Raw genomic sequence first — 121896 nt, 5'->3', positions numbered from 1 at the left:
CTCCCGGTCTCCCATGGGGTGCAGGGCCCAAGCTCTTGGGCCATCCTCCACTGCACTCCTGGGCCACAGCAGAGAGCTGGCCTGGAAGAGGGGCAACCGGGACAGAATCCGGCGCCCCAACCGGGACTAGAACCCAGTGTGCCAGTGCCGCTAGGCGGAGGATTAGCCTATTGAGCCGTGGCGCTGGCCACTATAAAAATCTTAACAAGTGTTATTCTTGTTACTTCTGCCAGCCACTGTTTGTTGAGTACTTTCTGTCTTCCAGGCTGTGGGTCTGGAGTTTAGAATACAGATTGGTCATAGGGACAGCAAGCAACAGTCAACTTGACGTACCTTTGACTCTTAGTATCCAGGCACTGCCTGGCTCAAGGGGGATGCTCAGGAAATATTTCATGGAGTGTTTGTTGGTCCTTATCCGCCCACTACTCCCCTAGCTTCAGAAATTCAGAACATCTGTGAACCTTCGATATGGACCCTAGCTCTTGTGAATCTAGATGAGTGATTGTGGCTATAATTTATAAGACTTTTCCTTGCCATCCACCCACATAGTGATGGAGAGGCCCACCCTAGGGCCTCTGCACCTGCCCTTCCCTCTGTCTGGACCACCCTGCCCTGTACCTTTCCAGCATAGTTACCTCTTTCCGAGGGGACCTCCCTCACCAGCCTGGCTAAAGCTTTCGGAACCCTACCAGCCCGGAGTTATTTCCTTCTGAGCATTTGCCTCGTGCCAACTGTCTCTAATTGGATTGCATGCTTGCTTTCTGTCTCCTGCAGCAGAATGGAAGCTCTCGTAGGGCAGAGGCTTGGTTTACGTGGTTTCCCCGAGTTTTCTGACTCACGGTAAGTGCCAAATGCACGCGTGTGCAGTAAGGGGACGAGTTACCTCTGTAACAGTGGCTCTCAATTGTCAGGCGCCTGCCGTGGGCCAGGGCATTGGCTCCTGAGCACTTCAGTTGCATCAAGTATCCCTACAAATGTTCCCAGCTTGGATCGCTCCACCGAGGAAGCTTGTTCCCAAAGAGCCCATGACACTGACCCCAACTGATGGGAGAGCTCGATTTGGGGCCCCGTTCTCCGTCTGTCAAAGCTCTCTTCTCTCAACCACCATGCCTCCGAGGGCATCAGGAAGATCCCTGGACTCTTCTCTCCCCCATCCCCAGCCCCTGAGAGCCCCATGAGAAGGAAATACATTGCAACAGCTCAGCTCGTCCCAGTCTCGTGCAAGAAGCTGCATCTGCAGGGTGGGAGCCCAGTTGGGAGGGGTCCCCAGGGATGTGCCAGGTCTGGCTGTGTCTGGACCAGGAGCCCCCGAATCTGCATGCTGCCTCTGCCTCCACTGCCTGACGACAGCCTCGCCGTCACGTAGCGCCGGACTGCAGGTGTTCTGCACCAGGCCCACTTGGAGGAGAAAATGCAATTAGGGCCGCACAGTTGGCAGTCTTCAGCTCTGTCCCTGCCTCGAGACGGGATCAAAGGGCAGCACTCGGGCTGTGTGTACGTGTGCGTGTGTGTGTGAGTCTCAGGTTAACCACTTGGGGCTGTGTGTGTGTGTGTGTGTGTGAGTCTCAGGTTAACCACTTGGGGCTGTGTGTGTGTGTATCTCAGGTTAACCATTTGGGGCTGTGTGTGCATGTGTGTGTGTCTCAGGTTAACCACTCAGGGCTGTGTGTACGTGTGCGTGTGCATGTGTGTGTGTGCGTCTCAGGTTAACCACTTGGGGTTGTGTGTGCGTGTGCGTGTGTATGTGTGTGTCTCAGGTTAACCACTCGGGGCTGTGTGTACGTGTGCATGTGTGTGTGTGTCTCAGGTTAACCACTCGGGGCTGTGTGTACGTGTGCATGTGTGTGTATGTGTGTGTGTCTCAGGTTAACCACTTGGGGTTGTGTGTGTGTGTGTCTCAGGTTAACCACCCGGGGCTGTGTGTACGTGTGCGTGTGTGTGTGTGTCTCAGGTTAACCACTCGGGGCTGTGTGTACGTGTGCGTGTGCATGTGTGTGTATGCGTCTCAGGTTAACCACTAGGGGCTGTGTGTACGTGTGCGTGTGTGTGTGTGTGTGTGTGTCTCAGGTTAACCACTCGGGGCTGTGTGTACGTGTGCGTGTGTGTGTGTGTGTGTCTCAGGTTAACCACTCTGGGCTGTGAGTACGTGTGCATGTGTGTGTGTGTGTCTCAGGTTAACCACTTGGGGCTGAGTGTACGTGTGCGTGTGTGTGTGTGTGTCTCAGGTTAACCACTTGGGGCTGTGTGTGTGTGTGTCTCAGGTTAACCACTCGGGGCTGTGTGTACGTGCGTGTGTGTGTATGTGTGTGTGTCTCAGGTTAACCACTTGGGGCTGTGTGTGTGTGTGTGTCTCAGGTTAACCACTTGGGGCTGTGTGTGTGTGTGTCTCAGGTTAACCACTCGGGGTTGTGTGTGCGTGTGTGTGTATGTGTGTGTGTCTCAGGTTAACCACTCGGGCTGTGTGTACGTGTGCATGTGTGTGTGTGTGTGTCTCAGGTTAACCACTCGGGGTTGTGTGTACGTGTGCGTGTGTGTGTATGTGTGTGTGTGTCAGGTTAACCACTCGGGGCTGTGTGTGCGTGTGCGTGTGTGTGTGTCTCAGGTTAACCACTCGGGGCTGTGTGTGCGTGTGCGTGTGTGTGTATGTGTGTGTGTGTCAGGTTAACCCCTGCAGGCCGGAGCTTTGTATGGAAGGTAAAGCTAAGGCTCTTTTTCCGGCTCTGGTTATTGCCTCCTTCAGCAGTAATGGTTAGCGTTTCCCCAGGACTACTGTGTGCCCCAGCTATGTGGAGAGCTTCACGTGCATAACCTCATTTAAAACTTAACCACCGTGGGAAGCCCCTGTTCCCATCAATCTCACATGACAGACAAGAAAATGGGCTCAGGGAGGCTCAGCCCAGCCAGCTGGTGAGTGTCCTAGCCAGGAATTAAGCCCAGCTGGTCAGACTTCGCTTCTTCACGTTCCCACACCCTCTACTGCCTCTCCAGCAAGCTCGATATTGCTTCTCTATTTCTAGGCAGACTGGAAAACTGTTTGCCTATTCTTCTGTGCAAACATCATGTCCTAAAATTTTGTTTCTTATAGAGGCCATTGCTTCTTAATTTCCTAGTCATCATTGTATTAGCCAGCGTGGGCAAAGCTGTTCTGTGGCAACAAATGTCACCAACACCCAGTTGCTCAGCGGAAGTTGGTTTCTTCCTCATTGCAAACCCAGTGCAGGTGCGGGCAACTCGCCCTCGTGCAGGCTTTGGCCCAGATGGCTTCAACAACTGCTTTGCAATGATGGAGAGCACAATCATCCAGTGGCTCTTGAACACCTCTGCTCATCGAGTTCTGTATTTCCTTTGTGCTCACATTTCAATGGCCAAAGAAAGCCACATGGCCAGGCCTCCCCTCGCTGGGGGAGACGGTGAAAAAAAGAGGAAACCCCGAAAACCAGGAAAAGAGGAGAACCCCAACCTTGGTGCATCCTAGCAGTGCCTCTCGCATTTCTCTCCTCCACTTGCACCCTCTGTGACTACCGAGCTCTTTTCAGACAAGCCTTGCCAGCTTTCCTGGGGTTCAGATCCTTAGACACAATTCTGTAGGGGACAGCTCTTGGGCCTGGGGGCACATCGACTCGGATGAGGGTCTTGGGGTCATGTGAGCTGAGTGATCTTGACCAGTATGTGTGAGTTCCAAGACTTTGAGTTATCTCAGCTGTACAATGGGTGCTGTCCCAGGGGACAATGAGGACTACATGAGATAACCCATGTGACAGCCCTACCACTGTGCCCGGCGCTCCCAGAGGACCCACTCTGTCCTCACAGTGGGTCCTCAGTAAGTGCCAGTTTGCACATTCTCATCAGTGCTGGAGCTGCCCAATACTTCAGGAGGCTTGGGGCTAGAGCAGGCACTTGGCTCCCCGAGCCTTGGCCCCGACAGCTGCTTTCCCAGACAGTCCTAGTCTTTCCACATCTGCCCAACACTTGAGGTTGTCCATGGCTTTTTTTTTTTTTTTAAAGAACGTTGGAAGGGATTGGCAATGTAATTTTAAAATGTTTTAAAAATTTGCTTTCATTTTATTTGAAGGGGTGGGGTTGAGACTGAGAGAGAGAGCAGAGAAATCTTTCATCTGCTGATTCATTACTCAAATGACTCCAAGGCAGGGTGAAGCCAGGAGAGTGAAGCTCAAATGGAGTCCTTCATATGGGTGGCAGAGGCTCAGCCAGTGGAGACATCACTTGCTACCTTCCAGGGTGTGCGTTACCAGGAGGCTGGAATTGGAAGTGGTGTTGGGACTCAAACTCTGAGACTTTTTTTTTTTAACGATTTATTTATTTATTTGAAAGGTAGAGTTACAGAGGTCAGTTGGTCTTCCATCTGCTATTTCACTCCCCAGATGGCCGCAATAGCTGGAGATGAGCTGATCCGAAGCCAGGAGCCAGGAGCTTCCTCGGGGTCTTGCCATGTGAGTCCAGGGGCCCAAGCACTTGGGCCATCCTCTACTGCTTTCCTAGGCCATAGCAGAGAGCTGGATTGGAAGTGGAGCAGCTGGGACTAGAACCAGTGCCCATATGGGATGCTGGCACGGCAAGCAGTGGCTTTGCCCACTATGCCACAGCTCCGGCCCTGCTTTTTCTTTTTATTAACTAAGTCTCCTTTTGTAGGAATGGCTTATTCATAGTCATAACCTTCATTCGTTTCCCAACCCCCCATCCCCCCACCCCCGACTGTGGGCCAGGTGACCTGACTTGGAAGACGAGTTTTGCATTTCTGCTGGAGCCTGGCAGGGCTTTTGCCCCTCGCCAGCTTTTCCAAAATGTCTCCCCCCCCCTTTTTTAAAGGTTTATTTATTTTATCTGAAAGTCAAAGTTACATAGAGAGAGGAGAGGGAGAGAGAGAGAGAGAGAGAGAGAGAGAGAGAGAGAGAGAGAGAGAGAGAGAGAGAGGTTCTCCATCCGATGGTTCACTCCCCAATTGGCTGCAATGGCTGGAGTTGTGCCGATCCGAAGCCAGGAGCTAGGAACATAATCTGGATCTCCTACGCGGGTGCAGGGGCCCAAGGCCTTGGGCCATCTTTCACTGCTTTCCCAGGCCACAGCAGAGAGCTGGATTGGAAGTGGAGCAGCTGGGTTTCGAACCTGTACCCATATGGGATGCCGGCGCTTCAGGCCAGGGCGTTAACCTGCTGCGCCACAGGGCCGGCCCCCCAAGGTGCCCTTCGTGAGCAGTGGCAGCAGAGAGGTCCTCTGAAGTTCTTGATGATCAGGAGAGACCACCGAGGGGGACCGGGGAGGACTCCGTGGAGGTGAGCGCTGGCAGAGTGGGAACAGATAACGAACGGGGCTGTGCATGAACTCAGAGGCAAGGTGGCAACACTTGTGGACATTCTAACGAATGGAACGTTTCCAATTTAGCTTTTGCTGTGTCCATGGGGCGCTGAAGCAGGGATATATTTGGATGATTACACATTTTAGCCCTTTTTGGACTGTGGTATAATATGACACCAATTAGTTCCTTTTATAACCCTAGCAGCGTATGTATAAACCAAAAAGGAAAGTCAATTGCTCAGAGACGCTGCTGCCTCTCAGGCACAACTCTCCCATCCCAAGGTGTCCTTCTACCCGGCTGGTGCCTACAGACACCACCACGGAAACCCGGCCTTGCACTCAACAAGCACCACACTTGCAGATAACTTGGGACCCATGGAGGGGAAAGGTTTGTCTTCAGCTAAGCGGAGCTGCTGTGGTCACTGTCTCTCCATCTCATCTGGGTCCCTCATCAGCTGTTTGCTTGGGAGGAACAGACTCCAAAAGCCACAGTAGTGAATAATCCTCACATTTGTTTTTGGAAAGCCACCTAGCTTCAGAGTGACTGTCTATCTGGAGTTATTCAAGTTACCAATCAAAACAACAAGAGCAACCGGCCTTTGAGAACCGAGTACTCATCCATCTGTCCGTCTGTCCATCCATCCATCCACCTATCCATCTACCCACCCATCCACCCATCTATCCACCCATCCATCCATCCACCCACCCATCCATCCACCCATCTACCCAACCACACATCCATCCATCCATCCATCCATCCATTTATTCATACAAAAACCTGTTGATGTGTATGACTTTTGAGTGCTAAAATCAAGGTCTCCAGAAGAAAAGCTTTTGTGAACTTATTCCATGATCCAATATCCTCATTTTCAGACTTATTTATAAATAATATAGAAGAAAAGTTTTGTTTTATTTTATAAATCATATTTTTTGAGTTATTTATTATTATTATTTTTTTGACAGGCAGAGTGGACAGTGAGAGAGAGAGACAGAGAGAAAGGTCTTCCTTTTTGCCGTTGGTTCACCCTCCAATGGCTGCTGAGGCCGGTGCATCTCACTGTTCCGAAGCCAGGAGCCAGGTGCTTCTCCTGGTCTCCCATGGGGTGCAGGGCCCAAGCACTTGGGCCATCCTCCACTGCACTCCCAGGCCACAGCAGAGAGCTGGCGTGGAAGAGGGACAACCGGGACAGAATCCGGCGCCCCAACCGGGACTAGAACCCAGGGGTGCCAGCGCCACAGGCGGAGGATTAGCCTACTGAGCCACGGCGCCAGCCATATATGGTTTTATCACAATAAAATAGATACATAATCATTGAACAACATTAACCAAATCAGATATTTAAAGTTTATATGAAAATCACCAGAGTATTTTTTATTCCATGTTAACATTTGCAGTCACTCTTTAAACATAAACACATGGGACCAGCGCTGTGGTGCTGTAAGTTAATCTTCCACCTGCAGTGCAGGCATTCCATATGGGCACGGGTTTGAGTCCCAGCTGCTTCACTTCCGATCCAGCTCTTTGCTATTGCCTGAGAAAGCAGTAGAAGATGGCCCAAGTCCTTGGGCCCCTGTACCCATGTGGGAGACCTGGAAGAAGCTCCTGGCTCCTGGCTTCGAATCAGCCCAGCTCCAGCTGTTGTGGCCATTTGGGGAGTGAATTAGTGAGTGGAAGACCATTCTCTCTGTCTCTCCTTCTCTGTTACTGTCTGTAACTCTACCTCTCAAATAAAAAAATCATTAAAAATTTTTAAACAATTAAAAAACATAAATATACTGCATTTTTCCTTTAGAAACAAGATGAGATTATACTATACATGCTAGTTTTTCACAGAAAGTAGGTTGTCTTAGCCATGAGTGCATAGAAATCTACCTTAACATTTTAAAACAGCTTTCTGAAGGCATAGTAATTATTTAACACATTCCCTATTGATCGACATTTAGGATAGTTCCAATACCTCATTACAAAACAAAGCTGCAATATCTTTGTTCAAATATCTTGGTATGGCTTGTCAACAGTTTACAAAATGGTAAATGCCTAGAGCTGGAATTGTTGAGTCATTGGTAGGTGAGCGCACATGAAATGTTAATAGCTATTGCTGACTTTCCCTTGGAAAAGGTTACATGAATTTCAACTACTGCTAAGAGTACAGAAGAAAGACATATTTCACCATGCTGCTGGCTGAGCGTTGGTGACACCTGGCAAGATAGAACGACTTCATATTGTTTTACTTTGCATCTCTTTAAATAGTAATAAAGCTCTCCATATTTTCTTATCATTGGTATTCTTTTCTGTACTATTTTTAAAAATTGACACAAAATAATTGTATTGGGTGCAATGTGAAGTTTCAATACATGAGTATCTGGGGTAATGAGCAAACAGGGCAACTGGCATATTCATCACTCCAAACAGTTAGCTGTTTTTTTGTAGTGGAGCATTTGAAATCCTCTCTTCCAGCTATTCTGAATGATATACTCTTGTTGACTTCAGCCACCCTGTGGAGCATCAAAGCACCGGAACTTAGTCCTCTTATCTTACTACAACTTTGGGTCTGTGGACCAAGCCGTCCCCTTCCACTCACCCTCTCCAACTTCTGGTAACCATTAAAGTGTGTTCTACTTCTATGAGACTGATTTTTTTTTTTTAAATTATTTATTTGGGGGGAGGTAGGGAGGTAGAGAGATGAGGATATGGAGGGAGAAGCTGGGCCCAATTTAGGCTTTTATAACAATCTGATGAAGAAAATCAACTGCCAAGGGCTTGCCCCCAGTGACCTAAGACCTCCCACAAGGCCCACCTCCTAAACATCATCATTAGATTATCTGATCCTCTTCACATGATTAACTTGCAGCTTCGGGGTTTAAAGTTCTGCATGCATTTGGAAGCCAAATTATAGTTAAACTATAGCATCAATTGTGTGTATATATGTGTGTATGTGATATAAATATGTATACATGAATATATCTATGACACATACATATACATACATGTATATTTTATATATATAAAATCTGTATATTTATATGAGACACATCTTCATTGTTCATCCGACCACCAATGGACACTTAGTTGACTGTGTGTTTAGCTGCTGTGACTAGTGCTGCGATAAACTTGGAATGTAGACCTCTTTCCCACACTGATCATACCAATGTCGTTTCCTTGGAGAACATAAACCCAGGTTCTTGGTGTTTCTTATTTTAGGAATTGCCTTTTCACACCTTTTCTACCTTTTCCCTGTGTGTTCTTTACGTTTTTGATTAGTAACCACTATTTATAGATTGAGGTGATTAATTCTTAGTGTTCTGTATCTATGTGTATGCTTTTCTGTAAGCTTTAGATATATCGAGGATGTGCTTTATCATGAATTTTAAACTTTTTAACATGATTAAATCTGTAATCTTTTCATTCCCTCTCCTATCTTTTGTGTGTGTATGAGCTTAAGAAAAGATATTCAGGGGCCGGCACTGTGGCGCAGTGGGTTAATGCCCTGGCCTGAAGCGCTGGCATCCCATGAGGGCACTGGTTCGAGACCCGGCTGCTCCACTTCCAATCTAGCTCTCTGCTGTGGCCTGGGAAAGCAGTAGAAGATGGCCCAAGTCCTTGGGCCCCTGCACCGGCGTGGGAAACCCAGAGGGGGGTCCTGGTCCCTGGCTCCTGGCTTCGGATTGGCACAGCTCCAGCCATTGCAGCCAATTAGGGAGTGAACCAGCAGATGGAGGACTTCTCTCTCTCTCTCCTCTCCTTCTCTCTCTCTAATTCTCCTCTCTCTGTGTAACTCTGACTTTCAAATAAATAAATAAATCTTAATAAAAGAAAAGATATTCAAATTTAAAACTAGGAAATTATTTTTAAAAAACCACTCCCCTGATTTTCTTTTGGAATCTCTGCCTTATTATGTTTAAATCAATTTACCAAGGATTTAAAGTCCATTTCTCATGTGTATGTGGGTCTTCCTGGAGTCAACCTCTCATTTTGCAGGGGAGGACACTCTGAGTCGGTGTTTAGGGACTGTTCTCAGAAAGTTAGTGGCAAAGCTACAACTGGAACCCAAGTCTTTCCTCTTCCTAAATCCGTGCTCTTTCCAACTTCTCCTTCTTGTCATTATCTGATTCATATCATACATTTCCAGCACATTTATATTAATCTCTAACCCAGTGATTTTCAGATGGCATGCCAAAGGAAACTTCTTAGATCACCCCCCACATTTCAGTCAATCAGCGGGCACCATCTTAGCTCAGCTGCAGTTGAGAGTCCGCACTCAGAATCAGTGTTTGTCAGGGAGTGGAGCCTGGCACGCGAGGTGGAGTGGGCGCGAATTCTAGAAGAAAGCAGCAGCATTGTGCTGGTATTGAGGAAAGCCTGAGCACACGAGGGAACTCGCAGTGCACGTTGTCAGGAATCGCTGTGTTAAACACTCCACCGAAAGATCATTAAGTGAATTGTTCGTGTTAAATTATCAAAACAAGTGATTTTTTTCCAGTGTTTTGGGTACAATGCATTTTTAAGAAAAATTTAGAGAGCATATTGCTGAGTCATTTACTTTAACTGGCAAAGCCTTAAAAACATCACTGATTTCCCACACTAACCATTGTTTTTGAGCTTGGTAATTATCCGTACAATCTTTGGAAAGCATTTTAAACAATCAGACAAAAGGTGCTTAGTGACTATAAAAGTAAAATGTTAAATCTATTAGTGTTAGAAACATTGTTATTTTCATCAAGGAAACTGCTTGTCACTCTGTCAACAGGGCCTTCTCCACCATGACGTTGGGAACAAGTAGACACTTAGTGCCAGTTTACCACCCTTAAAGGAGAAATTTGTATTTCTGATCTAAATTCCCCATGAATCAAGAGCGATTCTAAGATCTTCCTTTGATGAAGATTAGGCTCAAAATGAATGAGCAAGGGTGAAAATAACAAAAATTGCCTTTGAAAGTCAGTTAAACCATTAATAAAATAATTTATGATATATAGCAAAGGTATCCCCTGGGATATGTCTCAATAAACTCATCGTAGGCTGACATTATCGTAACTTGAAAATTCCTAACCTACCTAGCATTAGCCCAGCAACACAGAACACCCATAGAGCATCAGTTGCTTCCTTTTGTAATCATAGGGCTGATTGGGAGGTGTGGTCACCACCAATGCCCAGCATCACCAGAGGATAGAACCACATACCTACAACCCAAAATTTAAAATCCAAAGTATGATTTGTATAGGATGTATATAATCTTCACACCATTGCAAAGGAAAAACAAATCACAAGTTGAACTATCATTAAGTCAAGGACTACCTGTATCTACTCAATCAGAGACCAATTGAAGTAGCGGACTTGTGTTTGGAGAACAAGTTACATGAAACTCTGACACTTTTCTGACACTGGATCACTCCCAACAAATTGCTATGCCCACATGCTGAGATGTGGCACTCAGAGCTCAGTTAGTTATAGACCTCTGTACTCCGTTCTTTTATTCACTCATGTTACAGAATATAACTTTTTCAAAGAGTTCATGGGAAAATAAGCTCATCATGTAATTTAATTTTTTCCGTGAGCTTTTGGAAATACCCTCATGGAGGATAACACTTGCTATGCATACTATTTTATTTCACTCTCTTTTCTTTGATTCAGTTAAATTTAGGTTTGTTGAATTCTGGAAACCTAGAAGTCATAAGATTTTTTTCTTTGTGAAAGTGTCAGCAAGCACAGACAGACCAGTAAATGCTTCTGGTGAAAACACAGCTCACACTGAAAGACCATTGAATGATGAGTTTAATAAGCGAGGAGGCTTTTGTTGAAGGCATGAGATATAATTGTTCTGCAGAAGTCAGTTGCGTTGCAACTAGTGCTGAGTTTGTAAGACTTACTTTCATACTGTTGATCCCTTCGAGTATGTACCAAAAGGTTCTGCTATTTGAAAGTGGGCTGTCAACAAAGAGAACTGGAGAATCTCTGCTCTAAACTTGTTGTAGTTAATTTAAAAATTGTCTAAACTAATCTAAAATTATTTTCCCTGATTAAGTTTTGTCTGCCCTTCTATCTCAGTATGGAAAAGTAGATAAAAGAAATAGGTTTCCAGTAATGAAATTATATGTGGGCAGTGGAGATAACACTGGTACTTGGAGTGAATTTGGAAAGAGACACAAGAATTACTGCAGTATTGCAGACAAAAAAGAGGTGAGAGAGAATTTAAGAGTTACAGAATACAGTTATTTGGATTAGAGGAGAAAGCGATGCAGTTTAAGAACTTGTTGAAAATTTAAAGAGGATTATGAACTAGGGAGAAATGGTTGCTTTGTATTCCACAAAGGAGGGAGAAACAATTAGGTAAAGGGTTGAGATTGGTCTTATTATTTGGTAGAATTCCTAAGTTCCCAATCCCATTCTTCTTATACTTTCCTTTCCAATAACATTTATTAGTGATACTATTGTTAAGATTTAGTGGGGATTTGGAAGAAAAGATACTAGTTCAGAAGTTCTTGGAGAGAACTGACATAGCATCTGTTCAGACGTGGTTAGTTAGGGAGAAGAGATGGGAAAAGGAGCGGCATCTCTAATGGCTTCCAGGAGATGCTGGCTAATTCCGAAGTCCAAGGACCAAAGGAGGCTGGTAAGACTCATCCATATCAGAGATCTTTAAAACCTCTGTATGATAATTCCCTAGCTCTTGAGAGGAAGCCGTCACATCCCAGAATGGCCACAGATAGGATCTCTTATTGATGGAGAAGTGATGGGGTATACCTATGCTGGAATAACTTTCCCTTTGTGTGTGTGTGGGGGGGCAGGCTGGGGGGTGTGTCCCACTTCTAAAGCTGTGCTAGTCTCAGCTGGGGGTAAATGCACATTTATTTAAAATTTCAGTGCAATGTAGATAAGAAGAAATCTTTAAAGAGGACTCTGCTGAAAGCTAGGAACTATGACAGAAAACCAACAAAGAGAACTTTAAGGAGATAGACAACCTTAGAGTAGGATTGCCTCTCCAGGCAGCTGTCTCAGTAGTGGCACTAGTGGGGTCTCAGGAAGTCCTTTTTCTTCTGGATTCAAGCCCTACCTTAAGTATCCACTCTCTGGGAAACCTGTAGACATCTATCTGGACTGCTCAAGTCAAGACAAGGAGACGCTGAGCCCTCTCTCCTGCCTTCCCAGGCCTATTCCTTTCCTCCTGCCTGATGCCCTGCTCCTCTCCCTGAAGACAGACTGTGATGACCTCACCCTTTAGGGAAGACCCTGTCCTTCTCCCTCCTGGTTGTGGCATTTCCCTTGCAGACCTCATGGGCACAGCCATGTCAGTTGGATGCACTCAGAGGCATACATATATAGCCACAGGGAGTCATTTCCTTACAGCCTCTTAGAAATCAAATATTTACAAGATTAATTTATAATAACAAGGAGCCCTTGTCTCCAGCTGTCCTATTTGTATCCTCTCTCAGAGCCCTAGAGACACACTTGACATAGTGAGGACAGGTCACCTGGATCAACACTCAGCAACCAGACTATTTCCATTTTGAGCCTCACTGAAGCCAAATGATTGCAGCAACCCTGGGAGTGGCCGTCAGCAGTGGCCATCCCATCGCCCTGAAGGCTGAAGATTCACTCCACATGTTAGCAATGGAGGAAAACTACTTGAGAGAGAGAGAGAGAGAACTAAGGTAAAGCTGGGTGCCACCTTCCTTGCTATTGAAATTGAGTATGGAGTGATAGATGGCCTGCTTCTTCCTTCCAGATCCTAGGTGCTCCATCTTTTTCAGGAACTGTCACTGGATGACTGCAATGAGTGATATACTTTCTCTACTTTGGAAAAGACAGAGAACTAGAACATGACACAGCTTAACCCTTTCCGCCTGGGAATACCCTTGTCACTCTAGTGAATTCTGCTTCTCAAAGAAGTTCTGAAATGCATTGTGTTCTCTCTGCCCTGTTCCAGGGAACAAACCAATGATATAACATATTAATAAGTTTATGAGACACTTAAAAAATATAATAAATAATTCCCATCACCCCTCTTGAAAAACGTACCATAGTTATTTCCATTTTATAGCTGATGCAACAGAAACCCAGAGACTGGAAGTGACTTGTCCGAAATCATTCAGCTAGAAAGTAGTGGAGTCAGGACTTGAACCTAGATCAACAAGACCCACATCCTTTGGCACCAGAAGATTTTCTTCTTGGGTTAAAACACTTTCAAGGTGTCTGATATTGGCCCCACTGTTGTTCACACCAAAAAGTGCTATTGATTGGGTCTTCTTATTTCAATCAAAGTCAATTAAAATCATTTTTTTTAAATTTTAGAGCTGCAGAAAACTGTGTGACAGCTGGGAGAATGAGAAGACCAGGGCTGAGGCCTCTGGAGGCACACAACAGCCCTACTTTGAGGGTCAGGAGGACTTTTTCTTATATTTTTCTCTAAGCCTTTTCACAGTGCAGTACACCTGACTGTCTCCCTGTGGGTTGTGACATTCTCTGAGCCAACTTAGTGAAATCCCTAGGTCATGAGGAGTGAGTGTAGGTGGAACCATGTTCTCTTTCTGAAAGTTCTGCCTCAGCCCATAACAGAGCTTCTTTATCCTACTCTCAGAAGTATTAGGAAGATAACGTCTTCCAGGTCTTCTTTTTCACCCCACCCTCAAAGGCAAGGAAAGGCCTTGGTTGATTTGTAGCATTGGGAGAAGCAACACAACATAAGAAAACAAGACCCCTTCCCCCACTTATCAGGCTAGCCCAGCCCCAGGAGGGAGGAATTATTCCTTTGCTCCCGCCTTCCATACAGGAGCTCTCACTGGTTTGCATTCCAGGCTTGGATTCCAGAGGAGGGTCTGGGGGCCCACCTCTAACTGTCTTTTTCCAGCAGGGCTGGGCTTGGAGCCACAAAGTCTGCTTGCAACAGTTTGGGTAATGGTTTTCTATGTAGTGCCAGGTGGTCTCATGGGTGGTTCATTCAAGATCTTAACTGGTTGAGTAGGAAGTTCTGGATCCAGGTAAGGTTCTCCAATTCATCCTTCCAATAATAGAGTTATAATTGATCTCTACTTGCTCATTTCTTGAATCTATTTCTCAACTTGTTCCAGTACCCTTAAGCCTCTACACTGAGATATGCATACACTGGGAGACCTTAATCAGTCAGGGAATCTGAATCTTTGAAATGGTCAAATGACAGATACTTTGGAAGCATTGTATTATGACCTTCTGGTTCTCCTAGTCAACCAAGTGCTACTAAGTAACCAAGTGTCCTCATTTTTGGTTGTGTATTAGAATCCCCTGTGAATGTTTTTGAAAATTGCAATGCCTTTGTTCTGATTTAATATATCTGGAGATAGGATTTGAACATAGATTTTTTTTTTCATTTTTTCAAGAAAGAGGGGAAGGGAGAAAGACACACACACACACACACAGACACACACACTCACAGAGAGAGAGAGAGAGAGAGAGAGAGAGAGAGATCATCCATTGAACCACTCCCCAAATGCTCAGGATCCTGGAACTCAATCCAGGTCTCCCATGTTTGTGGTACATACCCAGCTACTTGAACCATCACTTGCTTCCTCCTAGAATGTACATTACCAGGAAGTTGGAATTGAGAGTGGAACTGGGACAAAAACCTGGGCACTCTGATATTGGAGAGTGGTATTCCAAGTGGTGGCTTAACCACTGTGCCAAAGGATTTTTTTTGTTAGTTTTGTTTTTGTTTTTCAACTGGACATAGGTTTTTTTATGGCCTGGACATAGCTTTTATTTTTAAAATAAAATAAGGTGAATCTCAAGTGCAGCTAAATTTGGGAATAATTTTTTAAGAATGAAGCTGCAGAAGACTTCTTATTTATTACATCACTTTTTCTTGATGTAAAACACCCATGACACAGAGGTGTGCTAGTGGGTTTTGATAGCACAAGTCTTGGCTTTGGTAATATTGAAGCACTTTGTGAAAGAGTTTCCCTTTAATTTTCTATCAATCCTTCTGATCAGGTTAAGGAGAAAGTTTCAAGATGGTGATAGGAGGCCTTTAATTCATCTTTTATTTTCAACAAGAGAATAAACATCAGGTTGAGATCACAATGTATGTTGAGAATTATTGACAGTCTTTTTCATCTTTTAAAAATCTGGTTTTTTTGTGGTAGATGATACTGATTTTCCATTTATGATTCTGAAATAAAATTTTCTTTTAAAATTATTTATTTCAAAGGCAGAGTGACAGAGAGAAGGTAAGATGAGAGAGAGATGGAGAGAATGAAGGGGGAAGAGATGCGAGAGAGAGAGGAAATCTTTCATCTGCCAATTTACACTCCCAAATGGCCACAGCAGCCAGGGTTGGGCCAGGCTGCAGCTGGAGCTTGAAACTCCACCCAGGCCTTTCATGCAGATGGCAGAGACCCAAGTACTTGGGCCGTCTTCTGCTGCCTTCCCAGGGGCATTAGCAGGGAGGTGGATGAGAAGTCGGACATCCAGGACTTGAACCAGGGCTTTGATATGGGATGGAGGCATTGCAGGCTGTGCCTTAACCTGTTGTGAGACAATGATGATCCCTAAAGTTTTCTTTAAAGACTTTTGCCTGAACATTGCAATCTTCTGGAGAAGCTTCAAAGCACATGACACCTGGATTTTATCTTGGACATTGGAATCTTTGAAAGCTTCCCAGGGGTGTAACAACTACTGTTTTAAACTGCACAGGGAAGTGATTATCAAGCTTTTATGTGTATATTAATCACCTGGGGATCTTATTAAAATTTGGATTCTGGTTCACCAGGCTCACTAGGTAGGGCCTGTGAGTCTCCATTTCTTGCAATGTCACCGGCAATGCAGATGCTGCTGATAGATGGACCGTGATTTGAGGAGCAAGGCCCTAGAGGAAATTGATTCTATATGAAATATCCTTTTAAATATTTATAAAGGAAATAATTTTGTCCCAAGTCTGAGTGCAAATCTATACTTCCACTCATAAAATTTTCTTAGGGCAGATGTTGCTGTTTTTGAGCAAAGAAATGTGGCCAAATGATTTCAGTACCTTGGACAGAGACAGGGACAATTGTTTTAAAGAGATCGTGTTTAAGCTGGAGAAAGACCAAGAGTTAAAATCTGTGTATAAATGCATTTGCCAAAAAGACAATGAAAATATTATTGAGGGCTGTGCAGTAAAATTTTAAAAAGTATATACATTTTTTGTGCCTTTTCTGCCAGTAGAATCTGTATTATTTTAGCTACACCCTTGTAGGACTTGTACTCCATTCTGCCAGAGTTCACCAAGCACATACATTGAGTCCTGAGCTAGAACCACACAGAATTAGGCCCTGGTGATTTCTGTCTCCTCATTAGTGGAACTGGAGAATAGCCTAAATATCAACTTTGGGAGATGAAAAGGCTAATGGGGTCATGTGTTAATTCAGGGGAGTGTGGGATGCCGATGAGCACGGTGACCTTGTCTTGGAACCAGACAGGACTGGGATTGAACACTGATGCATAAACCACTTGCTATGACCTGGAGAAAAATTTAATTTAATCTCCATGAGACTCAGTTTTCTCATCTGGAAAGTGGAGGTAGCAACAGTCCCTTTCCAGAGTTGTTGTGAGGGTTAAGGGAGGTAAGGAGGTAAGGTCACACCAGTCTCCTACTTGAAACTCCCTAATGGCTTCTCTCCAAATTCTTCAACAGGGCCCACAAAGCTCTACATGATTTGGTTCTTGTCTATCTTTCCATGCCTGGTTCCATACCACACTCTGTCTGTATCATGATGCTTCAGCAATAGTAGTCTTTTATGTTCCTTGAGGGCTCCCAATCATTCCCATTTCACGTTCTCAGTACTTTTTGGTCATTTTGCCTGGAATGCTCTTTGTATGACTGTCTCATTTCTATCTGGAATCCAGTTCTTCCACTACCTTCTCTAACAGATCTTCCTCAACTGTCTTATTTAATGCTGTTTCTGCTTGCTCTCCACTTGCTACAGGATTGCTTCTTTCTAGTAAGCATCACTACTCAAAATGGTCTTAGCTGCTTTCCCTGCATCATTTTTCCTGTTAGAGGGTAACTTCTACAAGGTCAAGAGTCTTGCCTGTCTTTTCACTAATGAATCTCCATGCCTAAAGTAGATCTTGACATGCAGTATATTATAATAAATATTAGTCAGATAAATGACTATAAGAGTGTCTAGGACAAAGTGGCTGTTAAATGAGTACCCACTCCTTGACTCTCTACATTTCCATCCTTAATATGATCTGATTGACAGTCTGGTTAATAGGGGAGCTAACAGTTAATATGGGAAATTTCTAGCCATGAAGGTTTAAAGAAAACCATGGAGCTATCTGGGAAATGTGTACAAAGATAATTGGAAAGTGGCCATGTTAACATCTGGCTGCATGACCTTGGGCAAGGGGATCTCTTGGACCTTGACTTCTTTATTTTGATCTTTGAGGAAAATAGTCTCTAAGATCCTCTCAGGCTCACAGGTGAGTCAGTGACAGTAAAATAATAATCTTGCCTTTGATGGCCATTCTTCAATGGTTCCTCTCTCACTTGATCCTGGATCTGTTCTTCACTGTACTGTGCCTTGGCGTCTGGCTACTCTGGATCTCATCTGAGCTGTCTTCCTGGATGATTCTTTTTGAGCTTAGCTGGTCAGGGTCCTCAGCACAGTGTTGAGGGAAGGAAGAGAGAGGTAGGGGTAGCCCCATCCCTTCCTCCTCAGCACACGTTTGCTGGCAGGCCCTTCCTCCAAAGATTCAGCCCTCATGGAGCCCCATCTACATTCTTTGCTCCCATTGCCCAATACACCCAGGCAGGTGCGATGTCTTGTGATTCCTAGTCCCTAGGTGCCTCAGCAGCTCTTGTTGGGTCCACTAATCTTGCTCAGGCTCTAGTTAACAATCTCTTGGTTCAAGTCTTCTATTGAAATACTGGGCAGTGCCCAGTATTCTTCTATTGAAATACTGGGCAGGATTTTAAGATTCGTTGGTAGACACCTATCTTGAAATACATCTAGAGAAGCAGATTCTAAGGACTTTGATTGAAACCATGTGTGGAGTTGGTAGACACTGCTGTGAAGATTTCATCGTTCAGTTTAATCTGGGTGCCAAAGACTTCAGCTTAAGTCTCACTTCCTCTGGCTCCATCTCCAGTGGAGAGAAATGTTGTGGATGCCACTTTCTAGGTAACAAAACTTCATAGCTGTGCTAACACCTCATGCAGAGCGCTGATGAGAAAGCACCTCTCTTCCCTGTGGCCCTATTTGCTCCTTCTTAATCAGAAAGTTTTTTCCTTCTTCTTTTTTTGGCAGTGACACATTCTCCCAATAAACCCAGAAAATTCACAGTATCTATTTATCCCAGTAGATGCGAGCCTCTTATGCCCCTTGTTGTGTCTGGCAGGTACTTGGATTAATTGCACACCCTCCAGAGAGGCTGGGCCATCACATTTTAGCTGAGTGCACTCATAAAAGGATTATTATTTAACAGTTCAACCTCCATCAACTCACTTTTACCCTGCCTCTCTGAGCTGGTGAACAAAATTAATGAGGTTGCTGTGGCCACGTCCGTTTCTACTCGTGACCCTCTCACCAAAATTCTTCACTTCCCCTCCAGCATGTAAGTCACTTTCATTCTCTGAGTTGATGCAAAGATGGATTGTGACAATAGTTTGTGGGTGGCTGTCAGAATTGATGGTGGTTTGTGTGGGAAAATGCATAGCGACTTTGAGAGCTGTGGTAAGGATTCCAGATAGAGTCAATTAGAAAAAGTTCTACCTCACAGGGAAAGGTCAAGCTGAGTGTTTTAATTATGATGCTGTTATAATATATCTCATGCTTGAATGGCCAGGGTTGGAAGAGCTGCAAAGCTATGCAATATACCAAACTCTAAAAAGGGCATAAAAATGATGTGCTCTTTTAGGGGATGACTCAGAATCTTGCAGAGAAGGCAATGAGGTAGAGTGAAAGGGATGAAGGCTTGAGTGGCCTGGACTCCACTCTACACAAAACCACTCGTCTGTGTAAGCCTAGCATCCTCACCCGTAAAATAATGTACAGCTGGCAGGTTTTTTGAAGCTCTGCTACCAATCAGTTCCTCGGGAGGCACCTACTAGAATCATGGTTAGGCCCATTTTAGAGAGAGAAAATTGAGACTCAGCGAGACTGAGAACATTGACCTAGGTCACACTGTGCAAAGTCATAGCCTGCAGAAACTGACTCCAAGCCCTGGCTGGCTAACTGTAAGAATGTCTGTTACCTTTCAGGGAACTAAAAATTAGGGGGTGGGGGCAAACATCTGGCACAGTGGTTACAATGCTACTAGCAACACCTGCATCCCACATCAGAGCATCTCAGTTCCAGTCCTGGCTTCACTCTTCATTCCCTGCTAAGGCATACTCTGGGAGGCATCAGGTGATGCTTCAAGTAGCCGGGTCCCTGCCATTCATAAGGGAGACCTGGAGTAAGTTCTAGGCTTCTGGCTTGGGCCTGGCCCAGCCCAGGCTGTTGCAGACGTTTGGGGAAGAGAACCAGGTAATGGGAGATCTCTGTCTGACTTTCAGACAAATAAAAGTTTAAACTTGCACAATTTTCTAGATAAGATCAGCCTTTCAGAGATCTTCAAGGACTTGTGAATGGCCATACATCTGGTGAATGGTGGAGCTGGGACAATGTCCCATGACTGACGGCGAAGTCCAAGCTCTGAGCTATTGTGCCATATCTCCACTCACTCCTATAGCCATTATTGTCTCAGGATGTACAGAGGGTGCCGTCAAGAGGGAATTTAGGTTTAAATCCCATGCACTGCCTAATTTAGGATGACAGACATGAGAGTTCAGTGGTTTTAGGAGGCATGTGGAATCTGGTCTTTGCCAAGCACCCAACACAATGTGTGACTAAGACATCCACTTAAAAGTTTTAATCAGCAGTGTGAAACTTGGAGGACATAGTAAATCAAGTGAAATAATCCAGAAAGCCAAATATCACATGATCTCACTTCTATAGACTCATAGAAGTGGAGATTAGAATGGTGATTACTGCAGGCTGGGGTGGGTGGGAGCAAGCGATGGGGAACTGTTGGTAAAAGAATACAACCTTTCAGCTCTGCTGGGGGAATAAATTCTGACAGCTACTGCATAGTAGGGTGACTAAACTCATAAATTATCATTTGTGCTTCAAAACAATTAAGAGAGTAAACCTCGAATGTCTCATCACAAAAATGATATGTAAATGAGGTGATGGGTATGTTGATTAGTTTGATCTAATCACTCCATCTTCTATATACATATCAAAATCCACATTGCATTGATTGCATACAATTTTGATCCATCAGTTAAAAATATTACAAAATGCATCAATGTACTGCAGTTGTTTGAAAATACACGTGAATACCAAACATGAATTTTGCACCATATTAGAATTTATTGTAATACAAAACAAGTTCCAAACACAATATAATTATCTAATTAAGAAAATATGAACATTTACTATTTTTCTATAACTTCCTATTCCATTCTTTAAACCGGAATGGCCAACAGTAAGAGTTTTTTATTCACTTCAGATGGGCTTCCCATGTTGGGACCAGTAGGTACCAACTGTGCAAAGCAACCTTTTCCAATTGTGGAATGTTTGCAAATGGAAGTCCATGCCTGCTCACGGTCTGTCCTCTATGGTTTGTCTGCCATCACCCTCATCTCCTTTCCCATGTGCTATTTCAGCCTGTGAGTTGCTCAATCAAAAGCCACAGCACGTACGTGTGTAGTGTCGCTGCAGTGCCCTGCCAAGGACACAAATCATACAGCAAGGGAGACACAAGTTAACAGTCTTTGAAAGAGGCACGGCAAAACCCAAGATAAGGCAATTACTCGAGTGCCATCAGCAGCAGCTGTTTACATGACAGGCTTCAAAATTCAAGGCTTTATTTCTAAAACTGGCCTAAAAAAAAAAGTCTTACAAGTTCTTAAAGAACACACACACACACACACACAAAACCAACAATCCTTTTCCATTATTGTCCATAATTACTATGATAAATAATAATAAATTAAAAGTCCATGGATGATCTGAAATAACTTTTAGAGAAACGTATTAACCCGATGGGTATTCCTACACATTTAAAGCAGAAAATCACTAGAGAGCCTTCAATAATCAGAAATTTAGAAAATATTGTTTAGCAAAATATAACATATAGTCAAAGAAAAGACATTACATTAAGACATTAAAATAAACGAGTATCTGAGGAAAACATTTCGAATGCACACTCAGGTGTTAAACATCAACCATTACCTTTTACATACAGTCTAAGAACGTGGAACAGACAGCTGAGACTCACATACTTATTTTCCATCTTATGTACATCCTTAAAAAAGAAATGCTTACTATTTATAGATATTGCACTTTTACTCATTCACATGTAGCTCAAACTAGCTTTTTTTAGAGCTATGTTTTTAAAAATAAATAAATAAATACATTATATATATATATATTCAGTATAGGTAGCCTTTGGTCAATGTTCATTCATAAAGGGGTATGGTGGAATTGAGTGAACACATAGCCAACTACACATGCTTGGCAAACAAGAGACAAGGAGAGAGAAAGGCAAGTTAAGGGACATGAGGGAATCTGCCCACCATTGCAGTCAATGAACATAGGCCCTGGGGAGTGAGTGAGAGGCGAGACAGGCGTCTGTCTCTTAGCTGAGTGCCTTCATGAACATCTACTAATGGGAACCCGTGTTGGTCTGAACATTCTCAGATACGTTAGAATCAGATCAGACAATATGGTCCCTAAACACAAGCCAATTCTGTCTTGCTTTCAAACAAAGAGACAGCCACCTGCTTCAATGCTGGGGAAAAAACTTAACTGCAATAGGTTTTTTAAAGGGAATAGGACTATGATCTCCAACATGGCTCTTTCCCTGAGGACTTTGGAAAGATAACTTTGGCTCTGTCAGGTTTGCTGTGTTTTGCGCTGCCTTTAGAATTGAATATTTGGGTCTACAATCATTTAAAAGGAGTAGGGAATTAAGATCATCAAGATTAATGTGAATTGAAATGCTATTGTAGGGGCCAGCACTGTGGCATAGTGGATAAAGCTGCTGCCTGCAGTGCCGGCATCCCATGTGGGTGCGGTTCAAGTCCCAGCTGCTCCATGTACAGTCTAGCTCTCTGCTATGGCCTGGGAAAGCAGTAGAGGATAGCCCAAGTCCTTGGGCCTCTGCACCTGCGTAGGAGATCCGGAGGAAGCTTCTGGCTCCTGGCTTCGGAACGGCACAGCTCAGGCCATTGCAGCCATTTGGAGAGTGAACCAGCAGATGGAAGACATGCTGCCCCCCACCTCTGTCTCTCTGTAACTCTGCCTTTCAAATAAATAAATAAATAAATAAATAAATAAATAAATTTTTAAAAAATATATTGTGTTAGTATTGAGGGCATTGGCTAAAGTGTAGGGCTTGCACTGCCCTAGGGCCTTTTCTATTTCATTCATTTATAGAAAATTCCCTTAAAAAGCACAGACATGTCTTCCAATTTAGGGACAAAATTCAGTAAAGATCCAGCCTGGGGAACCAAGTGTACCAGGTGGACCATCTGCTGTTTATTTGGTCATCAAGAATATCATACAATTCCCAAATCAGTCAGAGAGATTTCTTCCAGTACAGGGATGACTTCAAACACCGAGAATTTGGGACAGGCATAAAAATAAGAGGAACTCCAGCACGGATTTCCCTTTCAAAACACATCACTCGACACAGAGGGAGCTAATAGAATCCAGCATGTGTGTGGAAACCCCTATTCATTACATCCTAGACCTCTTCTTGCCTTAACAGGCAAAGGGCTAATCAATACATAATAAAGTTCTATTCTATCATTTTGCCAAGGATCTGGGTGAAACAGTCTCACCAAGAACTGGCAGAGCCCTTGCAAGCCATGTGTGTTAAAGGCCAGACAAGAAGTCACCAGGGCACTTTTCCATGTCAATTGTGTCTGCATTTGTGGCCTAATGGGAAAGCCAGCCGGACTCTGAGCCAGAGCTGAAAATGCCTCCTTTCACACCAGAGAGCTATAGTTCCTGCCCCTTGAATATTAAATTCAGTTAGGAAGTCACTTCAGATAAAACAATTTGGTGAGGGCTTCAGCAAGCAAGGGGGCAGGGTTGGCAACCGTACACATGAAAGGCTTCTCCAGGAAGCAGACGCGGTATCATAACAAGAAGCAATTGGAGCCAAGGGATTGTATACAGCTGACACTGGATGGATTCAAACAATGGCAAGAGTGGGCTTTGTTTTTTGTTTTTCTGGGCTCAAGATTTCCTCCTTTCTCCCCACGCACAAGGCAGGGTCTTTGTGTTGGAGGAGATAGATAAAAACTATACATAATGGCAGATAGAAAACTACAGAGTAGACCTCAGGCCTGAGGGTCACTAGCTGTGTTGGTTCGGAGGTCCTGGCCAGGGTTTGGATGAGATTCAACACTCCCCTACCCCTATAGGGTCACTTACTCTGCAACGAGTGGGGGGCCAGGGCCACTTCAAGACCACAACCTGCTCTAAGACAGAGGGTACCTTGGAAAAGTCCCAAATCAGTCAGCATCGTTAGCTGCTGGCAATGGCACGGGGGAGCGATGGATGACCTTGGCTCTCAGAAGAAGAGCGTGGGCTCAGCTACTGTGGCTTGGTGCGTCACACAGATGAGCAGTTCCCGGTGTCGGTGGATGGTGCCAGTACCAAGTCACAGACTATTTCTCTACCTTGTGTGTCCTTAGCACTCACAGCATGACACTTCAAATCTCCAGCAGCATCTTCAAACCGGCAGGAACTGCGGCTGGCTGCCGACACGACTTGGTGAAAACAAACGTGTCAATAAAAACGAGATCCATGCTCCCCTTTCTTCTCTTCCATCCTTCCTCACCTACCAGTCTATGGAGACAGGAAATCAGATTAGCACTCTTAAGGAGAGCTGTTCAGCTGTGCGATGGGACATGCTCCCATCTGGAAATGGATTAGACAGAGGCATCTGGTGCCAGTCCTACAGGATCAAGGGGAAATTTTTATAGGCTTTCCATTTTTGTCATACTGGTATACCAGCATCTTAATACAGTGCGAGTTCGCTGGTGAGATCCAGGGGCTACTCGTTATGGAAAAGTTATGGTTGGTGTAGAACTGTACAGGCTGCTTTTGGCACTTGAAGAAGGCCTTGAGCGTGGCGGCCGCCATGGTGCGGAATCGCTTGCTAATGAAGCAATACAGGAAGAAGTTGATGGCTGTGTTCAGAAGGGCCAGCATGTTGGCCACGTCGGACACGATGTGCACCAGCCAGGGGTTCCGGATGGGGGCCCCGTAGAGGTGGTAGAGAATCATGATGATGCGGGGGGCCCACAAGGTGGCGAAGATGGAGGTGATGGTGAACAGGATGGCAGTAGTCTTCCCTGTGGAGTAGCCGCGGAGGCGAAAATTGCTTTTCCTCCTGAGCTTGTACACGATGATAGAGTTCAAGATGAAGAAGATGGAGCAGGGCACCAGGTACACGGTGAAACAGTGGATCCAGATGAGGACGTGGTGCATGGAGGTACTGATGTAGTCTTCAGTCCAGATGTTGGGCCACCAGTAGTAGGGAATGCTGGTCAGGAAGCAGGTAACGTACACACTGACAATGACTTTGCGTGTGCGGGCTGGGTAGGAGACGGTGTGGTATTTCAACGGGTGGCAAACGGCGATGTACCTGTCAATGGTTAATGGCACAGTGATCCAAATGGAGGTGTGGATGGAGGAGAACTCCAGCACCTCTATGACCTTGTTGGGGACTGGAGCATCTGCATGTTCAAGATGAAATCCTCCAACAGGAAGTCCACAAACACAATGAAAAAGAGGACCAAGATGTCGGCGGCGGCGAGGGCCAGGAGATAGTTGTAGGAGGACTTCTGCCTTCGAGCCACCAGCTGAGACAGAATGATCACTGTCAAGATATTGGCTGTGGAGAGAAGAGAATCGGGGTTATCTCTGGAGCAAAGATGACTTCCTTGGCTGCTAGAGCCCTGGGCACAGGTTTACAGGTGCACTTCCAGGGACGTCAAAGGGACTGAAACAACGCTTGTGAGGAGCAAGCTCTGCGTGACCAACCACACCTCTTACACAGTGTGCGCAATACTGCAAAGTCATATCCCTGTTTTTTCTGTGTGTTCCCCACCCAAACAGGCGAGGTGGTACTGCCACTAGCCACACTTTAGGAATGAATTGGGCTCACAGAGCTTAAGGAACTCAGAGGCACACGGTGAGTAAGCTGTGACGACAGGAACCAACTTATGACTCCTCATCCCATACCCTACGTTCTTTACTTTGTCCAACTGCAAGGAGAATACAAGGCTGCCATGGGCTTTCCTGCTATGTATGTGTACGCGGGTGGAAGACTGGACATAGAACTTCTTAAGAACCTTTTTGGAACTTGGATTTTTTTTTTTTTTGACAGGCAGAGTGGACAGTGAGAGAGAGAGAGACAGAGAGAAAGGTCCTCCCTTTGCCGCTGGTTCACCCTCCAATGGCCGCCGCGGTAGCGCGCTGCGGCCGGCGCACCGCGCTGTTCCGATGGCAGGAGCCAGGTGCTTCTCCTGGTCTCCCATGGGGTGCAGAGCCCAAGCACTTGGGCCATCCTCCACTGCACTCCCTGGCCACAGCAGAGAGCTGGCCTGGAAGAGGGGCAACCGGGACAGGATCGGTGCCCCGACCGGGACTAGAACCCGGGTGTGCCGGCGCCGCAAGGCGGAGGATTAGCCTGTTGAGCCACGGCGCCGGCCGGATTTTTTTTTTTTTTGACAGGCAGAGTTAGACAATGAGACAGACAGAGAGAAAGGTCTTCCTTCTGTTGGTTCACCCCTCAAATGGCTGCTACGGCCAGCGTGCTGTGCCGATCCAAAGCCAGGAGCCAGGTGCTTCCTCCCAGTCTCCCATGCAGGTGCAGGGCCCAAGCACTTGGACAATCCTCCACTGCCTTCCCGGCCATAGCAGAGAGCTGGCCTGGAAGAGGGGCAACCGGGATAGAATCCGGTGCCCCAACTGGGACTGGTTCCCGGGGTACCCGCGCCACAGGTGGAGGATTAGCCTAGTGAGCCGCAGTGCTGGCCGGATCTTTTTTTTATAAGGGGGATTTAGAATTTTAGGGTCAGGGGAGATCATGACCTGGAGATTAAGTTTAAAATAAAATAGACTTATTTTTGGAGTAGGGAATCTACACACTTGGTACAAAATTAACAACAATAGCAGAGCAATGCAAACTACATACTTGGTACAAAATTAAAAATAATAGAGCAACGCAAACTTCCTTCCTATTCTTGTTCTCCAACAGCTAATTTCTATTTCCTCAAGGAAATCAGTTAGTAAATAATCTACTTGTATCTGGGTCAATACAGCGTGCATGGTTTGTTTTGTGCAAACAATAGCAATGCATTGTTTTTCTTGGAATCAGATTCATTTCGAAAATGTATCCGCTTAATTTCTTTTCAGTTTTAAAAATAAAAGTCTTCCAAATAAGATGGATTTAGAAAGTTATTAGAGACTCACTCCAAGATGATATTCCAACGGGTAATATCTGGAAGTTACTCTACACATTCATTGTTACAATCAAACTTGACATTTGAACGTGGCCAATCCTATCCTACAAGAAAGGGTCTGAGAGCTTACATCCCTTATCTGAGGTCCAGTGGCAGAGCTGGGATCCCTCTCTCTCATCTTTGTTCTTCCTTTCTTAGTAACAGTTTAAAAAATCATGCAATCATGCCATGTAAGAACGTATCACAATAAATCTACCCACACGACCCTGTGTGCTCATCAGGCAAGTTTCAGCAAGTTTAAACATTTGGCCATGTTTGCTTCTGCTCTTTTTTATTTATCAATTTGTTAATTTTAAAATTAACAACTTCATTTGAAAGAGAGAGAGAAAGAGAGAGACAGACAAAGAGAGATCTTCCATCCACTGGTTCACTCCCCAAATGCCCTGGGTTCACAGCCCAGGGATGGGCTAGATAGAAACCAGAAGATGAACTCCATGGGAGCCTCCAATGTGGGTGGCAAAGATCTAAGTACTTGAGCCATCTCCTGCTGCTTTTAAGGTTGTACACTGGTAGGAAGATGGATCAGAAATGGAGGAGCTAGGACTCGAATCAGGCACCGTGATATGGGATGCAGGCACCCAAAACAGCATCTTAACCATTGCATAAAACTCCTGTCCCCACAGCTCGCTTTTTATTGAAGAAGTGACACTGTAGGTACAGCTGAAGTCCCCTTTGAAACGGTTCCATGGCCACTGTTTTCTCTCCTTTCTGCTTGCCCTCACTAAGACACCAGTCTCCAGGCAACATGCAGCACTCTGGGTACAGTATTTGTACTCTTGCTTTCTTCTATGCTGCTTTTCTCATTCAACAATGTTCCTGACACCCATTTTTGTTGATGCATGTAGATCTAGCCCACTTATCTTGACTTTTACATAGCAATTATATTAAATGTAATACACATGTCAGTTGGTTTTAGGCTCTTCTATTATGACCCACTATAGTTAATTTCTTGCTATGACTCTCCATGAGGAAGATATAGATGTGAAGACTTCTCTGGGGTGGTATACCTGAGGGTATTTCAAAATGTTCATGGAAAAATGGAATTAAAAGATAAATTTGGGAGTGGGTGTTTAGCCAAGCCATTAAGATCCCAGTTAAGATGCTGTATCCCATATCTGAATGCCTGGGTTCAACGCCTGACTCCAGCTTCCTGCCAGTGCAGACCCTGAGAGGCAGTAGTGATGGCTCAAATACTTGGGTTCCTGCCATCCAGGTGGGAGCCCTGGGCTGAGTTCCTGGCTTCTGGCTCTCACCCAGTCCAGCCCTGGCCATTGCAGGCATTTGGAAAATGAACCAGCAGATGTGAATGAAGTTAGGGGTGGGAGCCAGGACTTGAATCCAGGCACCCTGACACAGGAGATGGCCATCTGTAGTAGCAGCTAAACTGCCATGCCAAGCACCCACCCCAGGAAGGATTATTTGTGAGTGGTAATCAGAAAAAGCTTTGCTGAGGGAATGATGTTCACGCTGAGAATTGGAAGACCCAAAGGCAAAACGTATGGGAGGAAAAAGTGTTTCAAGCAAAGGAAACAGCATGCTCCAAAGAGGTGGGGGAAGCATGAAGAGTTGGGTTTATTAAGGCAAAGGCCTTTGTAATGATTTCTGTTTGCTTTGAAAGCATATTTTTTTTCATTTACCAACTTTCTTTCATTAGACGGCCTTGCTGTGTTTTGTTGAGACACATTTCAGAAAGTTTTTATTCATCCAGAACTTCTTTCAAAAAGTATTTAGCATCCTCTCTTAGTGGGCAAAGTTCTGTGCATGGGCCCAAGGCGGATGTGGACTGGCGCTGTGGACACTCAGGTGCAGAAATAGCATGTCGGTGGCCAAGGACCCCAGGGATGAATGGGAACACACGGGGGCGTTACACCTGCTGGTGGGCAGAGAGAAAGGCAGGGCTTCCGAGGAGGGACTAAGTCAAATCTCAGCCTTCCCATCTCTGCCGCTCACGTTGTCAGAGCTCCACAGAATTCAAGGTCTAATGGACCTCAGCCAAGGGCAGGGGAGCTCAGTGGTCAGGAGGGGAGCCTGGGGCTGGGCCACCCAGGGTGCAGCTGCGGCCCACTACTTTTGGATTCTTGACCCTGGGAAGTTGATTCAATCTCATTATGCCTCAGAGTCCTTCTTTACACAATAGGGCTAACAAGAATGTCCACCTCACAGGGCCATTTTGAAGACTAGGTGAGAACGATTTTCTAAAGGGGTTAGAACAATGTGCTCAGTGAACACTACTGATTTGCTGGCAGCCCATTCACCCAACCAATATTAATCGGGCATCGACTACACCAGGTGCTAGAGACACAGGAATCAACAAAACGGACGTCTCCTCTTCTCACAGGTTTATAGGAGAGTGAGGGGACAGATCCTTTTATTAGATGTACAAGAGAATTTCAGACGATGATCCCAGGAGGATTAAAACCAAAAGATGAGACACATTGATGGGGAGTTATTTTTAGGTTGAAAAGTGACATTTGAGTTCAACTGAGTTTGAGGAGAAGGGATCTGTTTGGATGGAAAAGGCTTCCAGGAAGTGGGGATGGGAAAGAACAAAGGCTCTGAGGTGGGAATGAGCTAGGAATATTCATGGAACAGAAGGAAACGGGAACAGTTTCTCAAATAGCAGATAGGAAAACTGGAGCTTGGGTTTTTAGGAAATTTGCTCAAAACTGCAAACTGAGCAGGTGGGGGAGCTGAAAGGTACCCCTGGCTCTGACATCTGAGTCTGTTTGGTTTCTTTCTTTTTTTTTTTTTTTTTTTTTTGACAGGCAGAGTTAGACAGTGAGAGAGAGACAGACAGACAGAGAGAAAGGTCTTCCTTACGGTGGTTCACCCCCAAATGGCTGCTACGGCCGGCGTGCTGCGCCGATCCAAAGCCAGGAGCCAGGTGCCTCCTCCTGGTCTCCTGTATGGGTGCAGGGCCCAAACACTTGGGCCATCCTCCACTGCCTTCCCAGGCCACAGCAGAGAGCTGGACTAGAAGAGGGGCAACCGGGATAGAATCCGGTGCCCCAACCGGGCCTAGAACCCAAGGTGCCGGCACTGCAGGTGGAGGATTAGCCTAGTGAGCTGCGGCACCGGCCATCTGCTTGGTTTCCTTTCACTCATGGGAAAAGGGTTTTCAGCTGAAAGACATGATTCCTGTTCCCTAGGTTGCCCCTGACTTAGCTAAGTGCCTTCATTTCTCAGGACCTGGCTTTCTGTCCATTAAGCAATGCTCACATTCCCTCTCACGCCCTTGTCCTGCAAGCTTCTAAGGCTATAGGAACTTGCTGGGCCTCCCCAGAAGAAGTGCTACAGGTGGGCAGTTCAAGAACTCTGGGAAAATAGAATTCAAAAGTCAGTTTATTTCAGTGCAAAAATGTTTGAAATCCATGGTCCTCAGAAAGGTTTATGGTAACGTATATTTTGAAAAAACTATGCACGGACGTCAAAATGTTTTTGCACAAAAATAGTTATCTTCTAAGTCTGTTTCTTCACGAACTTTTTGAGGTACCTCGGTGTATATTCTGCAGAGTGGTGCTTTGCCACGGTGTCTTCCTCCCCGGCTGGATCCTGTTTGAAGCGTAGTGCTGAAAATTTTCCATATCAAAGCTCTTTTAAAATATTCCAGCCCCACCTAATTAATGCTTTAAGTCAGGCAAGCCATCAACTCCAAACGAAATTGCTAGGTATTCATATTTGACATTTCTTGAGGTTCTAGTAATTGCCTCTCTTGAGAAACTAACCCACAGAGTTTTGTATAGGTGGTTCCTCGCCCCCACCCCACCCCAAGGCTACATCATGAACACTTAGGAAATCCTAGGGTCGAGAGAGAGACATAAGCTGTAGAGAGTCAGGGCGTGGGGTGGCGGGGAGGGAACCAGGCCTGTGTACAGATTTTCTGAAGAAGAAATGAGGCAGTGGAGTCTTCAACTCTTAGAGCTTGACATTTGCCCCAATTCCCACTATCAAAAAATCCTTTCATTTCCACAGTGGCACGTTTTTCTCCAAGAGCAAGGATGCATTGGCAGGGTCTGTGTGTATTAATAAAGGGTGAGTAAACGAAGAAACCCAAGTCATCATGCTTGAAATTGCATTTCTCAGCTTTTCTCCCAAACCAACTGGCCCAAGGACTTTCTCGTTAAGGAAACCCAGCCAATTGCACGCACGCTGACCCCAGCAAACTTCATGATCAAAATGCCAAACCTTCTAGAAAGCAAATCCTTTCTGTCAATGGTGTCAGTGGGCAGGTTGAAGCTCTGCGGTAATATAAGGCCAGTGTTTTGTGATTGCAAAGCTTCTTGGTTATAGTCCTGGGAGACTTCATTTCCTGTACTTCGCAGCTTACTGTATTCAACCTGGAGAGGGTTGGGGAGTGGCTGAGAGACAGACATGGGCCAAGTTGTCAGTCCACAGCACGGAACAGTCTGCCGGCCCGGAGGGAAAGCGTCTAAGTCGTCTAGAAGTGTTCTCTGCATCTGTTATGACTGAGGGGTCCCAGCAGCTTCCTTGAAAGAAACAGCTGGATTGTGGGGCGGAGCTCTCATTGGGAGCTCTGAGTTTGTATCTAACTGCTGCCGCACTTCCTTCTGTTTTAGAAAATTATTTTCTCAATCACAAAATACATAGTTGTAAAAATTAAACTATCAGTGCATCATAATATAATTAGCTCACTTTTGCTGAGCATTCACTTTTTTTTTTTTTTTTTGGACAGGCAGAGTGGACAGTGAGAGAGAGAGACAGAGAGAAAGGTCTTCCTTTGCCGTTGGTTCACCCCCCAATGGCCGCCGTGGCCTGTGCACTGCGCTGATCCGAAGGCAGGAGCCAGGTGCTTATCCTGGTCTCCCATGCGGGTGCAGGGCCTAAGCACTTTGGGCCATCCTCCACTGCCTTCCCGGGCCATAGCAGAGAGCTGGCCTGGAAGAGGAGCAACCGGGACAGAATCCGGCGCCCCGACTGGAACTAGAACCCAGTGAGACAGCGCCACAAGGCGGAGGATTAGCCTGTAGAGCCATGGCACCAGCCCAAGCATTTCACTTTGAAGCATCTTACTTAATATCTCAATCTCCATCAGTACCCTGTGCAGTTGGTACTATGATTTGAAAGCACTCAGGTTCGGAGAGATTCAGTAAGTTGTTTGAGGTCCACAGGTAGAGGGTGGTGAGCCAGGTTATTAACCCAGGCTTCTCATCTCCTTAGCTTACAGATTTAGCTTCTACATTAGAAGTCAGAAAGGGGGTGTGGTGGGCATTTGATGACGTGGTTATGACACCACTCAGGACAACCCCCATCCCACAGTGGATCGTCTGGGTTTGAGTTGGGGGTCTGTTTCATTTCCAGCTTCCTGCTGAAGCACACCCTGGGAAGTGCAGCTGGTGGTTTAAATACTTGGGTCCCAGCTACCCATGTTGGGAAACCCAGATCGAGGTCAAGGCTCTTGGCTTCTGGCCTGGCCCCGATCGAGCTGTATGGGCACTAGGAGAACAAACCAGTGGATGAAAGATCTCTCTCTTTCAAATAAATAAAGAGAAATCAGAAGTCTATGTAAACCTCACTTCCAGGTAGCCATGTAGATGGCCACCAGATGCCACACCTCCTTCCTGTGGAATCTCTTCTTGTAGCCTCCAGGTCCTGGAGTGGAGCTAGTTCCTTGACTTTTGACAAATGGCTATGGCAGGAGAGCTACTGTATGACTTTTGAGGCTGGGTCATTGGTTCTTGGGACCCCAGCTGTCACTCCTATGAGATGCCTGTGCCAGTTGGAGAGGCCATGGGTAGGGGCTGTGGTGGACAGCTAGGCTGGGCAGGCAGCACCCACAGTCAGCCAAGGGAATGAGCCATCTTGGGGGGTCCACTCAATGGAGCCCCTAAGTGCCTGCGATCCCCAGCTGTCCCTAGTCACAACTACATAGATGCCAGAAGGCAGAGCAACCCAGCAGAGGCCCAGCCAGCACCCAAAGCAGTGACAATGAGCCACAGTTACTGCTTTCAGATGCTAAGTTTCTAGGGTTGTTCACTCTGTGGCAATACATAGTGGAAACAGATGCTTGTTAGCCATCTGATGTCACCTCCAGATGCTGATATGCCTATAATAGTCACATAATCCGTAATAATGACTGTCATCACAAAATGTGAGTATACAATAATACTACTGCACAATTTCACTTATTTTCACCTGGAAAATAACTGTAGATTTTGTCCCTTATGTCAATAATATTCATGAAATATTCATCTATCACTGGACATAACTTAATGTTGTTATTGTTTCTTGGTCACTATCAAGCTTTATTAAGCATCTTTTGTGCATTTATGTAGAATAAATTCCCAAAACTAGAAATGCTAGTTTAAAGGGTAACACGATTTTCTTTCCTCCTTCCCTCTTACTATCTCTCTCCCTCCCTTCCTCCCTCCCTCTCTCCCTCCCCCTTTCCTCCCCCTCCCCCTCCCTCCCTCCCCCCCCTCCCTCCCCCTCTCTCCCTCCCCCTCTCCCCCTCTCTCCTCCTCTCTCCCCCTCTCCCTCCCCCTCTCTCCCTCCCCCTCTCCCCCTCTCTCCTCCTCTCTCCCCCTCTCCCTCCCCCTCTCTCCCTCCCCCTCTCCCCCTCTCTCCCCCTCTCTCTTCCTCTCTCTCTCTCCCTCTCTCTCTCTCTCTCAGTCTCTCCCTCTCCATGAAAGGAAGCTAAGAGAATTTGTAGGAAGGAAAATAGCTCAAGCCTGAGTTCCAGGAGGATTTAGGTTAGACATCAAGAATATCTTTTGATGGCAATGGTATTATATGACAAAGAGCAGGTCACGGACGGGCACAGTTGGTCAGGTCATACAGCTTTGAAGAGGCCCAATTGCTAATCTGGGCTAATGAAATTCATGGTGTAGCCTTTGGAAGACCCTATTTCTCTGCACCCAAATGATGTTCTTGCGGATTTCCAAGAAGACAGCCATTCACTCCTTCAGTCACCATTCCCTGCGACTTCATTTCACTCCTGTGCATTCTCATAGCAGCCTATCTTTGTACTGGAAGACACAGCCCTCTGGCACCCTGAGCAATTCCAGCGGAGTTCCTATCTGCTCTTGGGAATCCCCGGGGGTGGATGTTTTTAGGCAGAGCAACTTCTTAGCCTCCTAGGCAAGAAGTCAGCAATGCTCTCAGATAAGCTGAGGAGTGGAGACTCAAATGTGTGATGGGCAAAGCTGTTACCTCCATCGCTGTTACTTTCCCTCCTTCCAACTTAGGGTGGAAAAAGGGGAACTTAAAGGATGATTGTACAGTCTTTTTGGCTTCAGAATGGTGCTGGGAGGTCTTCAGGGGTCTCAACTCTGGGTGTCCCCTAGGAGAGGAGCATGGAGGAAGTTTCCATAGGCGGCTGTCCCACTGTGTGTCTCCCATCCGAGGTGCTGCCCACTGGCCAGTGTCCATCCTTGTCTGTCACTGTTTCACTTGTCCCATGGCAGAAACTTGGGAATGAGGAGCTTTATTTCTGCAGTTGGTTATTTGGGGGCACAAAACTGACTATTAGGTGATAAGACTCCATCCCACAGGAAAGACAACCCCTGGGGGAAACCTTCCAGGCTCTCGGGAGGACTCTGAAGGTCCATTTGGTCTTTTTACTCTTTGAATGCCGAGCCTCACCCAAAATATTTGGGTGAGTAGGAACCTTTCTGAGCTGGGAGCATGGGGGTTAAGAGGATATTCTCTGGCAGCAGACAGCCTGGCTTTAAATCCCCAAAGAACCATTTATCAATCATCCAACGATGAGCAAGTGATCTAATCTCTATGAGCCTCCATTCCTGCATCTGTGAAATGGGTAATTACAACAAACAGTGCCCTCCTGAGTTGTTAGGAGGATATCTGAGTCAGTATGTGGAGACCACTTAGCATGGCTTCTGGCACATGATAAACACTCAGAAAGCAGTAGCCATTGTTACTTTTGAAAACACAGCAGTTCAGCTCAGCAGACAACTATGGAGCATCCACTAGAGACCAGACCTTGTGCTAGAGATGCATAGGAGAGAGTCTAAGATCTCCAGGAATCCCAGAGAAGATTCTGGTTTCCTTTCACAGCTCATTCCAGGCACTGACAACCCTGCAGACCAGTCAGGAGATTCTGAGTCTTCCAGCTGCAGCCATTTTCTGCCCTGTACCCCCGCTTTGATTTCCTTCTTGGAGAGAAAGGCATTGGCCATCATCAAGGGAAATAGACACTTGAGAGCCATTACTCCATGATGACTGTTTTCTCTCACATCCCTGCGTGAAATAGCCTTTTTCTTCTAAAATGTTAGTTCTTTTCTTTGAAAGATCTTATTTTTAAACTTATATAAGGTGAACACATTTTCTGTATTCCATATATACAGATTTAAAAGCATAGTGGTACCTCTCACCCCGCCCTCCCTCCTGCCCACCCTCCCTCTCCTTCATTTTTTTTTGTTTCATTTTTATAATGATAGTTCCTATTTTCATTGATCCTTATTTTCTTTGTAGCTTCACAACTGTGTTCTTTACAATATTTCTTGTGGAGACCCTACAGACATATATTACATAACCTATAGCTATCTGTATCCATACTTAAGCACTTGAGTTCTTCCCAGAGCTAGGGTTGGGTTAGTGTTTCCCTCTTTCTTTGTATCTGCTTTTATAAGATCTCATGCCAAGGCTGAGAGCACAGTCTAAGGCAGTGATGGCAAAAATGTTTCATCTTCAATCTATTGGTGGTGGCTCTCTGAATGCCATGTTGGAAATTGTTCTTTCAAACATATCTGGGCTTCGTGGTGCCGTGATGAACTGGTGATGTCTGCCAAGGTGGGGCAAATGTCATGTATTTGTCCTACTGCTCTCACACTTCGGATTCATGGTACAGCCTCCTAGCTTTTCTCAGAAATGGGCAAACCAGTGTGTCCATTGTAGACCAAAACCAGTTGAGACTCAGCAAGGCTCCCTCGTGCTAAAGAGCAGGCAGCAAGAGCTAAGATGGCTGCATCCCAGGGCAGCCTGACTCAGGGCAATGAGCAGAAGTGACTCAGCATCCGGACAGCAGGGCTAAAGTCAGCCTTGCCAATCAATTGACCTTCTCTGGGCAGCAGAATTGGTTCTGCCTCTTTGACCAGGGACATCTTCATCCAGTAACCATGACAACTGCTAGACCTTGATTGTGAAACCACATCCAAGCCAGCCAACAGATCCCAAAGTTTTCAAACTGTACCTCTCAGTGCCAAAATTCATTTGCTTATGAGCACCTACTGTGTGTTGGTGGTTTGTAGAGATGATTTTATGTGGTGAACATTTTCACTTCAAAAGTCATGCATTTAGTTTAAATGGTAGTAGAGAAATAATTTTTCCAGGTAGGGCAGTGATAAATGAATGCTAGCTTATAAAAAATAATTGTGATCTATTTAAAAGGTGAGTTGACTTAGGAATGACTTGTGGAGAAAACAGTGCAGGTGGATTGCAGTTTTTAGTCCCCATTGACCAAGGAGGAAGTGGATATCCATAGAGAGGAAGCTTCCTGCCCAACTCAGCCCAGCTGGTAGGTGGGAGGAGCATCTGGAAGGCACCTGACAGTCCCTGTCAAGTTCTGTACCAAGTGTTGGATGCAGCTCTGGGAGTCTTTCACAAAGACAGGTTGGGCAGGGCTTTGCAGGAGTAAGTCTTGGGCAGACAGATGGTTCTCCAGGAAACACCAAATGGAAGGGTCACCAGCAAGGACAGGTGGCTTGAGATGAGAGACTTGCGTTTTGGAGTCTGGCAGGTCTGGGACTGGGAAGTCTCCCAGATCTGGTGCTCCTGGGAAATCTGTACCAACACAATGAGCTTCGGAGCCCTCACCAGGACACCCAGGGGGAAGAATGGTGCCTGGGCCAAGGGTTTGCTGGGAAGAACAGCGAGAACCACACACACAAAGCCTGGCTCAAGATAGTGCCCAGGAAGTGGTCAGAGTTCTGTACCCATGTGATGACCAGTGCCCCTAAGGGGATGAATTGAACCAGGTGAGGAGGAAGAAGCACTGGACATTCTAGGAAGGGGCCTCTTGGGTCTCTTCCTTGGGGATGGGAGGATTGGCTCTGGAAAAGTCATTTCTCAGACTCAGCCAATGAGAGGCAAGAGATGCTGGTGCATGGAAAGCCAAGACCCTGTGGCAAGAAAATGTCCTAGATGAAGGATCTCTGTGAGTGAGACCCCAGAGGAAAGAAAGGGCCATCAAAGAAGGAGGTACTGTTCTCTGAAGGGAGGAGAGAACTTTCACTTTGCTTATGGCCTTGTCTAAATAATGTTGGAGATTGTGGATTCAAAATGCTTCCACAGCCTAGGGAGCTCATGTCAAAAGCCTCGGGTGATGACATAAGAGTGTTAATTGTTAAATCAACAACAGGAGTCACTGTGCTTTACTTCCTATGTAGGACCTGTCCTCAATGAGTTGTATTATGAAAACTGAACTGTGAAGCATGTTCTCAAACAGTTTTGTGTGTGTATGTGTGCAAATTGTTGAAATCTTTACTTAGTATAGAGTTAGTCTTCTGTGTATAAAGTTAATTGAAAATGAATCTTAACGGAGAATGGGACTGGGAATGGGGGGGAAGGTGGGGTGGAAGGGTGGCTATGGTGGGAAGAATCACTATATTCCTAAAGTTGTACTTATGAAATGCATGAAGTTTGTATTCCTTAAATAAAAGGTTTCTTTGGGGAAAAAAAAAAAAGAGGTGCCTGTGCTACATTAGGCTCTGACGTATTTACCCTTATGTTTCCCTGAACAAGCCACTTCCCTTCTCGAGGTTTCCACATCTTTAAAATGGGCCAATCAATAGTAATGACAGGATCGGAGCTCACATCTAGTGAAGCGAGTGGGGGTTTGACAGGGAGAGGAACAGCAGGATCAAAGGTGAAGAGGTACAAAACTGGGGCCGGTGCTTGGCACAGAGGGCTCTGGACACTCACAGCCCATACCACGGTGCTTGGGTTCCAAAGGCTCAGCTTCCAGTTCCAGCTTTCTACTAATGCACACCCTGGGAGGTAGCACAGATGGCTGAAGCGGCTGGCTCCTGCCTTCTACGAGGGAGACCTGGATGGAGTTATTGGCTCCTAGCTTTCACCTGGCCTAAGGCTGGCTGTTGCAGACATCTGGGGAGTGAACCAGCAGATGGGACATCCCTATCTGTCTCTTGGCCTTTCAAGTAAAGAAAATAAAAGCTAAATTTGGGGAAACAAGATGAAATAGGAAGGTCCCCTCCACTCTTTCAGAGACAGCGAACAGTTATCAAGAGTTTGCTACGTGCAAGGCACTGAAATCAAGTCATGCCCACAGTACGACATCTGGTATCATAACATCTATTACAGTCACTCCCTGTCTTACAGTTTGACTCAATGATTTTTTTTTTATTTTATGGTGGTGTGAAGGCAAACTGCATTCAATGGAAATCGCACCTGGGATTTTGAGCTGTGATCTTTTCCTGGGCTACTGATACGTGGGACAGGTCTCTCTTGATAACGGGCAGGAGCAGCAGCCCCGCAATTGTGAGCGTGTACAACCGACACTCTCCAGCGAGCTGTGCTGCAAACCTAGCAAGTTTGGTAGATTAGGGGCATGAATGCATTTCCAACTTATGACGAGTTTATCTGGGTGCAGCCCCATCATAAGATGTGGAGCAGCTGTATGAAGTATCTAGTACTTAATCCTTTATGAAATAAAGTGCAGATGATATTCAGCCCTGTGTTATAGATAAAAAAGACTGAGGTCCAGAAGAGTGAAAAAGTGAGGTTGTGTGCCATGTTACCAAATGGCTATTCCAGCTCTCCTATCCTATGACATCTGCTATCCAAGAGCTGAGCAAGGCTGGTACATTTAATAACAACAGTTCCCGCTATTAAACACTTACTGTGTGTGACTCACTTGAAGCTTTGCTTATATTAAATTTAGTCCTCACATGACATCAGGAGAGAGGTGCCATTAATATGCCCATTTTAGAGACAGGAACACTGAGGCTCAGTGAGGTTAAGTGCCTTGCTCAGATTAGACAGAAACAGTGAGCTGGACCCATTTGAAAATGATTCATTAGACTCTGGAGCCCAGTCTGTGCACCTGCCTGTCTCCAGTCTGTGCACCTGTGGGATGCTCCCACAATTAGCCTAGGGGAGTGGGCCAGTAAATAGAAATCTTTTTAACAGTATGTATCAGCTGGGATGTACGTGGAGTTAGGAAAGTTGGGGGCAGGGTTCCTTGTGGAGGATTCCTGTAGCTTCCAAGAACCTCGAGGAGTGAGCGACAGAGACCTGAGGAAGCCCATCACCTCCCCACTGCCACCTCCCATGTCAGATGGTACTTCCCAGGGGCTAACTGTCCACTGCATCCGTCCTGGGTGCTCTTTCTGCCCACATCGCGCGTCCCCGGACTTCCAGCTGGTGCCTGCCTTGGGCAGAGGCTGCTCATTAATTTTCGCTGTTTTGAGGGCCCAGGGTGATGGTCACTGGGTGCCAGAGGACCAACAGGAAGTCATAGGCGTCTGGTGCTTCATCTGGAGTTCACTGCGGTGTCAGAGGCTAATTGTGGCTTTGCTTGGGTTGTCGCTGTTTGATTAAGCATCTTGCGTTAAGCATCATCCATCCAATGGCTGCCAGGGGTATTTTTAGCTGCGGGCAAATAGCTTATCAATTGTGCATACAAAACGCAGCCAACACAAAGCCATCATTTTCTGTGACCCTGCCTTGTTCTTCCACGTAGGCAAGGACAAAGGAAGACTTAAAGGAAGTTGGCGTTCATGTGTTCATTCAACTAATGCACACCGAGCTGTCTGCCTACCATGCACCAGGCACTGTACCAGACCTAGAGATGCAATGATGCACGAACACACGAATGAATTGTGTCCCCAAGGACCTGACACCCTCTCCTGCTCCAGTAGAATTCTGCTACCTACTAGGCTACCTGCTAGCCCTGGGGCCCTTGGTAAGTCCTGCTTCTCTCAGGAATGTCCTCTTTCACTCAAATAGCACATGCTGAGCAGGCACAACGTGCCATTCCCAGTGTTGAGGCTGCCGGTGAGGGATCTTCTCCACTAGCAAGATGACCCTGGGACTGAGCAGGAAGTGTGACGCCCCGGGAGGCCCGGTCCTTTCCCCAGGCACATGAGAGGGGCTGGAGAAGGCACAATGGGGCACAATGGGGGGGGGGGGTGCTATGAGCAAAGGCAGGGAGGTGTGACTGTGAGCGACACAGTCCAGGACTGGCAGCACAATAAATGCATTAAAAATAAAATTCTTCACCTGAAGACTCAAGCTGGCTTTCTAGCCGTAGGGCTTCTCTCTTGGGAGGGGGCTGCTTCCTAGGGACAGCCAGCTGCCCGCCAGCTAAGGCCACATATAAACTGCAAGCAGTCGATGGTTGGTTCTGGGTCCCCGACTGCTTTCTCATATTAGGTCTCAATCAAGTGTCTCAACTTAAGAAAGGAAATGATATGTGATACCCAGAAAATAAATGAGCCAGTATAGATGAAGGTTCCAGAATTTGTTGCTATGATTAATCTACACACCCTGAGTTCCTTGGCTGCCAATGCCATGAGAACCAAGCACAACTATAACCACCACCACTTTGCTAATTCAGAAGTCGCTTCCAAGACTCCCAACTTCCAAGACTTCCAAGACTCTTAACTCTCATCCCAGAAAGATAAGCAGCAAAGAGTACAGATTTTGGAGACAGGTTGCTGAGATTCAAACCTGCCTCTGGTACTTTCTAGCTGAGTCACTTTGGGCAACTGACTTCACCTCTCTGTGTCCCCACTTTCTCATCCATAACAAGCATGATGGCGTGGCATCTCTCAAACATCTGCTGAGTGATTAACACAGCACGGGTGGCAGGCAGAAGGGCTGGGTAACAGTTCTGAGAAGACTACCAAGGATTTACTGCAGAAAATTCATCAGGTGATGTCACCAAGGGTAATTGGAAATTAAGTCAAAATTAATTTGGTGCTTAATGTGGTAGCAAGATCATTGAGAGACTACCAGTTCCCTCAGAAGAGGTCTTGCAGCAGAATCAACCATTTGAACCCGATTCAGTTTTGCATACATGTAGTGGTGTCCAAGGGTGCCTGAGCCGGGGTCAGGCTCCCAGAAAACAAGAGCTGTTCCCTGGGATCAAGGTACCGAGAACTTGCTAAATCCATCATCCCAAGGCAACAGGAAGAGTCGTTTCACACTCCCTGCTCCCTTGAATGTCTCTACCCTAGGACTTGCAAACTCAAACAGCAACAGAGGTCAGGCAGGGCCTCCAGCAAACTGGACAGCTCTCATCCCACTTCACGAGGGAAATCCCTACTCAGCTGCACTTGGTGGTTTCCCATGAGAGGATGAATGCTAACTGTGGCCAGGTCTTCCAGGGTTTCAGAACACACACTTATACTCCAACCCCTCCCCACACTCATGCCACACACAGAGTGGGCCTATGGTTCAGTGGTCAGAGACCTTTGCCCTACAGGTCAAGCCTAAGCAAGGTCCTTGCATGGCCACCGTCTTCTCCTTTCCTTGCCCCACAGAGGTGCACCTTGCATTTCATCTTCTGAGCCATTGCCTGAATGTGCAATGCTCTTTCTTGCTCTCCACCATGGTATGGGCTATGTCTTCCATCTGGAATGTCTTCCCCACATACAGCCCTTTGCCTCGAGCCTCCCTGATCTCCACGTGGAGGGTTTAGCACCTCCTCTTCGAGAGTATGTAACATGTTTTGTGATGATTTCTTTCAAGATCCCAACAAACGGGTGGTAATCCGAGGACTGTATCTTGTCCATCAGAGGGATGTCAAAGACTACGCACTCCATTAACACTGGGACTGAAGAGGGACAGATCGATGGACGGATGGACTCCCCAAGGCTCTCCTTGTGGAACATCCACCTAGGTGCCCTCACTTTCATGGCATCCTGGTACACGCACGATGACTGATCTTACCCCGCCCTCTGCCTTCTTCTTTCTAAACCCATAGTCTCTAGGGGGCCTTTGGGGGACTCCTTCCTGTTGCCTCCCTAGGATGGTTGATGGAGCCAAGTTCAAATTCCCCGTATCCTCGCTTGGGCAAGATGCTTAGTTCAGTTCCTCTTCTGTGCAATAGAAAGGACATCTTCCCACAGGACTTATTAAGAAGACTGAATAACTTGATGAGCGCCAAGGCACTCGTACCATACCTGACACGTAGTTGTTGCTCAGAAACAATGATTCAGTTACTCCCCATGGAGTGTGACAGTTTCCCTCTCAGGACAACTGAGCCTTTTCCTTGCTGCAAAGCAGAGAGGGTAAAGCCCCAATTCTGAAACCAGACTTCACGGGGTTGAACCCCAAGTTTGCCAACTCCCACGTCTGGGATCTTGGCTAAGTTTCTCAACCGCTCTGTGTTTCAGTATTCATCAGTAAAACCGGGACACTGATGCCTGTCTCATCGACTTCTTGGGAGAAGTGAGTTACATAAATAAAGGATCTGCAGGAGCAGCTGGCACACGGTGAGAGCTCGGGAAGGTTATTTTTGCCATTCACCAACCCAACCCAAGAAGACGCTGGCACGAGGATTCTGCATCTTCACCAAGACCACTCAGACCAGCCTCCCTGCCCTGCCTTCCACCACGGGTGGGCACTGTGTCAGGCCGACAGTGCGGATGTCACAGTAAACCCGAAGCACTGGTTTCTGTCTTGCAGTTTCTAGTCCTGCAGGGAACCCAGGGAGACACCCAACAGGGCAGAACGAGAACATGCCCTGGGAGAACTGCAGAAGGAGCAGATCTGGCCAGCGCTGTGGCTCAACAGGCTAATCCTCCGCCTAGCGGCGCCGGCACACCAGGTTCTAGTCCCGGTTGGGGCACCGGATTCTGTCCCGGTTGCCCCTCTTCCAGGCCAGCTCTCTGCTATGGCCCAGGAGTGCAGTGGAGGATGGCCCAAGTGCTTGGGCCCTGCACCCCATGGGAGACCAGAATAAGCACCTGGCTCCTGGCTTCGGATCAGCGCGGTGCGCCAGCCGCAGCGTGCTGGCCGCGGCGGCCATTGGAGGGTGAACCAACAGCAAAGGAAGACCTTTCTCTCTCTCTCTCTCTCTCTCACTGTCCACTCTGCCTGTCAAAAATTAAAAAAAAAAAAGAAAAGAAAAGAAAAGAAAAGAAAAAAGAAGGAGATCTAACCTAGAGGACCATGGAAGACTTCTCGGAAGAAGCAGCGTGTGTGCAGTGATGATAAAAGCCAGAGTCAATCAAGCGACTGCGGAGCAAAGGGTGCCGACAGGAGGAAATGAAACGTGCCAAGGCCAAGAGCATGGTCATTTGAGCCAATGGCAGTTTGATATAGAGTGGAGGTCACAGACTGATGGTCTGTGAGATAATTGTGGGTGGCAGGTGCATTGTTAAGGCTTTTGAATTACCTGCCATATTTACACATTGGAGTATTTCACAACTAATCAAGGATTTGAGCTGCATTTGAGAATCAGAAGGCTAAGCCATGCTGGGCCCACACTTCCACTTGGGGTGGCTCTCTAGCTCTAGCTGTCACTACTAACCTCACCACTTTATGTCATCTGCTCACCTCTGCCTGGAGGGAAAGCTGAGAAGGAGGCCTGGCTGGAGAAGGGGTAGAAAAATAACAGCCTTGGGGCTGGCACTGTGTTGTAGTGGGCTAAGCTTCTGCCTGCATTGCCGGCATCCCATATGGGCATTGGTTCGAGTCCTGGCTGCTCCACTTCCCATCCAGCTTTCTGCTATGGCCTGGGAAAGCAGTAGAAGCTGGCCCAAGTGCTTGAGCCCCTACACCTACATGGGAGAGCTGGAAGAAGCTCCTGGCTCCTGGCTTCAGACTGGCCCATCTCTGGCTGTTGCAGCCATTTGGGGAGTGAACCAGCAGATGGAAGACCTCTCTCTCTGTCTCTGTAACTCTACCTCTCAAATAAATAAATAAATAAATAATCTTAAAAAAAAAAAAAAACAGCCTCAATTCCAATGGCTTTGCTACCACACCGGATTTGGATTTGTCCTGAGCTGGTGAGGAGTCAAAGGGCTTTAAGCATCAGTTTTACTAAGTCAGAAGCTTGTTCATTGTTGTGCAAACCATAGGCATTCCAGAGGGAGATGAGGTGGAGGGAGGCGAGGATCAGAGGCCCCCAGGCAAACTCTCACGTATGCCCTGGTATCATAGCGTCCTCATCTGTAACAGGAGAGGGCAGGGATGCTGGGAGAAAACGTCTTGCCCCCAAAATGCCAGCCTTCCTCCTCCTCTGCAGTGAGCAGAGGGAAGGCTCCCTGGGATCTGGGTGTTCAAGAACAGGAGAAAATTCCCCAGTGCACGTGGCCCGGCAGCCCGCCCTCCGAGGCCACACTCCTGTGGACACTCTGTTCTAGCTCGGGACCTGCATTCACAAGTGGGGTGGAAGTGGCAGCACCTGTGTCGCGAGACGCGGCCGGGCCGGGAACAGACCATGCCCAGAGGACAACGTCTAATTACCCGGGGGCCTTGGGGAGCAATTTTCTGTGGCTGGAGAAATTGTGTTCTGTGTTTCCAGCCCAAGCACACAGCCCAGTGATGTGTAGGTCACAGAGGCTCAGTGATATGGAAATGGCTTTACGTTTGGGACTTTCTAACACCTACCTCTGCACCCTGGGAGGAGCAGAGAGAGCAGTCTCAGAGCTGTCTCAGCCAAGTCCAGCAGGTGAAGGAGGGCTGCTGCCCTGCTGACTTTGGGGCAGTTTGCTTCTTTTCTGGCTTCAGGATACATAGCCGAACATCACAGGGGAAAAATAAAATCCAAAGCGAAGCATTCCTGCCTCAGTGGTGATGAGTGTGGGTGCTGGGTTCAGATCTAATCCACACTTGCATGTGGCTGCTGCGGTTTGCATGTGCTGGATGCTTGGTCTCCAGTGTAATAGTATGGCAAGGAACTGTACCTTTAAGAGGTGGGGCCCTGGAGGAGGAGATGGGATCAGCACCGATGCTGATGAGACAATGCTGGTCTCTCAGAGTGGATTTGTTAGAAACGATTGAGGCTGGGAGTTTGGAGTAGTTGACCCCACTGGGGATATCTGGATTGCCTGGCTCAGCCTCCAGATCTGGCTTCCTACTAACGCAAACCCTGGGAGGAAGCAGTGATGGTTCAAAAAGTTGGGTCCCTTCCACCTACATAAGACACCTGATTTGAGTTCCTGGTTCACAGCTTTGGCCAGACCCAGCCTTGGCTGTTGCAGGCATCTGAGGCATGAGCCAGTGGACAGGATCTCTCTCTGTCTGCCTTGCTGTCTTTCTGATTTTCAAATAAGTAAAAAGTTTAGAAAATGAGCCCAGCCCAGTCTCTCACTTCCTCTTTCACCATGGAGCCTCTCTCTTCCCCAGGCATCCGCTCCCTGATACAGCCAGGGGGCCCTTACCAGAGGCCAGCACTGTGCAACTTGCACTTTCCAGTCACCAGGATCACGAAGGAAGTTCTTTTCTTGAGGGCCGGCATCGTGGTGCATCAGGTTAAAACGCCACCTGTGACACCGGCATCCCATGTCAGAGTGCTGGTACAAATCTCCGCTGTTCTGCTTCCCATCCAGCTCCCTGCTAATGTGCCTGGGAGACAGCAGATGCTGATCCAAGTGCGTGGGTCACTACCACCTATGTGTGAGACCCAGGTGGAGCTCCTAGCCAAGACCTGGCTCTTGTGGCCATCTGGGGAGTGACCCAGCAGATTGAAGATCTCTCTCTCTCTCTCTCTTACTTGTGCCTTTCACATAAATAAATCTTAAAAAAAAAGGAAAGCCCAAACCTCTTTTCTTTCTATATTACCCAACCTCAGGTATTTTGTTATGGCAGCACAAGATGGACTAATAACTGTGACCTTGGGCAAGCTACTGAAGTTCCCTGTTTCTTCAGCTGTACAATGGGCCTGGCAATAGAACATACTTCCTGGCATTGATGTGAAGACTAAAGAAGTGAATGTGCTGACAATGCAGAGGATTTGGGGTGCACTGCAGGAGCCACCGCTGTGGTTCTGGTCCCTGTGCCATTTTGCTTGCCACCCCTGTCCACCCAGCATGGGCTGAGAGAACCTCTATAGCTGGGTGCCCTCCAGACACAGCCACACGACTCAGGGTCTTTGCCTGGGTGGGTGTCTCTTCCTGCAGTACAGCCCCCCCCCCCCAGGATGACTCTGCTCTGCCCCCGACAACCCAGCTTTCCCAGCCACCAGGGATGACAGATTGATGTCCCCATCCTTTTCCATAATCCTGCCAATGACAGTCTCCCAAGACAGGACAGAGAAAGTGCCAGCAGGAAAACAAGGTGATTTTTTGTTTTTTCCCCCTTAGAGAGGAGAGAAAATGTAAATAATAATAGTGGTTGCAGCAGTAATCATGATGGCGATAAATGATTCTCTACTTCATGGTGCCATGAGGGAAGTCGTCAAAATGATAAAGATAATCATTTCCATCTAGCATCTGCTATTTTTTTCTGAAAGATTCATTTATTTATTTCAAAAGCACAGTTCCAGAGAGGAGGAGAGACAGAGAGAGAGAGAGAGAGAGAGAGATCTTCAGTCTTCTGGTTCACTCCCCAAATGGCCACAATGGCCAGGGCTGAGCCCAGCTGAAGCCAGGGGCTTTTTCCAGGTCATCCACATGGGTGGCAGGGGTCCAGACACGTGTGCCACCTTCCTCTGCTTTCCCTGGAGCACTAGCAGGGAGCTGGATCAGAAGTGGAGCAGATGGGATGTGAACCAGCGCCTGTATGGGATGATGGCATTGCAGGAGTTGGCTGAGCCTGCTACATCGTAATGTTCCCCCCACCCCAGCATCTCTTCTTATAAGCTAGAGACTTAACAGTTGCTGCTGCTCCCTTCACATCCCAGGTGGGTATCATGCAGAAGGTGAATTAGGATTCTCTCCAAGGTTACACAGCTAAGAAGTCTCGGGATTTAATCCCAGGACTGCAAAGTGTCGGTTGTTTTACTTCTTTAAGCAGGGAGAAAGCTCTGGGATGTTGCTGCTACTGCCACTCAAACTGACTGGAGCATAGGACTTGTGCCCACTGACCCGCTGGTCTGTCCCTCATGTGGGCACCATCGTTGGGTGCTCCCTCCTGCAGCACGTCCAGACCTCAGTAGCTGCCCCAGGAAACAAAAGCCCTTCTCTTCTCCTGCCCAGGATTTCCTGGGATGGCTAAGGGCACTGCCTGGTCGATCGAGGAGGGGATGGGCATCTTTCTTGGCAGAGGGAGCCACAGTGCAAAATCAAGGAAGTGTGAAAGCTTGGCTGTGTTTGCGGAACTGGAAAATGACAGGCTTGGCTGCTGTGTGGACCGCCGGGAAATGAGGGATGAGAATTCAACAATCCATTGCGATAACCTCGATGAAATTGCTTTGCTAGCTCCCAAGGTTGTTGGGGGGACTGAAGGAGACAATGCATGTGAAACAGCTTTGCACACTGGAAGAGCGTTGGGTAAATGTTAATTATCATGAGGTATTTCAGAGGTAGCCTGATTGGTATTGGGAGCGAGATAGCAGAAGATGAAAATATATCTGTGAATGTCTCTTGAATCCACATTTTCAAAAACACTTAGAAAGGAATTCTAAGTTCATTGTTCCCATCCCCCTCCTTCCTTTTTTCCAGATGAATAGATTTTAATAGATTTCAGAAGCTAATAAAAATTCAGCCAATTTCCTGGTCCTTATTGGTTACATAAGCAGGTTTCGAGACATGCAGTAACATTTTGTTGCCTGCCTGTAAGACCACATCCAGCTAACTCTGTCAAACTACCTTTTCTATGCACTCTGTCTTGTCTCCTTCCTAGGCTGTCCTAACACAAGGAGTCCTAGAAGGGCAGATCCATGTCGAGTTCTGTATTTAGGGCCACATTCTTAGCCCCCTGCATGGTACCTGACACACAGTAGGCACCTTAGAAATCTTCCCTTAGTCCAGATGTCAGCACAGCACGCCTGAGTTACCACAGAAATATCTCAGCTCCGGCTTGGTTCCTCTGTCCCTGAGCCATTCTGTCTGTATGTGCCCCAAAATGCAATCCGTTGTTTTCATTCTAATAACATATTATTGGTAAAACCACTTTTGTTAATAAATACCACCCCCCACCACTAAAGAATCTAAACCCACAGGTTAGCCAAAGTCAAAGTCAAACTAAAAAGGTAAAACAATCTGAGAGGGTACAATTATTATTACTATTGTTTGGTTGATAGTATAATTGCATACTTATAAAAGCCAAGAGAGGGGTTGGTGTTGTGGTTCAGTGGGTTAAGCTGCCACCTGCAATGCCAGTGTCCTGTATCTGAGCTCCTGTTTGGGTCCTGGCTGCTCCATTTCTAATCCAGCTTCCTGCTAATGAGGCTGGGAAAGCAGCAGCAGATGGCCCAAGTACTTCACCCTCTGCCATTCACATGGGAGACCTAGATGGAGTCCCTGGATCCTGCCTTCAGCCTAGCCCAGCCCCAGCAGTTACAGCCATTTGGAGAGTGAACCAGTTAGGGGAAGATCGATCTCTCTCTCTCTCTCTTTCTCTCCCTCTTTCCAACACCCTGCCTTTCAAATAAACAAAATAAATATTTTACAAAAAGGGGCTTGGCCCCTGCACCCACGTGGAGCCCTGAATGGAGCCCCAGGCTCCTGGCTTCAGGCAGGCCCAGCCTTGGCTGTTGTGGTCATTTGGAGAGTGAACCTGTGGGTGATAAATCTTTGTCTTTGCCTCTCTCTTCTCACTCTCTCTCTGTAATGGTGCCTTTCAAATAAGCACATCTTAAAAAAAAAATAAGACCCAAGAGAACTGACTGAGAAGTTATTAGAGCCAGCCGGAGTCACCAAGGCCCACACACAGCAGTGGCTGCTCGGTGAATTGAACAGGGAGGGAGAAGGTTCTGTCCACGGCACTCCAAGTGCCCACAACCCAGCAGCGCTGCCCATGTCACAGAGGTGGGGAGAATGGCTTCTTCCCAATTCTGGGGTCCCGAGCTGCTTAGCTATACTGCTTAGCTAAGCAAAGCACTCTGCCAGTTTGTGGCTCTTACAGGTGTCCAGGGTGGGGCTGAAGCTAGCTTTCCCAGTAGGGGAGTTGGATGGCCCCCATTCCCCTTCTCAGAGAAAACACCTCCACCCAGCCCACGGGAACAGTCGGGCATCTGCATCATGGGCAGCCTTTGCAATCCTGCCCCCCCCAGCGCCATTCAGAGGAGGGCGACTGCGGCTGTAACCAGAACTTGCAGGACCTCGGGACCAAGGAGCTGTCCTGTCAGAGCACACTTTTGTTGTTTTTAAAGAGAAAGTATCCTGTGTGAGCCGCACCTACTCAGGTGAGCCTTTTGTTACTTTTTAAAAATGTTACTTACTTTCACATTATTTGAAGCGGGAGAGGGAGAAGGAAAAAGAGTGAGAAGGAAAGGGGGGAAGAGGGAGGAAGAGAGAGAGAGGGAGAGAGAAATATGAATATCTTCCATCCACTGGTTTACTTCTCAAATGTCCACAACAGTCAGGGCTGGGGCAGCCCACAGCCAGGAGTCTGGAACTCAGTCTGGGTCTCCCAGGACTTGAGTGGTTATCTTCTGCCTCCCAGTGTGTGCCTTAGCAGAGGGGCCGGAACTCCATCCCAGGCACTCTGATACCAGATGTGGGTATCCCGAGAAGGAATCTAACCACTGCACCACCAAGTGCCTGCCCTAAAAACTCTATTACCCACCTCTCACGACAGTACAGTAGACGAGTCCCCACCTCTCACGACAGTACAGTAGACGAGAGCACAGATTTGGTGTCTGGATTGGAAGCTTGGGTTGATATAGTACAAACTTCATGACCTTGAGCTGCTTACAACTTGATGTGCCTCCGTTTCTTGATCTGTAGAATGGGATTATAAAGGCACCAACTTCATGGCTTTAGAAGGATCGTAGGAGCCAGTTCATGTAATGTGCCTTGAAGAGTGCCCAAGGTGTAGAAGGCACTCAGCTAATGCTAATTAAATTATGGGGTAAATGACTATTAGCCTAGTTTCTAAAGTTTCAGCCATGTCCCTACGTGGGGGATATTACAGAGGTACAAACCAATATGTGGCTACTGGCTTGATCCCCCAACATTATCCTCCATAAGATTTTTCTCCAGAAGAATAAATTATTATGCTGTATGATAGTAGGTTGAACCCTATACAATAGACACCTTAAGAAGTTAAAAAAAAAATGGCTCTACACATACACACACGTATATAGCACAATCTAGTAAATTTTCAGTTTGTTCATTTTACCTTCTGAAGAGTTCATAGAATTACTGGAAGCAAGGGCATAGTTCATTCATTTATTTTTTTTCTTCTCCAGTTCTTAGCAGTGATTATGATATGAAGGAGATGTTCAGTGTATGTGTATGGGGAAGAAACGGCCTCCGATCAGAGCAAACCTTGCACGTTGGGTCTTAGGAGGGAGCAAGGTAAGATCCAGATGGTAGAAGCGAAAATCTACCATGATAACCACGCCTGACCCCCAGCGCTGCTGCCTACCCCAGTCCCCCAGTCTGGGGTTGACGCCTTTCCTCTTTGTCTTGTGGTCCGTGCTGTTCCAGGGTATGAGGGACTATCCTCTAGCACATCACACGTCAGTTTTCAGGGTAATGTCATGCACTCTCTCATCTCTCCTACTATACTGTGCCCCCTGTAAAGCCGAGAACATGGGCTTCCTCATCCTGTGGTACCAGAAGCCAGCACACAGCTCACCAAAGGATGGCTGAGGAATGTGCTAGCAGGGTTCTGAGCTCTGGCTCCATTTTGCAGGTCATTCCTGCCTGTACAGCTAAGTATAGACAGAGGAATGATGAGCCCTGGGTTTGAGGTCCAAGAATGTAGCTTTAGTCTTCAGCCCTGCCTACCAGTAGCAGCTTGGGAAAGGTACGGAACTCCTCTGAGCTTGTTTCACAGTGGATGAGCTGTGTGTAATGTTAATTCACTTGCACGTTGGTCAGCGCTATATGAGAATTAACCTAATAGTGCGGATGACCCTTTTCAAGCATTGCCTGGCACACAATAGGTGATCAATAAAACACTCACTACATGACCTGCATTTGGGATTCTGTGCACTTGACTGAAATTGAGTCCACTTATAGCTGATAAAGGACACCTTGAAGGATGTGGAAGAGGACACATTTTTTTTTTCCCAGAGAAATTGTTGCATCACAATAAGCTGCTCTAAGAAAAAAGAGGCAACTCCATTTCCATTTTGCAGGCTAGGTGTTGGGTGGAGAGGGAATTCACCTACCTGTCCTTGCTTAAAAATAATTTCGGGTAATTAAGCCATCTGCTTGGGGAGAGGGCGATGGGGACACCAGGAGCATCTTCAATCAGAAAGGAAGACATAGGTCCTCCGAACGCCTGCGAAGACCAGCCTGGGAAGGTGAACCGAGGCAGAGGTCTGTAGACACAGCATTTGTCTTGTCCTGTGCCCTGAATACCAGCGTCTGCAGCAGGCCCCATGGCAAGCACAGAACACAGCTCACAGCTCAGCTGCTCTGCACACCTGCTGAAGTGCCTCGGGCAGGTCACGTCATTTTTCAGGGTCTCAGTTTCCCCACCAAATGGGCACGATAGAAATACCAACATTCGAAGCACGGTTCTGAGTTGTAAAGGAGGCGGCATGGAGCACTGTGTTTGGTCTGAGCTTACTCAGAGTAAGTACTCAGCAAATGGTGGTAGTGGTGGTGGTAATGGTAGTTATGATGAAGATGCCTTCAGTCTCTGTAGCTAGTATACAGATTATGAAGTTAGGAAGGCAGTCATCCATCCATCCATCCATCTACCCATCCTTCCATCCATCCATCCATCCCTCCACTCACCCACCCATGCACCCACCCACCCATCCATCCACACTCCCACCCATCCATGCACTCATCTATCCATCCACCCACTCACCCACCCATTCATTCACTCATCCATCCACCCATCCATCCATCCATCACAAGTCCCTTGCCACGTGCCAGGTCCCATCACAAGGCATAACAGTTCAAGAGAAGACTCAGACTCTATGCCTATTGTCAAGGATTCATGGTCTAACTCAGTATCTTTATGATGTTCCTAGGAAGTGATAAATACTTCTTCTTTTGAGTCCCTACAGGAGTTTACCACCTCACCCCCTCACCGGCATCTCCCCTATTACAGAACTTGTCACATTTATTACAATTACTGATTTGCCTTTCCACCTAACTAGAGGGTGAACTCCCTAAGGGCAAGGACTTTTTATATTCTTTGTATTTCTCTCCTTTAATATTCCCTATAATCCTAGCACAAAGTGGGGCCTCATGAAACAGAACTGGTCCTTCATATGTAACCCTAAGAGCCCAGGTCGGGGATCCAACAGGAAATCCATGTGCACCTCAAAAATATAAGCTCTTCTACGTGCTAAGCCACCTACTGTGTGCCAGGCACTTCGTGTACCTTGTCTCAGGCATCCCCCCACCCCAACAACATGAGCACTCATCCTCATTTTACCAATTTAGATGTAGAATTTTAGAGAAGTCAACTACCCACAGCTGAAAAGTCCAGTGGGAACTCAGATCCAGGTCTTACAGACTTCCCTTCCCCTGTTGGGAAAGGCATTTAGAATAACTGGAGAGGGGCCAAGGCCAAAAGTGTGATGGTGTAAATGGATGTGGGGTGCTTGTGTGGGTGGGTAAGTGTGTGTTGTGTGCGATGTGCAGCACTAAATTAGAGGAAGGCATCAAAAGAGAAAACTAAAAATCCTACAGGAAACAAAAGTGAGAGAAACAAGCCCGGTGCAGGAAGAATCTTTGCGTTGGGCAACAGGGAGTGATGGGGACTTGGGGGACCTGGATAGTACCAGGCCCATCACCACGAGCTGTGTACAGCTGCCACCTACGATCCTGGCATCCCATGTGGGCACTGGTTCACGTCCCGGCTGTTCCACTTCCAGCTGCCTGCTAATGTGCCTGGAAAGCAGTGGAAGACGGTCCAAGTGCTTGGGCCCCTGTACCCACATGGGAGACCCAGATAAAGCTCCTGGCTCCTGGCTTTGGCCTGGCCCAGCCTTGGCAGCTCTGGCCATCTGGGGAGTAAACCAGCAGATGGAAGATCTCTCTCTCTGTCTCTCCTTCTCTCTCTCTCTCTGTAACTCTTTCAAATAAATAAATACATTTTTTAAAAAGGGAGGCTATTGTTACTTGACTCTAGGTTCTTGGTGACACCCAGGGAGGGACTAGTTTGTCCAGACCTTAAAATTTCCCAGGAGTCATTGGAAATCTGGATTTTTCATGTGCTTGCCTCTGCATGTTACTTAAGGGGAAGGTGCTGATTTTTAGGAGAAGCTAACAGGCTTCATTCCACATCCTGGAAGGTCTGTTCCCAGCTGGCTGCGGGCCGGCTGAGGCCATAGCTCAGACCCCAAGAGGAAGGGAAGTGAGAGTGGTTGAGATGAAAGGATGTTGACCGGCATGCACCTGACCGACATTTGGTGCTGAGACTGATTTAACAAAGACAAAAAGGTCTTCCTATCTCCCAGAGCCGGCCTCCGCTGGCCAGGAGCACCACACCGAGAAGACACAAGGAGCAGTCTGCCTTTTCTCCCCTCTTTGCTGAGCAGTCTTTGCCCACCCTCCAGACGTCCTTGGAGTCTCCCACCTCACTCTCGGGGGCCATGTCCGCCTCATCCTGCTGGACTCTGTGTCATCAGAACCGAACGCCGTCACAGTGACAACGTCCCTCTGCCCGGCCGGCTGGGGCTCAGTCCCATCCGTTTGTCAAACAACAGGGCTGAAGGTGACCCTCTCCTTCTGGTTTGCCTCTGTCCGACTGCAGCCCACAGCCTGCTCCTCTCTCCGTTCAGGATTCTTAACAGCCTGCAGCTGGGGTCATTAGCAGGCCTTGCCCACGGCCACCATCAAGATGACAGCTCTGTATGGTGCCACAGGTGCTTTCCAGCCGCCCCCAAGAGCAGGGCAAGGACGTCCTTGGTATCCGAGGACATCAGTAGCTTGCTCATTTGTCTTGGCCATCTCAGGTTTACTTGGAAACGGAAGGAGACGGTGGGTGGGGTAGGAGGAGAGTGTGGGAGCCTGGCTGTGGATACGATCCCTGGCCCCCACCCCGACTGTGTGCCAGGTGTGCTCCTGTGCTTCTCTCTCCCACCAGCACCCAGGAGGTCCTCATCCTGCAACAGCCTCCTCCTTTCCCCTGCTTCTCTCACCACTGCCCATCTATTCTTTTGCAGCAGCCAGAGAGACTTTTGGAAAAAAAAAGTGGACCATGTCACCTGCTTCCAAGCCTCCTGGAAGCCTCCTGGCCACACTTAGAGTAAAACTCCTCACTGTGGACAAAGGCTCCATGAGCCTCCCAAGATCTTGCCCCTCCTCACCGGGCTCTTTCCCTCTGCTCAGTGCTCTCTGGCCACACTGGTCTCCCTTTGCACCTCTGGGCTCTTGCTGTCCCCCTGCCTGGCGTGCCCTTTCCCCTGGGCATCCCCCTGGCTGGCTCCTTCCCCTTATTCAGGTCTCACCTCAAGCATCATCTCCTTGGAGAGCCCTTTCCCGACCACTCCATCTCGCGTAGCTCCCGACCTGGCTCTGGTCACCAGAGTGCCTATTATCCCCGTGCACCTGTTCACCGGCTGCCTGTCTCCCTGGTAAAATGTGTCAGCCTGCAGGGAGCTCTCTGGATTCCTCTTTGCTTCCCCACACCCCTACTTGCTAGAAGAATGCCTGGCATGGAAAGAAGAGACACACAACACGCTACATGACGCAAGTCAATATCATCACCCCTGTACCCCCATGAGGCTCCAAGAAAAGGGAAATTCTCCATCCAGGACCTCACAAAGCTGCAGCACTGGGACTCCAACCCGAGCATGCCTCCTGGTTGCTAAACCAGGGTTGCCTCCTCTGCTGGGGAGAAGGGGTGTTCTGGAAGGACCCTGGGTATGGGAGATGGACGCGATGTAGAAGCAGGTTCCACAAGGGTCAGGGGCGTGGGTCCTCTGAAGGCTTTAAGGACTGTCCAGCTCCACCCTCCTCACAGCCCTGCTCCTCTGGAGCTCTCTCTGCAGCGACTGCTCGGCCCCACCACAGTCCAGGGAAGCGGCTGCGTCTCCGACAACAGGCGGAGGCTGGTGCTTGCCAGCATGAGGCCTGGGGTGCTGCAAGCCGAGGGCTGTGGCGAGAACAGGATGCCAGCTACTCTACTCGTTTGGTGGTGGTGGTGGTGGTGGTGTGTGTGTGTGTGTGGCTGGGTAGAGTCCCTCGTTTGAAATGATGTGGCTGATAGCTTGTTTTGCACTTAGCTTCAAATGCTAAGAAATGTCTGTGGCAGCAAAGCTATTCCCCCTGCTCTAACGACTGCCAACCATCCTGGCAAACAAGGCGGGAAAGACGACAAGCCACCGGGGGCGACACGGGTTCTCACACTGTAGCGCGTGTTGTCCCAACTCAGGGCCAAGTTGCTGGCTTTAACAAAGCTCTTCCTCCTGTTTTCACTCTGCCTGTGTCTGCCACCATGCTGGTCACTGCTTTGTGCGCTGACCTCCCCTCTGTCCCCGGGTCACAGGGCGGCTTGCTCCCTGCCCTCTCCCTTCCTCGTCCTTCACATTTCAATGGCTTCTTCTTTTTCTTCTTCTTCAAGATTGATTTGAGAGCAGAGTTACAGACAGAGAGAGGGAGAGACAGAGAGGTCTTCCATCTGCTGGTTCACTCCCCAGATGGCTGCAACGGCCAGAGCTGCGCCGATCAGAAGCCAGGAGCCAGGAGCTTCTTCCGGGTCTCCCACGTGGATACAGAGGCCCAAGCACTTGGGCCACCTTCTACTGCTTTCCCAGGCCATTAGCAGAGAGCTGGATTGGAATTGTAGTGGCTGGGATTCGAACTGGCATCCGTAAGGGATGCTGGCACTGCAGGCAGAGGCTTAGCCCGCTATGCCACCACACTGGCCCCGATGGCTTCTTCCAGAGGGGAGCCTTCTTTGGTCTCATGGTCAAGGTCAAGTGCCTGAATAAGCTCTCTTTTTCATGACCTTTCTTTCCATTGTTAAACTTGGCATTTGTTTGGGTTTCTGATCTCTCTCTCTGTGTGTGTATGTGTGTGTGTGATGCAAATGCCAGCTCTGTCCCTAGTAGCTTTCTATATACCCTGTGGGAACTTTGCTGCCCCCTCAATCTCGGGCTTTTCACTGAGGGCCCTGTTTCAGGTCAGTGTTCACAGTGACTGGCCATAGACTGAATATTTGTGTCCCCTCCCCCAATTCATATATTGAAGTCCTAACTCCCCAGTGCCCAGGTCTTAGGCAGGGCCTTTGGGGTGAGATTAGATCAGAAAGGCAGAGCCTTCCAGAATGGGAATGGTGCCCCTACAAAAGGGATCCCAGGGGGCTGTCTTGCCATTTTCCTGCTATGTGAGCAGTCAACAAGAACTTGGCCTTCTGCAGCGCGGGAGAGGCCCTCACCAGAGCCCACTGCTGGCCTGGCGCCAGGACTTCCGGCATCTAGCACCGTGGGAAATACTTTCTGTTGTGTATAAGCCACTCCGTCTATGGGACTTTGTTACAGCACCCAAAACTGACGAAGATACACACTGACTTTTACCACTTTTGCACAATCAAAACTCAGTTTTACCTGTACTATTTTTATTTTGCATTTTATTTGAAAGTGATTTGCCTTTTTTTCTTTAAAACTATACTTTAAATAATGCTGCTATCCAATATCAATTTAATGGGAGTCACTTAAGAGATTAAAACTTTTCTTGGGCTCAGTGTCGTGGTAGAGCAGGTTAAGTTGCTTGCAATGCTCACATCCCATATCTGAACGCTGGTTCAAGTCCCAGCTGTTCCACTTCTGATCCAGCTCCCTGCTAATGCACCTGGGAAAGCAGCAGAAGATGGCCCAAGTGCTGGGGCCCCTGTCACCCATGTGGGAGCCCTCGGTGGGGTTCCTGGCTTCTGGTTTCAGTCTGGCCCCAACCCTGTTTATTGTGGTCACTGAAGAGTGAACCAGCAGATAGAAGAACTCTCTCTCTCTTTCTCTCTCATGCTCTTTCTGATAAATATATATATTTAAAAACATTTCTCATAATAAAAATTAACTTTTAGCAATTTACTTAACTATATACATCCACAATACAATCAATATAAATGATTAATGAGAGATATTCAACATTTTCCCTCAAGCTAAATCTTGCAAATCTGGTGTGTATTTGATACCTCCAGCACCTCTCTATGGATGCTAACTTTTCTTTGCCCTCTACGTGGATGTCAGAAAATGAACAGTTGAAAGACCAGACTCACATACCCTAGTTGTCCCAAGTACATGGTTGCTTTCTGATAACTGAATCAAGTGTCAGGATTTAATTGTAAATTAACTGAAATGAAATGAAAAATTGAGTTTTCTCAAAATGTATTAGTCAAATGTCAATGCACAGTAGCCACACATGGCTAGTGGTTACTGTACTGGACGGCACAAATAATAACAGCTCCAGACATAAACAGAAGGTAGCCCCAACAGTAAGCAAGACGAGAACACAAGAGCAACACTAAAGGTGGGAGCTGGGTGCAGCAGTCAGGGTGCCACTGCGGATGCCCACCCCCGCGTCCCAGTGCCTGGTCTGAGTCCTGACTCCTTTGCTTCTGATCCAGCTTCCCCTGCCACTACCTGGATCAGGTTCTAGGTTCCTGACGTTGGCCTGGCCTAGTCCTGGCTGCTGTGGGCAGTGGGGGGGTGAACCAGTAGATAGATTCCACCCCCCCCCCCGGAGTAAACCGGTGGATAGATCTCCCCCCACCCCCACTTTCAAATTAAGTGAAAGTTAACAACAAAATGAGTGGTGTTACATTCTAGGTAGACGCTGTTGTCTGCCAAGGTGCTGAGCCTAAGACCTGCTCTGTCTGTTAAAAAGGGAGATTTAGCAAACACTAAAAAGGTGTTAAAAACACACTAGCACCAAGCTGAGCTATTCTCTTTGATGGACTCAGAAGGATTAAGAAAACTGAAAAGGGATTTAATGCCACAGACTTGTACCACCTAAAGTCATCCTATATACCAACGCAACAAACCAAAAAATCTTGGCGAACCCTCCGAGTGTTAAAATTCCCCAGCCCCTTTCTCCTTTACTCCTTCTCCCCCTACTCACCCTTTTTCTTTCCTTTTTTTTTTAAGAGTTATGTCTTTATTTGAAAGTCAGAGTTACAATGAGAGAGAGGGAGAGACACAGAGAAAGATCTTCCAACCACTGGTTCACTCCCCAAATGGTTGCCAAAGCTGGAGCTGGGCCAGGCCAAAGACAGGAACCTGGAGCTTCTTCCTGGTTTCCCACACGGGTGCAGGGGACCCAGCGCTTGGGCCATCTTCTACTGCTTTCCCAGGCCATAGCAGAGAGCTGGATCGGAAGTGGAGCACCCAGGACTTGAACCGGCGCCCATATGGGATGCTGGCGATGCAGGAAGAAGCTTTACCTGCCATGCTACAATGCAGACCCCTCCCCTTTTCCTCTTAAGAGCCCACTGCCACTGTGATTTCACAAGAGACCCAAGAAATAGGAAAGTTTAAGTTGTGGGTGAGACTCTGCCATTCCTACCACTGCCACTTCAGAAAGGCCTCATTTTATAAAATAGGGGTGTCAAAAAAAAAAAAAAAGTCACCATGCAATGCTAGGCACTGGGCCCTGTGCTTGCCCTGAATGATCAGCCCATGAGAAAGGCACTGCTATTCCCATTCTGCAGACAGGAACACAGAGGCTCAGGGGGGGAGAAGCTCCCTGCCAGAGCCCCACAGACAGGTAACCACAAGGCTGGAACTCGGGGACTCCTGAGCCCACCATGCTGGCAGGTGTCTGAGGACTTTTCTCCTTCCAAACCATGCTGGAGTTCTGATCCAAGATCTTGTCAACATGCAATTTGTGGGATTTCTTGGAGCTTTCTCTTCCGCTGTGTGCCAAGTCCCTGTTCCCCGAGTTCTGCGTTCAGTCACACATTCATCTGGGCTCCATCCCTATCACCCCTCACCCCTCCCTCTAGATTCCTATTTTATTCCCCATGAACTGTGACCCCATTGGAGGTTTTCTGGTGCTTCTTATGGCTCTCCCCACTGTGCAGTTTGGGCATTGGCAGCCTGGAGGCCACGCCAAGCCTGCAGATATGTTTGCCTTGGCTCCCAGAGTGCTGGCTCCCAGGGTGTTTTAAAATTTTTTGAATTAGTTGCCAACATTGGAATGTTGGACATTTTCTATATCAATCTGGATTTTAGATTTTTGGAGCAGTTTGGCGACATGGCACCATGGGCTGCAAAGGCAAGGGCTGGGGGTGCCTTCTAGCTCTTCCGATCTCTATCTTCCCTGCTGTTGTCACCCCCACCTCTCCACTGAATGTCTGTCATCAGCTGTCATCACACATTTGCCGATGTTTTCTTATAACAGGGCTGGGCAGCAGTTCTCGATACTGCTCTGTCGTTTCCAAGCTGCACGACCTTGGGTAAGCATCTCAGAATTCTTATCTGGAAAATGGAAGCTCCGTAGAATGTCAAAGTCGTCATGAGAATGACATGAGTGAATGTATATGAAGACTCTGAAGACACCCTGGCATCGAGTGAGTGCTATATAAGCACCGGCAATTATTCCGAGGGGCATGTGGGTTTTTTTTTTTTTCCCTGTTTTAGTGCATATGTCTCTGTCACTGAGGGGAAATCAAAGAGACTAGGAGAGCTACACGCATGTAGAAAAACAGCAGGGAAGCATGATTCTTTGGGTACGAGAAACATTTCTTAAAATCGGACCTTTTCATTCATTTACATGGTCGGACCGCCTCTCTGGCAGCTTTTGAATTCAAGACACCTGCATGTCCCTTCCGCCTTCCCCAGCATTTCACGGCACACCCTGCGGGCTGATAACCCCTAGCTGCCTTCACTTGCATGTTTCAGATCCACGTGGGATTACAGCAGTGGGGCCCCTTCTGCTCATGCTCTTGGCTGCACAGCCTCGGACAACCTTGCTTGTGGTGCTCAGAGGTCTGCATTTGCCACCTTTGCTTAAAGTCGATTTCATGTTCTGGATTCACACGGGTTCTGGTGTCTCACTGGATCCCCAGGCAACTCTTTTAGGATGACAGATTCCCCAGGCTTATGATGGAATGGATTGCTCAGTCCATCGGATCATTCTTTTCCATTTTGCCAGGGCACAGAATTTCATTTTGCTTTAAGTGGAACTGTGCATTTATGGAAAAGACCAATGTATAAAGTAATGTGTGGCTGTGGAGCATTTACAAGGCTTGAGCACGTGAACACAGCCGGCAATAAAACAATGCAAGTTACTATTTATTGCACTCCTATAAATGTGTGAAGGGCTGTGAGAAGCTTATGCATGCTTTATTGCTAGTCACCACAACAACAATGCAGGATCCGGAAGGTTAACAACACTGATCAAACTCTTACTGTATGCGACAACAACCACGTGCCAGGATTGGTGCTAAATCTCCTTGCGATTTCATTTAATCCTCAAGAACAACTCCATGAGATCACTACTGTTACCGCCCCATCTCATGGCTGAGAAGGCTAAGACTCAGAGTGGGGGAAAAATCTGCCCAAGGTCACGGGCGAGCAGGCTGGGGAGCCGGGACTGAAATGCAGGCCCTGGTATCAGAGGTCACTTGCTTAACTTCCAACCTTGACTGACCTCTTCCTGAAGATGAGAAGATCGGGGCTCAGACGGGTGAAGGTCTCAGAGCAAACAAGCGTAAGATACAGAATTCAAATCCACACCCAGTTGCAAGGCAATGGATCTTACAGCCTCACAAAGCAGAGCTGACATGATCACTGCAGAAACTGCAGGGCTACACGACTGCTACGCTGGACTCCAGCCCCGGCAGACTCCAGTATGGCTGCATCACTGGTCTACACCCGCGTCCCAGCTTTGGGTTGTGTCTCCAGCTACAGCAGCACAGAGCCTTGTCAGCGCAAATCTGGAACCCAGGACTCTACACGAGTCCTATGGTCAAATGTGCCCAAAGAAAGGCCAGACAGGTTACAGAGGTGAGTTAGGGGCACTGCATAGAGACTGTTTGGAACTGGAGTGTGTGCAAACTTCTGGAAGGGGAAGCCATTAGATAAATTATGGTAAGATGCACACTGGAAGTCCTATGCAGCTTTATAAAAGAATGATGAAGCCTCATATAAACTATTATGGACGAACAACATAAAATGAAGAAGGGGAAACATAGCCAATGTGTATAATGTGCTTATTTAGGGGGGAGAGTAAAAAATGGGGGACGGTCATTGAAATCCTCAACTCACATTTGCTTTCATATGCACTAAGACATACTGAAAGAACACACAAGTCCCTAAGATACTAACAACAGTGGTTACCTGTGCATGGTGGACTTGAGAGCTGGTGAACAGGGAAACGGAACGCAAGGGGACTTTGATGTGCGCCTTCTCTTATGTTCAGGTTGTAGCCATGTCACTTGTTTAATTTCATCCCCAAAGCAGCTATTCCTCAGCTCCAGAAAAATGCTGCCTTCTGGGAACGTGAGCAAAATGCCAGTTCTTTGAGTTCTTCAGGGGAATTTGAAATCTATTTCTTAAATTTTAATTTTTAATTTCAAATTACCTTTTCCAGTATAAAGAAATACAATAGATTTCTTGACTATTTTAGCCATGTGTGTTGCAAGCATGCTGAACTCATTTGTTAGTTTTTATGAGCTTCTGGGGGGAAGTCCATGTGATTATTTATAAAAGCCATTATTCCAGCTTTGAATAGAAACACCTTCACCTCTTCCTTTCTGAATACTATTTCTTTGTTTTTCTTGCCTTATTGCATTGGCTAGGACTTCCAGCACAGTATTGAAAAGCAGTGGTGAGAGTAGCCTTAGGGGGAAAACATTAGCTCTTTCATGTTACATATGACGTAAGCCATAGGTTATTTACAGACGCCTTGTTTCAGGTTACAGAAGTTCTCTGTCTGTACCCAGAGTGATGAGTTTTCATAAGTGGATGCTGAGTTTTATCAAATGTTTTTTCTGCATTTGTTGAGATGGATCATTTAGATTTGAGATGGAGCATTTGCATTTTCTTTCTTTTTAAAAATAAGGTGAATTTTACAGAATGATGTTTCAAATGTCAAACCAGACCTGCATTCCTGGGATAAAGCCAGGTTGGTCTTCATGTATCCACCTTCTTAGATGTTGCTGGGTTAGGTTTAATATTTTGTTGAAGATTTTTGTGTCTATGTTCATGAAGAATATTGGGCTATAGTTTCTTTGCTTATAGTCTCTTTGTCTGGTTTGGATATCATGGTGTCATAAAATGAGTAGGGATTTTTCTAATTTTTTAAATGATGAAAAAGTAAGTTATAGAGTGCTTACTGTGTGCTAGGCATTGCGTTCGATGCTTCGCTCTTTAATGGTTTCAGCAACCCTAGGAATCATGGATTATTATTATCCTCACCCCCACCTTACAGATGGGGAAAACCGAGGCACAAGCAGTTACGTCACTGCCTCTAGTCACACAGCTTGTGAGCAGTAAAGCCAGGGCACACACCCCAGAGGTCTAGCTCCAAGTTCATACTCTTAACCTGTTTATGATGTTTTCCCTAAAGATGCTGATCGGCTACAGAAAACACACCTGTAGGCTCAGTCCGGTGTGGCCCAGCAGCTCTCCGCCTCTAGGTAACAGCAGCAGCGGCCACCACGTGTCAGGCTCCCTCCCCAGCTGCCAGGCCTCACCCTCTCCCGTCATCTCGCACCCACCCTCCTGGGCAGATGTCATCACCCTCATTTGGCAGTGTGGAAACGCTCTTTTCTGCCAGGCGCCACCACAGTTCCCTGCTACCATCTCCTTCTTCACCTTGTCTTCCTTAACATCCCTGGCATGTTTTAGGAGGTAAAATTAAAAAATCTTGTAAATCTCAGTTTAATTTCATGCTGCTCTGTCCTTATCAGACAGGCTCAGCCGTCCTGCTGCTTGCTGTCTTCCCCAGGCATTCAAGTCCAAGTTCATCTCTTCCTCCTGCACTGCCTCCTCTTTTGCACCATCTCATCCCCACTGGCCCTAGCAGCATCCTCAGCCCTGCCTTGTTTGTTCTACTGAATGGTCTTATGCATCTCTGAAAGAGAAGCATACTGCTTACTTAAAAAGGAGGAAGGGAAAGAGCAAGTGATGGAGTTTTAAGAACAACTACATGCTCCTAAATGTCCACTGAGCATACAGCATGGGGGGCCAAGATGAATGAAGGAGGCAGTGCGGGTGGTGTGGCGCAATGAGAAGGACAGACAAGTCTGCATGCGGGTTTACCGTGTGGCCACAAGCGCTTCACTTCTCTGATCTCAGTTTGTTCATCTGTTCAGTGAGTTCGGAGACATGCTCAGACCACAGGGCGTTGGTAGGGATTCAGTGTCATAATATGGGTGAAAAAGATGCGGTGTGGAGAAGGCACCGAGCACTGAGGGCATTCCTCAGACTGGCACTGTGCTGAGCCAGCCTTACGCAGATTTTTATTGAATAGAGCCCACCCCCATGGGTAAACGGGCACTAATGTTGCGCCCACTTCACAGATGGGGAAAACTGTGGGAGAGAGAGGTTCAGACTCCTTCAGTGGCAGAACTCCATTTCTACTTGACATCCGAATTCCTTGGAGCCCACACAGACCAGTTCAATCAGGCTGCCCAGGGTGATTCCTAGGACGAGGGGATTGGACCACCTGGCTTTCCCAAGCACTTGCTCCCCACCCGGAGACTCAAGGTGGTCACAGCAGCCCCCACTTTCCTCTAGTATTGGCTCCCTTGAGGCCAACATTCAGTTGCTATGCATCCAGGCCTCCATTCCCACCCACGCCACTGATCCCTGCCATGAGAATTTGGAAAACTCGGGGTGAGTCCACTGCCGGGAAGAGTGATTCAATTAAAATCTCAGTTTTCAACAATATTAGCGAGGCCTGTGGTCTGTTACCTCACACCCAGCACGGCTGTGCCTCCCAGTCGGTGGCTGGGTCATGAGGGCTGGCTAATTGCTGTGGGGTTGTGGGCGGGACCCTGCGGTGAACTCAGCGAGAGAAGCAACCCTCAGAGCCAAGTGCTTTCCTTAGCGCACCTGCCAGGCCCTCCTCTGGCTTGCCGGTGGGCTGAGCAGCCCCCTCCTCCTCACCACTCAGTGGGCGCCACGATAAACCAAAACCCACAGCTGCATCAGAACAGCATCAACCAGTGGGCATCAAAAGCACTGAGCCCAGGGCTGGACCAGCACCGTCACCTGCATCAGCACCACCTCTTCTCACCACCATTCCTGCTCCCACAATGCCCATCTCACAGATGTGGAAACTGAGGCACAGAGCCACGAAAAGCTCACAGCCTCCCCTTGACAAAGACTGGATTAACACTCGTCGGCACTCTTAGCTGCCAGGGGTCTTCAACAAAGTCATGGGAAATACGTATTATGGAAAAAAAAAGATACAAAGATTTCAAAAAATATTTACATCCAAATAAACTTACATTTTTATTCCATTTTCCCACAAACTTTTAAAAGTACCTTCAGACTTGTCTCCCCTCTTGGCTTTAAGACAACAACTTAAGGATTTCACCTTTGAACAGACCTGGTAGGCTGTTACAACTGCTACCAGCCCCTGGCCTCCCCAGCCACTGTTCCCTAGAATACCCCTCCTCCCGGGCTTCAGTATCCATCCATCCACTGCTTCCAGGAGCCGGAGGCTCCCATTTGAAACCCCCTTGAACTCAGAGAGTCTTTGAGGCTTTTTGGCACTGAATAGATGGTCAACACCATTAGTTGAGTATAAAAAAACACCAACACTGCTTCTAATGCCAGACCCTCACTCTTTTAAAAATATCTAAGTTCTGGCTCCGCTGGTGCCCAACAAGAGGCCTGACATACAGTAGGTGCCAATGCTGTGGGCCAGGAAGGCCATCGCTGGCTTAGCAGTGCAGGGCTGAGGCACCTTGACTTCCACCTTGAGGCCTCTGAAGTTCCCGGCTTCGGATTCCAGAAGGGTCAGCCTCCCTTTTGTCTTTATGTCTGACCCTTAAAAGGAATTCACGCGTGGGAGAGTGAGCAGGTGCCTGCCCTTGTCAGCGGTGGAGAGATGGGGCTGGGGGTGGTGGGCGGGAAAGAGGGTCCGGCACTCGCCCGGCTTCGCTGGCTCAGCCAGTATCACCCATAACCGCCTTCTCAAAAACTCATTTCCCAAAGAGAGCTGGGGGGGTGGGGGGTGAGGCGCAGGAGGGCAGCAGGGGGAAGTGCGCCCTGGATTGGAATCAATCCCGGCTGGAGGTAATTACAGGACACGTGCTCCCACCCGGCAGGGCGAATCAGGCTGAGCCGCTCTCCTTGGGCAGCCAGGGCGATCAGTTAGGAAGAAAAACCTCACCACTGGCTGGGGGAGAGGCGCACGCCTTAAGTCAACTTGGGCTTTCTCGCGCCTGCCAAATTTGGGGCGGGGGCATTTATTTAAACAATCTCATCAAGGGGATCTGGCTGCCAAACTGGGTGTTTTGGAAAAGGAAACCTTGGCAAAGCGCTCAGAAATCCAGCTCCCAAGTTCCCAGGATCCCAGGTCCTCAGCCTGAGCGTGACAGGGTGGATGCTGCTGGGATTCCAGCCCGAGCCTTCCTCCTCCTCCTCCTCTTCCTCCTCCTCCTCCCTGTGGCTCTCCCACTGGCCTGGCTGCAAGTGATCTTTAGGAATCTTTCTGCCACACAGACTGTGGGGAAGAAGGGACCATCGAAGCTGGAGCCCCGTTCGTTCAGGTCTCTCACCGCCCAGACAAGCACCCCCACCCCCACCCCCACCTCCCCAGCTGTTCTGCTGTCTCCAGGAATTCAGCACAAGTCTTGGCCACACTTTGGAGAGGACGTTGGGATGTGGGATGAGCCACCCATCTGCAGCCCTGGTGGGTAGACCTGGAGGCCAAGCCAGGGTGCCCCGGCATGTCCTCAAGGAGACGGTGACCCGGTGAGGTGGCAGCCCGTGCGTGTCTCTGCACCCTTGTCCTGGCCAGAGCCCCTTTACTCCCTCAGGAGGCAGGGGAGGGGGCAGGCAGCAACAAGAAAGCACCCTTGAACCGCACAGCAGGACTGTGGCATACCAGGGTTTGCGGCTGTATCCCGCGGGGCACAGGGGGGCAGAGGGGGCCCGGGCTGGGGTGCGCGTTATTAAGGGGTGGCGGGAGAAGCGAAGCCTCCACGAAGCTTTCTGTCCAAACCACGCGGTCGTCTCCCGCAGGACCCCCGGAAGACCCCTCCCGACGGCACACAAATGCACACTGGTGTCGCACCGACACTCAGACTCACGCGCACCTGCACCCAGCCCAGCGCCTTCCGCGCGCACACACGTAAACGCACCCACGGCCCCCGCGGGCCACAGCAACTTCCTTTCCCCCTAATCCAGAAAGCTCCACAGTTATCCATCCAGGCTTAAACTTTTTCACAGGGGGCGCCAGGGAACTCACTGGCAAGGGGGAGGGGGCTCCGCGCTTCCCTCCCTCTTCCCAACGCCGCCGCTCACCTGGTAAACCGAGGCACAACAGGAGACTGTAGTAGACCACGGGCACGAAGCCCAAGCCGCAGGCCGAGCCGGGGGACCAGGGCAGCGAGCGGTTGGCGACGAGGTGGGCGTGCGTGTGCTCCATGAGCGCGCCCCTGGCTCCCCGCGCCGCTCCGCACCCGGCCTGCCCGCCCGGCTCTGGACGCCGGCTCGGCGGTGGCGGCTGCGGAGACGGCAGCTGGAGCCGCAAGCAGCGCCTCTCTCCCCGCAGGACTCGCTCGGACCCTTGGCCGTGGTCCCCTCGGCTCGCGCCGCACCTGCCCGCCTGAAGTCCGGCGCGGTCCTCGCGCGGGGAGACGGGCGCGGGGACTCGGGAGGGGCTCCCGGAGCCCGACTGTGCGCCTCCCGCCTCAGAGCCGGGGGGCTGGGGCGCTGCGCCCTGCAGCCAATCAGCAGCCGCCGGGACGCGGGAGGGCTTGTGAGTGGAGGGGCGGGGGGAATGCAGGAGAGGCGGGGTGGGGTGGGGTGGGGTGGGGGCTCCAGCTGCCTCTCCTGGCTCAGTTTCAGGGGAGAAGATGGATTTGAACTTGGGCACCCCAGCGCACGCACGGCCGGGGCGGAGAGCAAGGTCCCCTGGTCTGCAAGCCCAGAGGAGGGGCGTGGTGGCGGTGGGCCCTGCCTCTCCCGCAGCGGCTCCTACTCCTCCCAGCTGCCTCTGCCTCCCTTCCAAGGCTCTGGGTCCACGCGGAGGAGTCTACACCCGGGGTATGTGGGCGGGGGCGCTTGGGGCAGCCAGGATGCTAGAGGGGCGCCCGTTGTCGTGGACCAGGGGCTCGGACGCGGAGGGTGCGCGCGTCTCCGTGCGTATGCGTGGACTCGGGGGGCGGGCCCTGAGCTGGAGCGCGTTTGAAGTGGAGGAGGCCGGCTCGGAGAAGCCCGCCACACGCAAGACTTCACCGGAGCTCGCACAAAGCCGCGCACAACGCAGGCCAGCAGGTAGTGGCGCGCTCCCCAGGGCAGGCGGGTGGCTGCTCGCCCCACATCCAGGTGCACAAGACCGCCTTCTCCACACACACACACACACACGCACGCATGTCTAGAGCGTGAAGCATAGGATGGCTAAGCAGGTGGGGTCGAAGCTACCTCAGGCCCCTACAGAATGCGGAAGAAAAAGGCGTCTCACACTGTGTGTGTGTGCAGAAATCCCCATGCAAGGTGCTTGCAGGCGCCGGCTGGGGCTGCTGTGGGTGATGGGCTCTGGGAAGCCCACGACCCCTCGGCTTCCCGACGATCCCTATCCCCCCCATAACCTTTGTCCTGAAGAGAAGGAACTGGTTGGGCTCTCCCCAGCCTCCTGGTTTCCGTAGACGGAGGGGACTCCCGGCAAGGGGCATGTGTCCGGCTAGTTCTCATTTCTGTTAGGGGCTCCCCCAGGCAGGGGTTCGGGGAGGGGACGAGACATGCCTGTCTAGCTCAGTGTGGAAATTCTAGAGGGTACCCAGCCAGGCGGTCTGTATGAGGGCAGAGTCTGGGGGCAGGCGCCGTGTCCTGCGGCTCCAGCATCCCATGTGGGCACCGACTGTAGCCCCGGCCGCTCCACTTCCGGCGCAGCTCCCTGGTAATACGCCTGAGAACGGAGCGGAAGCTGACCCAAGTGGTTGGCGCCCTGCGCCCGCGTAGGAGACCCAGAAGAGGCTGCTGGCTCCTGGCTTCAGATAGGCCCAGCTGCGGCCATTGTGGCCATCTGGGGAGTGAACAAGCCGATGGAACACCTGTCTCTACCTCTCCCTCTCTGTAACTCTGGCTTTCTTTCTTTCTTTATTTGACAGGTAGAGTTATAGACAGAGAGAGGGAGAGAGAGAGAGAGAGAGAAAGGTCTTCCTTCCTTTGGTTCAACCCCCAAATGGCCGCTATGGCAGCCTGCGCTGATCCGAAGCCAGGAGCCAGGTGCTTCTTCCTGGTCACCCATGCAGGTGCAAGGCCCAAGGACCTGGGCCTCATTGCCTTCCCTGGCCACAGCAGAGAGCTGGACTGGAAGAGGAGCAACCGGGACAGACCCCGGTGCCCCAACCGGGACTAGAACCCCCCGGGTGCTGGCGCTGCAGGCGGAGGATTAGCCTAGTGAGCCGTGGTGCCAGCTAGGGGGCCAGCTCCTTTAAACCCTGTCTGTGAGATAGTAAATGTTTTCTTGCAACTTCTCTTGTTTGCTTTTATTTTTGCTAATTGTACATTTTATGGAGTCCCATGTGACTTTATCTATATGCCTATGTCAGGGTAATTAGCCTATCCGTCAGCTTAAAGGGTTATCACTTCTTTGTGATGAGAACACTAGAAAATCTTCTAGCTATTTGGAGTGTTGACCATCCGAGCAAAACCCAAACCCAGCTCCCATGGCCTTGATCAATGAAGCAGTGCTTGGCCACTGTAGATGCTCAATAAATAATTGCTCAAAAACCTATGGATTGGGTTTTTGTCTGCAGGTGGCTGGACAGAATGAGCAATTGGGGGTGTGGAAGGAGCAGATGTGATTTGACAGCCCCCCCCCCCCCCCCAGTGTTTCAGAGGTTTTCCTGCATTGTGAATCGTGGAAACAGCCTCTGGGGCTTTGCACTGGCTGTTCCCTCTGCCAGGAATACTTTTCCTCCAGAAAGGTGCACACCTCCTCCCTGTCCTGCCCCAAGCCTTTGCTCCCAGGTCCTGAGAATCCTCTTTGAAATTCAAATTGCTACCATCCCCCTCCTGAAATGTTTAGTCCCTTTCTTCTGTCTCTCTGCTTAATTTTTTCTTCATGGCACTTGGCACCCTCAGCAAACTATATGCCTTCCACTACTTTGTGTCTTGTCTTTCCTCTTTTGCAGAGCAGGGACTTTTGTCCATTTTGTTCATGGTTGCATCCCTGAGTGCCTGCAGGTTGCAGACTCTCAAGAAACTCAAATAATGGATGACCCCGGCACCCTGTAGCCCAGGGCATGCGAGGCAGAGGGAATTGAGTTTATCTTTGCTTGTGTTTGCAGGCCAGAGTGTCAGCGTGGGCGTTGGGGCTGAGGACATAGTCTCAGATTGAGCGTGTAAATATTGTATCTGATCAGCGCCTCTGAAAATGATTGGAATGGCTGAAGTTCCAGGGCTCTAGTTAGACTCCTTACTTTTTTTTTTAGATTTTTAATCGACACAAAGTAATTGTACATATTTGTGGGATACCATGTGGGATTTGGGTACAGTGTGCAATGATGACATCACAGTAATTACCATGTCCATCCCCTCAAACATTAAATCATTTCCTGGTGCTGGGAAGACTGTAGCCTCTGTCTTCTAGCTACTTTGAAATATGCAATAAATATTGTTAACTAGAGTCACCTTATTCTACCCTAGAACATTATTCCTCTTGTCTAACTGTACCAGAGACTCTATAATACCAGAAACTTGGTGGGGCAGAGGGTGCGGGCTGCAGAGGGAATCTTGCTGGCCCTTATTGTGTCTGTAAAGTGGGGATGAAGGAAATCAGGGATGTTCTCATCTCAGGAAGGCTGAGCAGGAAGAGAGGGAAGGGAGTGATAGATCGGGGCAGACTAGTTCTGGAGAATGGAGAATTGGCGTGGGTCCTATGCTGGCTGCACTGGGTTTGCTGGGTAGTCAGTAGTTTAGATGAGAAGATCTTTCAGGTCTGGGCTAATTTCTGGGCAGGTGTTCAACTCAGTGGTTAAGATGCTGTTTGGGACTCCTGCATCCCAAATTGGAGTGCCTGGGTTTGAGTCCAGTCTCCGCCTCTGATTCCAGCTTCCTGCAAATGTGTGCCGAGCAGCTGATGGCTCCAACACTTGGGTTCCTGCTGCCTGTGTGGGAGACACAGATTGCATTCCTGGCTCTGGGCTTCAGATTGGCCCAGCCCTGGCTGTTGTAGGCATTTGGGGAGAGAACCGATGGATGGAGGATCACTTTCTCTCTCTCTCTCTCTCTCTCTCTCTCTCTCTCTCTCTCTCTGCCTTTCAAATGAATAAATAAATAAGATTTTTTAAAAATTTACTTAATTTTGCTCAAAGGACTGACTCCTTGACTGGCTCTGCACAGCAGTGGTGTGCCTGTGCCTGACCACTTATTCCTTTTTTCAACAGACCTCTGTCAGACACTTCATGTGTGCCGGTCAAGACCAACCGCGTCATTTGCAGGGTTCAGTGCAAGATGAAAACACAGACCTCCTTTTGTCAAAAATCATTAAGAATTCCAAAACAGTACCAGCAAAGTCTTAACCCAAGCATGGAGCTGTTCGAAGCGTGGGACCCCGAGGGATCGCACAGGTCACACACCCACAAGGCCAGTCCTGCTTCAGATTCAAAGGTGAGTGACGGGTTAACAGTTAGCAGGGTTCATGGAGAGGCAGCTGCCTCTTAACTCGCGTTGTCCTCACGGAAGCACTGGAAGGGAGCGATGTTTATTAGCACCCTTTGAGAGGTGAGAAGACCAAGGCACGGAGAAGGTCAGCAGTTTGCCCAAGGCCCCGGGCTGGGATTGGGTTCAGGGCAGTCTTACTCCACAGCCCATGCGGTGAAACCATTATGGAGCTTAGCCATAGGTAGAGGGCAGACAGCTGTCACCCACTGTGACACAGGCTCCTTCACCGTGTCCCTGGCATCAAGTGGCATGCCAGCCATAGAAGTCTTTATTTAAATAACATTTTAAATTTATATGTTCATGTATTTGAAAGGCAGAGTAACAGAGAGAGGGAAAGGCCGACAGAAGGAGAGACAGAGAGAAGAGAGAGAGGGATCTGCCATACCCAAATGGCCAAAACAACTAGGGTTAGGCCAGGCTGAAGCCAGGTGCCAGGAGCTCCATCCAGGTCTCCCATGTGGGTGGCAGGGATCCAGGTACTTGGGCCATCTTCCACTGCCTTCCCAGGTGCATTAGCAGGGAGCTGGATGGGAAGTAGAGCAGCTGGGACTCCAACTGGTGCTCTGATAAGGGAATGTGGGTATCCCAAGTGACAGCTTACCCACTCTACCACAGTGTCCTCCCCAGGAAGGAAATGAGTCACCAATAAAAATAATAGAAGTGTGTTCAGAACATTAGGGGAGGAGCTGCAAACTCAAAGGTCTCTAAGCCCAAGCAGATAATAAACAGGATTGAGGCAGAAATATTGTCCATTCTTCACTTTATTTAAAATTTTTTATAAAAGATTTATTTATTTATTTGAAAGTCAGAGTTACAGAGGGTGAGACAAAGGGAGAGATCCTCTATCTGCTGGCCCATCCCCCATATCAGGGCAATGGCTGTGGCTGAGCCAGGCTGAGCCCAGGAGCCAGGAGCTCCGGGTGGGTCTCCCACAGCTAATGCACCTGGGGAAGCAGCGGAGGATGTCCCAAGGGCTTGGACTCCTGCTACCGACGTGGGAGATCCTGATGGAATCCTGGGCTCCTGGCTTCCTCCTGGACAGTCTTAGCTGTTCTGGCCATTTGGGGATCAAATAAACCAATCAATATTTTAAAGAGTCATGTATATCACATATACATATATATATACTATTTTATATATTTATTTAGAGACAAAGAAGTGGAGAGACAGAGAGGTAGAAAGAGACAGGGAGCAGATTGAGTTTCAGACTGCTAGGGAGAGACACACATGGAGACTATGACAGATAGATCTGGACGGCAGGTCTGGTGAAGAGGGGTCTGGAGCAGCCTAGGTCCGCTGGGCTGTCCGGCCTTGTGCCTCCCTAACGGGAGTGTAACTTCCCTGCCCCAACCCCACCCCTAGGAGTATAACTCCCCCACTCCATGCCCCTACCAGGAGTATAACTTCCCCACCCCCGGCCCCCTTCACAGGAGTGTAACTTCCCTGCTCCCAGACCCCTCCAACAGGAGTGTAACTCCCCAACCCCGTGCAGCCCCCCCCCCCCCCGCCAGGAATGTAACTCCCCCTTCCCATACCCCCCCAAGGAGTGCAACTCCTCCGCCCCATGCCCCCCCCAGGAGTGTAAACCCCCCCACCCCCGGCCCCCCCAGGAGTGTAACACTCCCCCTGGCCCCCCCAGGAGTGTAACTCCCCCACCCTGTGCCCCCCCCAGGAAGTATAACTCCCCTTTGGTTTGTCCTCACTTTTAGAACTCCTCTGAAGGGGCGCCTTGTCCTCCAAGCCTGGCCTCGGCTGCTCCCTTCTCCACCACAGCTCTCCCCACCCTGCACTGCCACTCAGGGGGTGTCACTTTGTCCTTCCTGGATTGAGGTGGCCTCCCAGAAGGCCAAGCTTCCTTTGTATTGAAATTGCCTGGGCAGAGCCAAATTGCTGGGTAAAATCCTCGCCATGGAGGCCTTGACTCCAGACCTGGGCCTGGATCCCAGGTCAGCGCCCTAGTAACCAGGGGTCCTCTGTACTCTTCTGATTGAAATTGACAGAGAAAAGCTCCAACCAGATCCATTTTTGAAGAGCAATGTATGGATTCTTAGAACTGAAAAGTGCAGAAGTTTGATGGGCTTTAGGTCTGGCTGCATCCAGGTACAAACGCAAGCCCGTTTTTTTCCATCAGTGGGCTCCGCTTTGCTCTGTCACAGGCTTGTCAGTTTGAGGGCGATTTCTGCAGTCAACAAAAATATACTCATTGGCCAAGCATGGCTCGTTCATTCAGGAACGTGTGGACCCTTTACTCAGTAACAGGAGGCGTGGGAATAGATGCTGAGCAGGCAAAACCAACACACGCTGAAAGCTGAATTCAGCCCATGGGATGCCAACTGGGGGGTCCTCTGTGGGATGTGGGACTAATATATTTCAGTAGGCTAGGTTTTTTTGGAAGATTTGCAGAGAGAGGAGAGGCAAAGAGAGAGAGGTCTTCCATCTGCTGGTTCACTGCCCAGATGGCCGCAACGGCCAGAGCTCTGCTGATCCAAAGCCAGGAGCCAGGAGCCTCCTCTGGGTCTCTCATGTGGGTGCAGGGGCCCAAGGACTTGGGCCATCTTCTATTGCTTTGCCAGGCCACAGCAGAGAGCTGGATGGGAAGTGGAGCAGCCGTGTCTCAAATCGGCGCCCATATGGGATGCCAGCACTGCAGGCAGCAGCTTTACCCAGTAGGCCACAGCGCCAACCCTAGTAGGCTACGTTTTTTTTTTTAGAGCAGTTGTAAGTTTGCAGCCAATTTGAGCAGGGGGTACAGCGGGTTCTCATATGCTCTCCATTCCCACTCATGCTCAGCCTCGCCTGTTAGCAACATCCTGTGCCAGGGGAGACTTTTGTTACCACTGGTGAACCTATGCAGACGCAAGTCCATCTATCACATTAGGGTCCACTCTGGGTGTAGCATTTGAACAAGTGTATGATGATGGGTAGCCACTATTACAGCATCATCGAGAGTAGTTTGCCTGCCCTAAAAAATCCTCTGAGCTTTTCCTCTGCAGTCCTCCCACACTCCCTTCTCTCAGTCCTTGTGTTCTGTTCTTTATATCACACATATCTCTGGTGTGAAAACAGGTACTGAACTCTACTTGAAGTTCTGGGTCAAGGCCTACTAATGCTCACTATTTATTTTGAAATGCAGTGATGGGTGGAGAGAATGGGTAGCGAGATAGTTGGTTGTTAAAGCAAGGCGATGGTGGTGGTAGGATCAGGTCATGAGTACAGAGGTTTTCACTGTAAAATGTTTTCAACTTTCATGTGTGTTTGAAAATTCTCATCAGAAATGATAGGGAGAAAGATATTAATGTGTCTTGGCCAAGGTCGTGGTCACATGTTGTTGAAGCTGGCATCTCCTGGTGGTGTTGTATCATTTTAGAAATTCAGCCTTCAGTGTCACGGAAGATAATTGCTTCCCTGCTATTATGCTATCCGATTGGTACCTGATATTTTCTGCGGGTGCTCCCAGTTCTCCACCGACCTTGGCGTGTTCCACCAGAGCGCTTTACCACGGTGTCTCTGTCCACAGTCCCTGGTTGCTCTCCAGTGAGAAGCACAGATCACATGCGTGGCTTGTTGAGGACGCCTTGGAGAGCTGCTGGGGATACAGTCCAGCAGTCCTTGTAGCCATCATTCACTACAGTCCTTTGGGGTACCCTTCAGTTGCCATAGAAATTGAATAGAGCCTTTCCTTGCTTGTCACTTACCTGCCAAGGTGGGCAGGGAAGCCACAGAGCAGGACGGGAAAGTTTCCATAATTGCATGCCTCTCCGTTTCCTGCAGGCCAGTGGAGGAAAAAACCAAATAATCCCCATTGCACCTCGATAAGTTTCATCAAGGTGTGAAGAATGACTGTGGATGAAGTGAAAGAAATGATGCTTGCCTAAGAGGAAAGGGTTAGGGATGTGTGTGTGCGCACACGCAATAGGTATATGTGTACATGTGAACAGACTGTGTGAGCGCAAGGACCGCGTGCATGTACTGGTGTGCACGAGTGTGTATGCATAGTAAATAAGACAAGGGGTGTGTTGATGAGGATGCTCTGAGTCGGGAAAGTCTTTTCTTTCTGGTTCGAAGAGCTGAGGAGACTCATGAGTATCCTTCCCGACCGACTGTGCTCCGGGAAATCTTACCTACAGGAGCTGGGTGAGAAAGAGGGCAGGAAGAAAGAGGACAAAGGACAGAGGAAGGAGAGGTGAGAGGAGAGAACAAGGGATCATAAAAGAGAAATGGAGAAGAGGGGGGAGAAGGGGAGAAAAAGGAAGACAGGAGAAAGGAAAAATGGAAAAGTCCATATCATCAGCTCCTCTGTTTCCTATCAGGTGGGCAAACATGGAAAGGTGAAAAGCAAACAAACAAAAGGTTGTACTGAGGATGAACTACTGTGATTCTTGTAGCATTTACTCTCTGGGAGGTGACGATCTGCATCCAGAGGCTCCCAGCCTCTCATGCCCCTTCTTAGGATTTCTTTGGGCAAAGTGATTTCCTCCCCAGCCCAGTGTGCTCCTGGAAACACAGTGCAGTTAGGTACCTCCTGCCCGAGAGGCTCAGGTCCTTAACTCAGGACAGCTGGGGCTGGGCAGCAGGTGTCTCAACTTCAGTGCGAGGCTGTCTTCTGGGGATTCCAGTCTTGAAATGAGTGAAACAGGGCAGCAAGGGAGATTTTGTAGTGTTTCCTTCATCTCAGTGGGGACCCCCGGAAAGGACTCATACACTCGGGGTACATGGCTATGGTTCCTGCTTCCCCCCCATTCCCACCTCTATGGCATCCTCTTCCTCCAGGAGTCCCCACTGTGCCCTTGCTACTGTGTGTATTGCAACACCACTCACACTAGCCAAGAGATGGAGACCACCTCAGTGTCCAATGACAGATGAGTAGGTAAAGGAAACCCGGTGTGTGTGTACCATGGAATATTACTCGGCCTTAAGAAAGAAGGGGATCCTGCCGTGTGCAACAACGTGGGTGAACCTCGAGGGTGTTAAAGGAGCCAGTTGCAGAAGGACAAATACTTCCTCCTGTCTGACGCATCTGAAACAGAGTCACAGAGACAGAGAGTGGAATGGTGGTTGCCAGGGGCAGGATGACAAAGCGGGATTTGCTGTGAAGTGACTCTAAAGTTGCAGTTATGGTAGGGGACTCAGTTCTGGGAATCTGCTGTACAGCGTTGTCCAATCCTAAACAGTACTGTATTATGCACCGAAAACTTTGTTAAAAGGGTAGGTCTCATGTTAAATGTCCTTACTACAGCTAAACAAAACTGTAAAACCAGAAACATAAAGGCTCTCCAGACGAGGTTCTGTAGAGATGTGAAGGTACTTCTCAAAAAAAAAAAAAATCCCTTTTGTTGAACTCAGAGAAGGTTTCTGTTGCTAGCAACCCGAGGGCATGCACTGATCAGCCAGTGATCCTTGTTATTAGAGAAACACTTCGCAAGTGATGGACCTTTACTTCAACAAAATATAGCCACGTGCACCATGTGTTCCAGTCCCCATCATTGCCCATGTGAAGTAGCCAGGCCTTGCACCATCAGCTCATTTTGTGGAGATGAGAAAGCCATTGCCCCGAGAAGGCAAAGAACAGGCCTGCGATTGTCCAGTGTTTGGAAACTACAGGGCTCATCTAATCCCCCCATTATACAGATGAGAGCATTGAGTCCAGAAAAGTTAAGTGATGCTCAGCGTCAGAGCTGGAATGCAAACCCAAGCTTTATAACTCAATGTCTGATGCCATTCATTGCAGTGCTTCAGAAAAGCTAATGACTACCTTACCATTGATATCATGTCTGTGCACTATGCGAACAAAAAGTTACCAGATGTCATTTCCCCCTTGATTTCCACAGCATCAGAGACCGAGAATTCTCACCTATCTGGAATATATTCATATCTAGACTATCCCAATTACTCGAGTTATCAAATGAGAGGAAGAAAGTCTGAATATTGCTTCCGATCAGCTGACCATGAGAACATCCCTCCATCCCTGAGCCCTTCTCCCCTCAACCACTGCACCCCAACTGCCAAAAAGTTCAATTTTCTTTAAGAGCCTCAGAAATAGTCCTGAGAGGGAGGCATGGAGTATTAAGAGCGGTGAGAGTGAAGGTACTTACCAGAATCCTCCCCGCAGGGATAAAACATTGAAATGTACAGAAGGCATGACTCATCAATGTACAGATAAGAGCAGCTCTGCCAAGCAGCAAAGATGACAAAAGGGGGGACAGTCAGAAAGACCAGCAGGTAGGCAGTCTAGTGACTGGGTTGGGCTGGGGGCAGGGTACAGACAGAGGAATGAGCTGTCCTGCTTGGGAAATTGCAGAACGTCCTGTGTGCCCAGAGCACCGGAGGCTGCCTTCTGTTTGATAGTCCTGTCTTCAGGGACTCTGCACCACTAATCTAAGAGCCCAGTTTACAATGCAACATGGAGTTGCTGTACCGTTCTGTACTGCGGGGAAGAAGGCACAGGAGAGGTCAAGAAAGGCTTAGGGCTCTGCGGGTTTGCCATATTGGCAGCTAATTTCTCCTTTTTAAGATTTTTATTTATTTGAAAGCCAGAGGGAGGGGCAGGGAGAGATTGTCTATCCACTGGTCCACTCCCCAAACAGCTAGGGCTGGTCCAGGCTGAAGTGTGGAGGCTGTAACTCTATCTGGGTCTCCCATATGGGTGCAGGGGCCCAACTACTTGAGCCATCACCTGCTGCCTCCCAGAGCATACATTAGCAAGAAGCTGGAATTGGAAGGGGAGCCAGGACTCTAACCCTGGTGTCCCAGCCACTGTGCCCAACACAGGCCCCCTGGCAGCTGATGTTGAAATCCAGCAGATCTCCGGAGCCTTTGTAAGCGATGCCTGTGATGATTTTAGGGTCTGTCAGCAGGATCCAAAGTCAGGAACCTGATGGGACTGAGTGACCTTGGCCAAGTCATCTCTCAACTCTGTGCTACTGTTGCCTCCACGTAAACTAGAGATACAAATGGTAACTTCCTCAGCTGGTGGCTGTTAGGATAAGACAGTAATTCAGCATTCATGATTCCTGCCACTTGTCTATTCTTGACATATCACAATGTAAATGGACTCATGTAAAGATACTTCTGTTTAAGTAATTCATTATTTAAAATGTATTAAAACATTGAATCTTACCACATATGAAGGCACTTCAAAAATTTGCCGGGGCTGGCGCTGTGGCATAGCAGGTAAAGCCACTGCCTGCAGTGCCAGCATCCCATATGGGCATCAGTTCAAGTCCCAGCTGTTCCTCTTCCGATCCAGCTCTCTGCTATGGGCTGGGAAAGCAGTAAAGGATGGCCTAAGTACTTGGGCCCCTGCACCCGTGTGGGAGATCCAGAGGAAGCTCCTAGCTCCTGACTTTGGATCAGCCCAACTCCGGGCATTGTGGCCATTTGGGCAGTAAACCAGTGGATGGAAGACCTTAATCTCTCTCCCTCCCTCCCTCCCACCCACTCTCCCTCCTTCTGCCTCTCTGTAACTCTGCCTTTCAAATAAACAAATAGATCTTAAAAAAAGATAAGTTTGGCCAGCACCATGGCTCACTAGGCAAAACCTCCGCCTGTGGCGCCGGCACCCCGGGTTCTAGTCCCAGTCAGGGCGCCGGATTCTGTCCCAGTCACTCCTCTTCCAGTCCAGCTCTCTGCTATGGCCTGGGAGTGCAGTGGAGGATGGCCCAAGTGCTTGGGCCCTGCACCTGCATGGGAGACCAGGAGAAGCACCTGGCTCCTGGCTTCGGATCAGCCCGGTGCGCCTGCCACAGCGCACCAGCCGCAGCAGCCATTGGGAGGTGAACCAACCGCAAAGACCTTTCTCTCTCTCTCTCTCTCTCTCTCTCTCTCACTGTCCACTCTGCCTGTCAAAAAAAAAAAAAAGTAATGATGCAAGGGCCAGCACTGTGGCTTAATGAGCTAAGCCTCTGCCTGCAGCGCCGGCATCCCATATGGGCGCCGGTTCAAGTCTCGGCTGCTCCACTTCCCATCCAGCTCTCTGCTATGGCCTGGGAAAGCAGTAGAGGATGGCCCAAGTCCTTGGGCCCCCTGCACCGCTGTGAGAGACCCAGAAGAAGTCCCTGGCTCCTGATGTTGGATTGGTACAGCTCCAGCTGTTGGGGCCAATCAGGGAGTAAACCAGTGGATAGAAGACCTCTTTCTCTCTCACCACCTCTCCATCTCTCTGTGTAACTCTGATTTTCAAATAAATCTTAAAAAAAAAAGATGCAAAGGAAACATGAGGCTGTAAACAAGGAAAGACGGGGGAAGGATGTTAGGCACAGAAGTTAGCCGCTGCTTCAGATGCCGTGTCCCATGTTGGAGTGCCTGGCTTCAAGTTCTGGCTGCCCCTCCACTCCAGCTTCCTGCACACGCGCATGCTGGGGGACAGTAGTGTTGGCTCTAGTAGTTGGGTCACTTCCACCCACATGGGAGATCTGGGTTGAGTCCTTGGTTCTCGGCTTCACCCTGGCTGTTGCAGGCATCTGTAGAGTGAACCAGGAGGTGGGAGGTTTCTGAGTTGTCTTTCTACCTTTCAAATAAAAAAAAAATACTGGAAAGACAGATGAACTGTAGCACTATGTGGGAACATTGAGGGGAGAAGGATAAAGCATAGTATGTACAGCGTTTGATACTGTCCATGATTTTAGGCACCCACTGGGCATTTAAAAAATCAACTGCCAGGACTGGTTTGGTTTGTAGAAAGTGGGTGGAAAATTTGCTCTCTATTTAAAATGCAGGTCAGAGCCCATCTGTTGTAGGATGTTTTCTGGTCTCACCATGGCAATAGAGGTGAAAATGTGTTGAAGGAGCAGGAATGGGAAAGGAGTGAACATTCTGAGGACTCCCTACTTTTCGGTCCTTTGCCTGCATTGTACAATCTATTTCTCACAGCCGGGAAGCATTGCCGTCATCTCTGAGCTAGCAGGACTTGGTATCGGCTGTGGAAAGCCCGCTCTGAGACAGGCACTCTGGTAAGGCCTGTTCCGTTTCAAAGCCCTCGTCGAACCTTTCCTTCTCCAACAGAGGAAAATCCCAGCACTCGCAAGGGTGTGAAGCCCCTGCCCACCCCGCACAGCCCTCCCCTTTGCTCAGTATGTCCAGACACACTGGCTTTTATTTTCCACAACTCAACCATCATTCACAGCCCTGCTCAAACCTCAAACGCCTTCTGTGTCCAGAGCAGCTATAGCTTGTTCACTGCTTGGTGTCATTTTGTTATTGTAGTCATCTGGGCAGCATCGGTTCTGTCTTACTGTAATGTGAGCTCTGTGACCACAGGGCCCTCGGTCTGTCTTGTCACTAACAGATGGCCCCTGGCCCCTGGCCTCTGGCCGATCTTAAGTAACAATTCTTTGAATATGTGATCATATCATTTCATTGCCACCACTCTGACAGGGAGTTGAAACTCTCTTCTCCATTTTATAGATGAGGAAACAGAACCTCGGGGGGCTTATAAGTGATTTATCTGAGGTTAGCTCAGCCGATAATCTGCGGAGCCAAGATCTGAGCCTGGGTAGTCCGGCCCTGGAGCTGTTATTCTGAGGTCCTAAGACTGAAGCTGTGTGCTGAACACGACCTACCCACGACGCGTTCTGGGACAGTCCTGTCCAACACTAGATTTCCCGCTGTATCCTTGAAAACACCATTGCTTTTCAAAATGAAAGACCTTGGAACTTGATAACCCCGATTGCCAATTGCTTGCAGTCAGTTTATGCCCATGTGGGTCGATGGAGAGATGATTGGTCTGCCAATGCCAGAGATTTCTGGTGACGAGGATGCAAAGGCAAGTCTAATAATGAATGAGGTCTCCTGGGTCACAATCCCATCCACAGCCTCAGAGGATCTGTCCCCAGAGCTTGTCTGCATTTGTGTCTAGTGGGGTTCACCAACCTTGCAGTGCCCACCTTGTCTTGTCTCTGCAGCTGGCTCTAGACCACACTGTTTCATCAACTGACCTTGTTAGCTTTCGTTCTTCCACTCTATTACCTAAATCATGGTGTGTAAGTTCTGGGTTTATTGCAGGGAAGAAATATCAGCCAACAAGTTCCTTGTATTTCTTGGCAACACACAAAGAGATCTCCACTACTTGGGCTCAGTCTGTCCTTCCATATCTTCCGTATCCATTCCAGCTCCTCACCCGAATGGTCTGGTTCTTTGCTTTTGGATAGAAAGCTTAGTCCGGTGTTTGGAATGTAGTGAGTGTTTAAGGAATCCTATTCATAGTGATAATGATAGTATTGGGCTTCCTGGATGAGGGTACATTTGATTGCAAGTAACAGAATATTTAAATGAATGGGACAACAAAGGGATTTCTTTTCATGTGAGAAATCAGATTTTCATGTGAGAACAGAAATCCTAAGACAGAGCTGCCCAGAGCTGGTCCCTCGGTGGCTAAGTGACATCATCAACAGCTCAGATCTCCCTGTGTCTCCTGCTCTGCTGTCTTTGATGTCTTAGTTTTTATTCATCTCTCTTTTCTAGTGGTGGTGAGATGGTGGCAGCTATGTGCACAAAGAAGGATCCCTTCTTTTCTTGAGCCTCTTTGTTTTTTTTTTTAAAGATTTATTTATTTATTTGAAAGTCAGAGTTGAAGGAGAGGCAGAGAGAGAGAGAGAGAGAGAGAGAAAGAGAGAGAGCGGTCTTCCATCTGCTGGTTCACTCCCCAGTTGGCCACAACGGCTAGAGCTATGCCAATCCGAAGCCAGGAGCCAGGAACTTCTTCCAGGTCTCCCACTCAGGTGCAGGGGCCCAAGGACTTGGGCCATCATCCACTGTACTCTCTGGTCATAGCAGAGAGCTAGATCGGAAGTGGAGCAGCCAGGACTTGAACCAGCCCCCATATGGGATGCCAGCACTGCAGGCAGCAGCTTTACCTACTACACTACAGCACCGGCCCCCAAACCTCTCTGTTTTCACCAAAGAAAAGCTTCCTCAAAAGATTCTCTACTCCCTGAGATGGCACAGATCTTCCCAGCCAGAATTGCATCACCATCCCACATCTCACCCAGCCACTAGAATTGCCATGAGTGGTCATTTTCATAATACCAAACCAGGCATCCAACTGTACTCCTAACTGGAGTGACAGGGGCTGACAGCTTCTAGAAATTTCAGATGTTTTTCCTCTGTGATCTGGAGATACCATTGTCTAAGTCTCAATATTATAGTGGGATTAAGCAACATAAGTAACCTAGTACCTTATATAGGATGGATCTTTGCCCCTTACTCAGTTGCATTCTTCAAAGAATAGTAAAATGGTACTGAGTATCCAAAAATTGAATTTACTGGCTGTCAGTCTCTGTGGCTCAACTGCTTGATTTTAATTTTTTTAGACTTTAGTGATGGCTATGAAAATAATAGTTTTAGCAGTAGTGATAACTGTGAAAAACCTGCTATCTTGCATGCTTGCTAAGTGACAAGGATCATAATAGATAGCTGATATACATTAGCTAATTTAATTCTCACAACTTCTGTAACCTCCACAGAAGAGGAGTTAAGTAACTTGACAAGATCAAACAGCTAGTATGCAGTGGACCCAAGAACCAGAGGCTAATTTATCTACATTGAAAGTTTTGCATGTTTCATCCTACAGGACTGCACCTCTGTTTCTGCTCTGAGTCTCAATTTCTTCATCTGTAAGTGGGCATGACAAGATCCTTCCTTGCCCACTTCACAGGGTTTGAGGGTGAATCAAATACGATTGAATCAGTTATCCTAATGAAAAGTCAGAATTGTAAGACATTTCTCTTGTTGGAATGGGTAACGGTGCTAGAGGCCAAAGCACAGGCCGGTATGTCAAGTTGTAGTCCCTGATGTTGAATTACCAGCATCTGCCTGAATCCTGGCTCTTCTTCCCTAGCCACAGTCCTCAGTGAGGCAGACATTCAGATGCCTCCTTCTGTTTCATATATCCTGGAGCTCTTGCTCTTCCAAAATGACAACTAGATAATATGGTAAATTAATTGGCGCCACAGGGCTAATGGGAGAATGATACAGGAGGGGCTGGAGGCACTGCAATCTCCTCTCTCCCTTCTTCCTCCCTCTGCGTCTTTCTCTTTAGTACCCCCAATCTTCAAGGTGCCCACTTCGCTAACAGCTTTTGGAAAAATGCCCTCTGTTCTCCCATCTCACCTTCCTCTACTGCAGTGGCTCTCAACCGGGAGCAATTTTGCTTCCGAGGAAACACTGGACAATGTCTGGATTTATTCTTAGTTTTAACTGGAAGACGGAGCGCTGCTCCTGACACCTAGTGGGTATAGAGACGAGAGATGCCATTCAGAATCCTGTGCATGGGGCAGTCCCCCGCAGCAGAAAACCCTCTGGCCTGCGGAGGCTGAGAAACCCTCTATCATCAGATTTCTTAAGGATTGTGTGCAGTGATTAAGTCCATGGGAGAGAGTAGTCAGGCCTTGGTTTGGTTTTGTGTTTTCAAAGCAGTTTCATGGGCCATAGGTTTTGTTTTCCCAACACCCAGGATTGTTTTTTACTGTCAGATCCGTGTGTGTGTGTGTGTGTGTGTGTGTCTGTATCACTAGTATCTCAGGTTGCAGAGATACTAGTGAGATGATACTATGATAATACTATCATAATATGATGATACTATGTGTAATCATCAGTGTCCTTCCTGGGGATTTTTTTTTTTTTCAAATGGGAGGCAGAGGACAATATTCTTTCTCTGGGCCCAGACTGTTAGGATGGAAACTCAGCTACTTGTAGCAGAGGAAGTGGCCCAGATGGGAACTGGTGAAATTAGAAGGCAGAAGGAGACATCAGACATGAGACAGAGGTGTTTGGACCAGCTGCGAACATTGGAGACCCTGCCGCCAGCCATTTCTTAGCACCAGCCCTGTTCTCTGATTCATTCTCTTTTCTTCTCTCCATAGGGACTCCAGCTATGTGCATGTTAGAACTTCTGCTACAAGTATACTCCCATGGGTCCCTGAGGCTCCATTCATTTTCAGTCTATTTTCTATCTGTTCAGATTAGATAATTTCTGTTGTTCTGTCTTCCAGTTCACTGGTTTCTTTATCTCTCCCATTCACTTTACTGTTGAATCTAGAATTTCTTGTTCTTTTTGTTTTTTTGGTTCTTGTATATTCATTTGGCTCTTGCTGATACTTTCTATTTATTGAGATTTTCTATGGTTTTCATTTGTTTCAAATGTGTTTGTATTTGCTCATTGAACCAGTGTTACAATGGCTTCTTTAAACTCCTTGACGGATTGTTCTGGCATCTTGGGGTTGGTATCTGTTGGTTGCCTATTTTTCCTTCGGTTTGAGAGCTTACTGGTTCTTTGTGTGATGAGTGATTTTCAACAGAAGCTTAGACATTTTTGTATTGTGTTAGGAGACTCTGGGTATCACTTGTTCTATTTTAGCTGGTTTTCCCCTAACAGTGCTTTGGCAGGGGCGTTACCCGGCGGTCCGCCTTGTCACTGTTGGTTGGAGGTAGAAGTTGTATGCGTGTTTGTTGTTTTTGTATGTAGCACCCAGTTTTCATTGCACTTAACAGGTGGAATAGGTAAAAGTACATCTATTTTGACCTTGAAGGCCAATTTTTTTTTTTATGTCTTAAGCATTTATGAAGTGGTCTTTATGCAATGCAAAATGCAGTTAGATCTAGCCAGGTCAGAATCTTTCACTTTTACCTTGTCCTAAACTAAAGGCAACATATAGCCTCGAAACACTTTCTTGAAACACTTTCACTTAAACTCACTCTTTTACCCTTCTTGTTAGTGTTAAGGCAAGGCCAGCCTCATCAACATAGCTCTACAGATTGGAAATAAGATTCAGCAAAGTAAAACAATTTTTCAAGATTATTTGAACTTTCCACCCTATCATGGATGAGATAAAGAGATACACAAAAAGGGGACCATGAAATGACAGATTGGTGTAAGAGAGCTTGAGGAATAGAGTAGGCAGCATGAAAGTTTGAAATAATCTTGGGGTGGGCACCACAAGACCTTGGATCTCGTTCCGACTGTGTGATCTTGGACAAGTCACCGAATATCTCTGGTCTTGCCTTCTGGCAAAGGAAGAAGCATAGATTAGATGGTTGCTGAGGCACTTTTTACTGCTGTAACTTCACAATAGATCTAAGATACATTAAGCTCCAAGGACATTCTAGATGCAATATGCAGGAGAATGAAGGTCTATTAAACTCAGAGACACACAGAACATCAGCACATAACTGAAGTGCTGAAAAATAATTCCGTTAAGACCCAGGTCAAGGGGAGAAAAGGCGTTATTATCCTTGAAGTCATTTCAAATGCCTCAAGGTCATCAAGTAATTCAGACCAACTCTTCCCTTGGAAGGAGTGCCTTTTTATGGGAAAGGGGGCTGAATCTACCTCTTTCTTGATTTGCGTTGGTGCCCCAGGCTGACTTTAGCTACCTCCCACTACTTGTGCCTTATCAGATGTCTTACCTTATTATGAGTGTGCCTTCCAAATACATCCTGAGTTCCTCCAGGCAAGGAACTGGTTTTATAATATCAGTGTCAACTAAAGATGTTTAAGCAATCGCAAAGGACTCGAAGCCTCTTCTCACAAATAGCCCTATGAGTTATGCATTATAATATCCCCCTTTTAGATGGGACAAAACTGAGGCTTAGAAAGTCTCCAAGTAACAGAGCCCAGGTGTTAAGTTCATTCTCGTGTTTGCTCTCATTCCCGATCACCATATTGTGGCCTGCATCTTGTTCAGCTTTGTAACCCCAAAGCCCAAGGCAGTTTAGGAAACAAAGTAGATGTTTGTTGAATGGATGGGTACAAGGGAAGACTGGAGGAAGAAGAAAAGGTGATGGCAGGTAGACTGGCAAAAGTATAGATAAAAGAAAAAGTTCAAGATTGCTAGATTGAGGAATAGATAAAAAATAATGGATGGCTATTTGGATGCATGGGTGGAACACCCTGGAATATGTAGTGTGGGCATGAGCTGTGTTCAGGAGCCCAGACTACAAAATGCAGAGCTAACAGTCTCCAGCAAGTCCCTCCTTTCTTCCCGTCAATCTCTTCAGCAGCTGGAGAGCCGCAGAGCGCTGGAGCCTGTTCTGCCCGATTCAGTAGCCCATGCTTTTATCCTCTCTGCTGTATCCTGCAGAGTGTCCCCAAACCCCAAGAGCATCCCATGGACGTAGGGGAGACCAGGAAGAAGCATCTGGCTCCTGGCTTCGGATCGATGCAGCGCTGGCCACAGCGGCCATTTGGGGAGTGAACCAATGGAAGGAAGACCTTTCTCTCTGTCTCTCTCACTGTCTGTAACTCTGTCAAATAAATAAATAAAATAATAAAAACTTAAAAAAAAATTAAAATCACAAATAAAGTGGAAAAAAGATAATCCAGATATGACAAGCTGAGTCTTTGACATTTATTAGATGGATGACCTTTATAAGTTATTTTATTCCATTGAGCCTCTATTTCAAAATGACATTATTACTTCATGCATTTTACAAGACTATTTTAACAGCTAAATGAAATAATGAATGTCTGAATGCATGTGATAGGAGATCTCAATATTAATGGTAGCTGGTGTTATTATTGGGGTTATTCCTATTGGTATTATTACTGAAAAGTCATTGGATTCAAAAGACCTGAGTCTCAAGGCAGTGAGTTACTAGCTAGTTATGTGATCATTTGGCTTCTCCCCCTTTCCTTTTCCTTTGCTTTTTAATTTGGTACATATTCACTGCTTCATACTAGTAGGGGATAGTGTTACAGATATGCTTGCTCTTTGCCTGGAGGAACTTGCAATCCAGCAAAGGAGAGAGACATGATAAATACATCCTATAGAGGATGGGACAGCTCATAGGGACAACAGCAAACTGGTTAGTACCTTGGAGTCAGATGGACAGGAGTTAAACGCCTGGTTCCATCTTTGACTAGCTTATGAGCCAAAGAAAATCATTTCATGTTTTCACCTCAGAGTCATGTCCTCATTAGTAAAGTGGAAATGATGATAATTGAACATGCATCATAGAGTTGTTTTGATCTTTGAATGAAATAAAACACATCAAGTCCTTAGCATAGTGCCTGGCAAATACAAAGCCAAAGTTTAGAAATGTGGGCATCTGCTTAATAGGGACATTAATCCCTATTCTGCCTGTGTATATTGCATGGATGTGTGAGTAGTGAATGAATTAATACAAGTAAATGGGATCTTAAAGATGTGATATGAAACATTAGTTTTAGCACTCGCTTTCTGGGCAAAATGGCATTGCACAGAAATTTCTCAGCATCCACTGCTATACCTCAAGGGATGATGTCATCAATATGTAGTGATGCGTAATTAGGAGAAGGTAGGGTCTGTCCTTCTCTTCCTCTTGCCTTTTGGAGTTTTGCTTTCAAACAGTTCTTTGCCAAGAGAGGAGGAAGCAGAAGCAGGGCTTGAAATGGCAGGTTCCAGGTGACATTAGAAAGGGAGTAGCGGGTGATTGCATGCAATTTATTTTCTGGACAGCTGCTTCAACTTCATGCCTGTCTCCTTGCACCAATTCCACAGGTCACCTCCTGCTGTCCTTAGCACAGGTGTGGGACATGAGAGTCTGTCTGGGAGGGTCATCGGAGCAGGAAGCTCTGCTGTGCAGGCTCCAGGCTGGTGATGGGTAGGAGTGGTGCTGGATCAAGCAGTGTGGAGCTGTAGAGTTAGCCTGCCTTGGATCTGCTGCCAACCTGCATGTATTATTTCTTTCCTGCAATGCATTCATTCAACAGACACTTGTTTAACAGCCACCATGGTCCAGTGCTATGCTAGGCACTAGGAATAAGCTTATGAATAAGATACCATCTTAGTCTTCCAAGAGCTTACCTAGGGGTCTCATGGTCAGATACCTATGAAAGCTGGATTAGGGTAACATTAGCTGTTTTAATAAACAAACCCAACATCCAATGGCTTCAACACAATGAAAATGTTTTACTTCCTAATAAAACATTCCGGTGTGGATGTTCCTGGTTGGCAGAGGGTAGGTAAGGAGTTTTTTGCTCCATGCAGCCATTCAAGAACTCAGGTTGATGCAGGGTTTTCCATGTGCCAGTGATTCTCTGGGCATCAACATTCAGCTGACAGATGAGGGAAGAGAAAAAAGACCTTGAAAAGCAGTTGTTTATGGACCAGGACTGGAAGTAGCCCTTATCTCTTCACCTCTGAATTCACTGTCTAGAACTTAGGCACATGGCCAAACTGCAAGGCAAACTGGGAAATGAAATCTAGTTGTGGACTTGGGAAGAGGAAGGTTTGGTGATTGAATATTAGTCTCGCTGGAGTTCAGGGGAGGTGAATGAAACAGAATGACTTAGTCCATTTGATGGTGCCCTAACAGGATAAAGTAGACTAGGTAATTTGCAAACAATAGACATGTATTTTGCATGGTTCTGGAGACTGGGAGGTGCCAGTATCATGCAATGGGCTTCTTGATGCCTTATCCTGTTGTGGAAGATAGAAGGACAAGGCTGGGGGAGAGCAAACGAGGGCAGGAAAGTGTATGCTTTTGTGTGCATGTACTGGAGGAGGGGAGTGAGAGCTTTTATCAGATGTGATAACAATAAAGATGCAATAAAGACATTAATCCATGCATGAGGGCAGAGCCCTTGTCACCTAGCCACCTTTTAAAGGTTCCACTTCTCATCACTGTTACAATGGGGGTTAAGTTTCCAACACATGAACTTTAGGGGACACATTCATACTGTAAAGTAGGGTAAATCAGGACTGTGGTGGTTGGGATAATGAGCTCTTTGAAAGGAACATATGTGTCTCCATTCAGAAGATTACTGCCATGTGGGAAGTGTTGCCAACTGTTTGGCTTTTTCAAGAAAAACTGAAAATCTGAATTTTTAAAGTGTTATTTCCTAGTTCTTCAATATTGGCAGTTAATTCCACAATTTAAAGGCATGCTATGGACAACAGCCTGAAGGTCAAACTAGCAAAACCACAGGCCAAATGTGTCTCATGGTTGCCAACTGTTGGCCTCTGGATCATGGTCCAGCCGGAGCAATACAAACAAATCAATATAATTCAGTGTGAGTGGAGCTGGCACTCTGCATTCTGTAATTCATATAAGCCAGCTGATATTTACTGAGTAGCTACTATAAACTTGGTCCTATTCCAGATGCTGGAGGAAAAGGTGTGAACAAGACAGACCCAGTCCCAGGCTTCAAAAAAGATCCGATCAGCTAGGAAAGGCAGATCTGGGACACAGGAATACAAAAGAGAACAGGTGCAATGTTGCCCCTGATGAGGGCACCAAAGATGGCCAAGGGAATTAAGTGAGGCTTCCTGGACGATGAAAAATCTAAGATAGGAGGCGTAAGGAGGAGTTATCCAAGGTGCTGAAGGAAAGTACATCCCAGGCAAGGGAGTCCCATATGCTAAAGCCCTGAATTAGGAAACAGGACAGTACGTATTTCAGTAACTCGAGAATCCACATGGGATTAGGGTCATAGAGCAACTGTGACACCAACATTTGCAGGGTCCAAGAATACAAAGAGAGACTTACATAACTTACACTTAAATATTTTCAATTATCTATTAAATTTAAAAAGATGCAAATGATAATGAATGAATACCCATATCCAAATAATTTAAATAAAACGCAAATTTATTTCAGTTTTAAAAACTTAAATTCAAACTCTCTAAATAATGTTAGCATTTGAAATTCAGCTAGTAGTCAATACAAACAATAGAAATCATACTTCATACTTGCCATCAAAGGTGTCTAGACCTGCACATATACAAGCTGCAGAGTAATAAAAATCATTTAATATTGCATCATGTTTCTCAACTGCCATGTCCAATCCTTGCAAACACAGCGCTAATTCATGGCTACCACCGGACCCATGAATTGAAATAGGAAGGGAAGCAAGTCACTGGTGCTTGGTGTTCCTAGAAAACAATACTTCCTTTTGTAAGACTATATTGCATTCATGTTATCTGAAAGGAAGGATGTGACAAGTTAATTAATTTGTATTTGTCCTTACTTATGTGTTTTCAAGGCTTAAATCTTCTCTGCCTTGCAAAGCAGTGTTTGTGAAATCAGCAGGGGCACCATAGACAATTCTTTGTGGCATTTGAATGCCGTTGCCTTTTGCTTTCAAGATGCAAGACAAAAGGCACAGAGCACCACTTCCCTGGGCTAAGGGTGTTTGTCAGGACAGTGCATGTTTAGGGTATGGATCACACCATGCTGACATTGAATGTCAGACTTTAACTGTTGCTGTCCTGTTCCTATATTGATTTTCATGTGTTTGTGATCTGTGTGGCTTTCTAAGTTGTGGGGACCCTCGTGGCCAGATCTCAGGGTGGTAATGACTTACAGCGTAAAGAAGAGAGAGCTGCAAGGGGATTTGCAAGAAGTGGGCGGTGACCCCACCGTGTAGCATCTCATGGATCAGATAAAGGGGTTTGGATTCTAGGCTAAACGCACAAGGGAGCCACTGAAGGGTTTTCAGCAGGAGAATGATACAATCAAGGATGGGTTTTTAAAATGTCGCCCTGAAAGCTGTGTGGAGGAGATATTTGAATGAGGCAACAGTAGATGTGAAGGAGACATCACCCTAACTTCTTACAGCCATGAGTCTTTGTTTCTGTGGATGCATCAACCTTTGTTTGGGGTTCGTTCCGTGGGAAGAAGGAAGAAATCACACCATTCTGGCTGTGTTCAGTTGGCTATCAGGCTTAGCAAGGGCCTTCATTTGCTTAGGGAAAAGCTCTTCTTTAAATATCATTCCATGAAATTGTCTTAGATACAGGGATTTATTTTCATCAGTTAAGCCTCCTGTAACAATGAACTGTAGACTGTGTGGGTTATAAATAACAGAATTTTGTTTCTCATGGTTTTGAAGACCGGAAGTCTGAGACCAGATGGCAGCTTGGTCAGTTTCTGCTGCGGGCCCCTCCCACAGGTTGCAGGTGCCTCACTTCTCCTTGTGTGTCCTCCCACAGTGGAAACAGAGTGACAGCGCTCTCTGGGGTCCTCTGTATAAAGCCAGGAATTCCATTCACTCAGGGGCTCCAGACTCATGACCCAATTCCCTCTCAAGGGTCCCACCTCCTAACACCATCATCCTGGAGGTTAGGATCGCAACGTATGAATTTGGGGAAGACACAAACATTCAGTTTATAAAGGGCTCTTCAAGTTTTCCATGGGATCGAAGGCTAAATAGAACTGCACCTTGGCCATTAGAGTGTTGGAAGAACATTAGATAACATTTGGGCCAAAGGAGTCTCCGGCTTTGAAAGGGGCTGGGAGTTAGAGTGAGAGGAAATGCCCACCCTTCCCATGTGCCCTAAGATAAATGGTAAATTCCATGAAGGAGGGTGGAATTAGAGCTGGCGGGAGAGGAAGAGGAAAATGGGTGTCGATGGGATTCCACTGTGGGGGGTGTTCCAGGTCTTTCCAGTGTGTAGTATGTTGGAGGCTCCTACGGCCATTCCATCCCCAAGGACAAGGAGCCTGTCTTTGGAGGATGTGGACTGAGGGCTCACCTCTTTTCCTTCTGGAAATGACTGCAAGTCTTGGGGAGAAGGACTTGCAGGAAGAGGATGCTGTGTAATTGAACAGATCAGTGCCTTCCTCGAACATTTGGGAATGAGTCCCTGAGCATTTTCTTATTTAGATAAGGATGGTGAGTGAAGAGTCTGTAATTATGTGGTCCACTGGAAATTTCAAAATGATCTCAAAAATGCTTTTCCCTGCCCTTGTTGGCAGATGATCCCTCTGTGGAGTCTTCCCCATGCATCTCTTCTTTACCCATCACTGTCTCATTTGAGGACTTTGACCTCTTGTGCCTCATGTTGTGAAAAGAGTTTGGTTTCTGTGGTCCAATCAGACTTGATCCAAATCCCAGCTTTCCTTGGATGGTTAATACTGTTCTTGAAAACCAGTTTACCCATCTGTGTAATGGGAACAATGACAGCCCATTTGAAGAAGAAATGAGATGATGTGGTTCACATGCTTAGTCCCATTCGTTCCTGTGCTACTGTAAGGACTAATGACAGGTCTGCTGGCACCACAGAGGTGCCACGCAATGACTTCTCTCTGGGCAGTTGTGTGTATAGTTTCTTGAGATTCAGTCTGGATGTGGCTGATACCACTGGCCATCCAAGAGCCATCTCACCTCCTTCCTTGCCCATAAAGCCAAGTGTTTGGGGATGCTGAACCACATCTCCTGTCTCTTGGGAAGAGCAATATTCAGTCCAACCCCATCACTTTATGGCTAAATGACCTTGTACTTTCTGTCCTAATCTCAGTGCTGACATCCGTCAAATAGGGACACGGACAGATGAGACAGTGCACAGAAAACCCTTGGCATTACCAGCGGCTCCTGATAAATAGTAACTGTCCTGATTCTTCTCTGGACATCTGGAAATTTTACTCTTGTTCAAATTTAGGGTGATGGGTTTGGGGGCTACAAACAGTACTTCTGAATGTATACAGGAGTTATGTGGGAATCTTGCTAAAGTGCAGATTTTGATTCTGTCTACGATGGAACCTGGGGTTCCGCATTGCAAATGAGCTTCCCACCGATGCTGATGTTACTGGTCCATGGACTGTGCTTTGAGTAGCAAGACCTTTGAGTAACGCGACATGTAAAAGTCCCACTGATGGAAAAATAGAGAAAGAGGGATGAGACTCAGTCCGTCCCCCTTGACTTTTTGCTTCTCATTCAGGCTTCCCTGGTTTCTAGCCCCACTGGACGGGGTCTCCATGCAGAAGCAGAACTTGTCATTAGGCTTCGAATCTTGAAGGTCACACAGATCCAGGCAGAGCAGCAAGGAGCCACGGGTGGTGGCCTGATTCTTCGAGCCCAGTCAGTGCCTTTCTGAGTGATGGCTCCTTATGAGTAGCAAATTGCTCTCTGAATTTGGATTTCTGCTCAGCTGCTTCAGGCAAGCCCAACCTTTCAGACATGAGCAGTGTCTGCCTGGGTGCGCAGAGGCACTTACAGCACAGGGAGGAGGTTTCTCTGATTAGAGGAATTGCATTTAGCATGCAGCTTCTGATTGGCCCCTGCAAATCACATCTCTGCCGAAATGAATGTGTCCTGAGGATGTGGCTGAAAATTCAGTCTTGTGGTGGCTTGTGGGTGGCACCTGCCACCTGATGTCCTGGAGTGAGGTCACTGGGCTGTGCCCTCAGGCTTGCTGGAAAGCATCTGGAGAGGGTCGGGCTGCTGGGCTCGGTGCTGCCAAGTGCTGCTCCCTCTGTTGCTCCCGGTCTGGGTCTCTCCTCTCCTGCCTTGGCGTCCAGCACGTGGCGTGGCAGACAGTGGGCTTCACGGTCTTTTGTCCTCGCCTTTTGGTGTGCTGTTTCCCCGATGCCCTCTGTGGGGGAATATTCTAGGCTCTGACAGGGTTCCGCCTTGTCTTCAAATCCATTTTAGAATCCGTGTCTTCCTGGAAGCTGCCACCTCTGCCTCCTCCTCCACCTTCTCCTTGTCTTGCTCCTTCTCCTCTTCCTCCTCCCCCTTCCTTCCCTCTTCCTCCTCCTCTCCTCCTCTTCCTCCTTCTCCCCCCCTTCTTTCTCCTCTCTCCCTCTCCCGCCCTCTCTGCCCCTCCTCTTGCTTTCCATTGGCACTGGAATCATCCTCCGTATCATTATTGCAGCTGCTATGTTCATTATTGCTGTTATTCTGTGATTGTCAACGTTCATTGTTGTTGCACCAGGTGCTGAGCATTGAGGAAAGAACCGCATGTCTCTTATTTCATTTAATCCTCTCAACAATTTATTATCATTTCCTTCTCGCTGGGTCTCAGGGAGACTAAGTCCCTTGTAGAAAGTGACAGGGCTAGAGAGTGGTGGAGCTGGGATTGGAGCTCAGTTGTCTCACTTTGGAGCCCACTATCTTATGCTTCACCTTACCATCTTCCCAGCGGACAGAGAGAGAAGTGGCGCCCTGCTGTGTGCATTCCAAGGGCAGCTCTTTCTCCGGTATCCTAGCTGTGTGCTAGACAGTATAAGGTCTGCAAGCTTGGCTCATGGAGCCAGACATCCTTGAGTTCAAACCTTGGCTCTGTCGTCCCCCAGATATATGATGGGGAGCAAATATCTGAGCCTTCCTGGCCTTGGTTTCCTTATCTTTGAAATGGGACAAAATTGCCATTTTTTAGGGCTGCCACGGAGAGAAGATGAGCAGGAAGGTTCTAGAAGAGTCCTGGGTCAGCTATTACTGTCAGCCAGTTTTACTCTTTCCGTTGGCCTTTCCTAACCAATTATCTCGTTTGTTCATTCAGTCAGCAATTAGCAAGTGTGTGTTACATACATACTCCCTGCTAGGTACTCTGTTTGTTGCTGTGAATATCCTTTAAGGTTTCCTCACTATCTGTGGCCACACACAACTTGTCCTCACCCTCTTAGCCTCTGCTTCTCCCTCTGCAGAGTGGGATTAACAAGGTCCCCCCTCCCCTCACAGGGTGGTTGGGAGGATTCCAGGAGAGGCCTTCGATCCATGCCCGCCAGGCAGATGTCAATACTGCTGTGTTCTGTGGATTCTCCTCATGATATTCGAGTCTAAGGAACATTTTTTTCTGAAACAAATCGAATCGATACTTGAGGCTCGCTTGAGCGGTTGACGAGGCTCGATTCCATTCCTCACTGGGATCTTAAAAGGTACTCCGTGGCCTCCAGAACACCGAGGAATGGCCCCTTCTTGGCCCTCAGAGGTCCCTGTCCTTGGGGCGGTGTTGGAGGCTACCCCTGTGTGTTGGTCTTCTGCCCTCTTGGGGGCGCTCTGTGTTGCCAAGGAAGCAGTGGTGCCTGGGCTTGCCCACAGAGATACGCCCATGAAGTTGTTCTCATGGGATGGGGTCTTGGCTCCTCGGGGTTGGGGGGCTGTTTCCCCTGGGTTCTTCCAGGCCCAGGGTACCACTCTCTGTACTCCCGCTTCTCCATGGTGTCTTTCTCCATCTTTCTGAGACTACCAGCTGGATTCTTTGGTGGGCCTGACTTCCCTCCTCTGGCAAGACTGTCACACCATGGTGAAGTCTAAACACACAGCTGAACCCTCATCAATCAGGAACCATGAGCGCGATCACTGGTCTCGGTGTATAGATTATGAATCGGAGGGGCGGGGATGTGCAGAAACATGTTCAGGGTCATCAGTGATAAAGTGACAGCGATGGGGTGGGCACCTGGGTCTTTCTTTTTATCTACTTGAAAGAGTGACAGAGATGATACACAGACAGATGTTAGATATAGATGTTAGATGTATACACAAGCTAGAGAGAGAGAAAAAAATAGATAGGGACCTTCGATGTGGTTGTTCACTCTGCAAATGTGTGTAACAGTCAAGTCTGGGCCAGGCTGATGCTAGGAGCCAGGAACTCCATCCAAGTTTCCCACATGAATGGCAGGGACTCAGATACTTGAGTTATCATCTGCTGCCTCCCAGGGTGCATTAGCGGGAAGCTGGATCAGAAGCAGTGTAGCTGGAACCCCAGCAGGCACCCTGACCTGGGATGCAAGCAGCCCACCCCACCTCTTCCCTGCTGCACCACAACATCCACCCCGTCCAGGTCTTTTTGACCTTAATCACTTTATTATGCCAACCTTTAGGGCTGGACCCTTTAGGGCTATGATCCCTTCTAGCTTGAAAACATCTCCCCCGTGTCCAATTTCTGATACTCAGTGTGGAGTCTAGGAATCCCTCCACTGGAGGTAGCCAGGATGTTGAACTTTCCCTGTAGACAAAAAAGACTTAGACTACCAGACTATTGTTAGACATCTGGAATGTGGGGAGTTGGCTACTGGTGAGGGTTGATTTTATGTGTCAGTCTCATGGATGCATGGGGTGCTTAGATGCTTGAAACGGTATTTCCAGGTGTGAAGGGGTTTGGGAATGAGATTAGCACTGAATTGTTCAACTGAGTAGACTGCCCTACCTCCTTGAATTGGGTGGACCTCACCCAAACCAGTGAATGTCTGAATAGAATAAAAGGCTGAACAAGAAAGAATTCTCTTTGTAACTTAAAAATTAGTTTTAATTAGTTTTTAAATGCCCTACATGGGTTTTATACATTTTTGATTAACATATTGTATACATTTTGATTAACATAATAATTGTCCTTATTTATGGGGAGGGTACAGTGTGATATTTCAAGACATTTATACAGCATGTACTGATCAAATCATGGCAATTTGCATTTCCCATCTTCTTGTCATTTTCTTATGTTTCAAGCTCCTCTCTTCCAGTACTTCATGACATATATCATAGGTTTCTGTGAACTGTGGTCACCCCACTGTGCTAAGGAACTCTAGGACTTCTTCTAAGTATGTTTTAGTGCCCATTATTCAATCTCCTTTTATTCCCTCTCTTCTCTATGCTTCTCATTAGTAATCACTATTCTACATTCAGCCTAACTTTATTTCTACACCATATAGGAGAGCGAATATGCAGTGCTTGTCTCTGTCTATCCTTACCTTTGGACTTGACCTTGAACTTGTACCATTGGCTTGTCTGGTTCTCAGGTCTTAGACTCAGGTTGGGACTACAGCATCAGCTCTCCTGAGTGTCCACCTTGCCAACTCTTGAACTTTTCAGCCTCCATAATTGTGTGAGCCAATTCCTTACAGTAAATATCTTTATGAGTTTTTATCTCCTACTGGTTCTGTTTCTCTGAGAATACAGAATAACACAGCTGTCTCCATGTTTGCAATATCCATCTCACTTCTTGGCATTGCTAGTTGCTATGGTGAGTCTTCCTTAGCAGGTACCTTTAAAGAAACATCCCGGTTTATTACAAGTTGTTTAGAAGAACTTGGCCATGGTGTCTGTTTGCAGATAATATTGGGCAAGCTGGAAAAATAGCGTGGTTCTTAGTGGTTTCTAATCAGTGACAACAGATGTTCACGGAAGGCGGAATTTTCTTTGAATTGGTGTTCTGATAATGATGTAAACACAAAGTCTAAGGTATAGAGAGAGACTTTAGTTTGGGCCATATGTGCTTTTGCTGAGAGATTTTAGGTAAGTGGGTGAGGGAATTAGAGCTGCTTTCACAAAGATCATGGGCTTTCTCCTGCTTCTTCTCTCTGTAAATGTTCTCCTCTTCTTCCTTCAGAGGATGCTCTCGCTGTCTCCTGAGAACAGACTGCTACAGATCCAGGAAGCTTGGAAATGATTGTTAAATGGTTGGTAGCTTGAAATTAACCATGGTGGGTCATTTATGTGCCGACACCTTCAAATATTACAAATCGGTGTTGGTTTGTTTTCCTGAGAGCTGGTTGCCTCTGTTCCGCGGGTTATAGGATTACAGCTGACTTGTGGGTTTCTGCCTAACATCCTTTCTTCAGCTTCTTCTGATAAGAGAAACACTCCAGAGAAACACTCTCACTCATCTCTGGCCAGGTGGTTTGAGTGGAAGTGGCCTTATTTCCCAGGTCCAAGAGTGAGCGTGTCACCTGTTTGTCCAATCAGAGCATTCAATCCTCCTGATCACAGGGATGGGTTCATAGACAGGTGTGAGACACACTTAAACCAATCAGATCCAATACAGGAGCTCCAGGAAGGGAGGAAGTTGTAAGGGCTTGGAAGTTCCCTGAGGACAAAGAGCTTGAAGAGATGGAGCGTCTTGTGCCCTGATGATACGAATTGGGAGCTTCCAAGCTATGCGGAAGCCAAATATCTGTGAATTTTGAAACTGCTGAACCAGTAAGTGTGCCCATAACCCCATCTCTGTTTCACTTATGATGGGTTTTCTGTCTGAAATAGTCTCACAGTTATAGGGTCATTCCAGTTTTCATACCCTCACTCCAATTCCAAGCAAACTATGCAAGAAAATTAACAGAAGATCTACTTAGAGGGAAGGGACGCAGGGCTTCTGTTTCCAGTTCTACCTTATCTTTATGAAACATATTATGGCTTTCTGTCCCCTCCCCCATTCTCTACACCTACACAAATCTTTGTTCAAATACCAAAAAAATGTAGCATTTTTTTTTTAGTTGCATGAATTTGGGCAACTCCTAAGCTTCTTTGAAAAGCCAACAAAAGTCCAACTCCCATGGCTGCTATGAAAATAAAATGAAACACTTCCTAAAAATGCACAGTGCTTTGTACGGAGCAGATACTACATTACCATCATTACTGTTGACATAGATACTTGTAGTATGGTCTTGACCTTATATGACACATTCTATAGCCGATTTTCCACAGGACAATATCTTTCAAGATCAAAGATCCTGACTCCCTCCTGCAGGGACCCCAACAGAGTGGGGAAACTCCTAGCCTATGCTCCCGAAAGTCAGACATTGGAGGCAAGGTGGATGTTTTCAACATGGATGAGATCCTGAGCATGGGCTTGGTCCAGCCCTGAGGATGGGTTCTATGGTGTCTCCTTTAGCTCTGTTTCCCCAGTGACTGCTGCATAATGAAATTTGGGAACTGGGTTTGTCCAGTGAACACTCCCCACCCCCCATTTTATCACTGGGGAAACAGACTAAAAGAGGATTAAATTTTGTGCTATTTTACCTTCTCCTTATGTATATGAAGAGAGGATAGATAATAAATACCACCTGGAAGACACTCTGGGGGTGGGTGTGAGGATGCCATTCCACATGGACACACATGGGTTCAATTCCCAGTTCTGGCTCCAGATTCCAGTTTACTGCCAGTGCAGACCCTGGGAGGCAGCAGGTGATGGCTAATGTAGTGGGGTCCCTGCCTCCCATGTGGGAGACCTAGATTGAGTTCTTAGCTCCTGGCTCCTGACCTGCCCCAGCCCCAGCTGTATGGATGTTTGGGGTGGTGGTGGGGTGAGGTTGAGCCAGTAGCTGGGAGCTCTTTCTTTCTTTCTGTCTCTCTGCTTCTCAAGTAAATAAAATTAAAAAAAAAAAAAAAGAGGAGTGGGTGTGTAGCACAGCAGTTAAGTCACCACTTGGGATGCCTGCAGCCCACATGGGAGGGCTTGATTTCAGCTCCTGCCACTCAGCTTCTGATCCAGCTTCTTGCTAATGCATAACGCGAGAGACAGCAGATGATGGCATAAGAACTTGGGTCTCTGCCACCTGCGTGGTTGATACGTATTGCATTCTGGGCTTCTGCCTTCAGCCTGACTCAGCGCAGGCTGCTGAAGGCTTTTGGGGAAAAACTAATGAATGGAAAATCTCTCTCTGTCTGTCTCTCCCTTTCTGCTTTTCAAATAAAAATGAAAATAAATAAATAAATTTTAAAAAAAAGTTTAAAAAATTAAAACAAACGAACAAAAACTCAGCCCTGGAATTTCTGCTGTATCAACAGCAGTCATTGATGAGTTCAATGGTTTAGGCAAAACCGCCCAATAGCAATATAATGTATACCTCATGGAAATTTTTAATTTTCTCATGGCCACACTTTACTAAAGTAAAATTATCTTAATAATTATTTTAACTAAATATTTCTAGGAAACATGGAAATTATCAATGAGATACTTTTGTACTAAGTTTTTAAAATCCAAGTGTATTTTACATTTGCAGCAGATCTCAATTTGGACTAGCCACACTTCAGGTGCCCTGTAGCCACATGCGGTATGTGGTTGCCACATTGGTTTAGGGAGTGAGACTGTGAGGAGTTCCTAAGTTGCTTCACATGGGATAAAGAGGGAAGTAGCAGGGGTATTGAAATGGAGAACACCCCAGGAAAATAACAGCAGCATGTGTGCTTCTGCAAAGCATCCTGAGATACCTCTCTGGGAACCTCTAAACATTACTGAGACTCAGGTGTTGGTGAGAGCGTTCCTTTAAGTGTGAAATTGGAGACAAACGAGAATTTCCCGTTGGGTACGATGGAGTCAGCCAGATGTTCCAGCGTAGTATTTCTTCTGCTGCCTTGGGCCCCATCGAGTTTGGAAGAGGACATTGGACAGGAATGACATCATTGGGAATAGAGGACTCAATGCAATCTTACTCAGGGCTCCTGACTGCAGTGGGCTACCACAAATAAAGTGTATTGGACGATAAAAGGAAGCCCCCCTGGGGTGGGGGGCGTTGGAAGAACAAAGTGTGCTGGGGTGGGGTGGCATGTAGGGAAAGACTTGGAGAAGAGAGGGTGTGAAGGAGGATGGGTCTTCCCTAGGAGTGGACATCACATATGAAGACTTGGAAGTCCAAGAGAGCCAGAAGCACTCCAGGACCGGCAAGGACAGCCTCCTGGTGGGACTGAGTGTGGTGGAGCAGTGGCCAGAGAAGAAGTCAGAGTTGAAGGTTAAAAGCAGGTCCCCAAGGGCCATGTGCGCCATAGTGAAGAGCTTGGATTCCATCCTGGGCTGTGGATAGAATTTGTCTGTGGTTGTGGGGACAGTCAGAGGGGCCAGAGATGGAGGACGAGTGGCCAAGCAGGGGTATGGGATTCATCCAGCTGAGAAGGACAGCAGTCTGGTCTACTGTAGGAGCAGTGGAGCTCAAAGCAGCAGCTAGAGATGCTTTAGGACAGGGGACAAAACATGGTGACTGTTCTGTGCCTGACTGTGCCTGACTGTGCCTGGGTGGACAACAGGAAAGACAAGAGGAACCTGGGCGAATTTCCAAATGTCAAGATTGGAAACTTGTGTAGAAGACTGTTCCATTGGAGAGTAGAGTGAATACCCAACTACAACGAGCTCTGGTGGACACAGGCAATGAAGGCATGTTCCAAGCCCCTGAATGAAGACACTCAGATTTCCGAGGAGGGGGAAGAATGGCCAAAATCAACTTTCTTCTAGAAACTTTGAAGAGGCCACTGGCTTGCTGAGTTGCGAGAGTTGAGAAAATTGCATTTCCTCTCTTGACCTCAATTTTTTTTTCCATTTGCAAAATGAAAATAATAATTCTTACTTTTATAAAGGTGCTGACAGAATAAAATTCAATGATAGATGCAAAGGCATTTTGAACATAAGGCATTCAATTATTATTATTGTTATGCTGATAGGAAAGGGTTTGGAAAGTCTTCATTGTGGTTCTTGAAAGTCAGGCTTGAAGCCCTGGGCTAGTGGGTTATGGAGATAATAATTCCAAAAGAAATTTGGAGCTTATGACAATCCTAGACATTCAACTCACTTATTCATAGATTTGCTCCTTGACTGTTCAATGTTTCCTGAGCACCTACTGTGTGCCAGGCATTGTACTAGATGCTGGTGGACTCCAGGAGAAAAATCTACTTCCTGTTAATAAGAAGTATTAAGGATATGTCCCCAAATAACGGCAATGACATATATTTAAAAAGCCTATTATCAAGTATAGAATTTTTATGCAGTATTAATATTTATAAAAGTCCTCTGTAAGAGCAAGGGTCCCAGTGGTCACCTGTGGTCCACACTGGTACTCAGGTAGAATGCCCAGCTCTGGCTCCTGACTGTAGCTTCTCGCTGTCATAGTCCCCGTGAGGCAGTGGCGATGGCTCAGTTACTGAGTCCCTGCCATCCACATGGGACACTTGGACTGAATTCCTAGCTCACTGCTGGCCCTAGCGCAGTCCCAGTTACTAGAGGCATTTGGGGTGTGAACCAGGGGACCCAGTGGATGGGATGTCTCTCTCTCTCTCCCTCAAGTAACAATAGAAAAAACCCTCTATAGTGAGCATTTAATCCCCATGTTGTTGACATAGATGGAGGCATGGGAAGATGAACTGCCTTGGCCACAGTTGCCTAGCCAGGAGATCCAGGATTCAAAGCAGGGACTTCCTCGCCCTGGTTCAATGCCAAGGTTGTATGGCTTGAGACAGTCCTACCCTCTGAGACTCTCCAATGTGTCCTCTGTGCTAATTGGAAATCTGCTATCCGAGTCAGTCCTCCTGACAGCAGAGTCAGGCAGGCCGAAATTATGTGCGTGCTGACACATGCGTGCAGCACATACAACACGCCTAGGACTCTACGTGCAGCCCAGCTTCACAACAACCCAGGGGAGCTGGCCCCATTGTCCTCTCTGTTCTGTGGACAGGAACACAGATGTTCAGAGAGGTTGAATGACTTGCCCAAGTTCACACAGCGAGAGACACAAAAGAAGTGTACTGAGAGTGCCGAAGAAGGCTACTGAGTCTTTGGTATGAAAAGACTCCAAACCCACAGAAGCAAATTGAGCCCCCGGGTGGATGCTGGCAACAGACAGATGAAAGGTAAGCCTTAAGTATGCAACACAGGGCAGGACGGACCTGGCGTGAGTATTTGCGAGCCTGAACGCAGGTGGTTTCCTACCTGCTGGGAGTGGCAGCGTTCTCCTCTCCTGCATCCAGGAGCTCAGGAAGCTGCTGCTTCTCTCGGCAGACCTGCTCCTCCCCTGTCGGACCAGAACCGCTGGTATCTGATGCCTCACAGCCGGTTGTCTGTTGTGAACATGAGAAAGTGTTCCTTAATGCCATTGACCCTCCGTGTCCTCCTGGGTAGACGGGCTAAATAATATTTACCACAGGTGACCATAAGCAATGGGTGAGATGGAGTGTGTATGGTCTTTATCACAGTGGCTGGCTCACTGCAAGCACTCAGAAGTGTTGGATATTATTATGGGCGCTACCTTGCAGGCAAATCCCCATGCAATATCATTTATAAAAGCATTCATATCAGACAGGTGCTGTGGTGCAGCGGGTTACGCCACCGCTTGGGACACTCAGATCCCACATCGGAGTGCCTGAGATCAAGTCCTACCTCTGCCTCTGCTTCCAATCCAACTTCCTGTTAATGTTCCTGGGAGGCAGCAGATGATGGTTCATGTGCTTGGGTCCCTGCTACCCATGTGGGAGACCCAGATGGAATTCCTAGCTCCTGCCATTGGCCCAGCTCTAGCTATTGCATGTTTCTGGAAAGTGAACCAGTAGATGGAAGATAGCACTCTCTCTCTCCCTTTTTTTGTTGTTATGCCTTTTAAATAAATCATTCTTTTATTGAAAGCATCATTCATCTTTGCAGATGGAGTATCAGACTCTGAAATCCCTGGAGCAGCCAAGGCCATTCTATCAGTTTGGTCCATATGCGGAATGGGGATTAGGAGTGGGATTCTCTGGATGCTGACTATAATGCTAGCTTCTGTAACAAACTAATTCTCAAATTCAGCAGCTTTGTACCACCAAACAGGCAGGCATTTGGTGCAGCTGTTAAAGCCACTTGGGATGCTACATCCCATAGTGGAGTGCCTGGGTTCTAGTCCTGGATCCACTCCTGCTTCCTGTTGATATATATTCCAGGAGGCCACAGGTAAAAGGCCCAAGTAGTTGAGTCCCTGCCACCCACATGGAGAAGCCAGATTGAGTTCCAAGCTTCTGGCTTCAGTGTGGTCCAGTCCTGGCTGTTGTGGGCTTTTGGGAAGTGAACCAGTGGATAGGAATACACTTGCTCTCTCGCTCGCTCTCTGCCTTTCAAATAAGTAAAAATGAATAAGTTTAGAAATAGAAAAGGGAACAGGTATTATGACACATCAGGTTAAGCTGCTGTTTTGGATGTCCACATCTCATACTGGAGTGCCTGGGATCAAGTCCTCTCTGCTCTTGGTTCATATTTCTGCTGATGAGCCTGGGAGGCAGCAGGTAATAGTTCAAGCACTTGGGCCCAAGCACCCATGCAGGAGATCCAGATGGATTTCCTGCTGCCTGGCTTCAACCTGACCCAACCTTGGCTGTTGTGGGTTTTTGGCAAGTAAGCCAGTAGATGGAAGATTCCTTCCTTCCTTTCCTTCTTTTCTCTCTCTCTGCATTTCAAATAAATAACAATGGATAAACATTTTTTTTAAAAGTTTAGAAGTAAAAAAGACTGCCAAAGCTTGTTTCTTGCTCAGGTAATGGCTCAGCTTGGGCATGGCCATTCCTGTTCCTGGAGTGCATGTTCTGGTTGATTCCAGGACCCAGGTTCTCTGCCTAGCATTCTTAGCTTCCTTCTTGGGGGCCTTAGGATCTTCCGCCTCCACCCCGAGGAGCGAGGAGAGGGATAAACTTGGAGGAACAGCTTAGGGAGGTCTCCGTAGGCAAAGTGTAGCAGTGGCTTGGAGCACGTCTGCTCCAGTCATTGCCAGGATCAGTCACACAGCCACAGCCACCAGCAAGGGAGCCTGGGGGTTGCCCAACAATGAACCCAGGCAGAAGAGGTTCGGTAAACAATTACCCAGTGTGCTTCATTGCCCGTGTCAGAAGGTCTTCAAGCTTGGGCAAGAAGCTTGAGGAAGTTGTTATTCCTCTTCTGGATAGTCTGGACAGACTCACTGGAGGAGGAGCAATTTTAGTAACTACCAAAAAGATTGGGGTCACCTTGGTGGGAACCTACCACACACAGAGTGTGCCTGGTACGCCGCTGTGGTTGTCTTGTTTAATCGTCATAGCAGCAAGATGGGGGCTGCTGGGTTGTCCCCGTGAGGCACACCCTGGTCCATGTGCAGCTACCATTTGCTGAGGGCCTGCTGTGTCCAAGGGCACGTGTGCTCTCATTTCTGCCTCATTAAATCCTGCCAGCCTTATCTTACAGTGAGGAAGTCGAGGTTCAGATGTATAAAGTGACTTTCCCGAGGACACACGGCTAATACACACGGCTGGGACGGGCTCTGTTTTGGCTGTGGAGTCCCAGTTCTTTCCACTGGGGTTTGGGAAGAAGTGCCAGGCCAGGCGTCCTGTAGGCACAGGATGGATTTCACCTTGGACTCCCCAGCCCTTGCCTGCTCTCCCCTGAAGCAGGGGCTGCTTTGTGGCAGCTGGGGCTTTCCAGGGGCAGGGGAGAGAGGGAATGGTTGAAGTCTCTCCCAGCAAGGCTCTGCTTCTCCACCCAGCTCTTTTCCTCATCCAACCTCTGGGCCACGCCAAGCAGTGACTAAGCCATTGACTCACTTCTTTTACGGCCTGGGGGAGTCTGGCTCAGATGCAAGGTGCAGTGCCTGGTCCTGGAAGTCAGCCACCTGCTGGCATCCACACCCGGTGTTGGGGGTATTTGAGCTGGGGACACCCAGAAACTCCATTTGGGGCAATTTCCTATGTGTTTACCAAACTGATGCTTGCCTGTGCTTCTCAGAAGCAAAAAAAAAAAAAAAAAAAAAAAAAAAAAAAGTTTTTGAAATCCACACTTTTTTCTTTCATGATACACATTGTCTATATATTAAGAAAAAAAAGTTTTGCACCAAAATAAACTCCTACATTGAATTCCATTTTCTGTGAATTTTTGAAGTACCCTCCTATGGGCTTGTGCTAATCACGCTCCTATTCATCTTCTCAGTAACCCTGTGAGGTAGATACTAGCAGTACCCATATTTTAACGAGGAGGCGGAGTCTCAGAGAATTGAAGCAGCACGTTCAAGGTTGAACAGGTGGTTCTAGACCTGGGTAGATCGGCTCCCAAGCCCACTTTCAACCTATAGGAAGGGCCTTCGGGCTCTAACAATCTGTTCTTTTATTGTGCTTTTTTTTTTTCTTCTTTGACAGGCAGAGTGGATAGTGAGAGAGAGAGACAGAGAGAAAGGTCTTCCTTTTTGCCGTTGGTTCACCCTCCAATGGCCGCTGTGGCCGGCACATCTCGCTGATTCGAAGCCAGGAGCCAGGTGCTTCTCCTGGTCTCCCATGCGGGCGCAGGGCCCAAGGACGTGGGCCATCCTCCACTGCCTTCCCGGGCCATAGCAGAGAGCTGGCCTGGAAGAGGGGCAACCGGGATAGAATCCGGAGCCCCAACCGGGACTAGAACCCGGTGTGCCAGCGCCACAAGGCGGAGGATTAGCCTGTTAAGCCACGGTGCTTTTCTTACAGATACACTTGTAAGGAGACTGAAGGGTGGGGAGCTTTGCAGATGGGCTGGACTCGAACGCTAAGAGCAGTTACCAGGTGTGTGTATTGCTGTGTACCAAGTTATCCCCAAACTTCTGCAGTTCACAACAAACATTATTCCACGATTCTGGGGGCTTGGGAACCATTCATCTGGGTAATTCTGGCTTAGTGTCTCTGATGGGCTGCCATCGGCTGAGGGCTTAAAGGGGCAGGATCTGCCTCTGAGCTCATGTTTGTGGTTGGTGGGTATCTCCGTAAGGCACCTTGGTGTCCTCACAACGTGGCTTCCGACTCCCCCGGAAAGACAGATCAAGTCTGAGGTCGAAGCCACCATGTCTTTGCCATCAGTTCTGCCGAAGTTTGTTGGTCACACAGACCCTGCGTGGCACAACAGAAGAGATTATTACAGATGGGTGTGAGTAGGGGTCTCTAGGGACCTTCTTGGAGCACCTTCTCTTCTCCTTCAAGGGAGTCAACAGCAGTGTCAGCTACTCCCCATCCCCAACCCCCTGGGCATGTCAGTGGTCACTCTGCACTCGATGCAAAGCGGGTCACAGTGCTTCGGGAGTGACTTGCATTCTCAACAAAACCAGCTGGTTGGGGAGTGTTTGGAGGCAGGGAGACCAGGGATGGCAATGGTTTGGACATCGGCCACACCATCTCACAGAGTCAAGGGACCGCAGGGTCCCCAGAGACCCTCTCATCAACAGGTGGCAGACAAGGGCTTTGTGCTCCTGGGCAGCACACTGCACCTCCAGTGAGAAATGAGGTCAGCTGAGTGGAGGGAAACACTCTCTGGCTCTTTATTGAATCCAATCATTTACATCTCATTGAACCCAATCAAATTAGCCACTTATCACATTAAAATGGCAAAAGAGGGATTGTGTCAAGCAGCGCTAATTCAATAGGAAAGAGAAGTGGACAGAGAATGCTGTGTCATAGGATTCTGATACCCATTTGTCTCCTCCTGCCCGCCCTGGTCTTTGACGGCTCTGCCAAGGAAGGGGAAACCGGAGAGCGGAGTCCTGCAGAAACGTGGAGGGTGGTGGGAAAGAGCAGGACAAGGGGGACTCGATGGTGTGGGAGCTTCGGGACAGAGAGGTACCGGAGGGCCTGAGATGAAGACTCGGACGCAGGAACTCCCAGCTGGGCGACTTTGGTTGAGTTACCCACTTTGCTGATTCTTAGTCTCCTCTTCCATTAAATAGAGGATAGTAATAGTTGCCATAAAGGGTTGCTATGGCAACTTTATGGCGAGGTAATATTCAAGAGAAAGTCATTCTTTTTACATGTTTTTGTACATTTATTATTTTAAAGGCAGAGGGAGTAGGGCTGGCATTGTGGCACTGTGGGTTAAGGTACTACCCATGATGCCAGCATCCCATATGAGCTCTGGTTAGTCTTGGCTGCTCTACTTCTGATCCAGTTGCCTGCTAATGCACCTGGGAAGGCAGCATTAAGATGGTCCAAGTGCTTGGCTGCCTGCCACCCATGTGGGAGACCCAAATAAAACTCCAGGCTCCTGGCTTTGACCTGGCTGAGCTCCAGCCGTTATGTCCATCTGGGGAGTAAACCAGTGGATGGAGACCTCTTTCTCTCCCTCTCCCTCCTCGACTTTGATTTTCAAATAAATTAAATAAGTCTTAACAAAAATGAAGGCAAAGGAGGAAGGGCAGAGACAGATTTCCTATCCCCTGCTTCACTCCCCAAATGTCTGCAACAGCAGGAGCCCAGCCAGGCAGAAGACAGGAGCCAGGAACCCAGTTCAGATCTCCCACGTAGAAGGCAGGGAGCCAAGGACTTGAGTACTCGCACCCCTGCCTCCCAGGGTGCACGAGGCAGAAAGCTGGAACTGAGAATGAAGCTGGACTTGGGCATCCGAAGTGGCATCATCACTGCTGTGCCAAATGCCTACCTCTGAACTCGAACTGCATTTCCCAAAAACTTCTGAAGGACCCTGGAATGACTGACATCCAGTCAACAACATATTTTAAGTATACGATTTGATCGGTTGTGCCGGGCATATACCTGTGAAAAGGAAGCCACACCCAGCCTCAAACAGATCTGTCTGCTGCAGCCATCCTCTCTTGCCCTTTGGCAATCCCACCTCTCCCCTCCCCCGGCAGTCGCTGTCATCTTTCCTACCCCCGCAGGTGTGTTTGTGCTTTCTAACATCTGATGTCAATGCGATCATCACACCCTATGCACTCCTGCTTTTCAACCTCATATACAACGTGATTCTTTTGAGACTCAACCATTTGGTGGCCTGTTATCAGGGTTCATTCCCTTTTTTTTCCCCTCTTTTTTCTTCTTTGACAGGCAGAGTGGACAGCGAGAGAGAGAGAGAGACAGAGAGAAAGGTCTTCCTTTTTCCGTTGGTTCCCCCCAATGGCTGCCGCGGCAGGTGTGCTGCGGCCGGCGCACCGCGCCAATCTGAAGCCAGGAGCCAGGTGCTTCTCCTGGTCTCCCATGCGGGTGCAGGGGCCAAGAACTTGGGCCATCCTCCACTGCCTTCCTGGGTCACAGCAGAGAGCTGGACTGGAAGAGGAGCAACCGGGACAGAATCCGGTCCCCCAACCAGGACTAGAACCCAGTGTGCTGGCGCCGCAGGTGGAGGATTAGCCTATTGAGCCACGGCACCGGCCGGTTTATTCCCTTTGGTTTCTGAGTAGTACTTCATTGTATAGAAACACCAGGGTCTGTTGATCCGCTTACCCGTTGATGGGCATTTAATCATTTCTAGTTTGGGCTATTACAAAGCAAGCTGCTGTGGACATGAGGTTGTATTTTACAGGCGAGGAAACTGAGGCATGGAGTTTATCAGGTCACATGTGTAAATGGCAGAACCTACGTAGGCAGAGCCTATCCAGTGCCCTGGAGTCTTTTTTTTTTTTTTTCTGTGTTGGGGACAATTTCAAACAATAATGAAAGTAGAGAGAATAGAATAACACACCCCATGGAGCCATGCTGAGCTCCTGCGCGTGTAACTCCTAACCTTTGTTATCTCATCCTCTTTCTCCATTCTAAACACTCTGGCTGGAATATTTTAAAGCAGAAAGCCAGCTGCAATGTCTTCTCACAAATGTCAGTTTGTATCTCTCACTTCTGTGAACATTAAGACAATTTTTTATTGTGGAAATGTGAAACCTGGGCAGAAGTAGAGGCAATAATAGAATAACCCCCCTCGCAGCTCTCAGCAGCCTCGGCAGCCATCGGCTCCCGGGTGATCTGGTCACATTAAACCCTCATCTGTATTCCCCTGCCAATTATTTTGAAGCAAGGCTCAGGCATTTTATAACTTCATCTGTAAATATTTCAGCATGTTTTTATAAAAGATAAGGAGTCTTTAAAAAAAAAAACAAAGCCTTGATAACATTATCACACTCAGACATTTTATAGACACTTCCTTTATAGCATCAAATATTCAGTTGGCATTCACATTGTGTTTTATTGTTTCTTCTTTTCTTTCCTTCCCTCTTTCCCTCCCTCTACTTCGGCCCCTCTCTTTGAATCAGCACACACACAAGGACCATATGCTGCAATTGGGTGAGAGGCATCTAAAGTCTGTTTTAATCTGTAGGCTGGCTGGCTCACTCGCTCTCGCTCTCACTTCCTTGCAATTTATTTGTTAGAGAAACCAGGACATTAAGGCCATATTTCACATAAACTCCATGCCATTATCCCTTTGAAAAAATCAACACTATCCTTAATACCATCAAATACCCGTGTGTATTCACATTTCTCTGATTGCCTTGCACATGTCTTTGATTTTTTTCAAATCCAGATCCAAGCAAGTCCCCCACTGCATCTTGGGGTGACATGATTGACACACACCCTTCCTCGCTTGTCAGGCCACTGTCAGGTTCTGCAGAAGGTCCCACTGCCTGGGCCCTGAAGCTCCCTGTTCTGTAAAAACACTCTACATAACTGTTGAATGAATGAATGAATGAATGAACGAACAGACTGGCGGATGACTACCTGGGAAGAAGAGCTAAGAGAGCAAGGCGCCCTAACACCCTGGAACATTTCCCGGAGTTGTTTCCTGAACTCTAGAGTAGCTGGCCAAGTGTTTTGTGTGTTCAGGTGTGTGTGTGTGTGTGCAGTAAAATGGGATCTCACCCAGAAGCCTGCACAATGAACAGTGATGAAAATCGAGCCCGACCTCTGACTTAGCTCTACCTCGGTCAGAATCCTGACCTTGCTGCTTGGCAGCTGAGGGTCTTTAGACCTGTTAGCCAGCTTCTCTGTGCCTCGGTTCATTTTTCTATGAGAGAAGAGAGCCCTAGCCCCCGTCTCTTGGGGCTGCCATGGAATGCGTTGCTTCGTGCAAAGTGCTTGGCGCTGTGGGTGCTCACTGAGTGTTGGCTCTGGAAACAATCAGTAGTGTTATTAAAAGGCAGGGTGGGGGAGACCTGGCAGGACCTGCAGATCTGTCTCTAGAGCTCTGTAGAACAATTTGACAACCTTGCTGGCCTTAGCAATACCCAAAAAGCTTCTCCATCTGCTCTATGGTTTGGGGCTCCTTTTAGCTCCCCCGACTCCCCCATTCCCCATCTCGCAGCTCTCTGTATCTAGGAAATTTGCCTTGCTTGGCCTGTGTCAATTAAGCCAGCAAATACCGCCCCACATCCCCTGCCTTGGCCCTGGCCCTGCTGAGACAGCGCCCAGGGACTCTCTGGCAAACACAAAACGACCCAGTGTCGCTGTCCAGTTTTGAAACCCAAGCCCTGAAACCTAGCTATCAGAACTTGGCTGGCAAAACCACGTACATCTGCTTTAGAGCAATTAAGAAATTGCAGGCCAACAAAGGAAAACATGCTGTTGAAACAGGCTTCTGTGTGCCGTTACATATCTGCGGCCCACACTCCCTGAGGCTGCAGATGCAAAGCAAAACTGGCCATCAGACCCCCTCCCCAGCCCCAGAGCTCTCATTAACATCCTCTGAGGCCTTACTCCAAGCCAGGCACTGGGCTGTGCTCAGTGCTACGGTTTTCATTATTCTATTTCCACAGCTCTGCTAGGAGACTGGTTGGTGGGTGGCAGGGACCCAAGCATTGGGGCCATCTTCCACTGCTTTCCCAGGCGCATTAGTGGGGAGCTGGATCTGAAGTGGAGCAGCCGGGTCTTCATCTGGGATGGTGACGTCGCAGGTGGTGGCCTACTGTACCGTGCCACAACACCAGCCCAGAGACAGGTTTTGAACACATATACACTAGCAACCTTGAGTGAAGTGCTTTTGTTTTAAATTCTTCTTCCTTCATATCCAACCACTTACTGGTTTGCTACCCTGAATTTGTAAGTCTAACCTCCCTCATGCCAAGGGAGATTTCCGCTCAACTCCAGTTCTTTCTTCTCCCATGGTTCTCTCCTGACTTCATAATATTCTGGGAAACAGTGTGTATTAAACACACATACTCACAGACACTCGAACACTCCTGGCCTGTAGTCCTGGGGTGAGTCCATACGTCTTTGAGTAATTGGCTGGCAGTATTTAGGTGCATTGGCATTTTGCCAGAGACAGCAAGCCAGAAAAAATCCGTTTTGTTTGTTTGTTTTTTTTTTTTTTACCTGAACTTGCTTGCAGGGCAATCATTTCTTTGTGTGTGTGGAGCAGGGGCTGGGCAAGCCGTGAGAGACAACAGTCTTCGGTCTTCGTAGCCAGTCTGACAATGCAGTGGCCTCTGTTAGGGAGAAGGCGCCATCTCTCACCTGCTGAATTCCTTGGCGTTCTTGAGTTTTAAACAAATTGGCTTCAAGCTGGCCTTGTTAAAGAAAGAGAAAACAGCAAATGAGACAGAGAAACAGCTGTGGGCTGTTGGCACGGTCCACTTGGAGGAGACCTGGGGACATTCTGACGCACCTGGAGACTGTAAAGAGTGAAGCCTTGTGCAGGCCAAACCCGGGAGCCCCTGGGTTCCTCTTGCATTATCTCACTCGCTTTACTTAAGGGAGCAAGGGCGGTAAATACAACCACCTCCACTGCCACCACCCAGGTTCAGGCTGCATCAGGTCTCACCAGGACGGCAACAGCCTCCCGGACGGTCTCCTGGCTTCCTCCCTGAGAGCAAGGCTGTGAAGGGAGAAGCCAGAGCCGGCCGCTGTGCAGCCGGTCCCCGCTGCCCCCGGAGCAAAAGCCAAGTCCTACTGCGACCATGCAGGCCCTGCAGGAGGCCCTGATTCTGCGCTCTCTCCAACTCACCTCCACTGCTCTGCCTACCCCTCCCCTCCTCCACACCGGCCCCCCTCCTGTTCCTCAAAGACACCTACAGTCAGGATCCTACCTCAGGGCCTTTGTTTCTGCCACCTGGAGTATCGGTTCTCCCAGTGGTACCCACCATTCCCCTTAGCCCTTCATTCAGATGGCCCCTTCATCAACCTCCTCCTCTCTGTCTAAAATTTTAGGGCTCCAGTTTTCGCACTTGATGTCCATCTTCCTCCTCCATAGCCCCCCGTCACTATCGGAGGGGCAACAGTGCACTTTGTTTTCCTGCTCGCGAGCCGTCCCTCTGCCCACCCTACACTAAAAGTGAAGCCACCTGAAAGCCAGCTGTGGCTTTGTTTCTTCCTGCTGAATCCCCTGCACGGAAAACAGCGCCTAATGAATCTCTCTGCACAATGGGATGAGTGTGCCTTTCAGATACTCCCCACCAACCCAGCTGTCTACACTCATGGGCGCGTGTTTATTACAAATGTCTGTTGTTGTTGTTGTTAGGGTAATGAGGCTCTCTTGCATGGGGACTGTAGTAGACAGTCTGGCTATCGAAGTCTATTTCATGGTTAGTGCCTGGGAGCTGACTTCAAAAACAGGTGCAGGGCCAGTGTTGTGGCCAGCAGGTTCAGCTACTGCCAGCAATGTCAGCAGCTCACACTGGAGTGTGCCTCAAGTCCTGGCTACTCCTCTTCCAATCCAGCTTCTTGCTAATGTGCCTGGGAAGGCAGTGGGAGATGGCTCAAGGGCTTGGGCCCTTGCACCCATGTAGGTAGGAGTCCCAGATGGATATCCAGGCTCCTGGCTTCAGATGCCCCAGCCCTGACAACTGTGGCCATTTGAGGAGTGAACTAGTGCATGAAAGATCTCCCCACTCACCACCACCGCCCAGTCCCCATTGCTCTGCCTGTCAAATAAATCAGTCTTTAAAATCCAGTGGCTCCTGGGCGATAGGTGGAGAAGGCAGATGCCAAGATGGAACTGGAGACATAGACTTCCCTCCCTGAGATGCCGTGCGTACAGGGCCTGGAAGAATGGAGTGCAGCAGATTCTGCTCACACCGAAGGACGGGTGTCCGGCTGAAGGTCAGAGGCCCTCACCTCAGACCGCTGGAGTCCGGCTCCTTGCTCCACCTCTTCCTAGCTCAATGATGAAATCCGGGAACATTCACGTCCCCAGACCCTAGATGCTCTCTCATGACAACTGGGCTGAAGCCCACGGTGCCCGCCCCAGGGAGGGCTCCAGGAAGGGGAGCCATGCTCGTCTGCTGAAGCAAGAGGAATGGCTCTGGGGTGTCACAGAGACGAGTCCAGGTGGATGTGTGATGCTGGGAGACGCACAGAAAACTGTTTTGTCCCCAGAGCCAAATCCTCATTTCCCATCCCTCGTAACCAGGAGTGCAGGGCCGAGTGGCGCAGGGTTCACAGGTGTTACAAAGGAGCTGGAGATTGCTAGGAGGAGCCAGGGCTCCTTGGAGGAAAGACCGTTCCCTGGGCTGGGGTGGGGGATGTGGGAAGGGAGCTGGACTGTCTTACCCGCCAGGAAGTCAGAAGGCTCCCCCGAGACCACGGGGCTCCAGGGGAAGAACGCAGGTCTCACCCGCCAAGGATGGAAACACAAGAGCATCGACAGGAAGCTAACTGCAGTGGGCTGAAAGCGCTTCCGACATTTCTAAATCCGGGGGTTGATGACGATGCTGGCTACAACAATCAACAAGGACGAAACACACAGGCTCCTTTTCACTGGTTCACCAATTCTGCAAGCTGGTTAAGCGAGAGGGGGGATTCAAGCTTTTGTCCTACTTTCTCTGTAGGAACTGTTAAGGCAGTCCAACAATTGAAGGGCATGTTTATCTTTGTAAGTATCCCCGCTAATAAATGGAGAAGAGTTGATGGAATTTCGGCATTTTTAATACCTGATGAGATAAAGGATTTAGGAAATGATTGCCAATAGCTGCTGATACTCAACAAGAGATAAGCAGACTTCAGGGCCTTCTGATAGAAGGTGCTCTGCGGCTATGCAACGCTCAGCAATACAACGGCCGTCCTATCGGGCTTCTGCATCTAACTTCCAATTTCTAGGAAATGCAGGAGGCCCAGGAGAATGTTAAATTCAGCCGCGGGGAGAGAATCAGTCATTGCAGCTGTAGGGAACTCTACTGGATCTTCTGCCTTTTAAAAAATTATTTTGTGCATGGTTAAGTTGTAAACTGTGAGGTTTTGCGGTGCACAGAAGAGGACAAAGGTCTAGCAGGTGTAGCAATCCACCAGCTTACATGGAAGCCACCCTCCCAGTACAAGTCCTGAGCGCACTGGTGTTATTAAGCATAAGGCTCGTGCTGCAGGCTGGGTCCCTAGACTCCCGCAGCCCACGGAGCTTTGACCCACATCTTCCCTTTCCTCCTTCTCCCTCCAGCCCATGCCCTGGTGCACAAACAAATTCCCAAGTGGAAAAAGGTGGAGGAGGAAGAGGATGTCTACTATTGAAGAGAGACTTAGGAGACATGTCAGCCACTGGCAAGGTATGGGTCTTATTTTAATTCAAGATCTAACAAATAAATATAACAGAGGTACTGATAGGACAATCCAGTAAATTTGACAACTGACTTGACATGCATTGATTTTGAAGCATTATTTTTAATTTTTAAAAATGTGATGATAGTTTTTTATCTATCTATCACCTATCTACCCATCAATCAATCACCTATCATCTCTGTGGCCCCTTAATTGGGGGTAATTTTGTTCTTTGGGAGATATCTGGAAATGTCTGGGGATACTGTTGATGTCACAGCTGGGGGTGAGGAAGGGCTACTCATGAGTAGAGACCAAGGATATTACTAAGCATCTTCTAGTGCACAGGATGTCCCCCACAGCGAAGAATTGTCTTCCCCAAATGTCAATAGAGCCAGGAATCAGAAAATCTGTTTTAGAGTTTGTGGTTGACACAGTTTGGAACATCCCATTAATTACATAGTATTGATTAACTCCCAAGGGCTTAGTCTGATGGAGAATGTGTGTGTGTGTGTTGGGGGTGGGAGGTTGGGGGTCCTGCCAACCTGGGCTCTACCAGCTTGTGCTTTTGTGAACCCCAGCACAGGACCTGACTGCTTTGAAATGACATGTACTTCACAAGTAAATACTCCTATCCATGAAGTTGTTGGAGAGAATTGGATGCAATAATATGAGCAAAGCTCCTGGCACTTGATAGGAGAGTTCAACAAATGTCACATCATCCCATTTATTTGCCTTTCCATCACTGAGGATTGGTATTGATTCATGTCTGCCAAAGGGGTCTTTTGCCTCGTTCACATCACTTCCTGTTGTGGTTTTGCCTGGTTCACGTCATTTCCCGTTTTGGGGAGACAGAGCTCTAAAGTTGCTCCAGTGTCACTCAGTAGGGAGGAACAAGCGGTGGGCTCTTGGCGATGTTATCACAAAGCACTGTTGCATCTGATCATCTATCTTAAAAGCCAACAAAGGGGACCCATGGGTCTTCAGATGTGCTCTCTCTGGTTCTCACTGTTTTTAAAAATGAGAAATTCCACTCAAAATTTCATAGCTTCCCTTGAAAAACCAAAAGCTTGGCAACCCCTGGGCCTACGTTTCCACAAGGAGCTAAGCTAATGATGGTCCCTCTGGACAGGGCAAAGTCTCCATTCTGCCACAGTTCCTGCTACTTTCTGTTATATTACTCACCCACAGCCTTGTCACTTACTTCTTATACCTGGCTAGTCTCTGTGGTCATGTAGGATCAATCTGTGGAGGTTTGAAAACATGACCTCCAGGTTCACTTGCAATGAGGCGAATTTGTGACTGCGTGGATCAACAGCGTGTGACACTGTGATTTCTGAGTCCAGGTCGGTAAAAGGCCAATGCTTCCACCTTGTTTCTGGGGGAGCCAGTTTCCCTGGTAGGCTTCAGCTGCCAAATGGGACAGCAGCGCCCCCTATTGGACGGCCTGGTTTGAGTCTCTGCTCCCAATTCCAGCTTTCTGCAAACGTAGACCCTGAGAAGCAGCTCAAGTGCTTTGTTCCTTGGCACACATGTGGGAACCATGGATTCAGTTCCTTGCTCTTGGCTTTGGCCTGGCCCAACCCTGGGCATTGTGGGCATTTGGAGACTGAACCAGCAGATAGGCACCGTCTCACTTTCTCTCCCTCTGCCTCTCAAACAAACAAGCAAAAATAGATATACTTGTCCTGAGGCTGCTCAGCTGGGGAGGCCACAGGTAGGTGTTCCTGCTGACAGTCCCAGCTGGGCACCCAGCTGACAGTGGCTTCCGCTGCCAGCCGGGTGGCTGGGCAGGCTCAGAACTGGATCGTCCAGCCCAGGCTAAGCCTTCTGATGATTGTAGCCCAGCCAGGATCTGATGGCAGCTCTCTGTGAGACTCAGACTCCTGCCCCGCAATCATGAACAAAATGGAGTGGTGGTGGTTTATACCCATCAGGCATGGACTGGTTTATTACACAGCAAAGACATCTGGAACCAGGACTCTGGTTTCGTTTCTTTGATAGTCGTCACACTGCCGGAGAGTACACTGGGACTTCGATGGAAATTCTCTTGTCCAGGGGCTCCAGTGAGAACCGGGGATCAGAGTGTAGTTGTGAACTCACTCATTTACCCATGCTGCAAATATTTGCATAATGAGCACATAGGATGGGCCAGACACTTGCTTCGTGCTGGAATTTGACACTGGAATCAAGATCTTTGCCCTCAAGGAGCATACGTTCTCCAGGAGGAAAATACAGGATTGCCAACAAGTACAAGGATCCTTTAAAAAATTCCTGGACACGTGGAACTAAAAGGCAAGTTTGTGGGGGGCCGGCGCTGTGGCACAGCGCGTTAACGCCCTGGCCTGAAGCACTGGCATCCCATGTAGGCGCCGGTTCTAGTCCCGGCTGCTCCTCTTCCGATCCAGCTCTCTGCTATGGCCTGGGAAGGCAGTAGAAGATGGTCCAAGTCCTTGAGCCCCTGCACCCAGGTGGGAAACCCAGAAGAAGCTCCTGGCTTCGGATCAGCGCAGCTCTAGCCATTGCAGCCATCAGATGGAAGACCTCTTTCTCTGTCTCTACTTCTCTCTGTAACTCTGTCTTTCAAATAAATAAAATAAATCTTAAAAAAAATAAAAGGCAAGTTTATTTTGGTGCAAAAAAGTTTTGAAAGCTGTAGACAGTTCTTCCGCAATACTGTTTTCCCATGATCTTTCTCAAGAGCCCTTAAATGCAGGGTGTTTCGGGTGTTAGCAGAGGCGATAGAGCAAAGTGAAGCAAGCACTGGGGGCCCCAGAACTCTTCTTGATGGCAGCAAAACACCTTGCGTATCTCAGTCAAGTATAAAAATAAGAAGAATGACGAGAGCCCGCTATGGAATGCTGACTCTCTGTTGTCTCCTGTATACGCACGCCCAAGTAGCCCCATTTGATAGATGAGAAATCTGAGGCTCAGAGAGGTTCACCTCATCGCCAGAAGACCTGTTGCTGTGTGTGCTGGAGTGGGGGTGCACCCCCGTGACCGTCTGACTCCCACACTCTGCCATTGCCCAAGCCCTCCCCTCCTCCTGCTGCGTGCGTGTGGTGAATCAGAACTCAGACCGCCGGTCTCTGCCTCTCCAGTGCAATGGCAGAGGAAAAGGAGGAAGAGAATTTAAAGCAATCCCCTGTGCAGGAGGAGCATTTGGGAGATGAAGGGCCATCCTGAAAGCCTGTGTATTTAATGTTTACGCCTCTTCGCCTTGTCCCTCAAGTTCACTTTAGCAGCCGGCCGTCGAGGCTGACAATGGATGAGGATCCTGGGCGAGTGTGCAGCTTCCCTGGGGCTCCGGCGCTGGCAGGCCATCCATCCTGCAGGCTGCGGGGCTTTTAGGGTAAAATACTTTTCTAATATTTTCCCCTCTTCTGCTCCTGCTTTTCCCAAAGGGTGACAAATGGCAGTTGTTTGCCAAGAAAGCGCTGTATCTGGTCCTCGATGAGACTGTCCCTCTGGCCCAAGTCACTGTCTAAGACAGAGAGACGTGACCGTCCTCCTGCCCCCACCCTTCAGTGGAGACGGAGTCTTCAGAGCTCCCGTGGCCATTACCAAACTCTCACCTCCCTGGGCCATCCCACCTTCTTCCCTCTTCTCCCTTGGCCACAGGAGGAGAAAAAAGGCCACCACTTTTCTCTGTGCAAAGTATCCTTGGAAAAGTACAGTAGGCCAAGGTGCTATTGGCAGGGAGGATTCTGGGACAAAGAGTAGACACCCCCTCCCACTGTAGCCCAGTGAGGATAACTCATGGCTACAGGGCCCCAGCCTGGGCCTTTTGCACATCTCGTCTTTCTTAACCCACGAACGCCTGTGGGGCTCGTTGTGACGGGAGTCAGTTGACTCTCAGAGGGACGAAGAGACCTGCTGAAGGTATGGTAAGTTGGGGAAAGCCATTCCAGGCCTAGGAAAGAACATGGACTAAAGTGGGGATGTGAGAGGCAGCTGGCACTTGCTGCAGGTGACTGGGTGTGGCTGGGAGCCAGGTGTGGCTGGGAGCCAGGTGTAGGTAAGGAAGGGGTAGGAGGTGAACTTGGGAAGGCCTTTGGGTGCTCTGACCCTAAAGGGAGTGGGGGTGGCATCATTGAATCTGCCTTTTCGGAGGCCATTCCAGAGGAGGAGCTGGGGGAGGTCCCCCATGGGGACGGTGGCCACAGAGGACAGATCTTGTCTCCATGACTGTGGCAGGTGAGGCCAGGGACAAGAAGCAGCACACAGTGTGACCTGTGTCCTCAAGAAGACCCAGCTCGGTGGGGAAGAGGAAGCCTGCACAGGAGGGAAGATGAGGTGGCCACCAGGCAGGGGGGGGCCCAGTCCAGCTTGGAAGCCATGGTCACTAGTGGGTGCTGTGCGGAACCCCTTGGACAGAGACCAGCACGTACGGACTGGATCAGCAGATTTCATAGTTCTGTTTTAGTCGCCAGGCTCCAATGAGCTGTCTTCTTAAACTCCTTCATGATTCTTGCTGCTCTGTGCTTCCCAAGGGCTGCGTGTGTGTGTGTGCGTGCGCGCACGTGTGTGTACTTGTGCATGTGTGCACACAAGGGCACATCATAGCCACTGAATCTAGAGAGAAACATTTTCGTTTAGAAGACACTCCCTCCTTCCTCCCCCAAATTCCATAAGCCCAGAAAAGTCACCATAGCACAGTCTGATGTTAGCAACCTGAATTCCAGTCCAAGCTCTGCCACTTCGCCGTGTGGCTCTGACAGGCCGTTTTGTCTCTGTGTGCCTTATCTGAAAAATGGGAGTTGTTGTGGTCTTCCTCCGTGGGTGGTTGTGCAGGTGAGACAATGCCTGCTTACACGCTGCTAGCAACAGGTTGCATATTCCACGTGGCGCCGTAAGGTGACATTGTCTAGCAACATCGTAGCCATCTTAGTTTGTGTAAAGACACTCCATGATGTTTATACGATAAGATCACCTGAACAGTGCCTTTCTCAGAACCGCCCTCGTGTTGCCATCGTTGTGAGGAGCATGACTCTCAGAGGCCAGCACAGAGTAAGTATGGAATGAACGTTAACCATTGTTTCTTGCCTCACTCCCAGGTGTGCCAGCTTCGGTGTACATCCTGACATAGTCTCACAGTTGGAGAGCCATTTTGGATGCTACATGGATCTCACTGGATACCTGAATCCCCAAATACAGGACCAGACAAACTCGAACGGCCCTCAAGGCACCGGAACATCAATTCCCAAGAGTTGCTCAAGATCCCCATGGGGGCGCAGCCTATATGGACCGAGACCAGGAACCTTCTGGGACTCAGCACCTCATCTCTCCCACCTTGATCATCTTAGGCCCAAAGCTGAATTTCTCAGGAGGGATCAGTAATCATGCCAGCCACTATCAGTGGGATCCACCTAGAGCCACTGAATCAGTCTGCATTAAACAGGTTGGGTGCCCTGAAGTCTGAGAGGCAGAGGTTTAGCCTTTGTTGTTGTTCTGGAAGATTCTCACTGAGGACAGAGCCACTATGGCAATGAATCTGCAAAGTTGGCACTTCTCTTATCAAGGTATGCAACTTATCCCCCCTTCCTTGAACTTAGACTGGTCCTGGGACTGCTGGCTTTTACTGCTAGAGGGCACAAGAAATGGTATTTGGGATTTCAGAGACGTTTGAACTCCCTCTTAGAAACCTGCTATGTTGTCAAAAGCCCAGGCTACATGGAGAAGATGCTTGGGTGAGAATTGGAGCACTCTGTTATTTTTAACAGAGAGAGAGAGAGAGATTGATTTTCATCCACTGGTTAACTCCCAAATGACCACAATGGCTTAGAGGGTCCAGGCTGAAGCCAGGAGTCTGGAAGTTCACCCAGGTCTCTCACGTGGTTGGCAGGGGCTGCATGTACTTGGGCCACCTTCCAAGGCTTTCCCAGGCACAGATGCGCGGAGCTGGATCAGAAGCAGTGCAGCTGGGACTCGAACCAGCACTCCCATCTAGGATGCTGGCATCGCAAGCAGTGGCTAATGTACTGCACCACAGCGCAGGCCCCTGGGGCACCCTATTTGACAGTCCCTTCTGAGCATCCAGACAACATCAACTGCCAGCCAGGTGAGTAGCCATCTGGATGTTCTACCCTACTCAAGCCCCCCGACTCTGTATCCCCAGCCAGCACCACGTCGAGCAGAAGAATCTGCCACTCAACCCAGCCAACCCAAGGAATCAGGAGAGATGATGAAGTGGTGGTGGTGTTAAGTGAGCCACTCTTAGATGGTTTGTTAAGCAGCAACAGCCCACTGAAAGGGAGTTGGCACCCTGAAGTCGACCACTGCCATAGCAGAAACTTAAAACACGTGGCAGTGGCCTTGGAGCCGGGCAGAGGGAGGAGGCCTGAAGTGCCCCAGGAGACTAGAAGGGCAGTGAGGAGACTGCTGTTGGAGGCAGAGGAGAATGGGGCTTGAAGGATCAGCTTGCAGAACAGTTAGCAACACTGTGCCCCCAGGGACTTCTAGACAGCCATGGCACTCAATGAACCCAATTGGTTAAGATTTCTGGGTTGGATGCTGAATGCGCCAGCTGACTTTCCTTAGCTCAGAGCTCATTATTTGTATTCATTACCATTCAGTGAAATTGAAAACTCAGTTCCTCAATTGCACTGGCCGCCTTTCAGGGGCCTAGGAGACACCTGTGCCTGCTGTGGTGCGGCGTGCAGAGTCTTGTATAGAATTTCTGCTATTGTAGAAACTTCTGTTGGACTGCCCTCCTCCAAGATCCAGGGAGCGTTCAGGAGGTAGATGGGGTTATCCAGGGTCATGCCACAGCACTCAGTGTGGTCCTGGGGACTACAACTCTGGCACCACCAGAGAGCTGGTTGGAAATGCACCTTCTCGGGCTCCCCCACATCTCCTGACTCTAAATCTGTGAGGTTGGGGGCAACAGTGCACACACACACACAGAGCTTTATTTTTAATTGACATAATAATTGTACGTATTTATGGGGTACAGAGTGACATTTTGGTACATGCCTACTTTGTATACTGATCAAATCAGAGTAATTAGCGTATCCATCATTTCAAGCATTTATCATTTCTTTGTAGTGAGAACATTCAAAATCATCTTTTCTAGCTATTTGAAATGGAACAATGGATAAAGAAAAATGTGGTCTATAGCCACAATGGATTTCTATTCAGCCATACAAAATAATGAAATTCTGCCATTTGTAGTAAGATTGATAAACTTGGGGGCCTTGTAATAAAGGAAATAATTGACACACAGAGAGATGAATACCTCACGTTCTTTCTCATGTGCAGGGACTAAAAACGTTGATCTTGTTGAACTTGGGAGTGAAATAGTGGTTGCCAGAGGCTGGGGAGGAGAGAGCGAAAGAGGCGTGGGGACAGATCCATCAGCAGGTGCAAACTTACAGCAGACAGCAAGAATGGGTTCTCGCGTTCCATATAACAGTAGCTCGTGGGAGCACGGCATAGGAATCTGTGTTTTAACAAGCTCTTCTCCCAGATGACTCTTACACACATAAACTTTAAGTATGAAACCAAGAGCAATCTAATAAAGGGACTGTTAGACAGTCGAGGGCAGCATTAAGGAAATCGGCGACAGAGAGTGAAACAGGAACTCACAGAGGAGAACTGGAAGAGTAGTAATGGGGCCCCAGGAGAACTGGAGCCTGCAGTGGAGGCTGCGGGCAGGAGAGGGACACAAGCCCAGAGCTGGATCTGAATACCCTCGCTCCTCTCTCCTCCACCTGGATTTTTTTTTTTTTTTTTAAACTGGAATCCCTATTGGTTGAAACCATCCAAAAGCCAGGGAGAGCTAGGGAGCCTGCTTTGCTCAGAGTGGGGCGGGAGGGGTGAGGAATGACTCTGGAGGGCAAATGAAGTCTACCCAGCAGCACAGATGACTTTGATGTGTAGCCCTGTTTTAACAGTGAGGTGTTTGATACATAAATACTTGAGCATTA

At 48.0% G+C, this 121896-nt stretch overlaps 1 protein-coding gene across 1 annotated transcript; it reads right to left on the bottom strand.

Moving 5' to 3' along the window:
- Positions 1 to 24288: 24288 nt before the first annotated feature.
- Positions 24289 to 66376, bottom strand: GPR139 (G protein-coupled receptor 139). Its single transcript, XM_062180776.1, is given in 3 exon segments — positions 24289 to 25061; positions 25064 to 25222; positions 66253 to 66376. Coding segments are annotated over 3 exon segments (1056 nt in total).
- Positions 66377 to 121896: the final 55520 nt, after the last annotated feature.

This window comes from Lepus europaeus, chromosome 21, assembly GCF_033115175.1.
Source record: "Lepus europaeus isolate LE1 chromosome 21, mLepTim1.pri, whole genome shotgun sequence".
NCBI lineage: Eukaryota > Metazoa > Chordata > Mammalia > Lagomorpha > Leporidae > Lepus > Lepus europaeus.
Note: the sequence above shows the minus strand (reverse complement) of the source record. Positions and strands in the feature narration are given on the sequence as shown.